General features: G+C 43.3%; 2 protein-coding genes, 1 long non-coding RNA gene and 1 pseudogene across 12 annotated transcripts; 2 read left to right on the top strand and 2 right to left on the bottom strand.

The window, feature by feature from the left end:
* Positions 1–27560: 27560 nt before the first annotated feature.
* Positions 27561–107546, bottom strand: OMA1 (OMA1 zinc metallopeptidase). 10 transcript variants are annotated; one of them, XM_008265180.4, is made up of 10 exons: positions 107314–107386; positions 91275–91323; positions 89831–90352; positions 85360–85588; positions 82148–82321; positions 81939–82046; positions 80058–80186; positions 75461–75535; positions 52410–52559; positions 27561–28024 (listed from the first exon to the last, which is right to left on the bottom strand). In XM_008265180.4, the coding sequence occupies exons 3-10, from the start codon at positions 90331–90333 to the stop codon at positions 27809–27811; spliced, it is 1584 nt and encodes a 527-aa protein (XP_008263402.1). In that variant the 5' UTR covers positions 90334–90352; positions 91275–91323; positions 107314–107386; the 3' UTR covers positions 27561–27808. The 10 variants fall into 10 exon arrangements, 8 of the variants coding, with proteins under 8 accessions (XP_008263402.1, XP_008263401.1, XP_089193474.1 ...); XR_016237340.1 differs by lacking the exon at positions 91275–91323 and having other exon boundaries at positions 80058–80146; positions 107314–107414; XM_008265179.5 differs by lacking the exon at positions 91275–91323 and having other exon boundaries at positions 107314–107414.
* A 147-nt stretch (positions 107547–107693) lies between these two features.
* LOC149125698 (uncharacterized) lies at positions 107694–114964 on the top strand. The gene is made up of 2 exons (XR_016237342.1): positions 107694–107969; positions 114296–114964. It is a non-coding gene; the product is annotated as an uncharacterized LOC149125698 (long non-coding RNA).
* Positions 114965–127156: 12192 nt separating this feature from the next.
* LOC103350279 (interleukin enhancer-binding factor 3 pseudogene) lies at positions 127157–129628 on the top strand (annotated as a pseudogene).
* A 6435-nt stretch (positions 129629–136063) lies between these two features.
* On the bottom strand, positions 136064–138544 carry TACSTD2 (tumor associated calcium signal transducer 2). Its single transcript, XM_008265178.5, has one exon. The coding sequence runs from the start codon at positions 137694–137696 to the stop codon at positions 136713–136715; it is 984 nt and encodes a 327-aa protein (XP_008263400.1). The 5' UTR covers positions 137697–138544; the 3' UTR covers positions 136064–136712.
* Between the last annotated feature and the right edge of the window lie 5635 nt (positions 138545–144179).

The following is a 144179-nucleotide window of genomic DNA, read 5'->3' as shown; positions in this document are numbered from 1 at the left end:
CTCAGACCGCATTGCAGACACACAAGTCTGTCTCTGGGAGTGAGCCATGGGCAGTGGGGTTTGTAGAAATCACTCCGGGCAACTCTAGCTCGCATCCAGGGCTGAGGTCTCGGGACTCATCTCATCTAATCCTCACAGCTTCCCTATGAGGCTCTGCCCTCACTGTCTCAGGCAGGCTGAAGGAGCAGAGTCAGGCTACAACTAGTTTATGTACCTGCACAGTCCATACTTGCACCCACAATGCATGCTTAGAGCTTAAAGGGGTCTTAACAACAGCCATGGCTGGTCCCCTCTCGCTGTGCCGGGTAGAAATGGAGGCCCCGGGATACATGGTGATTTGTCGTAGTTTACCGCCACCGATAATGTCAGAGTGCAGACTTTAACCTGCATCTTTTGGCCCCCAGCCCAGAATTCACTGCTGGTGGCCAGGCTGTATTTAGACTAGAATATTGATCCAGAGAGTCAGTTGGTGCTCCCTCACTCCACGGCTAGAAAGACAGACAGCACGCTACAGGGTGGTGGTGAGGAAGGGAGCCCGAGCCGCTCACCCTTACCCCACCGCCTCCTCATGTCGGCCCAACAGCCCCGGCTCGGTGACAGCCAGCCCCCTTATTAAGCAGCCTGTGCCATCTCGCCTCCTGCCCTTGCTGAACTTACACAGCTCATGTTGTAGGGATTAGGGGAAAAAATCCCTCCACCCCGAGGCAGAACAATAACAACATGGAAGCCGACAGTGAAGGCAGTTCATCGTGCTGGCTTGAAAAATAACGAAGGTGACATTTCAGGAGCTGCTTTGGCCTTCCTGTCACTGAGCCTCATCATTAATTTAACTGTCTCTGTTACAGACAAACTTTCTAGGCAGTCTTGGAGGAATGAGGGAGGGGCTTCCTGTCCTCTGTGGCCCATTAAAGATGTAGGGGGCTTCTTCCCTCTGTCCCCCCAGTCACCTGAAATCTAGTCTCTGTCCAATTCCTGGAGCTCAGATGACATTTCTGCAGGAGAGTATAATTGGCTCTGCTGAGTTGGTGCCGGGGAGGCCAGAAGGGTCCACGAAGCATCAGTGCTCTGCCTGGCTGATGGATGCCATTTGTTGAATGCCCATGATGGGCTACACTCATTCATACATTTATTCGTTCAAAACTTAATTACACATGTCTCCTTTGCATCTGGCCTTGGGCTAAGTGCTGAGAACACCATGGTGACCAAAACAGGAATGTTCCTTGCCTTTCCAGAGCTTACAGTCTGGAGCTGCACCTAGCTGGTGACCCCTAGTTACATGTGGCTTCTTGAAATTGAATGCATTTTAATAAATTTATTTTATTTATTTGAAAGACAGAGTTACAGAGGGAAGTAGAGACAGAGGAGAGAGAGGTCTTCCATCCACTGGTTCACTCCCTAGATGGCTGCAACAGCCGGAGCTACGCCGATCCGAAGTCAGGAGCCAGGAGCCTCCTCCAGGTCTCCCATGCGGGTATAGGGGCCCAAGCTTTCCCAGGCCATAGCAGAGGGCCGGATCGGAAGAGGAGCAACCGTGACTAGAACCGGCGCCCATATGCTGGCCAGGGTGTTAACCCACTGCACCACAGCGCTAGCCCCATTAAATGCATTTAAATACAATAAAAAAATTCAGTTCCTTGTTCATACTAGCCAAATGTCAAGTGCTCAAGAGCCATATGTGGTGAGTGTACCATCATGGGTAGACAGGGAATGTTTCCACCATCACAGAAAGTTCTATCACCCCACACTGGTCTCATTGGACAGGCAGACACTCATCTTCTTGTCCCTATCTCTCACAGAACCTTTTGAAGTGGGCATTGTAACCATGTTAGAAAGGAGGAAGCCATGATGAGCATGTCAGGATTGGAGCCCTGGTTCATCCCATGCTAAAACTGTAAGTAAGTGAAAGGTACTAGGATCAAAATGACAGATGGCAAAGTGGTTAAGAACGTACAGTTTCCATAATGATAGATAAAGGTTTTAGTATTAATGTGGGTCCTAAACCAGCATCTTTTTGCTTCTTACTTGGTAAACTTATTCAGTGAAGTATTAAGCCTTTTTACTGTAATATAAATTTAAAATATGTTATCTCCAGAACTGGAAAAAAAAAAAAAAGAGATAAGGAAGGAGGGTGGAAGGGAGATAGGGGGAGGGAGGGAGGAAGGAAGGAAATAGCATTACGTTCTTAGAACTGTATCTACAAATCACACTGAATCTGTTAAAAAAAAAACTAAAATTTTAAAATTAAAAAAATTAATGTGGGTCAGTTGTTTTAACTGCTCTGAACCTCAGTTTGCTCATCATCTGGGGTAATGGTGTTCCTATAGAGATAAGAGGTGGGACAATACAACCATACACGTGTGCTTTGTGCCTGGGATGGAGTAAGTGTCCAATATCTTCAGCTGCTGTTATTGCTGTGGATGAGAAAGCTGAGCTCTTAATGAGAGAGTAACAAAAGCTGTTTAGGACCAGAAACAGGAGAAGAACCCAGAAATCATTTGTTTGGAAAACTCAGAAAGGCAAAAATTAAAAGCAGTGTTGAAAAAGGATAGTGAGCTCAAGATTTTGAGCGCTGTATTATTTATCTATTGCTGTGCCACAAAACAACCAAGTGCTTAGTGAGTCAATGCCACAAATAGCATTTGTCTCACAGTTTCTGCGGGTCAGGAACCCAGGAGCAGGTTGACTGAATGGCTCTGGTTGAGGTCTCATTTGAGACCTAGTCAAGCTCTTGATTGGGGCTGCATTCTCTGAAGATTTTACCGAGATGAGAGAATCAGTGTGCAAGAAGATTTAGTGACAAGGCTGTGGGCAGGAGGCCCTGGTTTCTCTCACAAGACTCCCACTCCCTGAATGTACTTTTTTTTTTTTTTGACATGCAGAGTTAGACAGTGAGAGAGACAGAGAGAAAGGTCTTCCTTCCATTGGTTCACCCCCAAAATGGCTGCTACGGCCGGCGTGCAGCGCCAATCCGAAGCCAGGAGCCAGGTGCTTCCTCCTGGTCTCCCATGCGGGTGCAGGGCCCAAGCACTTGGGCCATCCTACACTACCTTCCCAGGTCACAGCAGAGAGCTGGACTGGAAGAGGAGCAGCCGGGACTAGAACTCGGAGTGCCAGCGCCACAGACAGAAGATTATCTAGTGAGCCACAGTGCCAGCCACCCTGAATGTACTTTAGACATGGCGGTTGGCTTCTCCCAGGACAAGTGACCCAAGGGAGAAAGAAGAGAGAGAATAAGAGTGAAAGGAGAAAGAGTGAGAGCAAAAGTGAGAGAGAGCGATCCACAGTTTATTACAGAGCAATAGACAAATATTCTCACCTCATCCATGACATTCCATCACTGTTACCATATTCTTTTCTTTAGTGGCAAGTCACTAATTCCAGCATACACTGCACTCAGAGAGAAATTAAGCTCCACATCTTGAAAAGATTAGGATCAAAGAACTTGTGGACAAATGTGAAACTACCCCCAAACAAGCACTGGGCTGAATGTGCAGAGCACCCTGTGAGCACAGTGCATGGACTGATGAACCAGAGTTGAATGCATGAGGTCTTGGCACAGACCTTCCCCCGGAGTTTTGAGTCACAAAACAAAGGTAGCAAGAAGCCCAACCCTTTCAGATGAAGAAATTAGCACCAGTGGAACATAGCAGCATAATAGGTACATATATGTGAGGTGGAGCAGGGATAAGGACACATTTTCTGCATTATAATAAGATCCAAGCTCAGTGTGCACACAGCCTTCCTCCTAACTGGGGGTTGTGAAGGAAGAGAGAGGCACCAGAAATACTTCCACTCAGAAACGTTTCCAAAATCACATTGTCTTTGTTTCTGACCTGAATGTCTGCCTTGAAGTCCTCTCTCCTTTCCTTCACTTGGCATCAGGTTGAATAGTAGATAAGGGGAAGGAAGGAAGGAATGGTTACTGAACACTTACAAGGACATTTCAGTTACATCTCAAAATATACTATCAGGTATCGGAGAGTAGACCATTACACCTGCGTGGTATACTGTCTGTGGTGCTGAATCTCATTGCTGTTCTGCTGAACTCCAAATTAAAGCTGACCTACCCAGACAATATGCAATAATTCCTGGGAATTGTGGGAGAAAATGTATTGGACCCTCTGTTAATATATTGAATTTAAATAATATTAAGGTTTATTAAGATGTGTAATAGTCAGCTTTTCATTGCTACATTGGAATACCTGAGTTTACGAACTTTATTCACTGAAAAGGTTTATTTAGTTCACAGTTTTAGAAATTCAAGCATAAGATTGGGTGGTCCCATTGTTTGGCTTCCGATGAGAGCAACAGGTAGCAATGGCACAGCACATGCAAAGGAAAGATCATATGGTGAGCCAGGACACAGAGAGAGAGGCTGGGCCTAACTCAGGTTTTTATGACCAATGCTCTCATAAAGATTACTTTCTTTTTTTTTTTAAAGGGGATGAATAGCGGCTATTTTTTTAAAGATTTATTTTATTTATTTGAAAGACAGAGTTACAGAGAGAGGTAGAGACAGAGAGAGAGGTCTTCCATCTTCTGGTTCATTCCCCTGATGGCCTCAATGGCTGGAGCTGTGCCAATCTGAAGCCAGGAGCCAGGAGCTTCCTCTGGGTCTCCCACATGGGTGCAGGGGCCCAAGGACTTGGGCCACAGCAGAGAGCTTGATTGGAAGAGGAGCAGCCAGGACTAGAACCAGCACCCATATGAGATGCTGGTACTTCAGGCCAGGGCTTTAACCCACTGTGCCACAGCGCCAGCCAAGATTACTTTCTAAGGGCACACTGCCCAATGACCTAAGGACCTCCCACTAATCCTATTCTCTAAACTTTAGATTACTTTCCACCTCACAGTATCATTAATTCATGATGTTGGGGTTTCAATGTCTGCATGAGTTTGAGAGCCACATGCTACTGAAAGCATTGCAGATGTGATACACAGATGGCCATGAATGTTTTTCTCCAGGATTTGTCCCCTACTCTGTGAGAGATCGTAGGGAGAATGTAAAGTTCCCCCACACTACTCAGGAGCTGCCCATGGAAACCTCACTAAATTTCTGGCTGTCAACATTTTGTGGTTTCTTGTAATTGTTGTGTGCACATTTAAGTTTCAGTTGTACTACCTGAAATGCTAGAAGTGAGAAGAGGTGGTGAACATCATCTATACCAGAGAGAAGTTCATTGGCTGTTCCAGGGCTGGGTGCTTTGCAGAGTCACCTAAAATAAGGATGCAATAGGTAACTGGCTTTCAAAAACATGAAGACTCACAATTTCCTGACCCTTTCTGTGATGCAACTAGCTGCTGGTATTTCTGTATAGCTAAGTCAATAATTAAACTCAATCTGGCATAAATTGAACTTTGGACTAAACTTGTGAATAATTGTTTCAGAAAGCGTTAATCCAAGGTTTTCAAAAACCTAATTTTTAGTATGATCAAGCATTTTTGTCTCATTAGTAAATTATTTTTAAATTAAAACTACTGCTCCTTTTAATCTCATGGTTTTAAAAATATCCATCTTAAAGTTTTCTATTTTTGCATTTTTAAAAATATGAGTACAAAAGTAACCGTGTGATTTGTTAATAAAGAAATGTGCATATATGGATATTGCATGGTCACATTTTTCACTGCCTATAGAGGCACAAAATTTAAAAAAAAAAAAAAAAGATCAAAACCATTGCTTAGGAGCCCAGTGTTTTCTCAAGCAATGAATGAGTCTTGTGCTCATTCTTTTAAAACAATAAAAGTAAGCAGAAGAGAGCAGTGGCACCCTCAATAGACAGAAGCTTTGGAGAGCTAAAGCCACTCCATGACTGCCAAGGAGAAAGCCAGAAAGGTCTCTGTATGGTAGCTGTTGTCACATAATCACAGCAACCAAAGACAAAACTATAACCAACCTGGCCAAATGACTAAATGACTTTAAGCAGACAGGTGTACATCGGGGCTGCAGCAGCAGGAAGTGTCACCACGAACGTGGGAGTCCTGCGGGCACTCCCAGAGTGCCAGTGGAGGGACTGGACACCCTCTGTGGCTGAGTTAGTCCAGAAGTCTCCTGGTTTCTCCTCTGTTTTTATTTTCTGTCTCCGTGAAAAATGTGCTGATTCTTACCCTGTCTCAGGACAAATAGAACTTTGACATATAGTTCACAATTTACGTAACTGATTTCATATTCTTCTGCCGGCTGTATCATGCTCCTGACAATTACAGATATTCCTGTGCTCGCTGTGAGGAGCTGTGCAGCATCCGCAACCGGGCTGCTCCCTCTAATTCTACAGTCACCGGCGCGACTGCTTTGTCTGAACTGCAGGTGAACACCCCGAGGCTGCCGGGGCAGTGTTAACTTCCCCACGCACTCATCAGGGGCAAACAGCAGAGCCACAGGTGACTTCCTAATTTTCTGCTGTATCTCTAGGGTCTCCAGCCTAGATCCCCTCAATCCTCAGTCACCTCAATCAGCAGCAATTGTTTGGATCTTCTGGGTACTCCCAAGTTGTTCTCAAAACTTGAAATCAAGTCTCACTAAAATGGCACAATACAGGTTATTTCTTAATGAATGCACTACGTGTACCCCAAGGATGTAGTCAATGATGTTTACAAATCACATAGGTGGTCATCAATGGACGGAAAATGGAGAGCCATTGTTTTAGGTTTACCCACCCTGTAACCTCAAATAGCATAGTTAGCCTGACTTCTCACTAAGTGTGGCACCACCTCAGGTTTAACTTGCCCTCATGCATTTTAGTTTCCTAATCTCTAAGATAAAAATGCAGGCAAATATACTTATTGGTGTTATTCTAAGGATTTTAAAAAACTGAAACGTGCAGGGACAGGTATTGTGGTGCTGCAGATTAACCCACTGCTTGCAACTCTGACACGCTGTATCAGAGTGCTGGTTCCAGTCCCAGCTGCAAGGCTTCCAACCCAGTTCCATGCTAATGTACCTGAAGACAGCAGATGATGGCTCAAGCACTTGGGTTGTTGCCACTCTTGTGGGAGATCCAGATGGAGCTCCTGGCTTCAGCCTGGCCCAACCCTGGCTGTTGTGGCCATTTGTGGGGAGTAAGCCAGCACATGAAAGAGTCATCTCTCTCTCTCTCTCTCTCTCGCTCTCTCCTTTCTCCCTTTTTCAAACAAATAAAGAAAGAAATCATTTTTAAAAATTGAAACATGTAAGTTACTTAAAATAGTGCCTGGTCCATAGTAGGAAGTCAGCAGTAGTTGTTCTTGGCCTCAGCTTCCTTATCTGTAAGACAGGGCGAGTCCATGTACTATCTACCACAGGTCTCTGTGAGGAGCACATGAGATGGTACCACAGAGCTTCATATGCTATAACATGCTCTCGGGATGAGAATGTATGCTTAGCTTCACTCTATGACTCACATATGAAACAAGTGTGAGAACAGCATATTCCAGCTGAGAAATTAAAAACTTTGCTCCTTTGGAGTCACAGTGTGTCCCTGTACAGATCAGTGTTGCTAAAGCGAACAGAGAGAGATTTAATTACCTTGAGCCTTGGTGCCTTCCCCCACTGAGAAGAGAGTTCCTGGTGAGAGCAGTGGCTGAGTGTGGAGGTGCCAGGCCATCACAGGAGCACCTGGGGACTCACAGATCACAAGCTCCAGCCACTTCCTAGGGCCAGACAACTTGACAAAGGAAGAGCTGGCCCCAAGGAGAAGGTGTGAACCTGTGTCTTTGAAAGGCCATGAGCAGCAATGGAATCTGTGCAAGTGTGGTGCCCTGGAGGGAAGGAGGCTACAGCTGCCTTCCTGGCTTCTGCCTGGCTGCGTGTGAGTTGGCATGCCTGGGGCAGATGGTGCTGTGACTGTGTATGCTAACATCTACTTTCTAGAGGGTATGTGTACCTAACATACCAAGTCACACATACATGAGGTCACACGCACGTTTGACAGTGTACGCGTGTGCACCTGTAGGCTGGGCTCATTTTGCACACAAAACATGAACAGGAATGCACATGAAGGCTGTGTCTACCCCCACAGGCACAGGTGCATGTCATGTCTTGCCCTTGGCCCAGGGCACATGGATCTGCATGGTCAGGAGGACCTGCCTGTGCAAGCCTATGGCTTCTCAGATATGTGTGAAGTCTGTCCATGCACTTGCCCTGTGTTTCAGCCATGCCCAGAGATCTGAAGCAAGGCATGCTTAGGGGCTGCCCTCTGGAACCATCTGGGGAGCAGGGTCTCAGAGACAGCGGGTGAATACCCCAAAGCTAGGAAGGGATAGACAGGCTTGAAAAGGAGAAGCTGAGCTCATAGCCCAATCCAGTGAATCCTGCATCCAGCCAGAGGGGTAAAGGAAGTTCAGATGCTACGTGACGGGAAATGCAGAGCCTGGGCTCTGGAGGAAGGGAATTGGAGAGCCCGGAAGAGCCTCTGCAGAAATTAGACAGCAGAGTCTTCTGGCCAACAAATCCACAATTGCCCTGCAGGCACAGGCAGCCTAGCTTCTTTTGTTTGTTTTGTTTTAGCGTGTCACACCGGCCGCATGGTGTACACGCAGGAAGTACCTTTGTGAGTGCTGTCATGCATACACAGTGGTCTGTATTTGTACAGGGCTTCCCCAGAGTTTGCAGAGGATGCAATTGCATTGCAAGGACATCAGCTTTTACTCAGACAGCACTTAGACAGCACCTTCTGTGTGCATGAGGTGTTTGGGAGGGAATGAAATGACGGGGAATCATGGCTCTTGTCCCTGACGTTCTTATATTTTAAGTGGGGACAGAAAACTGGGAAACATGCAATGCAAAGAAACATTATAAGCCGCACAAGTAGATGGGTAGGAATTGTGGTGGCTGGGTTTGTGTTCAAGCCTGGACTCTACCTACCTTTCACTAGCTTTGCGGCCTTGGCAAGTTAGTTCATCTCCCTGAGTTTCTTTTCCCTTGTTTATAAGACAGTAATACCAATACCACTAGGTTGTTGTGAGGAGGAAAGCAAATCATGTATGTGATGTCACCAAATAAACATGGTAGACATGGATTTGGTCAGGGGAGCTCTGTGGGGGAGGAAGCAGGAGCCGATCAGGATTCTGGGTAATGTTAACTCTCACCCAGGGTGGGAGGATCCTGAACTGCACACGGGCAGCCCTTGTCCTCATACCTTAGCAGTGTCTGAACACTCAGCTCCCTCAAATCTTTGGATGTCAGGGCAGGAGAAGCCCTTAGAGACGCGTGAATCCAACTCCTTTATGTTACTAAAACAGAAACTGACTCAGAAGGGCTCGTCCAATGCCTTTCCAGACGTCTGTGAAAGCTCTTAGGCTCATCCAAAGCCCACTTACTCACAGAGATGCTGTTAGCCAACCACAGCACCCTTTCTCAGCTGACAGAAGTACCCTCCTCTGGCCAGGCGCAGCCCACAGAGCCCTGCCTGGCGAGCTGTCAGCAATACTGTGTGGGTGCCAAGTGGAACTCTAGTTGACCCAGCGCCCCTGAGCATACAGCTCAGTGTCCAGCCCTGGCAGATGCCCTGAGTAGCACTGGTAGAGTGGCCCCATGACTGAGCTTGACCAAGGCAAGGGCTGACCATCATGCTTGGCCCTGAAGATACAGCAGTCAACAGGACAGGGGCCTCACCTCACAGGAACTCTGGGCTTATTGGAAGGAGTGACAATGACAACAAAACAGGTACCCAGTCACTGTGAAAAGGGTAAAATGAAAGCTATAGGATCAAGGAGGACCCTATACCAAGCCTGGGGTCAGGAGAAGCTGCACAAAGAGTTGGGAAAACAATCGAGAATGCTGTGTGGTTGAAGTCAGCTTGGTCCACAGCAGAGCAGGGCTGCAGGGCTTTTGAGTCTTGCTGCGGCCCAGCCAAACTCATGTGCAGAAATGGCCCCTAGATCAAACAGGCTTCACTGAAGCCACTGAGCACTCCAGGTGTGCTTTAATCACTCCTGCAACACCATGTGAGACAGCAAGTGTTAGGACGAGACTGGGGAGTCAGATGAGCTCTCGAAGCACTTGGCTGGTACGCGCTGTGCTCCTCACCATTACCCTGCACGCACCTGCTGTGGTCAGGTGTTCTTCTCTAGCCAGATCCAGGAATAGGTGTTGGTGCCAAAGCCCAGATGTTGGGGATGAACAAATCCAGGGGAGTGTAGTGGCTTTGGGGATATTTGGGGAGTGTCACCAAACAACGGCCTCACTGCTCTGAAATCCAGCACCAACTTTGTTCCACGCTTGCTGCTGGTCACGCTTAGCCAAGGTGAAAGCTGGGCAAGAGACTTGGAAAGGGCCATCGCTGGGGACGTATGACTCCACTTCCGTACAACTTTGGCTCAGGGACACCTAGGCAGCCTTGCCAGTTTCATTAAGATAGTCTAGAACATTCCTTCCTCCCCCTCATCTTCACCGGGGGTGGGACCTGTATTTTGGACAAAGGACCTTCCAGCTTCCCCTGGCTTCCTCCTCATTTTCTGTTACAGGCATTGAGCTTCACTGATCTCTTGTATGTTGAATCTCACGTTGGCTGCCAGTTTCTCAGACAGCATGAATTAATGCAGATGGGGTGGGTGGTTCTGACAGGATGTCATATGGGTACCAGAAGAAGCCCCCAAAGCTTGGGATTCTGATCCTGGAAGGAGAGCAAAGGGAGTGGTGGAGTCCAGGGGAGATGCACAAGAGGCTGTCACTGGAAGCCCCGTCACTTTATTCTCTCATCTTTAGGCCTTGGAGAGGCCACTCTTTCTCGAAGGGACACCCTCCCTCTCCTGTCACACAGCCTCCTCTCTTTCCTTCACCTGCTCTTACTCAGGTCTCACCTGCAGGTCATTTCTCCCTGGAAGCTGCGGCACCCCACACAGGGTGAGGCGCCACATCTTTGTGCTGCCACAGCCCCTGGGCTTTCACCTGTCACAGACCTTGTCAGGCGGCACTAGCAACCCTGCTTCTACAGCTGCACCTCCTGCCAGCTGGGGTGCTCCCTCAGGGTGGATCTCTGCCTGCGCTACATATCACTGTATTCCAGGTCCTGGTGAGGTAATGTACGGGATGCAGGAGACATGGAAGAAATGAGTGCATGAATAAATGTGGAGCAGCCTCACAACAGATCAGCACTTTCCATGTGTAAAACCAACACAATACCTAGATGCGGTGCCTCCCAGTGCACAGTGAGGAGCAGAGGCTTCGGTGAGCCTGGTGTGTTTATTGGCAACTGTTCTGCCTTGCATAATGGGGTGGATGTCCCCCACAGGCCTATGTATTAGAGACTTATGCTAATGGTTAATGGATTCGCTTTAATGGATTAAGAGTGGAGACTTAATCTAATTATGACATCTGGGAAGGGTCCCAATGGGAGGTCTTTAGGTCCCTGGGGCTTGCCCTGGGCAGGTAGTTCTCATGTGAGGGTTGGTTATTTAAGCCGAGCTCAGCCCAGTGTCTCTCTGTCTCCCTCTCTCACTCTCTGCTCTCTGGTTCACCACATGCTTGTCCCTCTCCATGCATTCTACCATCTACTACACTCATCAGATGCCAGACTAAGCAGGCTACCCAATCTTGGACTGTGAACCTCCAAAAAGCATAAGCCAATATAAGCACTCTTCCCCTCAGGTCTGTCAGTTATGGTAGCGAAAATCCGACCAACACAGCAGGTGGGTAGTTCTGGCTCATCTCAAGTATGCTGAGCCTCGGTTGCCTTATCTGTAAGACTGAACATGTCCAATTTTCCAAGTCATTTCAAAAATACAAAACAGAACACAGGCAGCATATAAGAAAATGGCTGGAGGGCTCCGGGTTCTAGTCCTGGTTGCCCCTCTTCCAGTCCAGCTCTCTGCTGTAGCCCGGGAAGGCAGTGGAGGATGGCCCAAATGCTTGGGCCCTGTACCCGCATGGGAAACAAGGAAGAAGCACTTGGCTCCTGGCTTCGGATCAGTGTAGCGCTGGCCATAGCAGCCATTTGGGGGGTGAACCAATGGAAGGAAGACCTTTCTCTCTCTCTCTCACTGTCTAACTCTGCCTGCCCCTCCCAAAAAAGAAAGAAAAAAAGAAAGAAAGAAAGAAAGAAAATGGCTTGCACATTATAGGAGCTCAGGTTTGTCAGATCCTCTGAGGTTACTCACTGTAGATCTTTTGCCACAGAGAATAGCTCAAACAAAGACAGAACTCAAGCCTGTCTGGCTATGCTGAACAAATAGCTACTTATGCCCTGCCATCTGATCTACCTGCCATCTCTCTTCCCACTGCTCATCTTTGCTCATCTTTGGATTATTACAAAACATAATAAACACATATAGGTCCTCTGCTACCATCCTAGTCACTGGGGATTCAGAAATAAGGAGATGAGAGTCACTGTGTCTCTCCATTAGTTTTCTCTAAGAAGCACACCCCTATATGGGATGAGATTTACTGGAGAGGCTCCCATGGATGATAAATTAAGGGAGCAGGAATAGGCAGAGTGAGCCTTCAGAGCATGATGTAGGTCTGCCACTTATGAAAAGAGAGTGAGAAGGAAAGAGGCTGCAGTGAGAACATCTTTTAAAAACATACTTTTATTTATTTGTTTGAAAGGCAGAGTTATAGAGAGTGAGGGAGAGACAGAGACAGAGAAATCTTCTATCTACTGGCTCATTCCCCAAATGGCTGCAACAGCCAGGGCTGGGCGAGGCTGATGCCAGGAGCCTGGAACCCCATCTGGGTCTCCCACATGAGTGGCAGTCTGCTTTCCCAGACATATTGGCAGGGAGCTGGTTGGAAGTAGAGCAGCTGGGACTTGAACTGGGATACCGCTTCAGCCCCTAGGAAGATCTGCTGAGTGTAGAACTCTAAGAATGTCACAGTCAGGACAACAAAGTCCCCAAGCAAATGTCCCTGAGATGTGTTCCACGTGCAACAGGAACAGCCAGCTCCTTGCCAAATTCAGTTGCTGGGTAGGAGCAGTGCAGGTGGACTGTCGCTGTGAGTGGAAGACAGCTGGAGCATCTATGAACCACGCTCCCCATGGTCTCTTGAAGAGTGATCTGATGGTGTTTCCCCCCACAGCTGCCCACTGCATGTGGGCATAGAGGAAGCAGAAACTTACTCTGCCTGGGGAATTTCCATCCACGTATGCATCTTCTATCTGATATTTTAAAAAGAGAAAACTGAGATGCTGGGGAAGATGATCCCAGGACAGTGCCCTTCACGCTGGGTTCTAAAGGATACTCTCGGGCATCACTGCTGGGGCCAGCGATCACAGCAAGTCATTTCCATTTATTTCTTGGTATCTGTGCTGAGCTCTGCTGCCGGGGATGCACAACCAAAGCTCAAAAGACTCATAGTAAGGTTTAAAGTCACACTGACCTGCACTTCGTTCTCATCTCAGTCACGTGGCCATTGCATAGCTTGCACAAGTCGTTTCCCTGCTGTAGCGCTCACTTTTCTCATCTGCAAAAGGATGGTAACTAGACCCATCTCTTAAGTTACTCCAGGGATTAAGAGATCATGTAAGCACAGCATCGGACACACACTGAAGGTGCTTGAAAGCACTCTAGTTCCTTCCACATCCCAGTATGCCCTTGTTAGGGGTAAAGAAATCTACTCTTGGATGCAGTAATTTTTCTCAAACTGAGAAATGGTTAAAAACATAGTAAGCCTTAGTTCTGCAAACTCCAGCTATCTGTTGCAATCTGGGTAAACCAGCATGATCTCTACCAAACCTTCTTATTCACACTCATCACTCTTTCTAAAGCAGCATTTGTGATTAATCTCACTCTCGGGCTAAATCGGTCCCAAGCGCTTCCAGGGCACTTGATAAAGAAGCTCTCTGATTTATAGCAAACAGCATTATTGAGCGGTGGCAGGGAGAGGCCATTGGGGGATTTGTCTTGCTGGAAACTCAGTCTATTGGAGCCATTTCTTCTATTTTCCTAGATAAGAGCTCAGTTTATTTCAAAATAGATGGATGGGGTCCCTTTATGCTCCCTCAGTGGGGCAGGAGGGAGAGAAGACTTGGGTAATTTTATAAATAAAGGATAAAATGTAATAGTTCAAATTGGTCGTGCTTTTGTCTACTTACACAGACATCGTGACTCAGCAGAAGACTGGGCAGAGAACAGGTCTTTAACAATTGTGGAAGTAGACGATCATCACATTCAATCTTCACAGAGACTCTAGGAAGACCACAGGGCCCTTCTTCCCACTTGGCAAAGGTGGTAGCTGAGGTTCATTGATAAGCAATGGAACATTCACAACAGCACAGCCCTCAGGGGTCCAGCACAGAACCATGGGACCTACTGCTAAGCACAGGTGCCTGGAACACCATCTTAGCATCAAGCTGGAAGCCTCGTTAGCCAAGGTTGTCACCTATTCTTTGGGCCCATCAGGCCCACTCCAGAACACATTTATAGACATCTGCCTCTCACTTGCAGTCCATCTTCCTTGCTTCTGCTACTTAGAGCCTGACTCTCCTCTAATGACTCTAGTGGATGGCTGCCCCACTAGCATTCCCAGTGATGGAGAACCATCACACTCAGCAAAGCCGCCTAGGGTCAGAAGCTCTTCAGTGATTGGACCATCCTGCTATCCCTGGAACGTCATTTCCCTGCATCTGGGGCTTGGCCCCAGGAAGAGTAGCAAATCTGAGGTTCAGGCAGATCTGGTCTGAAGGCTTCCCGCTCACTAGCCCTGTGACAGAGGGAAAGTGATTTCATTTGCCTAAGTCCTGGCTTTCTCATTTATAAAATGATACTGATAATATTTTACCAGTGGAAACACTTTTCAGTGCAAGTGAGAGAATAACCAATTAATAGTGGCATAAATAATACAGACATTCAATATTTCACTTCATAGCAAGTTTCAAGGGAGGCAGTGCCAGGGTTAGCTCAGCAACTCAGAGAAGTTAGGGCTTTAGGTTGGCGTCTGCAGGGTTCTCTAGGCTATCACAGCTCAAGACAACACTTGCAAAGCAGGGATGGAAGACACCAGAAAAACCAACAGGCAGCAATGCCTTTTCCATGGCCCAGCCATTATCAGGAAGGGACTCATTTGCCAGGCCTGGAAATAATTTGCCTTTTATTTCTCTTTGGTCAAATCTGCCCTCATGCCAATCCCTAGAACAGCCACTTGCTTAGGTAATCACCACTGCCATGATTGACTTCGTTTTTGTTTTGATGGTCCATGTGATTTTCTCTTGGGCAGGGTACATTGCTATCCACGCAAAATGGAATTTTTCTGGAAAGTCAGAGAAAGGATGGCTGTTGGCTGGTCAATAACAGTATTGTGGTGGATGTACACCTGGATAACAGGTAAAGCGTTTAGTTGAGTCCCTGGCACACTTTGCGTCACATATGTTAATAATCACTATTGTCTATCATTATAACATAAACACTAATAAAAAGTAAGCCAGGGCCCTCTGGCAATCTCCTTTAACACTTAGAACTTCTGTTCACCCTTAGTGATGTTCTGTCTTCATGACTGTGCTCCTGGACAGGAAAGATAAAGCACCAGGGGTAGGGCTCCATGGGGTATCCTTCACACAACAGTCTGAGTGGATGGTACCCCTGGAGGGTGTCCAGTGTACAACTTGTGTGGCCAGTAGCCTCTGTCCTGAGTAGAAGCAAAACAGTTCTGGCTATGATGTCAATATTATCCCCTCAAACTCAGCAGGTTAGTCCCCAGAGTCTCATGTTGTTGATACTGAGGGTGGAAACTTATTCCAATTATGGTGTTCAGCGGTGATATCTTTGGGAGTGATTATATTGGATTAAGTAATGGGGGTAGTGACCTCTCAGGCTAAATACCCATTTATTATTTGTTAACTGGGGTAAGGAGCACTTACTGAGCAGTGCTTTGCATTGTGGGTAAGGAAGATAATAAAGATGATGACAGAGCTCCTGCTCTCCCAAAGTTCCCAGCCAGTAGCCAATGGCAGGCTTTCAGTTCAACATGGTGGGTGTGGGAAGCCAGCTCTCCCCTCTCCACTGCATGATGATGAGAATAAACTGAGGTTCTGACAGGCAGAGTGACTTGCTCAACCACACAGCAGGTAAGGGAGGCAGGATTTGAACCCAGACTTTTGGATCTTGAATCCAAGGTTGGTTTCTAAACTAATTTCCCTGAGAGGATGAATTAGTTCACTGTGCTTAGTTCCAGTTAAAGCTGGTGAGCTGAAGGACCTTAGATAGCCATTAGGGTCAAATATGTCTCTGATTTCAGAGGGAGATGAGGACTATGAGACAAAACAAAGCCCATAGTAGGGTAGCAAGTGCCTGGAGGGTGCAGAACTGGCAGGCTCTTTCTATACCCTGCCTGGAGACAGGAGAGCTGAGGGGATGGGGAGCCGGTGATGTAGAAATACCCCTGGGTGCAAGGGGGAAGCACTCCCTTCACTGTGTTAGAAAACAAAGTTTGGGTAAAGCCAACACCTGCGACACATGCATCACATGTGGGCACCACCTTGGGTTTCAGCTGTTCCACTTCCAATCCACCTCCCTGCTAATGTACCTGTGAAAGCAGCAGAAAATGGCCCGACTTCTTGGGCCCCTGCACCCATGTGGGAGACCTGGAAGAAGCTCCTGGCTCCTGGCTTCAGCCTGGCCCAGCCCCAGCTTTTGCAGTCATCTGGGGAGTGAACCAGAAGATAGAAGACCTTCTCTCTCTTTCTCTCTTTTTCTGTAACTCTGCCTTTCAAATAAATAAAATAAGTCTTTAAAAAAGAAAAAGAAAACAAAGTTCATGGGGCTGGCACGGTGGCATAATGGTTAAGGCTGCTGTCTGCAATGCTAGCATCCCATATGGACACTGGTTCATGTCCCAGCTGCTCTGCTTCCAATTCAGCTCCCCACTAATGGCCTGGAAAAAGCAGTGGAGGATGGCCCAAGTGTTTGGGCCTCTGCTACCCATGTGGAAGACCTGGATGAAGCTCCTGGCTCCTGGTTCTTGGCTTTGGCCTGGCTCAGCCTTGGCTTTTGGTCATCTGCAGGTGAATCAGCAGATGGAAAATCTCTCTGTGCCTCCATTTCTCCCTGAAACTCTATCAAATAAATAAATATTAAGAAAATAATTTTCACCCTAAAACTATCTCAAATGTTCATAGAACTCAAACTGTAGGCCTGCTGGCCTACACTTAGTCATTCATAATCCATTCATTTATCTGGGATCCTGGCTTTGTCCTGGTGCATACAGCTTTCCCTTGCTCTGGAGTCCCTGAAACTTTCCTTTTTCTCGTCCTTCAATACCAACTCCCTTTGCAATGAGACAATCGGCTAACTAAAAGGTATTTGTGAAAATGGTCAGCAGCCCTTGAAAATGCATACTGGGATATAGCAAGTGCTCAATGAATTCAAATCAAAAGATTGAAAGAATGAATGAATGGATGCTTTAAGGAAGTCAAACTATCAGATATTAAGTGGGCTCTGCAACTGGCAGCTTTGTGGACATATTGTCTAAAGTCCCTCGGGACTGGCACCTCTCCTGTTGATGACAGCGCAGGTGACTCTCCGTGATGCCCTTAGTGCTCATTAACAGCTCATGCACAGTAGCTCCACTCCTGGTTCAAGCCACACACTATGTCTGCAGAGCAGCCTTGCTGTTGTAACCCATTACACGTGATTTACCGGCTCTGGCCCCAGACTGACCCTAAGAGCTACCAAGAAGTGGAAGTTTTGACTTGGCAATCATAGTCCAGGCATAAAGTGAAATTTACATGCACATGACAACTCATCCAGGAGCAGGAGATGTTTATTTAACAGCTGGAACAGATTGCAGAGTAACACTCAACGGCCTCCACCAGAACAGAATCTATTGGGGGTTGAAACAGAATGGAGGGGCCGGCGCTGTGGCACAGCAGGTAAAGCTGCCACCTGTAGTGCCAGCATCCCATACGGGTGCTGGTTCAAGTCCCGGCTGCTCCACTTCTAATCCAGCTCTCTGCTGTGGCCTGGGAAAGCAGTAGAAAATGACCCAAGTCCTTGGCCCCTGCACCCATGTGGGAGACCAAGAAGAAGCTTCTGGCTCTTGGCTTAGGATAGGCACAGTTCCAGCCATTGCAGCCATTTGGGGAATGAACCAGTGGATGGAAGACCTCTCTCTCTCTCTCTCTCTCTCTCTCTCTCTCTGCCTCTGTTCTCTGTTCTCTGTATCTCTGCCTTTCAAACAAATCTTAAAAAAAGAAAACAGAATGGATCACAGGTTGGGAAGACAAACCTGGGCTGGGGAAGCCTGCACAGTAGCATTCAGACTCCCTCTGCAGATGGGCCCAAGGTCGGATTGTTGTGGACATGAGGTCACTGGGACTCAGCAAGATCAACTCACTAACCAGAGCAGGAACAGGAGTAATAATGGTGGCCACCACGCTTTACTGACACCTCTAACAAACCCAGTCCTGAAAGCACCTGGCCTGCAGCTGCTGATTTCATTCCTGTAACAATTCTCTAAGGTGGATAGGATAGTCTCAGTTATTTAAAATTTTTTTAAATGTTTACTTTCATCTGCTTGAAAAAGCAGAGCAATGGAAATGTACAGAGACAGAGAGGGGTCTTTCATCTGCTGGTTCGCTCCCCACATTTGCAACAACCAAGGCTGATCCAGGCTGAAGTCAGGAGCTAGGAACTCCATCTGGTCCTCCCCCTGTGGGTGGCAGAGCCCCAGACACTTTGGGCCATCATCTGCAGCCTCCCAGGATGTGGTAGAAGGAAGCCAGATCACAAGAAGGAGAGCAGCCAGGACTTGAGCAGGAACTCTGACATGGATGTGGGTGTTGCAAGCAGTGTCTTACTTAACCCACCGTGCCGCAACACCTGCCCCTCACTTTGCTCTTGAGTGGGAATGTCAAAGCCCAGAGCGCCCGAGTGAATCTACCCAGACCTCACAGTCAGGACCACCTCAGCCTTCCAAGCTCCTGGGCCCCGGATGTAATACCATTGAATGACACTGCCTATGATAGGCTGGCTGTTTGGCTGGCAATGCACAAAAATAGGGTGTGATGTGGGAAAAGGTCTTTTGCATCAGATAGACCTTAGAAAATGCTTGGCTTCCCCTGGCACTTCCTCCTCTCCTGACAAATATTGGGTAACACCTGTCCCACAGAGCACCTGTGAGAAGGTAGTGGGTTTATGTGTGTAAGTGCCTGGCACGTGGAAAGTGATCCCTACTTCTGCTCCTCTGCTCCTCTTGCCTTGCAGGTTTATACTTGACCCAACTCCAAAGGTGATTTACAAAGAAGAGATTGAGGCTGAAGCCTGAGAGCTGTCTCCCTTCTCGCCAGGTCTCTGCTATAAGGCAGAGAACTTCAAGAATAAACAGAAGTTTTTCAACGCAGTCTTGTTTTCTAGTCAAGGTATCACAAGTAATCATCCAATGCTGCCCACGCTGTTTTTTCTGTCCTCTGCCGGTGTGCACACGCTCTGCGCTATTTCAAACACCCAGGCAGAGCTGGGGCTCCTTACCCCCAGCCACACTGACACAGGACACACAGATAGCCCAGATGGTGCTCCCGTGGTCAGAGTCAATGGCCACAACTGGCCACTGACTCTTTCTTGAAGAGAACTGCCTCTCCTTCTTTTTAACCCAAGATGTTTGAAAGATACAGACTCAGATAAGCTCGTGAGGCTCAGCAAAAGTGCTAATGACAAAAACAAAACAAAACCCAAATTCATGTCAGAGCCAAATATGCCAAGGACAAAATGTGACCGGGTCCCTGACAAGATGATGTGGGAAAGCCAGATGGCACAGAGAACTCTATCAGGCAGCTTTTTGTTAGTGTAATGAAATACCTGAGTAGGCTACTTTTACAAAGGAAAGAGGCTGGGGCTGGCGCTGTGGCTTAGTGGGTAAAGCTACCACCTGCAGCACTGGCATCCCAGATGGGCGCTGGTGCAAGTCCATACTGTCTCACTTCCAATCCAGCTCCCTGCTGATGCACCTGGGAAAGCAGTGGAAGATGACCCAAGTATTTGGGTCTCTGAACCCATGTAGGAGACGCAGAGAAAGCTCCTGGCTCCTGGCTTTGGATCAGCTCAGCTCTAGCCATTGCAGCCATTTGGGAAATGAACCAGCAGATGGAGTCTCTCTCTCTCTCTCTCTTCTCTCTGTCTCTTCCTCTGTCTCTGTAACTCTGCCTTTCAAATAAAATAAATAAATATTTTTAAAAAATAAATAAAGGGAGTGGTTTATTTTGGTTCATGGTTCTGGAGGCACAGGCTCCTGCAAGGGTGCGCCGGCTGCATCACATTATAACAGGAGTGTGTGTGTCTGTGAATATCCCCGCATGTGTCTCTCTCCCTTTCCTTATGAAGTCACCAGGATTCCATCATGCCCTGCCAATTGCTGTCATTTCTGGGTGTGAGAGGAAGCATTTAGAAGACAGTTAAAGTATTTGGGTCTCACAGACCTAGGTGAATTCCTGGACTGTGTGACCTCAGCCAAGTTACACAGTCCTGGGGCTGCCATTGTAGCACCATGGTTAAACCCACTGCCAGTGAGGCCAGAATCCCATATGAGCACTGGTTCGAGTCCCAGCTGCTCTGCTTGTTATCCAGCTCCCTACTAATGCACTTGGAAAGTCAGCAGAAAACGGTCTATGTATTTGTACCCCTGCCACCCACATAGGCATGTGGATGGATTTCTAGGCTCCCAGCTTCGGCCTGGCCCATTCTTGCCTGTTGTGGCCATTTAGGGAGTGAACAGTGGACAGAAGATCTCTCTCCTTCCCTCTCTCTGTAACTCTGCCTTCCAAATAAACAAATGAATAGATATTTAATTTTAAAAAGTTAACAATTCTGTGACCTCTCACTTTCCTATCTTTAAACTGGGGGAATAACCACAGCTTGCACAGCTACTGTGAGGAGTCAAAGGAAAAAGGTTGTGCAATTTTCTCTCAGCAGCACTCGACATACATAGTTCCCATCCTCCCTGCCCATCTTCTGGAGAATGGAACAGTGCTTCCAGGAAAAGGCTGGCCGTATTTCTCTAGATGTAAGCATCAGGATGTGGAAATGGATGGAAATCAGGAACACTCTCCAGACCAAGGCCATAACAGGATTACTGAACAATTAGGCTAATTAAACACCCACACCAGGATGCATGCAGTCATAAACCAGACCAAAACAAAACCTGTTTCAAGTAGAAGTTTCCCTTGTTTCCCACCCTTGAGTGAGGGCAGGTCATCAGCAGATCAGTCAAATGGCCAACACTACAGAAATGACTTCTCTTAACTCATAATCTTAGAGCCCAGACTAAGGCAATGCTGGAAGAACCGGCATGGGTACAGCATTTCAGATGTTGTACAAAGCACTCACACTTTACTATGTCTAAAATCTAATAGTCCTGGAGATAGACAAGGCAAAAATTAGGACCAGTCATGGTGCCCTTGATTCTCTCAAGCCTACAATAATAGCAAAGGGAGATAATTATGAAAAAAATTCAACTTGTTTGTTTCTGAGCAAAAACAACGGCCCTTTTAACAAATAGATCCTTAACTATGGAACAGGATCCTGAAGCAGACCAGGCATCAACTCTAACCTCTAAACTATGGTGATTCGTTGACCTATTGGTCAAAATTAATCCATGCTAATTTTACTTTTTTATATTCTGAAGGGGAAAGGCAGCACGTGTGATGTTAGACCAATGCCACCCAGGATGAGGCCCCAGATCCCTTGTGGAATGGTGAAGATGGCAGTGGGACTCTGCCAGCTATGCTTAATATATGCAAGGCCTAACTAAAAATGTTATATTTCCTCTCACATAACCGGGCCACACAAACGAATTAAAACCACACATTTTCTTTCTTTTGGTTAGAATGTTGGTAAGACCAGAGATCACATGATGAGCAGAGGCCTGGTTGGTTTTCAACAGTATCACAGACATCCTAAGACTGGAAACAGGACCACCCTGTGACTCCTGTACCCAGCCAGCCAGTGCAGAAGCGACCCTGGGCATGAGAAACCCCAACCCTTCAAGACCCAGAACTTGGTGGTGTGAAACTCCTCATACACACAGTCAGCCCATGTAGACGGGGTCCTTGATGAGTCTAAGGATGGGAGCCGCTGGCCTCACTCTTCTGGTAGATAGAAGGCAGGGGGCCCAGGGTGGACAGGTAGAACACTGAGTGGGTTTTCTCCCCAGGGATGAAGTCAGAGATGATTTTCCCCACAGCTGGGAAGATCTCTGTAGGCACTAATAATAATGAGAGGATGAGCTGGAATTTCATTTTTCACATCAAAGACTGCTTGCAGCACGTGTTCGGCAGTCACAGAGGGTTAAAACAGTGCTTTTCAGTAAGGCAGAAAAGGCGTTGGCCCTGCTGTCCACACCTGAGGGGGAAGGGAACCATGCTTCTGTTATGAAGCAGCAGCAAGTGGATGAAGAGCACAGACTGAGGTCAGAAGGTGAGAGTCTGAATCTCATTTCTGCCATTAAGAGCTGAGCGGTATTGGATCCACATGCTTAACATCTCTTTGCTGCAGTCCCTGGATATAAAATAGAGGTAGCACCCACTCCCCAAAGAATGTGGTATTGCAGAGAGTGCACAGGATTACCCATCAGTGAGTTCTTAGTCCTCCCCCCAGGTCAGCCATTTACTTCAAGTGCATACCTGGGTAACTTGCCTAATTCCTACAAGCTTCAGTTTCCTCCCCTAAGAATAAACAATACCATTCGTCCTTCCAATCTCATAGACTGATTTTGAGGTTATAAAATAATACAGGTAAAAAAACACAACATAACAAAATGAAAAACTTGGTAAATGGCTAAGCAGATATGCTAATGCAATCTCAATATCATAACACTGCAAAACTTAGGTTACATTATTTTGCAGAAATTAAACATTATCTCAGACCAGATATGCAAGAAAGCATTTTTTTTTTTGAAAGACAGAGTTACAGAGAGAGAGGGAGAGACAGAGACAGAGAGAGAGGGATCTTCATCCACTGAATTACTCCCTAAATGGTCTCAAAGGTTGGAGCTGGGCTGATCCTAAGTCAGGAGCCAGGAGCTTTCTCCGGGTCTCCTACGTAGGTGCAGGGGCCCAATCACTTATGCCATTTTCCACTGCTTTCCCAGGTGCATTAGTGGACAGCTGGATCAGGAGCAGCCAGGATTTGAATTAGCTCCTATATGTGATGGCAGCGCCACAGATGGTGGCTTTATCAGCTACACCACAGTACCGGCCCCCATTTTGCTTCTTTGCCTGCTCAAAGGAAATAAAGGAAATAAATGTAACTGGATTTGATTCTGGTTCAGTCACTTACTTAATAGATCCATGGCTGTACCCATCCACCATGCAGTAGCCATTCTGTTTGGGAGGCGCTCACTGTACCTATGCTCCACTCCAATTGCTTCAAGGGTGCAGTTAGCATTGAAGGCTGTGTTTCAGTAGTTGCAAAATAAGTCATTCTTAGATGTGAATGACACACAGGAGCAGCTTTCAGCCATCTTGATATCATCATAGAAGAGTGAATTCAGAGCAGAGAAAAATCACAAAGAAACAGAGCCATTCCTCTGATGACATCATGATCCTCTGGATTCAGCTGTACCCGAAGCTACCATACTTCTGGGATTTTCTCTTGAATGAGGCCATATAGTTTTCTTGATTGAGTCTATGTTGGCTTTTCTGTTCTTGCAAGTAAAACAATTTTAAGAAACACAGGGGCCAGTCTTGTGGCACAGCAGGTTAAGCCATGGCCTGCAGTGCTGGTACCCCATATGGGCGCCAGTTCAAGTTCCAGTTTCTCCACTTTCCATTCAGCTTCCTGCTAATGTGCCTGGGAAAGCAGGGGGAAATGACCCAAGTCCTTGGGCCCCTGCGCCCACATGGGAGACTCAGAATGAGTTCCTGGCTCCTGGCTTCAGCCTGGTCCAGCCCCAGTTGTTGTGGTGATTTTGGGGAGTGAACTAGCAGATGGAAACCTCTCTCTTGTCTCTCGCTCTCTTTTTCTCTGTAACTCTGTCTTTCAAATAAATAAATAAATCTTTAAAAAGAAAGGAAGAAACACAGCAGGTAATCTTGAGCAAATGTCATTATCTCTCTAAACTTGTTTCCTAATCTCCAAAAGGGGACAGCATTAATAATACCTAGAATACAGAGGGTTGCTTGAAAAATGCTTATCCCAGAACTTAATACAAAGTAAACATTCAATAAAGAGTGATTTTTTTATCACATTTGGAGATTTAGATTTGGTACTAAATGCTCTAAGCACATCATTTCACTGAATCATCATGTCAACAAAGGAGGCTTTATTGTCCCTGTTGCATAAATGAAGAAATATGGACTAGAGTCTAAGTGACTCGTCCAAGGTCCCAGATATAAGGAGATTTCACAAAGGTTATTGTTTCTCCCTTTTTAAAAAATCCTTTGATAGTTGCTGTTTGTTGTACAATATTGATAAAACACCAGCTGAATGTCTATAAGGCACCCAGAACTATTCAAGCGGGAAATACATATACTCTTAGTTTTAGAGGATAGTCTCAAAACTATCTTCATTCTAAGATTAGATGGAGTTTGTGTCTTGGATTTATTGGCTTACAAAACTGAACTAACCAACTAACATCTAAATTCTATAGGCATAAGAGAAGCACAAGATGGTAACAAAAAATAGGTTCTTCAACTAAATGCAGAAACACAGAGAAATCGTTTCCACAGAAAACTTTATAATAGGCATCTTGCCCTCCAATTACCATTTAATTTCTCCTTAAACTGTGAGCTGAAACATAATCATTCTTTTATATTTGATTCAATGGGTTAAAAAATCTTTTGCATCTGCACTGTAAAGATATTATCTCAATGGCTCTGACATCACGTTAACCTGTCCGCGTTTTCTTGGAAGTCTGAACAACACAATTAGACATGAGAATGGGCTGGGAAAAAGGACAAGGGTCTCTACCACACCATTTTCTTGAGAAATCTGTAGGGAAATCAAATGGTGTGTTTTACTGTTTACCTCCGGGTGACAGAGTCCAAACGTCTTTACATGCTATGGCGGCTCTTACACCACTGCGGTCCCAGGAGAGTAAGGAACAGCTACTACATGGAGAGCAGTTAATGGTTCTCTCCCTTGCAAGTGTTCCTTGTGTACAGATCAACGAATACCTCACAAGCAATCTATCTGAGCCCTGGAAAACAGAAATGGCTTCTGCACTTGCCTTCTCAACAAATAGGCAAATACCCTGTTGAAGAAAATTGAATGGCATCTGGACACATCCCAAGTGAGATTCACAGGCTTCCACGGGCACCAGGGGAGGTCCCCGCTCCTACTCTGGCCCCGCCATGGCTTTTCATGTAATTGTGAGAGGAGGATCTAGACAATCACTCTGCTGACAACATAAGTGGTCTCTGATTTTCTAATTGTGTGATTTCTAGCTGTATGGAAGCCCTACATGAAGAAGCTAATGACTGAGAATACTTTGCTCCTTGTCTTTTCATAGCTCAGTCTTGGATACTCAAGAATTGTGCAAAATGGACAGATTTGTAGTTAGATCTAGCTTTCCTCTTCACAGGTGAGAGACACTGGGCATGTTATTTAACCTCTCCATGCCTGTCTCACGCGGCTAAACAAGAATAAAATCTACTTCATCGGGTTGTGGGATGAATGAGATAAATACAGTGCTCAGTTCATAGTGGATCCTCAGTAAAGAATAGTGCTGTGCATAAATAGGAGTGTCAACTATTAAATCAACAACAGGAGTCACTGTGCACTTGCTCCCCATGTAGGATCTCTGTCCTTAATGTGTTGTACTATGAGAATTAACAGTAAAACTGGTCTTCAAACAGTACTTAGTGTGTCTGTGTGGGTGCAAACTGTTGAAATCTTTACTTAGTATAGAATTGATCTTCTGTATATAATTAAAAATGAATCTTAATGAAGAATGGGATGGGAGAGGGAGTAGGAGGTGGGATGGTTTGGGGGTGGGAGGGGGGAATGGGGAGAAGAACCACTATAGTCCAAAAATTATATTTATTAAATTTATATTTATCAAATAAAAGCTTTCTATGTAAAAAAAATAGTGCTGTGGCACAGTAGGTAAAGCTGCTTCTGTGACACCAGCATCCCATATGAGCACTGGTTCATGTCTTGGCTACTCCATTTCTGATCCAGCTCCCTGCTAACGGCCTGAGAAAGGCAACAGAAGATGGCCCAAGTGTTTGAACCCCTGTCACCACATGGGAGACCTGGAAGAAACTCCTGGCTTTGGCCTGCCCCAGCCCTGGCCGTTGCAGCCATCTGGGGAGTGAACCAGCAGATGGAAGATCTCTCTTTTTTTCTGCAACTCTTTCAAATAAGTAAATAAATATTTTTTTAAAAAAGTATTTAATGTGTGTTTCAAAACTAATGTCTTGGGGCCGGCGCTGTGGTGTAGCAGGTGCAGCCTCCGCCTGCAGTGCTGGCATCCCATATGAGTGCCAGTTTGTGTCCCGGCTGCTCCACTTCCAATCCAGCTCTCTGCTGTAGCCTGGGAAAGCAGTAGATGATGGCCCAAGTCCTTGGGCCCCTGCACACGTGGGAGACTTGGAAGAATCTCCTGGCTCCTGGCTTCGGATTGGCTCAGCTCCGGTTGTTGCAGCCAATTGGGGAGTGAACCAACAGCTGGAAGACCTCTCTCTCTGCCTCTCCTCTCTCTGTGTAACTCTGACTTTCAAATAAATAAATAAATCTTAAGGAAAAAAAAAAAAAGACTAATGTCTCTCCTAGAAATGGTACCTAGGCATCATTAGCCTTCACTAGCTTTGGAGTACAAATAATATTATGTAAATAACTCATATTTTAAACACTTGTTTCAGTGGCCAGTGTTGTGGCACAACGGGTTAAGCTGCTGCCTGTGATGCTGACATCCCATATGGATGCTGTTTCAAGTTCCAATTCAGCTCCCTGCTAATGAGCCTGGGAAAGCAGTGGAAAACGGCCCAAGTGCCTGGATCCCTGAATCCCATGTGGGAGGCCTGGATGGAGTTCTTCACTCCCTGCTTTGGCCTGGCCCAGCTCTGACTGTTGTGGCCATTTGGGAAATGAACCAGTGATGGAAGATATCTCTGTCTCTCTCTATCTCTGTAACTCTGCCTTTCAAATAAATATTTTGGTGTTTTTTAAAAAACCACTTATTTCCATGTTACTGTATTATGTAAATACAGTAACTTCCAATTATTCCTGGAGATATGTCTTGGGCTTCTCGTGACTTCTTCCTGCGGTTCCCTTGGTGACTGCTACTCAGGAAGACCAACTTGGAGGAAGCACCTTGTCCCTGCCTCTCCGGATGGCACCCAAGGAGAACAGAGTGGTGTCTTCTCTGAGAAGCCCAGAGACTCCCAAATTATAACACCACTAAGGAGCCAAAATCACCTGAAGATCAATGCATCAGACACACACACAATGTCTGCAGGGAAATGACCCAGCCCTGCTGCCGTTTCCTGTTTCGTCATGCACAGTACTTCTCAGGCCTCGCTGTGGAGACTTCTGCCTGCAGTCTTTCCCCTCTGCAGCTACCCACAGGTGAGCAGCAGGAGATTCTTGATCCCAAGGACGTCTTTCCACCGGGGCAAGCATTTCCTGTCACTACGCCATCCAGACTCTGAAATCCACTCTGATTTCTAATTTCTCAGCCACTAGCAGTTTGTCTTCCAAATCAAAAGCAGGACTGAGAGTAAAATGTATAATATAAATTTATTCTGACATTTTCCTCATTGAAGGTATTTTAAAATAGATGAGAATATACAAATATTTCATGAAAAATAAACACCTAGAAGAATTTAGATGATATCTACAATATACATGATGATCTGACCCTGAACATTCATTCGTTTTCCATTTCAAACATCATTTTTAAAAGGTAACATAAAAACGATATGGATTGCTGCCTTCTTCATATTTCCTTTGTTTCATAAATTTTAATTCAACTACTAGTTCTCTTCTCAACTATGTAGGTTAATGGTATTTGCTCCTGTTTTTGAATGGGAAGAGGGTCCGTTTTCTGTTTCTTGGCAGTAGTAGTATTTCTGTCTTCTTTCTCTGATTCTTCAAGAAAATGCTTCATGCTGAGTTTGAATAGTAACCGAGGGTCTGGTCCAGAAAGTGGTGGGCAATTACACTTTTCTCTAATTTTGAGAGCCTATAAAGAAAGAATGCAATATAATTCCTAACGTGTTTGATGGAAAACAATCAAATATGAGAACATATTCTGAATATCTGGATAACAGGTATCTTCATTCTGACACATAAAAGAGAACCAGATTAAAATTCATGGCAAATAGTTACTTTTGATGATATGGTCAAATGGCATTTTTAAAACAACAGCAACAATTTTATTTAAAACACCTGTTCAGATGGACAGTCTCAGAGACATTCTGCTATCTCAGTCAAGCAGGCCCTGAGAATGTCCATTCAGATGAAAAAGCATCTGAAAAATCTATGAGAAATTTTTTACAAGAAAAGGAAAACACTGAATTACAGACGGCCAAACCAACGGAAAAAGATGCACCCAACTGGGACAGTCAGGACTGTAACTGATGCTAACAATCTAAAAAATTAAATAAAAATCACAACATTTTTCAACTCCAGGGGAAAAGCAAAACAAAACAAAATACTAAAGAGGAGGAAAAATAAAATCAGCACATCACATGGCTCAGCTGCACTAGTGTTTGCAGTTTAAAATGCCAAAGCTTGACATAACCAAAATCTCAGTTTAATCATATTGAGAGGGAGATAGCAGGATATGTATGTGCTTGCACAGGGTGTGCTCTTAAGTCGCACGCTCTACAGTGGAAAGTAAACAAGGGGAGACCTATGGGAAATCAAGAGTCATGCCATGGCACTGGAAATAGTTACCAGCAAAATTCAGGGCAGGGGGGCACTGCTGCTTTAAGTAACTAAACTTAGAGAACTATTTAACTATTTAAAGAGGGTACATGGACAACTTACAGACATAAAAACTGTTTTGAAGAAAAAAAGGTCTCAATATTTAGAGTTTTTATAAGAGACTTTTAGGTTCCCATTTAGTTTTGTAGGACATGGATGGATGGTGATGTTTCTCAAGGACAGTAAGGGTTTGCAGGAGTGAGACTGTTTTAGAAAGACTAGTCAGGCAGGGTGTCGCTGAGAAGGTGAAGACATTGAGGGTTAAAAACAGATACTGGGGCTCAAAAAGACCTGAAGGAAAGAGACCACGTGGAAACCCAGGGGAAGGGCACTCGACAAGGGAGCAGCAAGTGCAGCCCGGGGTGCTGTGGATGGATGGTGAGACGCTGGTGCCGCGGAGCACAGGGGAGCGGCAGGGGAAGACTGCGTGGATCCACAGGTCACAGGCTTTACTCTGAATGGGCCTGTCCCCAAGACTACTGGGGCCCGTGGCAGGAATGCCAGCGGAGGTCCAGACACTATGTGTCTGAACACCTGGAAGCTATAAATCAAGCTACCTTAAAAAACACGTTCTAGTCTCCTACTTTGAGGAACATACACTGAAAATTGTTAAGCCCAGGCACAAAAGTGGAATTCCTGGATTTCAGAACACGTACAGTTGGGAATAGCCTACTAGCTAGCTCCTGCTCTTCCCATCCCTGGCTAGTCCAGCACTGTGAGGGGCCATGTATGCATGTGTCCACGCGAAGAGGTCCACAGGCCCTGGGAATGGGCTCAAACATGCGTGGGCAAGGAATTCCATTACCGCAGACACCCCGAGTGGCTCTTGGGAACCTTCCTTTTTCTCACAGGAACAGGGCACAGAGCGACAGCTGAGTCGGACAGGACTCAGTCCCGTAAGTGGATGGGCCAGGCCTGGGGCAGGAGCTTGGGTCCAGGAACACTTTATACTTTTTAAGAATTTCAATTAGAAAGTGTTAACAAAAACCTGAAACTTGGACATATTGAGGGGATACTTTGTGAGGTTTCAGCACATGTATACACTGCGTAATGTCCAGTGAGGATAACTGTATTTACCTCTTCAAACACTTCACAGTTCTTTATAGAGAGAACATCCGAAATCCTCACCTAGTTTGTCTTGTGCATAGTGAAACATATAGGACATAAACAGTGCCAGTCACCCTACTGTGCAACAGAACTTCCAAAACTTCTTACTTTTTAAAAAATAATTTTTATTTTTAATTTTTTTTTACTTTTTAACAGATTCAACACAGTTCACAGATACAATTCTAAAAATATAATGACTTTCCCTTTCTCGCTCCTTCTCCCTCTCTGCCCCTCCCTCTCCCTCCCTCTCCTTTTTTCCTTCCTCCTTCCCTTCCCTTCTTTTCTTTTTTAGTTTTTTCATAGAGTCAAGGGCTTAATTCTCCACCAAAATTCAACAGGTAAAAAGCAAGAAGATCCTAGTTTAGTAGGAATATAGCAAGAACTGTAAACAACAGTGAAGTGCAAAGATGATCATTTCACCCATATAAATTTTAAAGTAATCACATATCATTAAAACTATAATAATCTAACATATGTAATATTAGTTTGACAAGATATAAAGCACAGTTTGTATCAATACAGATACACATAGGCATTGTTTGGGTTTGTTTTGTGATTTTCCTTTTATAATTTTAGCTCCCACATATAAGGGAGAACATGTGTATGTGTCCTTCTGTGTCCAGCTTTTTTTCACTCAACATGATATCCTCCAGTTGAATCATTTAATTAAATGATAGAATTTCATTTTTATAGCTGAATAATATTCCATTGTGCATATTTTCTTTGTATATTCATCTGTTGTTAGACACCCTCATTGATTCCATATTCTAGTTATCTTAAACAGTGCTGGTATACACATGGTGGTACAGGTAGGTATCTCTTTGATACAATGTGTTCATGTCTTTTGGCATATACCCAGTATTGGGATTGCTGGATCCTATGGCAAGTCTATTTCTAGGTTTTGTTTTAGGGTATGTGTCGATGAGATTTCACAAATAAGACCAGTGTAAGCAAATAATGGAGGATAGAATTAAAAGGGAGAGAATGGTCCTGCGGGGGAAACAGGACATACAGCAGACTCATAGAATGGCAGCACTCCTGCCTCAGAATCAACCCTTGGGACATTCGGATCTGGCTAAAAGGTCCATGAGAGTCTCACAGGCATGGAAAGCTATGACACGGTGGCAAAAAACAATCTAAATGAAAGATCCTGGTGAACAAGACCCCAGCAGAAGGAACAGGCCATCAAGGAGAGAGGCGCCTTTCTCTGAAGGGAGGAAGGAACCTCCACTGTGATATGACATTGACTAAACAAGTTCAGAGTTGGTGAACTCAAGGGGCTTCCATAGCCTAGACAGCTCATAGCAAGAGTCTCGGGTGATTGCTGACATCATAAATAAGAGTGCCAATTGTTAAATCAACGGGAGTCACTGGGTACATGCTCCCCACGTAGGATCTCTGTCCTTAATGTGTTCTACTATGAAACTTAAAAAACAACACTACTAGTTGAACAATACCCTATACCTTGTGCGGTTGTGTGAGTGCAGCCTGTTGAAATCCTTGCTTAGTATATACTAAGTTGATCTTCAGTATATGAAGGTAATTGAAAATGAAACTCGATGAAGGCCGGGATGGAAGAGGGAGTGGGAGAGGGGAGGGCCACGGGAGGGAGGGAGGTTGGGGGGGGGGGAGCCATAACAATACAAAAGTTGCACTTTGTAAATTCACATTTATTAAATAAAAAAATAACTATATAACAAACAAAAAAAAAGAAAAAAAAGAACTTAATACTCTACCCTTTTAGTATTTTTTATGTTCTACTTAAAACTATTGGTTGAACTCTGTAATTAATACACAATTACTCTTAGGTGTTTAATTAATGCTATAACTAGTACTCAAATAGTATTTTACACTTTGTGTTTCTGTGTGGGTGCAAACTGTTGAAATCTTTACTTAATATATGCTAAATTGATCTTCTGTATATAAAGATCATTGAAAATTAATCTTGATGTGAATGGAAGGGGAGAAGTGGGAGAGGGGAGTGTTGTGGGTGGGAGGGAAGTTATTGGGGGGGGGAGCTACTGTAATCCATAAGCTGTACTTTGGAAATTTATGTTCATTAAATAAAATAAAATATATTAAAAAAAAGATTTATTTAATTTTTTGAAAGAGTTACACAGAGAGGCAGAGAGAGAGAGGTCTTCCAGCCGCTGGTTCATTTCCCAGATGGCCACAACGGCCGCAGCTGTGTGGATCTGAAGCCAGGAGCCAGGAGCTTCCTCCAGGTCTCCCACATGGTTGTAGGGGCCCAAGGACTTGGGCTATCTTGTACTGCTTTCCCAGGCCATAGCAGAGAGCTGGATCGGAAGTGGAGCAGCTGGGACTTGAAACAGTGGCCATATGGAATACCGGCACTGCAGGCGGTGGCTTTACCCACTGTGCCACAGTGCCGGCCCCTAATTTTTTTTTTTTTCCAACAAATGCCCCTACTGTTTTCCACGGTGGCTGCACTAATTTACATTACAGGGTTTAAGTATTCCCCTTTCCAAAAACACTTCTGATTTTGACAAGCCTATTAGTTAACAAAGTCAACTAAAGAGAAAAGAGAATTACCTAAGGCGAAGCTCTGTAGAGGCTGGGGACTTGTGTAATTGTTCTTTGTATCTTACTTACGGTACTATAGATTTCAGATGTTCCTTACCTTTACTGAACATTAAATGCATGTAAAAATCAACTGAATTGAGCTGGTGAGAAAAATTCTCCCAACAACAGCACGGAAGTAAACAGAAAGCCAGACCATGCTAAATGGTGCTTTACTGGCCCAACTGGGATACCTCTGAGTGAAGGAGAGGTCATTGTATTTACTGAGACAGCAGGCATAAGCCAAGACAGTCTTGGCAAATTGAGACATAGTCACTCTTGCTTTACTCCCTTACAACTATGTTGATTTCCTTTTCCAAATGAGATTACTTCTGTCATGGCTGCTCCATTACATGTCTAAGCCCTCACTGGTATCAGGAAAAGGGGCAAGTATGGAGTCTAACAGGTCGCAGCTGCCCTAGCTGGGGTCAGCAATGAGACCAAGAGCAGCAAACCAAGAACGGAATGCCACCCCCTAGAAACTTCATAACCAGGACAAGCTCTTCCCTTTCCCTTCAACTTGCTTTACATGCAACAAATATTTAGAACACCACACTGATAGAGTACTAGAGACATACTGGACAGAATGAAGAATCCTGGGCCCAGCCCTCATGTAATTTACTCTGCATTTCTTTTTCACTGGGCATCTGGATTGTCCTCATAGTTCTGTTCTGTTGTTTAGTTTTTATAAATTATGCTGCTATAACATCCTTTGTTTTTAAAAAATTCTTGTAACCTCCATTTGGGTTTATTTGAACTATAACACCCAAAATAGAATGACAGAATAGAAAAAGTAAGAACATAGTCTAATTTTCGTTATGTAAGTTGGCTTTCTACCTGAAAGGTTTTATCAATTTTAAAGGTCATCAGCAATACTGAGCTACTCACGATGAGAATCACATATGACTTCATGGTTTTTATCTAGGTAACTATATAATTTCATCCTTAAAATCCCTAGGAATCATCAGCTAAGTTTTGTAGGTGAAGAAATTGAGGCCTTCAAGAAATGAAATACTGGCAAAGAACAAAAAGCTGTCTTATAACAGCTTTATCTGTCAAAATGTGGAAGTAACTAATATGTCCTTTAGCAGGTGAGTGAATAAATATACTAGCACATCCAGACAATAGAACATTATTCAGATCTAAAAAGAAATATGCTATTAAGTAATGAAAAAACATGGAGAAACCTTAAATGCATATTACTAAGTAAAAAAAAAAAAAAAAAGCCAATCTGAAAAGGCACCAGGATTCCACTATATGGCATCCTGGACAAAGCGAAACCACTGAGACAGGAAAAGGATCAGTGGTTGCCAGGGATTGGAGAAAGGGAGGGATGAGAAGGCACAAAGTATTTTTATTTATTTATTTGAAAGGCATAGAAACAAAGAGAGAGATGGACAGTGAGAAGGAAAGTCAGGTGGAGTGGGGGATGGAGAAGGAGGGAGAAGAGGAGGAGAGGGATTGTCTAACACCATGCGTGATCCCTAAACTACTGGGGAATAGAGAGAGAGAGAAAGCGGGAGGGGAAGGGAGAAGAGGAAGAAGTCTGTCTGCTTGTTCACCCCTCCCCTTCTCCCTGCCAAAGGCCTGAAATGGCCAGGATTGGCTCATGGTTGGTGCCAAGAGCAAAGACTAAGCAATCCAGGCCTCCCATGTGAATGGCAGGAATCCAATCACCTGCGCCATCACCACTGTCTCCCTGCGTCAACACTGGTGGGAAGCCAGAGCTGGGAATCAAACCCAGGTACTCTGATGTGGGACATGGAGTTCTTTATCTTAACTGCTAGACTAAATGCCTTCTCCCAGAATATTGTTTTAGGGCAGTGAAACTAATCTGTATGATACTATAACAGTACATACATGTCACTGTACATTTGTCAGAACTCGTAAACTGTGTAACACCATGAATGAGCCCTAAACTATGGATCTGGAGGATAATGATGGGTCAATGCAAGTTCATCAACTGTAATAAATGTATTACAGTGGCAAACAATATTGAAATGTGGGGCTATGCATGCCGGGAGAGGGGCAGCAGACAGTATATGGGAAATCTCTGTACTTTCCTTTCAATTTTGTTATGAACTTAAAACTGCTCTAAAAATAGTCTATTATTGGGACCCATGCTGTGGCACAGTGGGTTAATGCCCTGGACTGAAGCGCTGGCATCCCATAAGGGCACTGGTTCGACACTCGGCTGCTCCACTTCCGACAGAAGATGGCTCAAGTCCTTGAGCCCCTCCCTGCACCCGTGTGGGAGACCCGAAAGAAGCTCCTGGCTTCAGATTGGTGCAACTCCGGCAAATTGGGGAATGAACCATTGGAGGGAAGACCTCTCTCTCTCTCTCTGCCTCTCCTTTCTCTGTGTAACTCTGACTTTCAAATAAATAAATAAATCTTAAAAAAAATGTTTACCTTAAAAAATAGTCTATTTTTTTTAAAAAGTTGGTTTAGAAGTAAAAAGCCTGGGATTAGAAACCATTTTGTTTTTAACACTTTTGCCTACATGCTTTTTAAAAAAAAAAAAAAACAAAACAAAACAAAAACAAAACAAAAAAAAAAAACAGGCAGAGTTAGACAGTGAGAGAGAGAGAGACAGAGACAAAGGTCTTCCTTCTGTTGGTTAACCCCCAAAATGGCCGCTATGGCTGGCATGCTGCGCCAATCCAAAGCCAGGAGCCAGGTGCTTCCTCCTGGTCTCCCATGTGGGTGCAGGGCCCAAGCACTTGGGCCATCCTCCACTGCCTTCCCGGGCCACAGCAGAGAGCTGGACTGGAAGAGGAGCAACCAGGACAGAATCCGGCGCCCCACTCAGGACTAGAACCCGGGGTGCCAGCGCTGCAGGCGGAGGATTAGCCAAGTGAGCCACAGCGCTGGCCGCCTACATGCTTTTAAACATTATTTATTTCATTTGAAAGAGAAACAGAAAGAGAAATAGAGACCTTCCATCTACTTGTTCACTCCCCAAATGCCCACAGCAGTCAGGGCAAAAGTGAGGAGCCTGGGACTCAATCCAGGTCTCCCTTGTGAGTGGCAAGGATCCCAGTACTTGAGTCATTCCCTGCTGCCTCTCAGAGTATACATTAGCAGAAAGCTGGACAGGAGGCAGAGGAGCTGGGACTTTAACAAGGCATTCTGACATGGGTGCAGGCCTCCCAAGCAGCATCGTAACCACATGCACCAAATGCCCAGCCCTCTACATGCTTTTTTGACTACATGTTTCTTGAGTAAAATTTTTTACTGGATTTATGTAACTTTGAAGATATATGAGTTACTTTTCTTTAACTGCTATAAAATATATCTACAAGGGATCTTCAAAAAGTTCACAGAAAATGTGCATAACAAAAAAACTATGCATGGATCTCAAAAACTTTTTACATCAAAATAAACTTCTAATTCCATTTTCTATGAACTTTTTGAAGTATCTTTTATTCTTTATAGTAACTTAAGGTTATGATTAGGCAATTCTTTGTGTATAAACTGTTTTTCTCCTTCAACTATCTATCAAACAGAATTATATCATACACATACATATTTCTATCTAATCTGCATCGATCTTGCACAGTAAGATTTTCCCAAATAACCTGGAAAAATATTTCAGGTTTTTTTTGTTTGCTTTTCTTTCCATATGTATTATATTACATTCCAGGGTGCCAACATCTTTTTATTTTTAAGGATTCAAATCTATCATATTATATATACCCTCATCTCTTCAAAAGGAGAACCACTGTCTCAACGTACAGCTAGAATATGCCTTTCCCTTCATTTTCTGACTCCACATTCTGTACATAACAGGCACTTACTATATGCTGAATTTTAAACAAACAGTTGCAGAACACTAGCTATGAATCAATCATCATGCTAAATGTCATAGGGAAAACTGTTAAGGAGATACAGTCAAATAGCAAAAATATACAGTTCTGAGAATCCTCAGGAAGACATGAGGCTAAATATGGAAGTAGCCATCCTAAAAAATCCAAGTAGAAGAAAACCAACTAACATGAACTGTTCACTTTCTATGTGCCTTGCACTGTGCCAACTACTTTACATATGTTTTCTACTGCTATCCCAGGCCGTAGCAGAGAGCTGGAATGGAAGAGGAGCAGCCAGGACTAGAACCGGTGTCCATACGGGATGCTGGCACTTCAGGCTACGACTTTAACCCTCTGCACCACAGCACTGGCCATATATTTTCTAAATTGATGTCATGGTGTTAACCACTTTTGAAAGCATAGGTCTGATGTAGAATACTTAATCATCAAAGCATCTTAGAGAGAGGCAGGAGGGAATGAAGGCAGCAGGACCTTGTCCAAACAAATGCACAAATACATACAGCAAACACCTAGGAGATACTGGTGTCTCAATCTTACACACAAAGAAAACTGAAGGTGAGATTAGGTGACTTTCTCAAAGTGGCTAGATCATAAGTAAATGCCAAGAGTCGTAAGACCACTGCTATTTTTGCAATATCCTATGAGTGTCTTTTTCCCAGTATCACCTATTAATTTCTTACATGCTAATTTTCTATAAGGGAGTAGAAGTGCTATTCAATTTTATTGCTCTTTTTTTCTATTTTTAATCCACTATTACTTATCTTTCCGAACATTACATATCATGCAATCATTTAACAAATATTCATTATGTATCTCAGAGACTATAACAGGCACTAGGGATATGGCAGGGAATCAGGGCCTTAACATTCTAGGGTGTAAGAAACTTAATAGTGAACTATGTTAGAGAATGACTGCTTGGAAGACAGACTATTTAAAAACTGGGGAGAAAATGTATAAAGATCAGCCAGTAGAGTTGTAAGATGTCAAATGCCTGGAGCCCAGGACTTCCTGAGGACAGAGACAGGTGATAGAGGTAGAGAGGTAGGTACTGGCCAAATTATGTGATTTCAAAGCTAAAGAATCTATATTTTTACTCTGAATAAGATGAGAAGTCATTGGATGATTTTAAGCAAGGAAATTACATTAAAAGGATTATTCATATTGAAAATAGGTCCTTAAGGATTTAAGTGAAAAACAGAAAAGGGAGATTAAAATAGGGGATAACTGCAGTTACGAGGGGAGAGAAAAATGGCCACTTCTGCTAGAGCAGAGTGGTGAGGAAGACAAGAGCAGATTCCTAACGCACCATAGAGCAAGTGCACAAGATTTGCTCATGGACAAGATGCAGAGGTGCTGTTTTTATCAAGTTGTTAAAACAAAATCATTTAACCTCATCAAACGAACTCAGACACCTAATAACTTCCTTTTCTATATTTTGAAGCTAGAAGTAATTAGTCGCTGGATAACTGTTCTTTGAACTTCTGAAAAAATTCTCCAAAGTAAATCCCTAACAGGGTGATGCTCTTTTACTTGCTAATTTGTTACAACTCGGTGGGTTTCTTTTTGGCTTTAAAATTTATTTATATTTTAACTCTTTCCAAAATTAATTTGAATATGTTCATTCTACTTCTAATTTCTCCTTCTAGCTGCACACACCTGGCGATTCACACATGTGCATGTATGTATTCTTGTATGTATGCACACTCACATACAGTTTAATTATCTGATTTTGACCTGAATTATCACCATCATCTAAAAACATTCTCCACAATAGTTTTATTTTCTTGTATCTTACTTTACCTCTATTCCTGATTCTATTAGCCCTTTATCCTTTGTCTAACTGATAAGTGATTATCACATCGACTAAATTTCCCAAAAAATCAATTATTGCATATTTCTGATTAATTGTATTAACTTTATTTTTCCTGTTTGAGATATTCATTCTATTTCTGTATTTCCTTTCTCTGTTCTTCCTACCATATTTAAATTGATAAAATTTTTTTAAATAAACATTTGTCAGCAACCCATGAAAATATAACTACATCATTATAAAATGTACTGATTTTAAGACATTCTCTTATTCTTTATGGATCTCTCTTGCCTTACATGCATTGCATTTTAATTTTTATGTGGCCATCCATCTTTTAATTTTATTATATTAATTTTATGGTACTATGTTCTAACAATTTGAACCATAACATTTTTATATTACATGCACATGTTTCTGTTCATATGATCAACATTTTAATGAAAGATACATGATGTGCATTTAAAAGGAAAGTACACTCTGTTTTCTTAGCATTTAGTTTATGTCAACTAAATCTTATATTTTGTACCATTCAACTGAATTCTTTATTAATTTCTAATGTGATACAGCTTTCTAAGAATGGCAGCTGTAGGCTACATAACAAACAAGTATAAATAAGCTAACTACATATTTCATCCATTTCCAGATAGTCAGTAGGTTCTAGAAAGAGCACTGCTACTACTGAGTAGTTCACCGTTCCATGTGTTTCATTTTCTATCTTAAAAGAAGAGTTGCTTTTGTGAGATCCTATAACAGTGCATTATTTCCACTATTTTCTATTTTGCTTCTTTCTCTCTAAACTCTTAACTGCTTCAAAGTCTGAAAGCAAGGTCCATAATCATTCTTGAGTTTGTGTGCCTTTCAATTTTCTTTTTTCTTTAATCTAGGCAACTTGTAAAAGTCAATCGTCAGCCGGCGCCGTGGCTCAATAGGCTAATCCTCCACCTTGCGGCGCCGGCACACCGGGTTCTAGTCCCGGTTGGGGCGCCGGATTCTGTCCCGGTTGCCCCTCTTCCAGGCCAGCTCTCTGCTATGGCCAGGGAGTGCAGTGGAGGATGGCCCAGGTGCTTGGGCCCTGCACCCCATGGGAGACCAGGAAAAGCACCTGGCTCCTGGCTCCTGCCAGGATCAGCGCGGTGCGCCGGCTGCAGCGGCGGCCATTGGAGGGTGAACCAGCGGCAAAAGGAAGACCTTTCTCTCTCTGTCTCTCTCTCTCACTGTCCACTCTGCCTGTCAAAAAAAAAAAAAAAAAAAAAAAAAAAAAATTTAAAAAAAAAAAAAAAAAAAAAAAAGTCAATCGTCGTGGTGAAGATTAAACTATGTATAAATGTAAATATCTAAGCATGGCCTTTCAGGCCTTCCAGTAATCTTCCGACTCTAGTACTCTTCTAAATATCCATCTTGAGAAATGATATCTATGCCAAAAAAAAGGTGATATAGAAAAACAAACCAGTCAAAGACAAAGGCCACCAGTGAACAGATGAAGGTACTGGTTTTCCCTTGATGATCGCAGCTTGATTTCTCGTCATCTTGTCAGCATTCTTTCATTTTTAGATGCTTTCTGGCTCTGGGTGTTCTATTCGGTGCTGTGCTCCCCACCTTCCGCATCAGCGAGTCTTTCCTCTGGGGCATCATTTCTGCTCTTCACAGCCTCCACCGAAAGTGTCGCAGCTTCTCTGCTGCATTTACAAGTTCGGATATTCTCTGATATGGATGCATCTTACATATGGGAGGTCATTCTTCTTCTGTCACTTGCAATGCAGTTCCATCAGGCTTACCCTGCCAGCTTCAGCTGGCACTACTTCTGCAAGATTTGCTACCATTCTCTGTCTCTTCTCTCTCTCTCTCTCTAACTCTGCCTTTTAAATAAATAAAATAAAATAAATCTTAAAAAAAAAAAATGTTCCTACCACCTAGACTGTCCTTTTCAATGGAATGAAATTTTAAATTAAACCTGAAAGTTGATATTTGTTGTTGTTGTTTTCTTTCACTCCTTTTTTTTTTTTTTTTTTTTTTTTTTTTTTTTTTGACAGGCAGAGTGGACAGTGAGAGAGAGAGACAGAGAGAAAGGTCTTCCTTTTGCCGTTGGTTCACCCTCCAATGGCCGCCGCGGCCTGCGTGCTGCGGCCGGCGCACCGCGCTGATCCGATGGCAGGAGCCAGGTGCTTCTCCTGGTCTCCCATGGGGTGCAGGGCCCAAGCACTTGGGCCATCCTCCACTGCACTCCCTGGCTACAGCAGAGAGCTGGCCTGGAAGAGGAGCAACCAGGACAGAATCCGGCGTCCCGACTGGGACTAGAACCCGGTGTGCCGGCGCTGCAAGGTGGAGGATTAGCCTAGTGAGCTGCGGCGCCAGCCTTTTTTTCACTCTTTAAAGCTTATCTTGCCAGGAAACCAACAGCACTCCAGAGGCTTTTTGTTGCTGTTATTATTAGTGGATTTAGTTTAATGAGGATACTTGTGGTGTTATTAGTTAAGAACACTCAATTATTCAATAAGCCTTTTTAATAAAGTTACCTTCATTTTTCCTTCCTTTTCAACTTTTTCCAACTCTTTTACACTTATCATCACTGTGATTTTTTTAAAAGTTTCTCTTACCTACCCTTAACCTACCCTTGAATAGAAGATAAAGGTGGCTGTGGCTGGCGCTGTGGCATAGCAGGTAAAGACACTGCTTGCAGTGCAGACATCCCATATGGGCACTGGTTCTAGTCCGGCTGCTCCACTTCTGATCCAGCTCTTCTGTTATGGCCTGGGAAAGCAGTAGAGGATGGCCCAAGTCCTCGGGCCCTTGCACCCCCATGGGACACCAGGAAGAAGCTCCTGGTTCCTGGCTTCAGATCGGCACAGCTCTGGCTGTTGCGGCCAATTGGGGAGTGAACCAGTGGATGGAAGACCTCTCTCTCTGCCTCTCCTTCTCTCTCTGTGTAACTCTTTCAAATAAGCAAATAAATCTTTAAAAAAAAAAAAAAAAAGAAGAAGAAAAAGGTGGCTGTAACCTCTTTTATTCCATTGGGGTTGAAGTGGCTGTTCTGAGTCCCTTCTTGGTTGCTCTATGCAGTATCCTCCTGAAGACACACTCTTTGGTTAGCCTTCCAAAACACAGGAGGAAGGCAGTTCCTCAATCTAAAAAAAAAATCCTTTGGTTGTCTGAGCACTTGATATTTGCAGGATGCTAAGTTATCACCCCACAATCACTTGTTGGTCATAAGGAAGTGAGTCCTCTTTATAAAAGAGGAATAAGCTGTCACCAACCAAACCCACTAATGGACTTTGGCATCACTGAATGTAGGGCAGCCAGATATTAAGAGATTCCTGATGTGAAGCAACATGGGGGCAGGCCATGGAGTAGTAGTGGAGTAGCAGGCAAAGCCAATATGGGCACCAGTTTGTGTCCCTGCTGCTCCACTTCTGATCCAGCTCCCTGCCAATGGCCTAGGAAAAGTAGTGGAAGACGGCCCAAATGTTTGGGAGATCCAGATGAAGCTCCTGGCCACTGTGGATGAATGGGAAGTCATTCTGCAGATGGAAGATTTCTCTCTCTCTCTCGCCCTCCCTCCCTCTCTCTGTCTGTAACCCTTACAAGATAAATAAATAAATCTTAGGGAAAAAAAAGGCAATATGGAGCCAAGCTACATCACCTATTGTCGCTCCCCCTCTTCGCGGAGGAACGACACAGGACCCTGCGCTGTTCTTTTGTCTGCTCGGCCCTCCCCGGGTTTGCTGCTGGTTCTTCCCGGGTTGGCTACTGTCCCTTCCACCTCCGTGGAAGGGCGGTTCCCCCTGCCACATTCCCCACTTCCGCAGGGGAGCGGCACACCGCCGGCCGGCTCTCTCGGGGGCTGCACAGATGTTCCCCTTAGATGTTCCTGGTGCATGCCGTCTCTCTCCTCCTTTATAGTCCTCCTCCGCCAATCCCAACTCGGCTGCCCACACGCCGAGTACGCTGCTCTCCTCCAATCAGGAGCAAGTCCTACAGTTTATTGGCTGAACTGGAGGCAGCTGTGCAGAAGCTGTTTTCTTCTCTCCCAGCGCCATATTGTGGGAGAGCAGATGCATAGAATAAGTCTTAATTCCAGTAACAGTATAGTCCGAGTTGCTCCCCACAACCTATAAGATGTTCTTGCCAAAACTTGACTTCTATTTACAGGTATACAGAGAAATAGGTTAAGACAATATCATGAAGCAGCAGCAAGAAGATAAATCTAGAGTCTAAAACCTGAGACTGGATTTATTCAACAGGTCAATAACATGTTTAGAAACAAAAGGGAAGGGACACTGTTCTAAAGTCAGGGAGGCTTAAAGGACATAAGGATCAAATGCCATGTGCGGACTACAGTGGACCTTAATTTGAACAAACTAACTGTAAAACTACATTTTGAGGCAGAGAAATGTAAATATAGGCAGGATATTTAATTTTAAGGAATCATGATGAATTCCCTCAGGCATGACAATGGTTTGATTATTGAAGAAAATGATACCACATTCTGAAATGCATATGGAAGTTGATACTGAAGGAGTTCAGGAAGTCCCGTCCCAAAATACGACACTGTGTTATGGTGATGACTTTGAAGTGGGGACACCAGGAGAACAGCTGATAGAAGCAGAGGCTTTCTGTGAGTGCCTCTTATCTACCTGTAGACCAAACTACTCTCTATTTTTACATGTTGCTTTTAAAATTTTATAATAAGAAAACTAAATTTAAAAAAAAATGCCTGGGCCCAGCGCTATGGCACAGCAGGTAGAGTCGCCACCTGCAGTGCCGGCATCCCATATGGGTGCCAGTTTGAGACCCAGCTGCTCCACTTCTGATCCAGTTCTCTGCTGTGTCCTGGGAAAGCACTACAAGATGGCCCAAGTCCTTGGGCCCCTGCACCCACGTGGGAGACCTGAAAGAAGCTCCTGGCTCCTGGTGTCGGATTGGTGCAGCTCTGGCCATTGTGGCCATCTGGGGAGTGAACCAGCCAATGGAAGATCTCTTTCTCTCTCTCTGACTCTGCATCTCTGTAACTGCCTTTCAAATAATAAATATATTTTTTCAAAAATGCCTTTCCCTTCTCTGTCGTTGCTGCTTTTCTGTCACTTTTGTCCTTCTGCAACTTCATCCTTGATTTTACATCTGTGTTTTTAGTTGTAACTGGCTTATGAGAGATTTAATTGTCTTCCTAGAAAATGAAACCAGTCTGTTTACCACCACCTCTATTTCCAACTCTGACCCTATATTTCTTATCTTTTTTTTTTTAACTTATTTGACAGATAGAGTTAGACAGTGAGAGAGAGAGAGACAGAGAGAAAGCTCTTCCTTCCATTGGTTCACCCCCCAAATGACTGCTATGGCCGGAGCTACACCGATCCGAAGCCAGGAGCCAGGTGTTTCCTCCTGGTCTCCCATGAGGGTGCTGGGGCCCAAGTAGTTGGACCATCTTCCACTGCTTTCCTGGGCCACAGCAGAGAGCTGGACTGGAAGAGGAGCAACCAGGACTAGAACCTGGTGCCCATATGGGATGCCGGCACCACAGGCATCAAGTGAGCCAGGGTGCCGGCCCCGATCCTAAATTTCTGAAAAAACTCATGCTTCTCAAAAAGTCTAAGGAATTCAGCACTAATCACTTCAATACAAAGATTCAGCCATAGATTTAACAGAAATGAATGAGAATAATGTGTTCATACTCTAAGAGAAAGATGCAGGGACCGCATACCTACTTAATGGCAACAAGAATTTCTGTTTACATACTGTAGGGCTAGGGGACCCCTAGGTAGGAATTTATAGGGGGACCCAGTGGCGAACTTCCCCTTTTTTCTTCCTTATTTCAGGGACATAGCCTATTCACATGCCAATTAGATTCCCTTCCAAGTTCCTGGACATGGACACCTGAGCTTCTCTAACCCCAAACCCCTTCACTTCTTGTGCTCCTGTGCAGTCCCTCAGACCAGTCCTCGCAAGCTCATACGCCAGGCTCATACTCCCACCCCAAAATGAAGAACCAAAAGGGAAAGTTAAAACCCCATTTAAGATCAGGGGCCTTCTTCCTCAGATGGACACCCAGCTCTGGGCCCCTACCGGTGTCTAGTGAGTCAGAGAGCTTTTGCCCAACCAAGTACTTTGGCTTTGCAGTTCAGACTCTATTTCTGTGCTCTAAGAAGCCAAGAACGAGGTAATGCTCTCAGGACACAGTATTTAACACAGCAGTATCAGTCTGATAGCATGCATTCATTGGTTATCTTTTGCTTGAGAGGGAAACAGATGACAATAGGTACCTTTCTCTGAAGGGCAGAGAGAACTTCCACTTTGACTATGACCTTGTTGGAATAAGATCGAAGTCAGTGAACTCAAAAGGCTTCCATAGCCTTGGCAACTCTTGACTAGAGCCTAGGGAGATTACTGACGCCATAAACAAGAGTGTCAAATTGTTAAGTCAACAACAGGAGTCACTGTGTACTTACTCCTCATGTGGGATCTGTCCTTAATGTGTTGTCCAATGTGAAGTAATGCTATAACTAGTACTGAAACAGTATTTTACACTTTATGTTCTGTGTAGGTGCAAACTGATGAAATCTTTACTTAATATACACTAAATCGATCTTCTGTATATAAAGATAATTGAAAATGAATCTTGATGTGAATGGAATGGGAGAGGGAGTGGGAGATGGGAGGGGTGCGAGTGGGAGGGAAGTTATGGGGGGGAAGCCATTGTAATCCATAAACTGTACTTTGGAAATTTATATTTACTAAATAAAAGTTAAAAAAAAAGAAAATAAAAACAGAGCTGTGAAAGACTGAAATAGGCACAAAAGATCACTAGGTGACCTACCAAGTGTATCCTGGGTTACCTCCACCTTTCTCAGGGTCTTCGTACTATTTTATCACTCTGTATACTGTAGAAAATTAGTAATACTGAAACTTATGGCTATCTATAGAAATGGAAATAAACTAGGTCTGATTACTGCCTGTGAATGCAGGAGTTTTACATTAATTTGTGGTCTTATTTGCCTATATATATCTATTTTTCGATTCACCTTTGAGTCAGTGGCAACAGATTATGTTTCCCTCACTCATTAATGAATTAAATAAAATCTCAGATCTGTTCATTTTATATTTATATGAGTCATGATTTCAACTTCTTAAAAATTTATCATCTAACTCATTTCCTTTCCTTTCACAAACCACAATAGAAATTGGAGTCTGGATAGTTTTTGAAGTAGTCTAAAATTAACATGCATAGATATCTGAAAATGTAAAGTAAGAAAAATATTTAAAAATTCAAAATTAAGCTCACCTTGCCATACATCAGTTGTCTTCTGAAATGCTAAGAAGGCTTTCAAACAAAAACATTGTATGATTAACCATTTCTAACATATGAGAATAATGAACTTCTGTCAGGGGCGACAATAGCGATGAATTTAAAGAACATTATGCCAGATGAAATAAGCCAGCCACGGAAAGGAAAACTCTGTATGACCTTGCTTGCATGTGGACTCTAAAGAAGTTCAACTCACAGAATTTGAGAATTGTGGAACGGTGGTTATCAGGGGCTGCAGGGGCAGTTGTGATGGGGAGACACTGGTCAAGGGGCATAACAGTTCAGTTAGCAGGAATAAGTTCTGGAGATCTATTTATGGTATGGCGACTACTGCTAAAAATATTGCACTACTTGACATATGTTAACTGAAGACTATAAATGTTCTCACAACAACAACAAAATGTTTGTGAGGTGATGCCTATGTTAGTTTGATTTGACAATTCTACAATGTATTCAAGTATCAAAACACCAGTTTCATCTTATAAATAGAAACAATGACAAGTTAAAATAAATATATTTAAGAACAAACACATGGAACCAGCATAGTGACATAACAGGTTAAACCATCACCTGCATGCCAACAACCCAATATCAAAGCTGGTTCAAATCCTGGCTGCTCCATTTCTGATCTAGCTTCCTGCTAATGCACTTGGGAAAGCAACAGAAGACGGTTCAAGTACTTGGTCCCCTGCCACCAACATGGGAGATCCAGAAGCAGCTCCTGTCCCTAGCTTCAACCTGGCCTAGTCTTGACCTTTGTGGCCATTTGAGGAGTGAACCAGTGGATGAAAGACCTCTTTCTCAGTCTCTCTGTAACTCTGCCTTTCAAATAAATAAATCTTTAAAGAAACAAAAAAAGAACATACGTGTATTTAAGAAAAGACGACGACAATGAACTGGCTGCATTTATTTCCAGCAGTGACTAAAATGTTTATGAAACAACTGCTGGTACACGTCAGGTTTTTCTAGACATTACACATTAAGTAAAACAGCAATTATTTATTCATAAAAATAAATGGTAATAATTAAGTTTTTTAAAAAAGTAATACCAGAGAGGCTTCATGATTGGACTAAAAGCTTCTTTAGAAAACAGAAAGCAAGAAATTTCTAGGGGGGAAAAAATCATCTCTTTTTTTTCTAAACGTGTTTTTCTAAAAATATCATTACTTTTCTCCCCTTTTCCCCAGAAGTAATTTTTTCTAATAGCCCATTCATTTTAGCTTCAAGTAGATACACATCACATGCACCATAATGTTTTTCTTAAGGTTTTAGACAATGTTGCTGTCAGGTTGCCTGGCTTTATATGATTCAGAGGCCAATTCAATTACAGCAGCTGCTATGATATTTGCCTTTTCCACAACACTCTCCATGTCAGACAAAATGAAATTCTGTAAGGTGAACAGGGTGTGTCTGGGTACACTGGCCAACACAACATTTCACTTCAGTGGTAAACACTCCCATATTTCTACTCACGAGATCTGTAACACTAATGATTTATTCATTTACTTCATCCCAATTATAAACGCATAAGAACAATTTACATGTAAGTTCAAACCCCAAGCTTCTTGAAAGTTTAAAGGATTCAAAATAAAATGAGATTAAAATGAATGTATTTACAGCCTGTCTGCCACTGAGTGAGTCTAATACCTAGATACTGAATGTAGTAAATCTGAACACCAAGATTGAAAATGGCTTACAAATAAAACTGTCATTGAAAGCTCTAAAAACATTAAGAAATAAATCCTATTCAAATTAGGAGTATAAAAACATAATCCTAAACAACTAATACTCCAAATGTTTTTCCTGTTTTTTCTATCATTCTCCAGCCCCTTTACCTCCCAAAAAGGGGATGGCAGAGAGGAAGGGGGAGGGGGAAGGGGATGGGGAAAAGGGAGGGCTAGATGGGAGATGGGGACAGGAAGATAAGGGGAGAGGGGGAGAGGTGTTGAGGGAAGAGAATAAAAACTTCTGTTTAAATGCTTTTGGTTTTAAAAATAAATCTTTCAAGCTAATCTCCCTTACTCACATCTATTCATACCTTATAAAAATCCTTGCAAAAAAAAAGTTTTAACAACTATCTCTTTCAAGGACAAATTATGGTACGCATAAACTTAAAGCCTGAACAGCGTAACTATAATTTTAAAACTGTCACAGTATTATACATCAACAGGTTGATTCAACATCTGCTCTTCAATTTTTCACCCAAGTTGTTATGGAAACCAAAATACGTGGGATCTGTTTCCTAAATTTAACTGATTATTTCAAGTAAATAAAATTATAACACATCAGCTTATTAACTATAAATAATATAATTACTATAAACCTATATTTATCCTTTTTAAATGCTAGTGGATCACAGGATTATATTTCATGAGGCATCTACAGACATTTTATCTCAGAATTCACATTAAAATAAAAGAGCAAAGGTATTCTTATTTCTAGTTTGGGTGCATTATCTTGATTTAGGAACAAAACAAGAAGGGAACTGGTGCTGATGTATTCCAAAATTATACCACTGTCCTCCTCTGAGGAGCTGTGGAGCTCGTCAGACCCTGTCACCTCTCCAGTCCTCAAAATCCTCCAGCAACGCCCTACTCTAAGCAAAAGCCAAAGTCCTTACGGGGCCACAAAGACAGGGCGCCCCCTTCCCTTGACTACCCCACCCCAGGCTGTCTGGTCTCCTTGCCATTCCTCCTATCTCAGGGCCTTGCCCCCACTCTTCCATCCACAGGGAAGGCTCCCACCCACAGCCTAACTCGTTCATTTACTTTAAGTCTGCGTTCAATTATCAGCTTCTCAGGGAAAGCATCTCTGACCAATCCTATTTTAAATTGCTGTATCAGCAACTCTCTCATCTCTGCTCACACATCACTCATCTGCTAAGGACTGAACTTTTTCCCCATAAAATTCATGTCTGGAAAACCTAACTCCCAATGTGTATTTGGAGGTTGGGCCTATAAGGAGATGATAATTAAGGTTAAATGAGGTCATAAGGTAGGACCCTGAATTCTGAATGGGATTTGTATCTCTATAAAATAAAGACACCAGAGAGCCCACCTCCCCCAGCCCCAACTTATTGTCTGTCTCCCCTTATTGCCGTGTGCTTAATGAAGGAGGAGATTTTGTTTAGTTCATATCACTTACAACATGTGAATAGTAAACATCTGTTGAATACATAAATTTAAAACATCTTAAATGCTAATATACTGGGCTGGCACCGCAGCTCAATAGGCTAATCCTCCGCCTTGAGGCGCCAGCACACCAGGTTCTAGTCCCGGTCGGGGCGCCGGATTCTGTCCCGGTTGCCCCTCTTCCAGGCCAGCTCTCTGCTGTGGCCAGGGAGTGCAGTGGAATCCTGCACCCCATGGGAGGTGCTTGGGTCCTGCACCCCATGGGAGACCAGGATAAGTACCTGGCTCCTGCCTGCGGATCAGCGCGGTGCACCGGCCACGGTGGCCATTGGAGGGTGAACCAATGGCAAAGGAAGACCTTTCTGTCACTCTCTCTCTCACTGTCCACTCTGCCTGTCCAAAAAAAAAAAAAAAAAAAAAAAGCTAATATACTATGATAAGAAATCATATTTTTGTAATGATCCTCCATGAATACAATAAATTTTAAAAATCAAATTATAAAAATTTGCATTGTCATCATGCAGCCATAGAATCTTGCTTTCTTGGTTCTCTTCCTATGAATCTGGTCTACAATAGGCTCTGTCTTCCTCCCACCAATTAAATATGGGAAATACCTAATATTATAAATCTGCACTGGATCTTCTCTACTCACTATGCAGGTGAATGCTTCCACTTTTATTGGTTCAATTATCAGCCCTTTGGGGGTGACTCTGAAATCATCACCTTTTGCCCAGGCCGGTCAGTGCTGTACTCCCAACCACCGTTGAAATGCGTATCACTTAAACCACAATGTACGAAAAATCAAAGGACAGGAGCCTCAGGTAGAATATAATAACACACTTACTTGTGCAGAAAAGAATCCTAAATAAAACATATTAATTTTAAAATGTAATCTATGTAGTATACAGACTCACATAACTCTACACACTGCCTGAGGATTTGCTTTCTTTCATTACAGAAATTAGACCTATGAAAGTACGGAATTCCAATCTCTGAATTATGACTGTGTATTCTAATTAACAATATACCCTTGCACTAACTATCAGTTTCACTTCAACCACTGAATTAGTCCCAATATTGTAGTAGAGTTTTATTACTTTCAAATTGAATTTAATCACTTGGGGTGGGAAATATAAGAAATTTATATGAGGCTTTCAAATTAAGTTTCTGAAATAGGATACTTTATTTTTGGAAGAAAACATTTCTCATCTTTTTCTTCATCATTGGTTCCCAAATAACATTTGTTTCTCCAGCCATTTTTCTTCATATTCACCAATCAATTCATTATTACTGACTTCTCCAAAGCATATTTTTGATTTCTCTGAAGATCCTCAGTGATTTGAAAAAATGACAACTCGGAATTTAGGAAAGGCTTCAGATGAAAGTTGGATGGAATTCATTCAGTTTAAATAAACATTATTTTTAGAATTGTACTGGGTTAAAAGAAAAAGAGCAAAAATTCTGAGAGAAAGTCATACAGTTAGGACAGCTGCAGAGACAGGTGAAGGCGTAACAAGTGTGCTATGAGGTCTCTGGGCCTGGGGTAACATGGAGGCGGCTCTCAGAGTCAGAGGACCTTAGCAGAAACCAGTTACTGATGAAACACATCTGTCCCAGGCTCATACTGCTTCATCAAGGGGAATGATTATTATATATTATATCAGGTCAAGTTCACTGCTGTTCCCTTTATATTGTTTCTTCAAGTTAAAAGTATAAATGAAATCTAGCTAGAATGGGTATTACCTTAAACTTTATATCTGTATCCTCCTCAAAATTCTTATGCTGAAATCCTAACCCTCAGGGTGATGAAGCTAGAGGGCAGGGCCTTCGGAAGCGACTAGATCATCAGAGTAGAGCCTCATTACTGGACGTGGTACCCTTATCAAAGAGGCTCCAGAGAACCATCCTGCCCCTTCCACTATGTGAGGTTACAAGGAGAAGAGAGCTGCCTACGCACTGGGAAGTGAGTGTTCACCAGATCCAGTCTTCCAGCACTTTGATCTAAGACCTCCCAGCCTGCAGAACTGTTAGAAATAAAGCTCTGTTGGGTCTAGGCCACCCGGACTACATGGTATTCTACTACAGGCGCCCAAAGATATGTGTTAGGAAACCTTGCCTGGCTATCCCCAATGCTCATAAACGGCAAACACAGTATGCCTAGATTATCAAATCTTGTCATCACTCTTTTCAAACATATCCAGAATCTCATGTTTTTCTCCCCTTTCTTCTGCTACAAGATATCTTGGTATAAGCCACCAAAATCTCTTACCAAGAATACTGTAAGAGCTTCCTAAAGTAGCTCCTTATTCCATCCTTGCTCCACTATAGTCTACTCCACAAAGCAACCCACTGATCACTACAAGACATGAATCAGACCAACCTACCCATGCTCAAAATGCTCCACTGGCTTCTCATGTCGCTTGAAGTAAAGTCCTTACAATAGCTTAGAAGATCTTTCATGGTCTTCGACCTATATCCTTCTCTGCCCTCTATCTACTCCATTCCTGGTGCCTTCTTTGCTATTCCTTGAACACACCAAACATACTTTTTCTTCTGGTCCTCTGCATCAGCTACTTTCTTAGCTGGAAAAATTCTGCTCAGTAGCCAAAGACTTGCTCCCTGCATCCCCCCAGATTCTGTTCAAGGAAGCCTTCCTTGACTTGATTTTTCCCCAATACGCTTCTCAGTGATCAGCATACTGTATGTTTTTTGGTTTGTTATTTGTATTACCTAACTAGAATGGTAGGTCCAGCAAAATAGAGAGTGGTTTTTTTTTTGTGGTTGTTGTTGTTGTTCACTTCCCAGCAACAGAACACAGAACTGTAGATTATCAATAAATACTGATCAAATGAATGAATGAATCTTGTATTCATTTATTACTCCAAACTAGATGTGGATTTTTTTCCTTTATATATTTCTACTTTTTCATAAGTCATATTCTCTGTACTCATCATCATGAAAATCATGCAAATACCAACAACTATGGCTTATTCCCTACATCTAGCATTTCATTCTTTCAATACTCATAGATAAGCAATATTAGCTGAGCTGCATTTGATATCATACAGAAAGATGCTTCCATACTAGCACTGGATCTATTGTGTTTTTTAGCAAATAGTACAATACCAGATATTAAATTCCTAAAGAGTGTTCTGCTTTCGAAAACAACCAGCAAATATAATGCAAGTAAGACAGAAGTGAGCCTATAACCTGGCTTAGAGATCCTTGACATCTACTTTGTGCCAGCATGAAAGCCACAGAAACATTATGAGTGATATTAACAAATCAAGATCTTCAGAGGATAGTAAAAACTACCTAAGAGAAAGCTGCCTCTTTTATTAGAAAAACAAAAACAGAACCCAGACTATATATGCCTCACTCTATGAAGAAATAACCAGGAAGCAAACTAACATGAACAGATCTTTTTCTAAGAAAACAACTGGAATTAATATCTAGTTAACCCAAAAGTTTCGCACAATTCATTACCTTGTAGTTTTCACAAAATGTTTCAATCACCAAGGAAAGATTAAATTATGGTCAATATGTTGAAAAGGAAAATCATATGCTTTATGTTTAAACTTCCATCAAATCAGTTAAAATTAATACCAAAGATATAATATCTTCACCATGGAGATAAGTCAACTGTACATAGTAATTTACTTCTCAAGACTTGTGGACAAACAGGATTTTACTTTTTAATCAAATCCTGTGAGAACTGATAATGCATAATTATAGTAAGCAAAACAGTTCATAGGCTAAAACTCTAAGCAAAAGAAGAAATAGCATTACAAATAAACAATATAGCTTAAGCAAAAGAAGTAATAGCATTAAAAATAAATTATATAGTTTTTTAAAATGTCCTTCCTTACACATTGCTAGCTCACCTGAGGGATTAGCCTATCCAGGTGCTCAGCTCTGTTTCCATGAGACGGGTGCGTAGATAACCATTCTGGCAACTTGGGATGGCCATGGAGGCTATCTGCAAATTCCATCTGCTGCCAAAACACCGAACTGGCTCTGACGTCCACACAAGCCTAAAACCATATTAGTAACAGCACACTTAGCTAATGAGGACATTTTCTAAAATTTACCTGTATGCTACCACATGTTTTAAAACAGTTTCTATCAATATTTTGAAAAACTATTTTGCAAAAAGTAAAAATACACTCATTGCTGAAAAAAAAAAAACTCAAATGATGTGGTATTATAGAAATAAAAGAACTTGGGGCTGGTGCTGTGGTATAGCAGGCATAGCATGGCACTGCCTGCAGTGCCAGCATCCCATGTGGGTGCTGGTTTGTGTCCCGGCTGCACCACTTCTGATCCAGCTCTCTGCTATGGCCTGGGAAAGCAGAAGATGGTCCACATCCTTGGGCCCCTGCACCCACATGGCAGACCTGGAAGAAGTTCCAGGCTCCTGGTTTCGGATCTGCCCAGCTCCAGTCATTGCAGCCATTTGGGGAGTGAACCAGCAGATGGAAGACCCTCTCTCTGCCTCTACTTCTATAATTCTGCCTTTCAAATAAATAAATAAATCTTTAAAAAAATTAGGAAAGTAAGAAAAGAAATATTTCACCTCCCCAACATTCGCAATAATCCCACTCTTGCAAAATAACTTGCTATTTTCAGTATGATGAGTATTAAAGAATGTGTCAAGAGTAAAATCTTCCTCACAAATTAAAAATTTCTGTTCTCATAAAAATAAGGTTGTAAAATACAATGATATTAAACTGTACCAAAGAAATTTTACTTCTAATCTCTATCACTAGAGTAATTAGAGACAGCACAAAAACATACAGAAAAGACAGCTGCATTTTTAATAAATATATTTTTCCTCAATGTCAAAGAATATATTTAATCCCTTTAAAATATCTTATGAAAATATTATGGTTTTTTTCTAAAAAAAAACCACCAAAACAGGGTATATATGTATATAGTGTACCTGTGTGCACCATTCCATACACAGCCATATACATATTCTTTCATATGCACAGAACGTTCCTAAAAGGCTATTTAGGAACTGAACAGTAGCTGCCCTGAGAGCACACTGAAGTAGTTGATGGTAAAGAGGGAGCAGGACTTTTAATTTTGAAGTTTAATACAGTAACATTTTAAACTGTCAATAAGGTGACTTAATGAATAGTTTTATAAGTCTATTCTACTCATTCTTCTTGCCTTACTCTTTCTCTAGAAGTAACTAGAAAACAAGTGATTATATTTCTTAAAAGATTTTGTGATTAAAGCCAAAAATTACATTGTATTTTATGCTATCAAAAAGCCTTAAAATAGCAACTGTGATACCTAAAAACACAAATATAGAATATCATATGGTGATATAGCTAGTCAACATCCATGCCAAATAATTTTTTTTTTTTTTGTAAAGATTTATTTATTAGTTTGAAAGTTAGTTACAGACAGAGAGGGACAGGCTAACAGACAGAGATCTTCCATTCCCAAGATGGCCATACTGACTGGGGCCAGGCCAGGCCAAACCCAGGAGTTTCTTCCAGGTCTCCCACATAGGTGCAGGGGCCCAAACACTTGAGCCATCCTCCACTGCTTTCCCAGGCCATCAGCAGGGAGATGGACAGGAAGCGGAGCAGCCTGGACTTGAACCAGCGCGCATACAGGATGCCAGTATTGCAGGCAGCAGCTTTACCCCTACACCACAATGCCAGCATTGCTAAATCATTTCTTAACAAACAACATTAAAACATTTTTTAATGTGGGAAAAATGCAGAGAAAAAATAAGTTGAAATTCAAGTAAATTTTATTTAATATTTCAAGCAATGTAATTCTTTAAGATCTTTGAGTACTCCGAGTTGAAAAGAACCAAATGGGGAGACGGTATTGTGGTGCAGCAGGTAAAGTCGCCGCCTGCAGTGCCAACATCCCATATGGACAATGGTTCAAGTCCTAGCTGCTCCACTTCTGATCCAGCTCCCTGCTAATGGCCTGGGAAAAGCGGCAGAAGATGGCCCAAGTGTTTGGGTTCCCACCACCCATTTGGGAAACCTGCAGGAGGTTCCTGTTTTCTGGCTTTGGCCCAGCCCAGTCCCAGCCATTGTGGCCACTGGGGAGTGAACCAGTAGATGGAAGATCTCTCTCTCTATCTCTACCTCTCTCTCTGTGACTTTGACTTTCAAATAAACAAATATTTAAAGAAAAGAAAACAACTAAGAACCCAAGGTACTTTACTTTAATACAAAGATATATATATATATATATACACAAATGCATATATAAACAGGAATACATAACATAAATATATACAACATACATATAAATATGATCTATATTTATATATACACATTTATATGTTATAAGATATGTTTGTGCTTATGTATAAAGTATGTGTAATATCTATATCCATGCAGAAATTGTGAATAAATTCTACACACCCACAGGAATGAGCTCCCCAATGAAAAGTTCATAGCCGATGTACTCGACAGGGAAAAATTTAAAGCCACTCCTCTAATATCTGAAACAAGACAAGGATGTCCACTCTCAACTTCTATTCAGCATAGTTTTAGAAGTCCATGCCAGGGCAATCAGGCAGGAAAAATAAATAAAAGGCATTGCAATGGAAAAGGGAGAAATGAAATTATCACTACTTGCTGATGATGTAAAAACCCTGTAGACTCTACCAAAAAAAAGTTTTAGAACTAATGAATTTAGTAAAGAGCAGGATAAAAAAATCAATACATAAGAATCAGTAGTGTTTCTGCACATTATCAGTCAACTATCCAAAAAAAAATAAAATAAAATAAAATAAGGGAACAATCTAATTTACAAGAGCTAAAAAAAATAAAAACACAAAATGCTTAGAAGTAAATTTAACCAAGGTAATAAAAGACCTAGACACTGAAAACTATAAAAGATAGATGATGACAAAAATAAGTGGAAAGATATTCCAGGTTTTAAAATGTCCACATTAACTGTTACGATTTAAATATGCTTTATCCCTCTGAACTTACACAGAAGTTTAATCCTCATGAAAGGATAGTCTCTTCAACAAATAATGCTGGGAAATCTGAACATGCAAATGCAAAAGCAACTGGACCTTTACTTACACCATATGCAAAAATCAACTCAAAATGGCTAAAGACTTAAACATAAAAATCTAAAACCATGAAACTCCTAGAAGAAAATAAGGAAAAATTTCATGACATTGGTTTTGGCATTTCTTTCTTAGATATGATACCAGAAACGCAGGCAGCAAAAGTAACAGAGGGACCATGGCAAGCTAAAAAGTTTCTATACAGCAAAGGAAATAACAGTATTAAAATGCAACCTATGAAATAGAAGAAAATGTCTGCATACACTAGATCTGATAAGAGGTCAATACCCAAAACATACAAAGAACATCTACAACTCAATAGCAAAAAAGTAATAATAGCATAATTTAAAATGGCCAAAGGACTTGAACAGACATTTCTCAAAAAGAGGCATATAAATGGACAAAAGGTATAGGAAAAAAGATATTCGACATCACAAATCATCAGGGAAATAAAAGCGAATGTAATCAAAAACCACAGTGAGAGCTCACTCCCACCTGTTAGGATGGCTATTATTAACAAAATAAAAAGTGTCAGAAGGATAAAAAGAAGCTGGAGCCCTGGGACACTGTCTGTAGGAATATAACATGGTACAACCACCACAAGAAACAGTGTGGAGGTCATTCAACAAATTAAAAATGGAATTCCCATATGATTCAGCAATCCCACTCTGGATATTTACCCAAAAGAGAGTCGAAATCAGGAACTCAAAGAGACATATGCACGCCCCCTCTCACTATAGCATTATTCACAATATCCAAGAGGTAGAAACAACCTAAATGCTTACAGACAGGTGAATGGATTGAGAAAATGTGGTACAAAGTGAATATAAAACAAAATTTTTTGAAAGACTTATTTATTTCTATGAAAGTCAAAGTTACAGAGAGGGACAGAGAGAGAGAGAGAAATCTACTACCTGCTGATTCACTCCCCAAGTGGCCCGAATGCCCAGGGCTAAACCAGGATGAAGCCATGAGCTTCATCCAGGTCTCCTACATGGGTGACAAGGGCCCAAGTACTTTGGCCATCTTCCACTGCTTTCCCAGGCCATTAGTAGAAAGCTGGATATGAAGTAGAGCAGCTGAGACACGAACCAGTGCCCGTATGGGATGTCGGCTGTGGTTTTACCAGCTTTACCACAACACTTACCTAAAACAAAATATTTTTAAGACCTTGAAAGTAAGGAAACACTGCCATTAATGACAATGAGGACATTAAGCTAAGTGAAATAAACTAGCCATATAAAGACAAATACCATATGATTTCACTTACATGAGGTGTCTACAAAAGTTAAACTCATAGCTCTGGACATAGAATAATGGTTGCTAGGGGCTGGAGTAGGAAGAAATGGGAGCTGCTACTGAACGGATACAAAGACTTAGTTACACAAAATGAGTAAGTTCCAGAGGTCTGCTACACAGCATTGTGTGGTTTTTAACAATACTATACTGTACACTTAAAATTTCACAGGGTAGATCTCATGCTAAATGTTCTTTTTTATTTATTTTTATTTATTTGACAGGTAGAGTTATAGACAGTGAGAGAGAGAGACAGAGAGAAAGGTCTTCCTTCCGTTGGTTCACCCCTAAATGGCTGGTGTGGCCAGCGCTGCGCCGATCGGAAGCCAGGAGCCAGGTGCTTCCTCTTGGTCTCCCATGTGGGTGCAGGGCCCAAGCACTTGGGCCATCCTCCACTGCCTTCCTGGGCCACAGCACAGAGCTGGACTGGAAGAGGAGCAACCGGGACTAGAACCAGCACCTATATGGAATACCAGTGCCACAGGCAGAGGATTAACCAAGTGAGCCACGGCGCTGGCCCCTCATGCTAAATGTTCTTACCATAAAAAGAAAGAAAAAAAAAAAACTGACAGAGACCAACAGGAAATATTTGTAAAATAAATACTCAGCTCATCAAAAGCCTAACTCATTTACCTCAATAAAAATGGCAAAGTAAGGAAGCTGTGTGTTCAAGCCTCTGGAAGCGCATAAAGAACGAGTCTCTTTCAAAGCAACCTTTCCTTTTTTTTTTTTTTTTTTTTTTTTTGACAGGCAGAGTGGACAGTGAGAGAGACAGAGAGAAAGGTCCTCCTTTGCCGTTAGTTCACCCTCCAATGGCTGCCGCGGCCGGCGCGCTGTGGCCAGTGCATCACACTGATCCGAAGCCGGGAGCCAGGTGCTTCTCCTGGTCTCCCATGCGAGTGAGTGCAGGGCCCAAGCACTTGGGCCATCCTCCACTGCACTCCTGGGCCATAGCATAGAGCTGGCCTGGAAGAGGGGCAACCGGGACAGAATTCGGCACCCCGACCAGGACTAGAACCCAGTGTGCCGGCGCCACTAGGTGGAGGATTAGCCTATTGAGCTGCGGCGCCGGCCAGCAACCTTTCCTTCTTAAAACAGAACTAATAATGGCCACAGCTGGCCAGAAAAATGTAAGAAAATGTGTGTCAGTAAAGCGCACGGGTCCTGGAACATGTGGTAGAACCAGAAATATCTAGGTTCAAAATACCAGTTATTTGTTACACTTAATGAACAATCACATATATGCCAGGTACTCTTCTAAGTGTATTACAAACAGCAACTTACTAAATGAACTTACTTGATCCTCATAACAACTTCATGAGGTTACATTCTATTACCCTCATTTTGCAGATCACATGAGGAACCAAGGCCCACAGTGGCTACATAATTTGCCATAGGTCACAAGGCTAGTGGGAGTGATAGAGCCAAGATAATTTGGACCCAAGTAGTCTGATGCCAGAGTTCACACCCGTGGACCAATAATTCAGTCTCCATGAATCTTAGATTCACTTGTAAAAGTGAAATTATAGCAGTGGATCATCAGGATATCATGTGATAACTCTTGCAAATAGGCTGTCCAGAACTCAGAACACAACAGACACTATTCCTTCCCACCCTGGTCTGCAAGTAGTTGCCTGGGGTCATTGCAAGGTGCTATGTTGGGTCATAAGTGACAAAGTCATGAATTTGCAAGTAAAGAAGGAGCCAGCTTAATCCAGACCATAATACCAATATTATTATCATGCATGAAAGGACATATTAATTGACAAAGAATTTGCTACTACTTAATTAGAAACTCAGTGGGATATGATATTCATGAAAAGGATGGTAGTTTGGCCGGTGCCGCGGCTCACTAGGCCAATCCTCCGCGTTGCAGCTCCGGCACACCAGGTTCTAGTCCCGGTCGGGGTGCCGGATTCTGTCCCGGTTGCCCCTCTTCCAGGCCAGCTCTCTGCTATGGCCAGGGAGTGCAGTGGAGGATGGCCCAAGTCCTTGGGCCCTGCACCCCATGGGAGACCAGGATAAGTACCTGGCTCCTGCCATCGGATCAGCGCGGTGCGCTGGCTGCAGCGCACCAGCGGTGACAGCCATTGGAGGGTGAACTAATGGCAAAGGAAGACCTTTCTCTCTGTCTCTCTCTCTCACTGTCCACTCTGCCTGTCAAAAAAAAATAATAATAATAAAATAAAATAAAGAAAAAAAAGAAAGAAAGAAAAACAAAGAAAAGGAAAGGATGGTAGTTTAAAAACTATTGATGGCCGGCGCTGCGGCTCAATAGGCTAATCCTCCGCCTTGCGGCGCCAGCACACCGGGTTCTAGTCCTGGTCAGGGCGCCAGATTCTGTCCTGGTTGCCCCTCTTCCAGGCCAGCTCTCTGCTATGGCCCGCGAGTGCAGTGGACGATGGCCCAAGTACTTGGGCCCTGCACCCCATGGGAGACCAGGAGAAGCACCTGGCTCCTGGCTTCGGATCAGCGCAGTGCGCTGGCCACAGCAGCCATTGGAGGGTGAACCAACGGCAAAAGGAAGACCTTTCTCTCTGTCTCTCTCTCTCACTGTCCACCCTGCCTGTTAAAAAAAAAAAAAAAAAAAAACACAACTATTGATATAATTTAGGCATTTCTCAATGCCAAAGTAATACCAGAGAAAAATATATGAATAGAACTAGACCAAGTTGAAAGCTACGGTAGCCAAAAATCTTCATTAAAAATACAAAGACATGGGCCTGGTGCTGTGGCTCAGCAGGTTAACACCCTGGCCTGAAGTGCTGGCATCCCAAATGGACACCGGTTCTATAGCCGGCCGCTCCACTTCCGATCCAGCTTTCTGCTATGGCCTGGGAAAGCAGTAAAAGATGGCCCAAGTCCTTGGGCCCCTACACCCACATGGGAGACCCGGAGGAAGCTCCTGGCTCCTGGCTTGGGATTGGCACAGCTCTGGCCATTGCGGCCATCTGGGAAGTGAACCAGCCAATGGAAGACGCCCCCGCCCCCCACTGTGCCTCTCCTCTCTCTGCCTCTCCTCTCTCTGTGTAACTCTGACTTTAAAATAAATAAATAAATCTTGTTAAAAAAAAATACAAAGACAAAAAGTATCTTTATATTTTGCTACTTCTATTTAGTAGATAGACTCCAAACAAAATCGCTGCCAGTCATCTACCACATCCAGGAGGTACATCCTGACATTAGCAGGTCTGGATCTTTTTAGAATGCCAGTAACACCCTATACTTGTCCCACGTGGTGGGTAAAATGATCACCTGAAGCAATACTACAAGGGTGTGGGAGAAGAACAGTAGGACTCCTACAGCTAGAAAAACATGCTGAGGTTCTTACAAGATGAGAGTTAGAGAAGCCAAAATAGATATCAAAATGGGCATTATTTTAGGGGCAACACTGCAGAAAATAAAATTGTTTCTAATGGGTTAAAACCAGATAGAAAGTTTCACTTCCAATATGAATATAGCTCTATCTTGGAGAGGAAAAACCTTACTATCTGTGAGATCTTTGACAAGTTACTTAACCTGTCTAACCTTTGGTTTTATCTGTAAGATGAGGATAAGTACCTATATCTCAGGGGGTTGTTAGGAAGATTTAACAATTACAAGAATTAACACTAGAGGCTGGCGCTGTGGTGTAACGGGTAAAGCTGCCTGCAGTGCCGGCATCACATATGGTCATTGGTTTGAGTCCCGGCTGCTCTACTTTTGATCCAGCTCTCTGCTGTGGCCTTAGAAAGCAGCAGATGTCCCAAGTTCTTGGGTTCCTGCACCCATCTGAGAGACCCAGAAGAAGCTCCTGGCTCCTGGCTTTGGATTGGCCTGGCTCTGGCCACTGCAGCCATTGGGGAGTGAAGTAGTGGATAGAATACCTCTCTCTCTCTCTCTTTCTCTTTGTGTAACTCTGTCTTTCAAATGAATACATAAATCTTAAAGGGGCCGGTGCTGTGGCACAGCAGGTTAACACCCTGGCCTGAAGCACCGGCATCCCATATGGGTGCTGGTTCCATATCCGGCTGCTCCACTTCCCATTCAGCTCTCTGCTATGGCCTGGGATAGCAGTGGAAGATGGTCCAAGTCCTTGGGCCCCTGCATCCATGTGGGAGACCTGGAAGAAGCTCCTGGCTCCTGGCTTCAGATCGGAGCAGTTCCAGATGTTGCAGCCAACTGGGGAGTGAACCATCAGATGGAAGACCTCTCTCCCTCTCTCTGCCTTTCCTCTCCTTGTGTAACTCTGACTTCCAAGTAAAATAAATAAATCTTTATTGGATGGAAGACCTCTCTCCCTCTCTCTGCCTCTCCTCTCTTTATGTAACTCTGACTTTCAAGTAAAATAAAAAAAACTTTAAAAAAAAATCTTAAAAAAAATTAACACTGACACCCAGAACAGTGTCCTCACCCATGAAAAAACATTATTGTTATGACCATTGTCAATATCACCATCAGTGTTATCAGCACCAACATCATTATCAGCCCCTACTAGGACACTAGTTCATTTCAGTCTCAATCACATTCACAGGTTCATAACCTTCTAGTACTGCTGACAGGATCACTTGTTAAAGCTCACTTTAGTTTGCAACCCACTTCTCTAAACATTTTCCAGTCAATAATTTAAAACTGCTTTTTTCCAACTGAATGTGACAGTCTTGAGATAGCTTCAGCTAAACCACTCAGTGGTTTGCCAATCCCTCTCACTCAAAAGGAAAACAATTTAACAAAAATACGTTATGTACTCCAAAAGAGAGGAAAAATGAGACTCATGGTATTACATGGTTCATGTAAAATCTTTTGCATCTTTTGATTGCCAGCATGTCAATTAATCAATATAATATATTCTGTTTCAAATAAACTTTCGTGTGTGTGTGTGTGGGTGTGTGTGTGTGTTTCTCTATCTTAGGTAAAGTTTTATCATTAGATTCAACACTCAGAACGTAAATTACAGTAACTAAAATTTAAATGCATATACAAAATACCATCTCATTCCTCTGGGTAAAAAAAATAAGATGCTCATCATAATGTACACATTATGAAAGTTACTTTACCACACACCCATTAAATGAGATGCCCTTCAGATTTACTGTTTTTTCCTTCTTAAATAAGTTACAAAGCAAAGAACCTAAAACAGTAACCCAAATAAAACCTGAAGATAGTCAATTTGCTATGATGTACACTCAAACTACTAACCTGGAAAACAAGAGCCAGGGATCCTGCTACTATAACTAGATATATGTTATTAAAGAAAACACTTCACCTCTCTGGTCTCTGGTTTTCTTATCTGTGAAAGGAGAAGGTGGATTAAATTAGCTCCAATTTTCCATCCTCCTCTAAAAGTCTATGATAATACAATATACTACTTTATATTAAGTTTAGAATTTTAAATTTTCTTTTATTTCTGCAAGGAAAGGAGATCCATTACCTAATTCCCTCACTAGATGGAGCTATTGACATAGTTATTTCAGGTTACTTGGAGAACCCAGCAGGTAGTTTCCCAAAAGGGACACTTACAGCATTTAGAACAGACAAATTCTTCCCTGCGAAGGCTTTCCAAAACAGTATAGGATATTTATCACCCCTGACCCTTACCCATCAAGCACCAGTAGTCTCCCTACACCTTACCAATCACTGTGACAATCAAAAGCCATATGGGGAGCAGGCATGTAGCTTAGCAGCTTAGCAGTTAGACACCTGCATTGCACATGGGAGGATTCAATTCCAGATTCCAGCTCAGGAATCCTGCTTCCTGCTAATGCAGACCCTGGAAGGGGGGTGGCAGCTCAGGTAACTGGGTTCTTCTCACCCATGTAGGAGACCTGGATTGTGTTCCCGGCTACCAGCATCAGCTCCAGACCAGTTCCAGTCATTACAGCCATTTAGGGAATGAACCAGCAGATGGAAGTGCATTCTGTCTCAAATAAATTAAAAGAAACTTTAAAAAAAAAAACTTTAAAAAAATCATATGCCAGTGCCCTAGGAGGATCCATTAGATTGTCGGGGTTTTTTTGTTTGTTTGTTTTTTGTTTTTTTGTTTTTTTTTTTTTTTTTTTTTTTTTGAGACAGAGGCAGACAGACAGATCCCATCTGCTGGCTTACTCCCCAAATTCTCAGGAGCCAGGAACTCAATCCAGGTCTCCCTTGTAGGAGGCAGGAACCCAATTACTTGAGCTATCATCTGCTGCCTCCTAGGGTGCCGATTAACAGGAAACTAGAGTCAGAAGTGGCACTGATACTGAAACCCAGGCACTCCAATATGGGATGCAGGTGTCCCAGCCAGAGTCTTTTTTTTTTTTTTTTTTTTTTTTTTGACAGGCAGAGTTAGACAGTGAGAGAGACAGACAGACAGAAAGGTCTTGCATTTTCCGTTGGTTCACCCCCAAGTGGCTGCTACGGCCAGCACTGTGCTGATCCGAAGCCAGAAGCCAGGTGCTTCCTCCTGTTCTCCCATGCAGATACAGGGGCCCAAGCACTTGGGCCATCCTCCACTGCCTTCCTGGGCTACAGCAGAGAGCTGGACTGGAAGAGAAGCAACCAGGACTAGAACCCGGCACCCATATGGAATGCCGGCATCACAGATGGAGGATTAACCAAGTGAGACACAGCGCTAGCCCCCAACCAGAGTCTTAACTGCTACCCCAAACAGCAACCCCTAAATCACTTCCTTTTTGTTTTTTAAAATACACTTGAAAGGCAGAGAGAGAATATTCTATCTCCCATCTGCTGGTCTACTCCCCAGTGCCTACAATGGTTGGGACTGGGCCAGGCCAAAGCTAGGAACTCAGTCCAAGTCTCCCACATGAGTGGCAGGAACCATTATCTGCTCTCTCCCAGCATTCACATTAGCAGGAAGCTGGAATCAGGAGTGGAGCTGGGACTCAAACCAAGGCACTCTGCTATGAAATGCAGGTGTCCCAAGTAGCATCTTCACTACTATGCCAAACACCTACCCCTGCTCCCAGTTTAGAACCACTAAAAAAAACGAGTTTTCTTTTCTAAACTTGAAAAGCAGACTCAAAAATTAAAATGGATGATTTAGTTGTAAATGACTGTAAAGTGTCAAAATATCTACAGTGACAAATGAACACACATACCCAACAAAATCAAATACTTAACATCTTGTCAGCTGATAACTGAACAGCTAGTTACTCCATGTTTAACTCACACCTTAGTCCTAATTGTCATTAACTATATTAATCATTCAGATGATTTATATAACTTCAAATGACAAATTAGAAGAATTCCTAGGCCGGCGCCGCGGCTCAATAGGCTAATCCTCCGCCTTGCGGCGCCGGCACACGGGGTTCTAGTCCTGGTCGGGGCGCTGGATTCTGTCCCGGTTGCCCCTCTTCCAGGCCAGCTCTCTGCTGTGGCCCGGGAGTGCAGTGGAGGATGGCCCAAGTGGTTGGGCCCTGCACTCGCATGGGAGACCAGGAGAAGCACCTGGCTCCTGGCTTCGGATCAGCGCGGTGCGCCAGCCGTAGCGCGCTGGCCGCGGTGGCCATTGGAGGGTGAACCAACGGCAAAAAGGAAGAACTTTCTCTCTGTCTCTCTCTCTCACTGTCCACTCTGCCTGTCCACAAAAAAAAAAAAAAAAAAAAGAAGAAGAAGAAGAAGAAGAAGAAGAAGAATTCCTATAAAATGTAAATATACAAAATCAACTCACAATCAATAAGCAGAGCAGAAGTAGAGACAAGCTTTGGCAAAGTGAGCTGCCTACTCTGAAAGGAGCTCACGAGTAACTCATTTTAGTGAATTTTCTATAACCTGTTGGGTCCTTGGCCTTGAAAGCTCATAAATCCAGTGGGAAAGTACATAACAAATAGATCTCTCTCTCTGGAACAGATCCCATTACCCAAACTCACAAGACTGACATAAAATCAGAACGCCAGCTTGCTAATTTCCAGAGATAACCATAGCTGCAAAAACTACCAAAGGCACAGGGCTTTTGTGTCCTCAGGTCAGCACATTCTCTCCCTTTTAGGCTAGCTACACAGGAAGCCAGACTATCATCCGAAGGTTGCCTACGAAGGAGAGAATTCAGGAAAGGAGAATTACTTTGTCATATGAATACTAAGTGGCAAGAAGCTAAGGGAGTGTGATGTATCAATGGCTCCCAAAAGAACATAAGCAACAGGAAAGAAATCAGTTCCAGGACAACCAAAAATAAGTCTTTGAGGTATCATTATTCTATTTTTCGGACTAGAAAATAGACTTGAGGTTACGTGATTTGCCTGAGGTCCTATGGAGGACACCAAAGTTCAAACAGAACATGAAGCCCACACTAACCCCTCTACTAAGTGTAAAGTCCTTAATACCACCCACAAAGACGGCCCTGCCTACCTTTCAGGTGCATCTGGCATTGGCGCTCTGGAACTCTGTCCACACTTTAGTCACAGTAAATTCTTAATTCTTGGATGATGCTACTGCTTCTCTTGCTTTTGAGCATGCTAAACTCCCCCACTAACATCTTCACCAGGATAATTACTGTTTATCTTTCCAATCCCCACTTTAAATAATCCTTTTGCATTCTAATCCCATTAGACAAAGTTAATCTCTGAGATAATTTTCCATGAGATGAATGTCCCCTGTATGTCTCTAACATAATCAAACTTTCTTAAAACAATTTATTAAATGTCTCTGTATCTTCAATTTCTGACACGCATGAAGATATTAGGTATCCCTACAACCTGGCAGATAGTAGGCTAGCAGTAAATATATGATGTTCAATTAGTAAGTGAAATCAACAGAACAGATCAGAGAAGAGCCAGGAACCAAGTCTTTAAGATCTGTCTACTGGTTCTATTAACACAGAAACCGAGAGTCTGGAGGCCACTGCTGGCCAATGTCCGCTTAATCTTACCTTGAGAAAGTGACTCTCGCAGGCTATCAGAACTGCTTCTTATTTGTGGCAGGGTGGAAAATGTAATGGAGGAGCATTTGACTAGAATCAACAGAAGTCATAATGAGGCTGGCACAGCTCAAAGATGCTAGTGGAAGAGAAGGAAACATACTGAGATATATTTTATGGACAGAACTGCCAGGACTTGGTGTAAAGGATAAAGAAGAAAGAAGAACTAAGGAAGACTCTAGGTTTTTGCCAGAAGTAACAAAAAGAAGGTGGTAGATTTATTGAGAAAAGAAGAGCTAAGGGCCAACATTATGGTACAGTTGGTTAACTACCGCCTGAAATGCCAGCATTCCACATCAGCACTAGTTCAAACCCTGGTTGCTCCACTCCCAATCCAGCTCCCAGCTAATGCTCCTGGGAAGGCAGCAGAGGATGGCCCAAATGCTTGGGCCCCTGCTACCCACATGGAAGACCTGGGTGGAGTTCTGGCCTCCTGGCATTGGCTTGGCCTAGCTCTGGTCATTTGGGAAATGAACCAGCAGTTCAAAGATTGATCTCTTTTTCCCCTCACTATAACTCTGCTTTTCAAATGAAAAAAAAAAATCTTTTCAAAAAAAGAAGAGGGCTGGCACTGTGACATAATGAGTAAAGCCACCATCTGCAGTGCTTGCATTCCATATGGGTGCCAGTTCAAAACCTAGCTGCTCCACTTCTGATCCAGCTCCCTGCCTATGTGCCTGAGAAAAGCAGTGGAAGATGGCCCAAGTGCTTGGGCCCCTGCACCCATGTAGGAGATTCAGATGAAGTTCCTGGCTCTGGCCTGGCCCAGTCCTGGCTATTGCGGCCATTTGGGGAATGAACTGGCATATGGAAGCTATCTCTCTCTTTCTCTCTCTCGGCTTCTCCCTTCAGATAAATAAATAAATCTTAAAAAAAAAAAAAAGGCCTGGGGGAAATAAAAGAATTAATATTGAATACATTAAGTTTGAGATATTTGTAAACTAAGGAAGAGGAAATAACAGGCAGATATTTGAATACAGAAAATTAAAAGACTAGAGCTGTAAGGACTTTAATTACATCGACTTCAGGAGATAAGTGCAATTACTGTCCCTATCCTACAGATGAGAAAAGCTGGGGCACAAAAAGGATAAATAGCTTGCTCAAGTTCACAACTAATAGTCTCTCTGGCACTGCAGAGTCTCAAATTTGCAGCTCACACATTATCACTACACTTTATTGCTTCTTTGGCAATTGGTTGGCATTTCCATACCTCAGAAAGGTTAAATATTTGTTATACAGGAAAGAAGGGTTGAGGAATGAGGTTTATAATAGAGATTTAATAATAAAAGTTCCTTCCCAAGCCCCAAATAATGACAACCAGTTTTAAAGGATCTATCTGCATAGACACTTGAATGGCCACAGAGAAAATGAATATATATTCCATGTGAAGGTTCCGCAAGGAGCAATCCAGCTCAATATCCTATAATCTTATAGCTAAACTCCCAACCTATGCAGAGAGCGCTCCTGATAAATTTGTTAGTTTCTGCTTATAAAATATGAATAGACAAAATCGTGAATCACAAATTTGGGAACTTAACCTCTAGCCATAAAAGAGTAATGGGTAGCAAACTTGTCCTCCCACCATAAATAACTACACATAAAGTTGGACAAAATACACAAAGCAAATGTTTTCAGGCAATGGACAACAGGCAGGACAAGTCTGTGATCCTCAGAAAAGAGAAACACTGAAGATGATCCTGAGATTTGGCCCTGCCTTTGCTTGGGCAGTTTCCTAACCAGACCACAGGGTGACAGGGTGACAGAACCCAAACAGGGCATGGCAAGTGTCACCGAAGTGAGAGCTGGAAGGCAGGGTTCAAGGCTGAAAATTTGCAAAAGAGACTGAAATTTGTAAAGTAAGGTCCCAGAAAGAAGCAGGGCCTTAGAAATTGGCATGGAAACTCCTTGAAATGGACTTTATTGAAACAAAAAGTGATTTGTCAGCAAAAAAAAAAAAAAAAAAAAAAAAAAAACACAAAATAACAAGCTGTTAAGAGAACACAGATGGAGAAAACTATGCAAATGACATATTCAACATATGACTGTATCCATAGTATGTAAAGAACACTCGAAAGTCAGAAGGAAGAAAACAACAATCCAGTGATAACATGACCAAAGACTTGGACATGCAGTTAACCAAAGAAGAACACAGGTGACAAATAAGCACACAAAAATCATTTATAAGATTATAAAAGACTAACTCTCCCACAATGAGAAATCAGTAGATAACAACTAAGCCTAATGTATCAATAAATTATAAAATAAACATATTACTTGGAAATATAGAGGTAAATAGCTATAAGAATTTAAGGTGATTGCCTCCAGAGTGTAAGGCAGGGCACTGTCTTCTTCAATTACAAGCCAATAATGCTATATGACTTTCTACTCCATAACAAAATGCTCAGCTACACACACACAATATAAATATTCCTTATAGGAAGTATAGCTAATAGTGTCAAATGCTTCTAAGATATAGAACAAGGTAAAGATAGGAAAGTAAGCCTGGGATGTGACAGCACGGAGGCAGACAAGTTGATCCAGAAAAATGTAACTGTACTAGAGGGATGGACAGAAACCAAACTGCACATGGCCTTTGAAATCATACACATTCAGGTTTGAATCCCAACTTTACCATCTGTACCTGCGAACAAGAAAATAACTCAACTTATCTGGGCTTCACTCCTTATGTGTAAAATTGAGATAATCATCATCATAACTACTTCATGGAATTACTATAAGACAGATTAGGCAATATATATATATAAATATATATATATATGATAAGCACAATACAGGCTTATCATAAGTATTAAATGATAGATAATGGTGTTAATTATCCAAAAAGGTGGTTTCACAGAATAAATGGCTGCATAAATATAGTATTTGAGGCTTTTATAGTGTTTTTTTCTAGACACACATAAATTCTTGTGTTTCATAGATGACATTTCTCTATCCTAAGTGTCCTACAACACAGATACTACCTGTATCACTATTTACCTATGACTTAAAATCTACTGCAATATCTCTTTCTTTTTTGAACTAAATAAACCATATTACCACAATCAGCAAAACATCACCTAGTACACAACACAGCAATATAATATAATATGCTTTAAAAAATGGAACCTTAGTTTTATCTATCCAGATACACACCTATTTAAAAAAAAGTCTATGTTATGAATATCAAAGGAATATAAATATATTTATATTGTAATTTTATTCCACTTTTTTAAATACAAAAAACTGAACTTACCAAGTCCCTCAAAAACACAAAATAAGAATTTGATTATTTAAATCTGCCTGGATATCAGAGTCAATTGGAAGCTCCTAAACACTTTCAGATTAGAGCTTCATCATTTATCCACCAAATCAGAATTTCCACACATGGAACCCAGATATGTATTTTTAAAAAATCTACGCAGTTGGGGCTGCCACTGTGGCACAGCAAGTTACACTGCTACCTGTAAAGCTGGCACCCCACATGGGCTTTGGTTCAAGTCCAAGTTGTTCCACTTCCTATCCAGTTCCTTGTAAATGTGACCTGGGAAGGCAACAGAAGATGGCCCAGTTGCTTGGGTCTCTGCTACTTTCATGAGGGATCCAGATGAAGGTCCTGGATTTGGCCTGGTCTAGCCCCGACAGTTGCAGCCATTTGGGGACTGAACTAGGGGATGGGAGATCGCTCTCTCTCTCTCTCTCTCTCTCTCTCGGTCTCTCCTTACCTAACTCTGCTTTCAAATAAGTAAACCTTAAAAAAAAAATCTACCCAGCAAAACATAATAAAAGGCTATCTGCAAAAGAGAAAATAAAACAGCTAATAACAATGAGACAATATGTTCAACTTCATTTTGAGGTAAAAATGCAAATTTCAAAAACCAAGGAAGTAGTATTTTTTGTTCAAATTGACAAAAAAGATTGAAATGCTGATGTGGACATAAAGAATGATCATTCTTTAAAAAAAAAGCAAAAACATTTAGGCGGCAGCATTTTAGCATAGCAGGTTAAAGCCACACAGCCTGCAGTGCGTGCATCCCACATGGACACCAGTTTGAGTACCGGCTGCTCCACCTCCCATCCAGTTCCTGGCTAATGCTCCAGGAAAAGTGGCCAAGGATGGCCAAGTTCTTGGGTCCCTGAACCCACATGGAAGACCCAGAAGAAGCTCCTGACTCCTGGCTTCAGCCTGGCCCAGACCCAGACACTGCAGTCATTTGGGGAATAAACCAGTGGATGGAAGATCTCTGTCTCTCCTTCTTTCTCTGTAATTAAAAAACATTATATATATATATATATATACACACACACACACACACACACACACACATACATACACATACATTTATTTATTTGATAGGCAAAGTGACAAAGAGAGAAAGACACAATGAGAGAAATCTCCTATCTGTTGGTTCACTCCCCAGATCAGTCCACAATATCCAGGGCTGGGTGAGGCTGAAGCCAGGAGCCAGGAACTCCATGTGGTTCTCTCACGCAGGTGGCAAGACCCCAAGTACTTGGGCCATCTTGTCCTGCCTCCCAGGCTCCTTAGCAGGAGCTGGACCAGTAACAGAGGACCCAGTACTCCCATATGGGATGCAGGCGTCTCAGGCAGCAACCAAACCTGCTGGACCACAATGCCTACCTTTTGTATGTCTTCTTTTGAGAAATGTGTATTCAAAGCTTTTAATTTTAAGTCTGTTTGGCTTGTTTTCTTGCTATTGAGTTGTTTGAGCTGCTTGTATAATTTCAATAGTAATCTTTTATTGGAGTATGGCTTAACTGGCTATGCCTCAACACCAGCCCACCCAAAGAGGGCATTCTTATATGGTGTTGGTAAGACCTGCTATTAACATTTTGAAATAATTTTAAAAATAAAAATGAAAATCCCAGCAATCCCATTTATTATCTATCCTATAATTATAAAATCTTGAGGAGCATAGGGATATAAATAAAAAGATGCCATTTTCAGAATTATTTACAACATCAAAAAATGCAGAAATAATCCAAATGTTCTTTAATAGGTAAATAATAAAATGAATTATTCCTATTATAGGATGTTAGGTAGCTATTAATAAGACTAAGCTAGGGACTTCTTATTCTAACAGCAACAGAATGCCTTGTAACAAACCAAAGTTTTGGCCAAAGGGAAATTAGAAAAGGTGGATATAATAAAGACTATCTATTCAAAGGTTCTGTGAGTTACTAAGTCAGCAACTACTGGACAAGCCAAAAGTCCCAGCAAGAAAAGGAAAATTCAGGTGAAGCTGACCTGTGTGTTGCTCTTCCCATCAAGTAATTTTCTGAACTTTAAGCAATGAGGAGCAAGAGACTGAAAATACATAATACTTGGGGCCAGCATTGTTGTGTAGCAAGTGAAGCCACCACTTACGATGCTGACATCCCATGTGGGAGTGCTAATTCAAGTCTCAGCTGCTGTATTTTTTTTTTAAAGATGCATGTATTTATTTGAAAGGCAGAGTTACAGAGAGGCAGAGACAGAAAGAGAGAGAGGTCTTCCATTGGCTGGTTCACTCCCCAAGTAGCTGCAACAGCTGGAGCTGCACCAATCTGAAGCCAGGAGTCAGGAGCTTCTTCAGGTCTCCCATGGGGTGCAGGGGCCCAAGAACGTGGGCCATCTTCTACTGCTTCCCCAGGCCATAGCAGAGGGCTGGATCAGAAGTGGAGCAGCCACTGGCACTGTAAGCAGCAGCTTTACCCACTAACGCCACAGCCCTGGCCCCTCAGCCACTCCATTTCTGACGTGGCTTCCTGCTAATACATCTGAGAGGGAAAAGGATCAAAAAGCAAGAACCTGGTATATACTGTCTACAACAAGAGGTGTAAATACAAATTTCAAATAGCTTGAAAAAAAATGGGAACAAAAAGATATACCAAGTCAACAGCAAGAAAGCTGGAATGGCTATCTTAATGCAACACCAAACAAAAAAGACACAAAAGTACTACTAGTCACAAAGAGGACTACTTCCCTCAATTTACCAACTGTGATAAGTGAATTCAGTAAGAGGATAAAAGAAATCCCAAATTTGTATGCAACTAACACAAAGCTTTAAAATATACGAAGCAAAAACTAACAGAACTGACAGGAAAATCACACAAATTGACAATTACAGTTAGAGATTTCAAAACTCCTGTCTTACTAACAGACAAATAGAAAAAGATTTGAAGGCTGTAGATCGGCATAACACTATAACCAGCTGAACCTAATCAGTACTTAAGGAAACACACTTAACAACTATGGAATACCTGTTTTTCTCAAGCGATGGGACATTCACTAAGACAGAAAAAATGCTGTTCTTGCAATCCAGCTCTGGGCTTATGCACTTTGGAAAGCAGTGGAAGATGACCCAAGTACTTGGGCCCCTGCCACTCTTGTGGGAGACCTCATTAGAGTTCCAGGCTCCTGGCTTTGGCCAAGCCCAGCCCCAGCTGTTTCAGCCACTTGGAGAGTAAACCAGCAGATAGAAGATCTCTTTCTGTCTCTCTCTGTCTCTCCCTTCCTCTGCCACTGTCTTTCAAATAAGTAAAACAAATCTTAAAAAAAAAAAAAAGGCAAACAATTAAATTTAAAAATGTGCATGTATCTAAACAATTCACAAAAGGAAGATAGATGATTGGGCAAACTCACACATAAAAATATGCTCCGCCGGCACCACGGCTCACTAGGCTAATCTTACTCTGCCTTGCGGCGCCGGCACATGGGTTCTAGTCCCGATCAGGGCGCCGGATTCTGTCCCGGCTGCCCCTCTTCCAGGCCAGCTCTCTGCTGTGGCCAGGGAGTGCAGTGGAAGATGGCCCAAGTGCTTGGGCCCTGCACCCCATGGGAGACCAGGATGAGTACCTGGCTCCTGCCTTCGGATCAGCACGGTGCACCGGCCGCGGTGGCCATTGGAGGGTGAACCAACGGCAAAAGGAAGACCTTTCTCTCTGTCTCTCTCTCACTGTCCACTCTGCCTGTCAAAAAAAAAAAAAAAAAGAGAGAGAGACCAATGAAGACTCAAAGTTTGAAAATAAGAAGTTGGAAAATCTGAACCATGAAAACAACAACCAAAAAAAAGCTGGGATAATAATACTGATTAAAGAGAAAGTGGACATTAGGCAAGAAGCATTACTACACACAAAGAAGGATTTTATATTGATAACAAAATCCATCTACCAGGAAGATCTCACAGTCCTGGATATATAGCTAAAAAGTTTTAAGATACACAAAGCAAAAATTGCTAAAACTAAAAGGAGAAATTGAGAAATTCACAATCATAATGAAAAAGTGACACACTTCTCTCAATAACTAGAAAAAGGTGGGAAAATTCAACAAGGATAACAGAAGACCTGAAACAATAAAATTAACAAACTTGACAAAACTGACATAGGTAGAACACTGCACTCACAATGACAGAATCCACTTTCAAGGGCATACCATTTTAACAAATGACCACAAGCTCAGTCATAAAGCAAGGTCTAACAATTTTCAAATAATTTTAACCACTCTGTATATTTTCCAATCAGAGTATCATCCAGTGTTCAAAAAATTCAAGCAATACACTTGCTCAATATCAATTTTTGTACTGAAGTTCCTGGCTATTGAAATATGGGGGGGGGGGGGTGGTTTCTGTGTATAGACTGGAAAGGAAGAAACAAAGGTTCTGGATATAAAGTTAGTCATAAAAATCCTACTGCCATATATATAAGCAATTAATTTTTAAAATGACACCATATCACAAAAAAAAAAAAAAACAAAAATATCACTCAACGATAAATTCAACAAAAGGTATGTAAGTGCTATATACAAAAAAAAACTTCAAGGCCGGCGCCACGGTTCACTAGGCTAATCCTCTGCCTGCGGTGCAGGCACCCCGGGTTCTAGTCCCAGTTTGGGTGCTGGTTCTGTCCCTGTTGCTCCTCTTCCAGGCCAGCTCTCTGCTGTGGCCCAGGAAGGCAGTGGAGGATGGCCCAAGTGCTTGGGTCCTGCACCCGCATGGGAGACCAGGAGGAAGCACCTGGCTCCTGGCTTCGGGTCAGTGCTGCCGTAGAAGCCATTTGGGGGGGTGAACCAACGGAAGGAAGACCTTTCTCTCTGTCTCTCTCTCTCACTGTCTAACTCTGCCTGTCAGGAAAAAAAAAAAAAACTTCAAAAATATTATTGAGAAAAATTAAAGGATCACTAAATAAATAGACAAACACATCACATTCGTAGATGGAAAGATAGTATATTATACACCAGTAAACTGTCCCTAAATCAATGTATAAATGCAATGTAGTCCACTCAAAACCCCAGGCATATTTTTGAATAGGTGTGTAATTTAATAAGCTGATCTTAAAATTTATATAGAAATGTAAAGATTCAGAAACAGCCAAGTCAGTCTTTCAGAGCAGCAGCACAGGAGGATAGATGCTGTCAGACATCGACACTCACTACAGAGCTACAGAGACACGCGGCATTGGCTAAGGCAACACTGGAAGAAAACAGTGAATACAGAAATGGACTGTGCTACACACTCCGGCCTTCACGGCAAAGAGATACTGAGAGGTGGTACAGAAAAGACCGTTCTTTTCAATACATGATACTGTACTTATTCACAATCTATCCACATGCAAAATACATTATCTGGACTGCTACTGCATACTACATATAAAAAAGTAAAACACTACAGTTTCTTGGAAATATAGCAGGAAAATTTCACCAAAACACAGAAAACCTGACAGACTGTAATACATTACAATTGGGAAATTCTTCACACAGCTAAGCTATGGTCCCTCATCTGAGAGCCTTTTAATGTATGCAGTCTGATAATTCACTTAATTCTACTAATTTAACATGCAAGGAACCACTTTTGCTTTTGTGGCTGAGTAATGTCTTGATTTATGAAATTAAATCCATAAAATTTACAATGAGAAATTCAAATAATACTGATTTTTAATAATTAATAACTGCTAGAAACTCAACAAAGAATCAAATAAGATTTGGATTTAATAGTGAAGTGGCACTGTTTATATTCATTTTTTTTAAATGTAGTTCCATTTCCAATGTTAAACCCTACTAATAATACTCAGTTGTCACACAAGATTAGAAACAGCAGCCAGGTGTGAAGTGCCTAGTTAAACCCACCTGAATGACTATGCTTCTATCATTTCTTTAAACTCAGTTGTTTAGTCTTTGTCACAATAGAATCAACCTCTCTCCAGGGAGAGAGAACAGCTACACATCATCTTACTTAATCAGAGACACAAGGGAGAGGAACAAAATAAAAACAGCACAGCCTTTCCTGAGGACAAAAGTGGATGGGGAGGCCATCACATATTCATACTTTTTTTAATTTCAATATAATATTTCATGATTATACATATGATATATCACTATATATCTCAAAAAATTCTTTCCAATGAAATATTAGGACTTTTAATATAACCTGATAATTACAGTCCTATAATCTTATGTATTCCAAGGCATAACACAGCCTCATATATAAAAAGAAGCTGAATGAGCATCTTTAATTATGCATCTGTCAATGTCCAGAATTTTCAAATTTCTATAGATTAATGAAAATTTTCTAAAAGGTTTATACAGTCCAACTCTCATTCTCTGCCCATGCCAAACATCATTAGTACAACATATATTGACCTGCACCTTGTCAAGGCTGCTATGTATTCTCAACTACTAAACACTTTACCTTTGCAGCAAGTTGTAGTCCAATTTTGTCAGCTTCAGCCTCCAGTGTTCTACTGTATGGTCTATCAAATATATACTAAGGAGAAACAAGATAGAAAAAACTACATTAATGCATTTATTTTATGATAAAAAGGAGTTCAGAAAATTTAATTTTTAAAAATTACTTTCATGGACTATGTAGGATACAATTTTTATACTGTTGATGATTAACATGTAAAGAACAATGAAGAAACACATCTTTCATTTCCTTAACTAGAGATTAATATTTTAAAAACAAGGAAAGAATCAAAAAAGTCCTGTCTAAAAACTTCTGGACAGTCTGTAGTATCATAAGTAGTTCACTTTTTTTTTATATATATATTGATTTAGTTACTTGAAAGTCAGAGTTAGAGAGAGGAAGAGACAAAGAGATCTTCCATCTACTGGTTCACTCCTCAGAGGCCTATAACAGCCAGAGCTGGGCCAGGCCAAACCAGGAATCAGGAGCTTCATACACGTCTCCCAAGTGGGTGGCAGGGGCCCAAAGACTTGGGCCATCTCTTCTGCTGCTTTTTCTGGGCCATCAGCAGGGAGCTGGATTTGAAGTAGAGCAGCTGGGACAGGAACTGGCACCATTATGGAATGCTGGTGCCACCACTGGTGGCTTTACCTACCATGCCACAATCCTGGCCCCCGATCACTTCTATTTTTCCAATTTAATCTCCAACTACTGAGTAAGGAATCTGTAAGAATGCTTACTGATGCAGGCTCTTAATCTGGCTGAGGAACACTTTGATCTCGCAGGTATTTAAAAAAAACATTTATTTTATTTATTTGAAAGACAGAGCTATAGAGCGAGGCAGAGACAGAGAGAGAGGTCCTCCATCTGCCGGTTCACTCCCCAGATGGCCCCAAAAGCCAGAACTGAGCCAATCCGAAGTCAGGAGGAGCCTCTTCCAGGTCTCCCACGCGGGTACAGTGGCCCAAAGACTTGGGCCATCCTCCACTGCTTTCTGAGGCCACAGCAGAGAGCTCGATCAGAAAAGGAGCAGCCAGGACTAGAATTGGCGCCCACATGAGATGCCAGTGCTTCAGGGCAGGGATTTAACTCGCTGTGCCACAGAGCCAGCCCTGATCTTGCAGTTTTAAAACAAAATTGAAAAAACACAGGTATATAATAGCCAGTGACACTACTAAAGGATCTATTTCGGTAAATTAACCACATAGCAGAATGTATTTTCTTTGAAAAATTATCATAATTTCTCTTTCCTTTTCTAAGTATTGATTAGCTAGGAAAATGAAATTTTCTTCTGACTTCAATACAAAGTAATACAAATAGATATCATAACTCCAACTTTCCTAATTACTTGTATTTATGTGAATGCTTTCCAGTTAAATTTTAATTTTCGGTAAGTACTAAAACTTTGTAGAAGATGGATCAATAGGTGGGATGTTTGAGAAAAGGGATACTAATTAAGGATCGAATTTTTCAAAGGTAGCTAAGGTCTATGATGAGTATCTCACACTCTGATCCACAATACATGACCATGAGATATGATGACTTTCTTCCTTCTCAATCATGCTTGTTCTAGGTTGATGAACTCCATCACACAGTGTCTTCATTTTCCAAGAGCAGTCTGCCTATGCCCCATCAATTCTACTGATAATACACGGACTGACAACATTGACTTTTAAACTTGAGTTCAAGTCCAAATGCTGGCACTTATTCATTGTTAACTCTGGAGTATTTAACCCCTCTAAAATGGAGCTAGTGATAGTGTCATCTTCCTAGAGTTGCAAAGAGGAATAAGTGGAAAAAAAGAAAAAGAAAAAGAGGGGCCAGTCTTGTGGTATGGCAGGTTAAGCCGCTGCTTTGCACCCCAGCATCCAATACTGAGTGTCAGTTCAAGTCTCAGCTTCTCTGCTTCCAGTCCAGCTCCTTGCTGATGTACCAGGGAAGGAATGGAAAGACAGTGCAAGCACCTGTGCTCTTGCCACTTGTGAGGGAAACCAGCAGTTTCTGGCTCTTGGTTTCAGCCTGGTCCAGATCTGTATTTTGAGGCCATTTGAGGGAGTGAACCAGTGGGTGGAAGATCTCTCTCTTTCAAATACATAAATAAAAGAAAGAATGAAAGAAAGAAGAAGGGGGGGGGGATGGGAAGGAAGAAGGAGAGGGGAAAGGGGAAGGAGAGAGGAAGAATGAGAAGAGGAGGAGGAACTCATATTTACTGAGTTCTTTGTGCCAGGTACTGTGCTCAATGCTTTAAATCAGTGGTTCTCAACCCAATGTGATGGTCTCTCCCGGGAATATTTGTAAATATTTAGAGGGTTTTTTTTTAAGATTTATTTATGTATGTATGCATGTATTTGAAAGGCAGAGCACGGGGAGGAATGGGGCAGAGAAGGGGTCTTCCACCTGATGGTTCACTTTCCAATTAGCCACAACAGCCAGAGTTGGGCCAGGCCAAAACCAGGAGCCCCAAACTCCATCTGGGGTTGGAAATACTTTGGATTGTGGCGACTCTGATGGAAGAAGGCGGAGGAGCCATTGGCATCCAGGTAGTAAAGATAATATATTCCACTGAACATCCTTCAGTGCACAAGACCCCCCACAGCAAAGAAGTATCCAGTCCTAAACATCAAGAGTGCTGAAATTGGGGTGGTGCTGTGGCATAGCGGGTAAAGCCACTGCCTGTAGTGCCAGCATCCCATATGGGCACTGGTTTGAGTCTTGGCTGCTCCACTTTTTTTTTTTTTTTTTTGACAGGCAGAGTGGACAGTGAGAGAGAGAGACAGAGGGAAAGGTCTTCCTTTTGCCATTGGTTCACCCTCCAATGGCCGCTACAGCTGGCACACTGTGGCCGGTGCATCGCGCCGACCTGAAGCCAGGAGCCAGGTCTCCCATGCAGGTGCAGGGCCCAAGGACCTGGGCCATCCTCCACCGCACCCCCGGGCCACAGCAGAGGGCTGGCCTGGAAGAGGGGCAACCGGGACAGAATCTGGCACCCCGACCGGGACTAGAACCCGGTGTGCCAGCGCCGCAAGGCGAAGGATTAGTCTATTGAGCCGCAGGGCCAGCCAGCTGCTCCACTTTTGATACAGCTCCTTGCTATGGCTTGGGAAAGCAGTAGAAGATGGCCCAAATCCTTGGGCCCCTGCACTCATGTGTGAGATCTGGAAGAAGCTCCAGCAGTTGCGGTCATTTGGGGTGTGAACCAGCAGATGGAAGAAGTCTCTCACTCTTTCTCTCTGCCTCTCTGTAACTGTCTTTCAAATAAATAAATAAATCTTAAAAAAAAAAAAAGAATGTTGAGATTGAGAAACTCTGCCTTAAATTTGTCATTTGGTCCTTAAATAAGTGAATGAATAACGACTGAATGTCAGCATTTCCCACTCCCCAGTGACTTCCCTATCAACACAATCACAGTAACCAGGCTTTCCAGAGAGAAAAGCATCTCCTTGTCACCACAATTATTCAGGGGCCTTGAGTTAGAGGAAAAGAATTCAAACAGAAGTCACCCCAATTTGATTTTCAATTTAGTTAAGTTGAAGAATTAACACTGAAGTGGTAGGATTCATCAAGTATTTCAAAGGAGAAACAGCTGAAAGTTATCTTTATTATGTCCAAATCTTCTGATTTCTTTACAGATAGGAGAGGAAAAATGGCATTACCTCCTCTGCCTTTCCAGCAAGTCGGTGACAGAAACAAAATTCAAAATAGGAAGCCCTATATAACCACCTTCTTTTCCTCTTTAAGAATCTTACTTCAATTCAAATGAAGTCAAATGATATGGTAACACTGAATAAAAGACTCAATTACCCAACTTCAAGAGCAATTTGTTTCAAAGAATTTTACACATTAGATGTAAACAGCACCCAGATGGCACTCTGATGGGTGTTCCACAAATCATTAAATAAACAAATAACAGATTGTTCCTAAATAACCAAACCTCCCAGGACAAAAGGAAGTATTTGAAAAACAATGTAAAATAATTATTCCTGGTTAACAAAACAGTTATGTATAATCCAAGACCCACTTTCAGTAGTATAGCATTTTGAACAAAATGAAGGACTTAGCACATTTTTTAGACGATTATCATTATGCATAAACATTAAAACCGAAAGTGAAAAACCACTGATTAGAACTGTCCTTTCAGTATTTACAAGCAAGGTTAGTTTAACTGAGTGAGGAGGAGGAGGAGATGATGAAGTGGCAGGTTGGTGGTGATGCTGCCAGGCTGTAAGAGTTCCCTATCAAATGCAAACACTCAGGAGGGGAAGAGTCATTCAGTCAGTACAGCACAGTCACAAAGGGGGTAAAGGGAGATCGATAACTGGGTTTTCTCTACATATAGCCAGTAACTATGGGGGGAAAATATTAGCCAAAAGTTGCCAAGTACTTCTAACCCATACAAATTCATTTTTAGAAAGACACAGTATTCCTTACTTAAGTGCTCATATATAAGAATATCCTCTAAAAATGGAAAACAAATATACTAAAACTTAGTATATTTCATGATAAAATGTACAAACATCTCTGTTATTTGTTGCTTTATAGTAATATTTCAAATATCCTCATCAAAGACAATTATGAATTCAAGATATTGTCTCAGACTTACCTCCTGCAATTTAGACTGGATCCACTGGCCCAAAAGTGCCAAACTATCTCGAGGACAAATGGCCCAAATCATTGTGAGAAAAATCATACCTAGGAAATCCAATAAATGAACCAAGCTAGCCTTTTCTGCCTGAGAATAATCAAAACAATGAAAGTTGCATTTAATAACTCATAGTACTCACACCTGCTTACATTTTCTAATTCACCACATATAATCACATTAATCACACCTATTTAACTATCTTCCCCAGCTAAGACCCAAAGTTTTTATTCTTTCCCGCTTGGACCTTTCCGTTACCTACTTATACATCATTTATGTATTCAATTGACATTTACTGAGTCACTTACTATTAGACACAATCACAGGCTAACATATTTCTTATACCAACGAGCACAACAATTTTGTAAAATAGGTACAAATTATCACTATTTTATAGAGAATGAAACTGAGATAGAGAAAGGTTAAAAGGGTTGCCCAAGTTCACACAGCTGTTAGTAAAAGGACCAGGAATCAAATTCATGCAGTTTTAGCTCCTAAGAGTCACTGTATCGTTAACAACCAAATAGAGATGTTTAGTATACTTATATTTTTGGATAAAGACTCAACACTCCCTAATATATTAAGCAGTTAAAACAAGGAGCAATTCAGAAAAAGATTAGAAATTTATTTTAAGTAAAATATTTTGATCTTTATGACCTACTATGTGAACTATGATTTATTTGCATAAATCTATAATTTATAAGTCTGGTACTTGTCACCAAGGAATCTTTGGATTTGTTTATACTCATAATCAAAAAAGGTTAAACATGAAATTGCTGTTTTGAGTAGTAATATCAAAATATAAGTTAAACATGCTGTATTGTTCACTGTTTGCCATTAAAGCTGATTAGTTAATGTTGATGTAATGTTGGTTAGAGTACATCCCTCAACAATATCCTCAACCCTTATGGAACACACTGTGTTCCACATTTTAAGAACTGTGTGTTTATAGAATTAAAATTGAAGAGTTCCATTCAAATTGATAAAGTCACCCTAAAAAAGAAAGTCCTTGTTAATGATTATTAAATAATATAATCACAGTATAAAGTCCTAGAAACCTAAAAATAAACAAAACTGTGCAGTTGTGAAATAAAATAACACAAAAGGCTAAATTAAATCAAAATTGAGACTCCCAAAAGAAAAAATATTGTATTGATAATAAAGACCTCTGCCAAAGAAATATAAAAGTATATTTTCTATTAAGGGTGCTATTTATTTTCTATGTCTCATCTAATTATTGTTCTTGCACTGATAGAGATAACAACGAATATGATACAATGAATATGAGGCTCTGAACTAGATGCCTGAAACAAATGTACTGAATATTAACATCCTTCAAATGCCCTGTCATTCTAGACTTTTCCAAAGATGCTCCAAGCAAGCCCATAAGAATGACTGAAAAGAGGAAAACTGATTTACCCACTTAAATAGTAATATCACTTTCCTACAATTAATTTTCTGACTAGATTACAAGTATGTTAATAATTATAGAAAGTTAACTTAATTTGAAATAATAATTAGAGGTTGAAAATACTTACTTTATAGAAAAGAAGCAGGCAATAAAAATGGTATTTTTGAGAAATGCTAATTGTTCAGTTTTTTTAAACTTTTATTTAATGAATATAAATTTCTGAAGTACATAATTGTTCAGTTTCAAATACTACAGACCATAAAAATTCTCAAAACTAGCCAATCACATTTTTTCAAGTTACAGAATAAGGCAATTATTAAAAACTAAAATTCTATCATTAAAAAAAAAAAGGATTCAGTTCTTTGAAAGATTATCTTGCTAACTTCAAAGCAAATTTCACAATGGAACAAGCATTCAGTTCAGGTACTTACAGCATGCCCGAGGACTGCATGTGCTATTTCATGGCCCAGAAGGAAGGAGAGCTGATGAATATCAGTTACACTATTTAAAAGCCCAGTGAAAATAAACACTTGTCCATTCTGCACCATAAAGAAGATAATGTAAGCAATTAGAACAGCATTAAAAAAAAATAGGGTCATTAAATTTAACAATAAAAATGTTTTTGAGAACATTCACTTACTGGAAGCACAAAGGCATTTATATCTGGGGAATCAACCACATGAATAATCCAATTGATCTCAGAGATCCCTGGGATGTCTTTATTGCATTCAATTAGATGATAAACCACTTCTTTAACAGTCAGGTACCGGGCATCCTTCTCAGGCAGCATATCATTTTTAAACTCTTCCATCCACTGAAAGATTAGAAAGTATTCATTATCTTAAATGAGTTTTACCCTGAGAAAATGTTTATACTGCTTCATGGAGAGTTATATGGCTACTTAGTGTTGAATATTTTAATTTTTAATTATGTAAAAATCTGCATATATTAAACACTCAAATTTCTCAAATTTGAATTATTCATGCAAAGTCATGAGGTTTCTCACACAGGAATAAATTCTAACACTAAGATTTTTCATATAAATGTGTTGAAATAAAAGTTTCATTACTCTGTTCTATTAACCAAGAAATGAGTAAAATACTTAAAGATTATTTCTATTGCCCTTAGTATTTTAAAAAATAAAACACTACCTAGAGAACAAAAATTTCACATAAGAAAGTAAAATACAAAAGACAATTACTTTCATAACTCACCAAATAGAAAACCACTCTACATTTAATAAGGAAGTTAAATTTCTACTCAAAAAAGACAATATCTCATTAATTTAATGTGTTTTATTCACTCAGATTGAAAGGAAATTACTGAAATATTGGAGCTAACGGGCATATCATCTTCTCTACGTGATGCTGATTAAAACTAGCCACCATTTGAAGACATTTTTTCTGAAGCTATATTCATGAGAGTTCCTTTCAAGTGTACTGAGAAAAGTAAAGGTGTTCTGAAAACATCAATTTCCATAAAATGCATAAATTCTTTCACACGTGAATCAACAAGTTGGTAACCTTCTTCCTTGAAAGCATTAAATACATGACCTTATAAAATACAAATTAAATTTCTACCAATTCAGATTTTTTAAAGCATATCTCACCAATGAAAATGCCTGAAACCAACAAAAATCCTTCTGAAGTAGATGAAACAAAAATATATATAATACTAGAACTTTATAATATCTTGATGTGTTTGAATTTTTCTATCAAGCAGGTATTACATATTAGCTCAATAAAAAAACTGTACCTATGTGAATATTTACATGTATTTGCATACATATGTACATATATTTTACAAATTTTTTTAGCAATATGAATGGTAGAAAATGCACTAATTTAATACTAGGCCTGCCTCAATCATTCTGCAACATTTTCCACAAACTTGTCTCTGGCCAGACAACATTCTAAGAAACAGATAAAATTTTCTGCATATACTGTAATGTAAGAAAAAATTTTATACTGAAAAATCATTATTATTTTTTATTAATGGTAACCTTCCATTGATAAACTCAGAAGTTCATTTAGAATAAAAAGAAAGATTTAATCACGCCAAACCTGTCAAGTAAGGCTGAGAGGCATCAATTCAAAACTACAATGTGTACTATGCACTGGAGACAAAGGATGACCTGGGGCCTCAAGGAACTCACGACACAAAATATTTAACTGGAATTACTGTACATTCCAAGGAATTAAGACTATTGAATTCCAACTTTATTTTGCATTCAAAAAATATAATAGGGGCAGGCTATTTAACCTTGTGGTTAAGAGGCCCACATCGCATATCAGAGTAGCTAGGTTTCATGCACAGCTTCAGCTCCTGATTCGTTTCCTATAATGCAGATCCTGGCAATGATGGCTCAGGTAATTGGGTTCCTGCCACTCATGTGGGAGACCTGGATTATGTTCCTGGCTCTTGCCTTTGGACCCAGCCCATTCCCAGCCATTTTAGGGCCCATAGATGAGCTAGCTAGCTCACTCACTTGCTCCCTCGCTGTTTTTTCTGCATCTGAAATAAATAAGAAATTTAAAACAAAAGACAGATAATAAATTGCCAAAATTGATGTTTGGAAAAAAGATGTCTAATTCTGACTTTCCTGATATAAAATTGGCTACAGATCTATCTATTCAATAAACATACACTAAGCACTACTTTGCACATTTCACTAGTACTTAAAAATTAAAAAAAAAAAAAAAAAATCCCTGGCCCCATGGAACTTGGCCTAAAAAGAAAGACCAGCAAATTGAGAATATGAAAATAATTATTGTGTACCTTCATGTAAGCATCTTTTTTTTTTTTTTTTTGGACAGGCAGAGTGGACAGTGAGAGAGAGAGAGAGAGAGAGAGAAAGGTCTTCCTTTTCCGTTGGTTCACCCCTCAATTGCCGCTGCGGCCAGCGCACAGTGCTGATCCAAAGCCAGGAGCCAGGTGCTTCTCCTGGTCTCCCATGCAGGTGCAGGGCCCAAGGACTTGGGCCATCCTCCACTGCACTCCCGGCCACAGCAGAGAGCTGGACAGGAAGAGGAGCGACCGGGACAGAATCCGGCGCAGGCAGAGGATTAGCCTATTGAGCTGTGGCACCAGCCCACGTAAGCATCTTGAAGGAAAAGTACAGTATATGGAAATAAAAAACTAAGAGACCTAAGCCTAATACTGTCAAGCACTAGGCCCAACTACAAATGAGTCTGAATGAAGACTACTCCCAGCACGTAATCTAGTCACCCCATCTAACCCATTCTGGAGAATCATAAAGGCTTCCCTGAGAAAGTAACATTTAAGATGACATGTGCTATGGGGCCGGCGCAGTGGCGCAGCGGGTTAAATCCCTGGCCTGAAGCACCAGCATCCCATATGGGAGCCGGTTCTAGTCCTGGTTGCTCCTCTTCCGATCCAGCTCTCTGCTATGGCCTGGGAAGGCAGAAGAAGATGGCCCACATGGTTGGGCCCCTGCACCCACGTGGAAGATCTGGAAGAAACTCCTGGCTTCGGATCGACGCAGCTCCGGCCTTCGCAGCCATCTGGGGAGTGAACCAGCAGATGGAAGACCTCTCTCTCTGTCTCTACCTCTCTCTGTAACTCTTTCAAATAAATAAAATAAATCTTTAAAAAAAAAGAGAGAGAGAGAGATGACACGTACTGAGCAGGAGTTAGCTGCATGAATGAGAGGAAAAGCAATGTAGGCAGTGGGAATACTAGGTGTGAAAGCTTTGAGGTCTTCTGGGGGAAAAAATGCTAATTTCATTACAAAAACTAAAACTGAAAAGCAGTGCATCTTTCGTATTTAAGAAACTGCCATTTTGAGTGTTACAATAAGCAATCTGATTTAAAACAATTCTTTTAACTTACTGCTTCATATTCCAGTTCTGACAAAAGTCTGAAATGCTCTTTCCCCAATAACAGTAGCTTGCTCCTTCCTGTGACTGGACTCACTTCCAGGTGAGTAAAATAAAACACTATGAATAGCAATCCAAAACCACTCAAACCAAGGAATAAATTCCATTTATTCTTCCTTACACTTTCTTTAAATACTTCCTTCTTGTTAGGAGGAAGTGCCTGCCACCATTTCCTTATACCCCTAGAGCAAAAAGAAAAAAAAAATGAAACTCTGATAAGCATGTCCACACGTATTAAACTTATATGCATATGCTAGAATTTCATGTTATCAAACACTTGAATTTTTATGATGCTTACAAAATTAGCTAAATTATGAAAGAGTAATCAATTATACCATTATAATAAAAAATTCTAATGTTCATTTGGATTTTCTTCTTTATCTATTTTAAAGATAAATGCTAAATAACAAATTTTACTACAACTGCCACTAATTAACATTTATTGAGAACAAAACATTTATTGACTATTTGCCACATGCAAAGTACTCTTTTAACTATAACATTTTTATTTCTTAAAGATCCCCTAGCACATGACTAAGGAAAAGGCAGTAAGATCTTAAGCACTGAAAGTCAGCAAACAAAAGATTTTATAGCTAACATCTGAGGAGGTCCAATTTCACCACGTAACAACATTCTACGCTTAGCAACCTTCAAACATTTTAACAAACAATGTTTTCAATACTGGGGCAAAATTTTTCCATGTGAGTTCATCTATAAATCCACAACAAAAAAATAGCATACATTCATCATTCTCCTGACAAAAGTGCTTTTACAAAATAACATTCTGGGGTGGACATTTTGTGCAGCAGGTAAGTTGCCACCTGGGATGCCTGCATCCTGTGTTTGAGTCCCAGTTCTTCTGCTTCTGGTCCAGATTCCTGATAGTGCACACCCTGGGAGGCAGCAGATGATGGCTAAAGTACTTGGGTCCCTGCCACCCACATCAGACACCCAGACTGAGTTTCAGCCTCCGGCTGCAGCCTGGCCCAGCCATGAGTGTTGCAGGCATTTGGGGAGTGAACCAGCAGATGGAAGATCTCTCTCAATCTCCCTTTCTCTTTCTGTGTGTGTGTGTGTGTGTCTCCCCTTATGCCTTTCAAATAAAAACAATTAAATAAAAATTAAAAAATAAATAACTCCCTGAAGTTATTGTAATTCTGTTAAAATACTTTTGTTAGGTAACATACCTTAAATGCTTTTGACAGTGTTTGAACCAGAAGGAAAATAAGCCAAAGTATGAAGTATAGTTCTTCCCTATTTAAAACTTGTTTAAAATATAGGCAAAACACACACTAAAAGGAAACTTTAGGTGACTGAAATAGTAACCAAGAGTTAAAAATAAGTTAATTTGGAGCCAGTGCTGTGGTGTAGTAAGTTAAATATCCACCTGCAGAGTTGGCATCCCATATGGGCACCAGTTAGAGTCCCGGCTGCTCCATTTCTGTTCCTGCTCCCTGCTAATGCACTCAGGAAAGCAGCAGAAGATAGCCCAAGTGCATGGGCCCCTGAATCCATGTAGGAGACTGGGAATAAGCTCCTGGCTCCTGGTTTTGGATCAGCCCAGTTCCTGCCATTGCGGCCATTTGGAGTTAATCAGTGAATGGAAGCCCTCTCTCTCTCTGCCTCTCCCTCTGTAACTCTGCCTCTCAAATAAATCTTGGCTGGCGCCATGGCTCACTAGGCTAATCCTCCACCTGCAGCACCAGTACTCCAGGTTCTAGTCCCAGTTGGGGCGCCGGTTCTGTCCTGGTTGCTCCTCTTCCAGTCCAGCTCTCTGCTGTGGCCCAGGAAGGCAGTGGAGGATGGCCCAAGTGCTTGGGCCCTGCACCTGCATGGGAGACCAAGAGGAAGCACTTGGCTCCTGGTTTCAGTTTGGTGCAGCACGCCGGCCATGGAGGCCATTTGGGGGATGAACCAACGGAAGGAAGACTTTTCTCTCTGTCTCTCTCACTGTCTAACTCTGTCAAAAAATAAATAAGTAAATCTTTTTAAAAAAAGAACATTAAAAAAATAAATTGAAAGGATGAGAACACTTTAGAAACAGAAAGAGCCAGTAGCCCAAGAACGTAGGATCAGTTTGTACTTAATATGACAGCCACAGTAGCTGTAATGCTTTCTCAGTGCCAACACCAGATAATAAAGAACACAGTAAATTTCAGAATAGAAGTTCTCAGGCCAGCGCTGTGGCTCACTTGGCTAATACTCCGCCTGTGGTGCCGGCATCCCATATAGATGCCAGATTCTGTCCCGGTTGCCCCTCTTCCAGTCCAGCTCTCTGCTGTGACCCGGGAGTGCAGTGGAGGATGGCCCAAGTGCTTGGGCCCTGCACCCCACGGGAGACCAGGAGGAAGCACCTCACTCCTGGCTTCGGATCGGTGCAGTGCCGGCCGTAGCAGCCATCTGGGGAGTGAACCAGCGGAAGGAAGACCTTTCTCTCTGTCACTCTCTCTCTCACTGTCTAGAACTCTACTTGTCAAATAATTAAAAAAAAAAAATAGAAGTTCTCAATTTTGATACCATGTAAATTGGACTGGTTGGTATAGAAGTAAGAAGACTGAGAGGAATTCCATAGTACCCAAACTTTAAGCTACATTAAAGGAACACCTTGACAGTAGGGACTTCATTTTAAAGCACCTGAGACTCCACCTTGAGAAAGCACACCCCATTGTGCGATTATGATCTGAAACTAACTATGGTCTAAAACTCAGACAGTAACAGTACGCTGCATCCTACTTGGCAGAGCACAGAAACTCTCTAGCATGATCACGTACACTTAAAACAAATAGGCTGCCCCTGGACTAATGTTAAGATTGTAATTTGTCTATGTCCCACATGATTTAGGTCAATACCTAATGTCAAAATTGTAATTGGTACTGTCAAGATTGAAGTAATATTAGTTTCACATAGGCCTTAGCTCAGCTTCACCCTAGTACCATATATTCTTCCTCCCCTCCTTGTGGTTTTCTGCCCTTATGAACCCTGTTGCTTTGAGCTTCAGGGTCGAGAATTCTTTAGGGCATGAGCCCACTCTCCACCACCAGAAACAATGGACAGTACAATTTTATCAATGTGTGGTGCTCCTATGTTGTGCTCAGGCACGTCATGAAGACAAAATGATTAGCTTTCTGCAATCTTCATGAAACAAGTCATGGGGAAAATGAAAACACTATTTAGTTGTAAAGATGTGAATTATTATACAGAAATAATAAGAGAAAAATAACAAGATTTGTTAGAAATTGAACAAAAATTGATAAATATTAATGGTTTGAGAGTTCACTTGACTAAGATCAAACCCAGTCTTACAAAAGCAAAGTTTCTCAGGTTAATGATTTGCTACCTTAGATTCCACAAATTAAAAAGGAGTAACACCTGATTTTCCTTGCGATCATAAATATAAGACCTTTTAAAAAATGTTCATGTAATATGTAAGAGAAAATTTTAAAAGACCACATTTTTAAATCATAAATTAACACACAGCAAATTGTTTCAAGATTATAAATCATACACAACAAAACTAGGCAAGGTCCACCATTTAGAAACTTAATTGTGAACTAAATATGGCAGAAGAGGGCCTAGCAAAGTTTCTTCAAAACTGCAGTTTTGGGGCCGGCGCTGTGGCACAGTGGGTTAAAGACCTGGCCTGAAGTGCCGGCATCCCATATGGGCACCAGTTCTAGTCCCAGCTGCTCCTCTTCCGATCCAGCTCTCTGCTATGGCCTGGGAAAGCAGTAGAAGATGGCCCAAGTTCTTGGGCCCCTGCACCCACATGGGAGACCCAGAAGAAGCTCCTGGCTTCTGGCTTAGGATCAGCGCAGCTCTGGCTGTTGCTGCCATCTGAGGAATGAACCAGTGGATGGAAGACCTCTCTCTCTTTCTCTACCTCTCTCTGTAACTCTTTCAAATAAATTTTAAAAAGTCTTTAAAAAAACCCTGCAGTTTTACAAATAGAAAAGTTTAATTTTTAAAAGTCAATACAATTTAGGCCGGCGCCGCGGCTCACTAGGCTAATCCTCCACCTAGCAGCACCGGCACACCGGGTTCTAGTCCCGGTCGGGGCGCTGGATTCTGTCCTGGTTGCCCCTCTTCCAGGCCAGCTCTCTGCTGTGGTCCGGGAGTGCAGTGGAGGATGGCCCAGGTGCTTGGGCCCTGCACCCCATGGGAGACCAGGAGAAGCACCTGGCTCCTGCCTTCGGATCAGCGCGGTGTGCCGGCCGCAGCGTGCCAGCCATGGTGGCCATTGGAGGGTGAACCAACGGCAAAAGGAAGACCTTTCTCTCTGTCTCTCTCTCTCTCTCTCTCTCTCTCACTATCCACTCTGCCTGTCCAAAAAAAAAAAAAAAAAAAAGTCAACACAATTTAATTCAAAATGTTCATATAAAAGCTAATAAAAGTTAATTGCTTTTTAGTTTTTTTAAGTATTTTACCTGCCTACAATGATTGCGAGGAGCTTCTGCACTGGCTTAAGAATGACCAACAAGAGGGGAACCGGAGCAGCCTGGAGCCGTGCAGAAGTGTGGAAAGTCCTGACAGCTCTTAGTGGGAAACAGCTGAGAGCATGTGATTCCAAAAGGGCAGGAACTGCTGTAACTTCTTTCATCAGTACCCGTCTTGAAAGGGACTCATTCCACGCAGTACATTTGTGGGCAACCATCCAAATTTCCTTATTTTTGGTACTAGAGAGGCATCTTGTTCTTGTGTTATTTAAAGTACTAAGAAAAGATAAGTTTCCAGGCACAAAAGTCAACTTATCACATTGATTTACTGATGCAAGTCTCTGATATTTATTTACTATGTGGTGAATCTGAACTTGATGACAGCCTGGTAAGGTTACTGCTAGTGAGTTACATTTTCTCCAGTTGGCCAGTGAATTAAATTGGAAGAAAATACAGTTTCTAGTAGCAGACTGTAGTCCATGGAAGAAGCTCATCTTTGTTTTGCTTGATTATCTGCAACACAAAAATAAAATGTGAGTATCTATGGAAAGTATTTACTTACCAAACTGAAAATGTAGTATTTAAGTAAAGGTGTTGGCTCTTCTTTCTTTAACACATCTCATAGTAAATAATCTTGGGTTTCTACCCATGGCTATATCAATGCCTTTTGGCAATGCAACTCAAATGAGTATATTTAACACTACATTTACTGTACAGTGTGTACTTTAGAAACTTAAATTTTTTTCTTTTTTCTTTTTAGTTGGACAGGAGTCTATTTTTTTTACTTTAACAGCAAATTATTTGGGGGATAATAAATGGATCATATCAAAAATAACAGTAAAATTTATTACTGTTGGCAGAAGTAGAGGGGAAGAAGGCTGTAATAAAATATTAAAATCTAGCTTATAAAATATATTTTACTGCAAATTTATTTCTCTCAAATATAAGCCTGTGACTTTTGATTGGAGTCAAGATGGAGTTAGAGGAACCAGATTTACTTTCCCAACTAAAACAACTTAAAAAAATTGGCCAGCACTGCAGCTCAATAGGCTAATCCTCCGCCTGTGGCGCCGGCACACCAGGTTCTAGTCCTGGTCAGGGCGCCGGATTCTGTCCCGGTTGCTCCTCTTCCAGTCCAGCTCTCTGCTGTGGCCCGGGAGTGCAGTGGAGGATGGCCCTGCACCCCATGGGAGACCAGGAGAAGCACCTGGCTCCTAGCTTCAGATCAGCACAGTGCACCGGCCACAGTGTGCCAGCCGCAGCAGCCATTGGAGGGTGAACCAACGGCAAAAGGAAGACCTTTCTCTCTGTCTCTCTCTCACTGTCCACTCTGCCTGTCAATAAATAAATAAATAAATATATATATATATAAAACAATGGTTTCAATGCATTGGACAAGGCAATGCAAAGACTAACTAGGTGATGGGAACTGTACCTGTTTACAATCTGGAGTGCCCAGGTCACAGTGCAGACCTCACTGGTCCCTGGAATTGAAAAGATGATGCTGAGAGTGCCAGCAGACCAAGAGAGCTAGAGCTCTCAAGACAGAGACAAGAAAAATCAGAGAGGGCCAGCGCTGTAGCATAGTAGGCTAAGCCTCCACCTGCGGTGCTGGCCAGCATCCCATATGGGCGCTGGTACGTGTCCCAGCTGTTCCTCTTCTGAGCCTGCTCTCTGCTGTGGCCTGGGAAAGCAATGGAAGATGGCTCAAATGCTTGGGCCCCTGCACCCACGTGGGAGACCAGAGGAAGCTCTTGGCTGCTGGTTTTGGATCAGCCCAGCTCGGGCCATTGCGGCCATTTGGGGAGTGGACCAGTGAATGGAGGACCTTTCTCTCTGTTTCTCCCCCTCTCTGACTGTAGATCTACCTATCAAATAAATAAATAAGAAGAGAAATCAGAGCTGTGGAGACAGCCCCCTCTTCAAGTTCAGCTGAGTCCCATCAGGGACTATGTGTAAGAAAACCCCAGATCTGGGGAAGAACGATCTGTAAAGATTGTGGGGCTCAAGAAGGGCAAGATGTAGTGCCTGTTCCCATTCATCAAGATGGAAAAACTTTTAATTTATGGCACGGGGTAGGGGACTCAGGAGAGTTTGCCCTTAGTGTTGAGAAAACTGAATGCTGCTCTGGCCACAACCCATAAAGATTAAGAGCAATTCATAAAAATATCAAACTATTTCTAAGTCACAACCTCATCCCAGAAAAACAAAAGTTCAAGACCTTTCTTTTCTAAGAGGGGTTATAAGAACACAAAAATACCCAGCACCTAACGAGGTACAGTTTACAATTTAAAAATCACCAAGCATGCAAGAAGTAGGATGTGTGATCTGTAATTGGGAGAGATACCAATCTATGTAAACTAATGCCTAAATAACACAAATGACAGCATTAATAGACAAAGATGTAAAGTAGTCATTATAACTATATTCTAAAGGAAAATGTGATCGTGTTATGTAAAGACATGGAATACATTTCCTTAAAAGGACCTACATTTAACTTTCAAAACAATAAAATTATGTCTGAGACTTAAAAATGCAGTGGATGAAACAAATACAAGATCAGATATTGTGGAAATATATACTTCAGAACTTTAAGGCTTATCAATAGAACAATCTAAAATGAAATACTGAAAGGAAACAGACTGGAAAAATGCACAGAGTATTATTAAGTGCAGGAGAACTTCAAGTAGCTTTAATGTCCTTATAACTAAAGTTCCCTAAAAGGGGGAGAAGTGGTAGCAGAAAAAAACATTTGAAGAAAGAATGGCTCAAATGTTTCCAAACCTGATAAAAATCATAAAACCTGGGGCCAGCGCTGTGGCTCACTTGGTTAATCCTCTGCCTGTGGCGCCGGCATCCCATATGGCTGCCGGGTTCTAGTCCCGGTTGCTCCTCTTCCAGGCCAGCTTTCTGCTGTGGTCAGGGAGGGCAGTGGAGGATGGCCCAAGTGTTTGGGCCCCTGCACCCACGTGGGAGACCAGGAAGAAGCACCTGGCTCCTGGCTTCGGATCAGCACAGCGCCAACCGTAGCAGCCATTTGGGGAGTGAACCAATGGAAGGAAGACCTTTCTCTCTGTCTCCCTCACTACCTATAACTCTACCTGTCAAATAAAAAAAAATAAATAAAATAAAAGCACAAATCCAAAAAGTTTAATGAAGCCCATATACAAGAAATACAAAGGAAACAGGTCCAAAGCACATCACAATTTCTTAAAACCAGCAAGAGAAAAATCTCAGACTTGATATCTTTTTTTAAGTTTCATGTATGTATGTATGTATGTATGCATTTGAGAGGGAGAGAGAGAGAGAGAAAGACCTTCCATTTGCTGGTTCATTCTGCAAATGGCCACAATAGCCAGGACACAGTCAAACCGAAATCAAGAACCAGGGACTTCATCCTGGTCTCCCACGAGGGTGACAGGGTCCCAAATACTTGGGCTATCTTCCACTGCCTTCCTATGTGCCTGAGCAGGAAGATGGATCAGACAAATAGCCACGATGTGAACCAGTACCCCGATATGCAATGCCAGAGGAGACCCAAGTGATAGCTTAACCCACTGAACCACAGATTCAACTTCTTAGATGAAACAATTCCTTGAAACACAAACTACTATAGCTCACTCAAGAAATAATCCGAAGAGTCCTATAACAATTTTTAATTGAAGTTGTAGATTATAAAAAAAAAAAAAAAAAAAAAAACTCCAAAAACAAAGATTTAGGCCCAAATAGCTTCCCTGGTGAATTCTACTAAACATTTAAAGAGGGAATAATAGGCCGGCGCTGCGGCTCACTAGGCTAATCCTCCGCCTAGCGGCGCCGGCACACCGGGTTCTAGTCCCGGTTGGGGCGCCGGATTCTGTCCCGGTTGCCCCTCTTCCAGGCCAGCTCTCTACTGTGGCCAGGGAGTGCAGTGGAGGATGGTCCAGGTGCTTGGGCCCTGCACCCCATGGGAGACCAGGAAAAGCACCTGGCTCCTGGCTCCTGCCATCAGATCAGCGCGGTGCGCCGGCCGCAGCGTGCCGGCCGCAGCGGCCATTGGAGGGTGAACCAACGGCAAAGGAAGACCTTTCTCTCTGTCTCTCTCTCTCACTGTCCACTCTGCCTGTCAAAAAAAAAAAAAAAAAGAGGGAATAATAATAATTCTATGTTTAAGAAACTCTTTCAGAGATCTCCGCAAGTGAGATCCCAGTGGAAAGAACAGGTCATCAAAGAAGGAGGTACCTTTCTCTGAAGGGAGGAGAGAACTTCCACTTTGACTACGACCTTGTCTAAATATGATCAGAGTCGGTGAACTCAAAAGGCTTCCATAGCCTTGGCAACTCATGACAAGAGCCTGGGGTGATTACTCATGCCATAAACAAGAGTGTCAATTTGTTAAGTCAACAACAGAAGTCACTTACTCCTCATGTAGGATCTCTGTCCTTAATGTGCTATAACTAGTACTCAAACAGTATTTTTCACTTTGTGTTTCTATGTGGGTGCAAACTGTTGAAATCTTTACTTAATGTATGCTAAACTGATCTTCTGTATATAAAGAGAATTGAAAATGAATCTTGATATGAATGGAAGGGGAGAGGGAGCGGGAAAGGGGAGGGTTGCGGGTGGGAGGGAAGTTATGGGGGGGGGGAAGACATTGTAATCCATAAGTTGTACTTTGGAAATTTATATTCATTAAATAAAGTTAAAAAAAAAAAGAAACTCAGGAAATTAAACAGGACAGAATAGTTTGCAGCTCATTCAGTAAGACTAGCATTGCCCTAATACTGAACAGAAAATTACAAGAAAACTATAATGTAATATCCCTCATGAACCTATCTACAAAAATTATTTTTTTATTTTGACAGATAGAGTTAGACAGTGAGAGAGAGAGAGACAGAGAGAAAGGTCTTCCTTCCATTGGTTCAGCCCCTAAATGGCTGCTATGGCCGCCACTGCACTGATCTGAAGCCAGGAGCCAGGTGGAAGATTAGCCAAGTGAGCCACGGCACCGGCCCCTACAAAAATTCTTAACAAATTCTTAGAAAATCTAGCTCAAAATATAAAATGGATAATACCTCATCACCAAGTGAGGCTCATCCCAGGAATGCAAGATTTTTTCAACACTTGTAAGTCAAAAGAATTCACCTTATTAACAGACTGTAAAAGAAATAGTATATGATCATCCCAATAGACACAAAAAACATATTTGATAAAACTAAATATTCACCACTGATTAAAAAACAAAACAGGGGCCAGTGCTGTAGTGTAGCAAGTAAAGCCACCTCCTGCAGTGCTGGCATCCCATATGGGTGCCAGTTCAAGTCCTGGCCGCTCCACTTCTGATCCGGCTCTCTGCTATGTCCTGGGAAAGCAGTAGAAGATGGCTCAAGTCCTTGGGCCCCTGCACCCTTGTGGGAGACCCAGAAGAAGCTCTTAGCTCCTGGCTTCAGATCAGCACAGCTCTGGCCATTGCAGCCAACTGGGAAGCCAAGCAGCAGATGGAAGACCCCTCTCTGTCTCTCTCTGCCTCTGCTTCTCTGTAACTCTGCCTGTCAAATACACAAATAAATATTAAAAAAAAAAAAAAACTCCTAGTAAACTAGGAATAGAAGAAAACTTCTTCAACCTCATAAAAGACATTTACAGAAAAGTATAGCCAACAGCTGTATTTACTGGTGAAAGACTGTAGCTCCCTCCTCAAGTCAGGAATAAGCCATGACTGCTCTAACCACTACTGCTCTATCAACAAGCACTGGAATTTCCAGACAGAAGAAAGGGGCAAGGGAAGAGAAGAGGAAAAAATGGTATCCAGACTAGAAATAAACTAGTAAAATGATCTTTACTCCTGGAGCCAGTGTTGTTATGCAGTGGGTTAAGCCACCATCTGCAATGCCAGCATCCCCTATAAGCATCGGTTCCTACTGCTCCATTTCCAGTCCAGTTTCCTACTAATGCATCTGAGAAAGCAGTGGAGGATGGCCCATGTAACTAGGCCTTTGCACCCACAAGGGAGACCAGATTGAGTTTCAGGCTCCTGTCTTCTGCCTGGCTCAGTCCTTGCTGTTGTGGACATTTTGGGAGTATGAAATAGTGGATGGAAGATCTCTCTCTCTCTGGGGCTGGTGCTGTGGTGTAGCAGGTGAGAGGTAGCATCCCATATGGGCACCAGTTCAAATTAAAGCTTCTCCACTTGCCATCCAGCTCCTTGCTAATGCACCTGGGGAAGCAGCAGATGGCCCTGGGTCCCTGCACCCACGTGGGAGACCCAGAAGAAGCCAGACCTGGCTTTGGCCTGGCCCAGCCCTGATCATTGGGCCATTTGAGGAGTGAACCAGCAGATGAAAAATCTCTCTCTGTGTCTCCCTCTCTCTGTAACTCTGCCTTTCAAATAAATAAACATATGAATTTTTAAATAGTCCTTATTTCTAGATAACATGATCATTTATCTACATAGAAAATCCAAAGATGGCTGAATAGGGTGCATCCACACTAATTTCAGTGGCTCTGGAAATGAAAAGAACAAAGAGAGGACTAAGTTTCCAGGGGCCTGACTGGAGGAAATTTCCAGCAAAAAACTGAAAAACCCAAGATGACTCCGTGGGATAAGAGGAGAGAAGACAGAGACACCGCTGCAGCCGCCATCACACCACAAGGCAGGAAGAAATCACCATGCGCCCTACCACTGGCAGTTTTGGCTGGGAGGAAATCCCAGTCGCCCACGTTTACTTTAGCCTGGGGAGCTGGCTGGGGTCTGAGCAACTGCCAGACTTAAGGCAGGGAAGCCGACCTGCTTCTTCCCTCCTCCACTCCTGCAGCATGCCATACCTGGTAGCAAAAAGAGGGCTGTGCTCCTGTGTTCCACTCCTACCTGATTCAGAATGAGCAGCAGGAGCAGATGCCATCTTCTTAAAGAGATGAGAGGAGACTGCAGCAGCCAGTGTTGCTGGTGATACTGCCCGAGGGAGAACCTTGCGGGCCACACAGACTTTGACTCCAGCCTGGAGCACTAGTGGGGGGCAGGGTACCCACCTAAACCCAGGAAGCATGAGCACGTTGCCTGCTCCCCACCCCCCAACAAGGGCTCCTGAAGAACAGCAGAGAAGCAGCAGCACCTTAAAAGGCAGGTAGAGCCTGCCGTGGCTCACATGCGTGTGACTAGGGGATTTCATCCAAGGGATAAATCCACGGTTCCCACTTCGAGTCTCGCTGGGAGGGTTGGCAAGGGGCAGGGCACCTACGTATGCCTGTGAGGCTCTCTCTTCCCCTCTATATCACTGGTGCCTGTACTCAAACTGCCAAGGCAGAACACCAACAGATGCCTGGCTCAGGGAACACCTCGGCTCTCGCTGTGGACAGAGCAGCCTTGCAGGTCTGAGAATGGATCCCCTGCTCCCTGTGACTGTGAAGCCCTGTGTGCTATGACTACAGGAATTCTGTGACTGCACGACAGGGTGTGGGCTATAGCTGGGTATCTGGGCAGCCACTATGATTGGTTTCAGTGGCTCAGAGTTCCCGAAGTGCCTGGGATGGACCTCTGCAGTGGGTTCTGTGCTCCCACTGAGGATCACACAGATCCTATGTCCTATGTGTGCTTCTTGCAAATGTGGGGGTGGGGTGTGTAGACACTGGGCTCAGCCTGGGCACTGATCACCTTGGCAGAGAGAAGGTGAGGCAGCAATCACACCAGCTGACGTGATCATACCCTCCCCCTGCTGACAATACTGGCGATCTACCACACCCAGCGTTGACGACAGCCTGGACTCTTGTACCATATCCAAGCAATGACCAGAGCTCCCTGGCCCCACCCAGCACACACCTCTGAATATTCACTGAAGGAACAGACGCTAAACTAAGCCACAGAGGCATATTTCAAAGATAAAAGCCATCAGAGGAGAAAACCAACAAGTGATTCCACAAATGTCTAAAAATAAACATAGAAACAAGAGAAACATGAACAAGGAAGACTATATGACTCCCCCAAAGAAACACAACATTTCAATTTTGAATGTGAAAACAGAGACTGATGTAATGCCTGACTTATCAATAATAACCTTGAACGTAAATGGCCCAACTCTCCACTTAAAAGATACAGACTATCTGAAATGGATTTAAAAATGAGACACATCTATTTGCTGCCTGCAAGAAATACACCTCACCAACAAACATACACACAGACTGAAAGTTAAATGATAGAAAAAGACATTCATACTATGGAAAGCAAAAAAGAGCAGGAACAGCCATCCTGATATCAGACGAAATAGACTTTAACACAAAAACTTAAAAGAGACAAAAGGAGGGGGGCATTATGTAGTGATTTAAGGGATCAATTCATCAAGAAGATGTGACTATAATAAATGTAAATGCCCAATGCCAGGGTACCTGGCTATTTAAAATAAATGTTAATAGATCTAAAGAGAGACACAGACTCCAATAAAACAGAATGGGAGGACTTTAACACTCCACATACATCAATGGACCGATAAATTACACAAAAAATCAACAAAGAAACAACAAAAGTAATCTACACTATGGACATACTGATATCTACAGAACATTTCATCCCACACATTATTATCAGCAGTGCATGAAACTCTCTCTAGGACAGACCATATGCTAGGCCATAAAGCAAGTCTCAAAAAATTTAAAACAACTGAAATCATACCACGTATCTTTTCTGAACCACAACAGAATGAAGCTAGAAATTAACAACTTAAGAATCACTAGAAAATATGCAAACACATGGATACTGAACAACAGGCTCCTGAATGAGCACTGGGCTATAGAAGAAATCAAAAGGGAAATTAAAAAATTCCTAGAAATGAATGAAGATGACAACACAACATATCAAAACCTATGAGATACAGCAAAAGCAGTGTTAAAAGGAAGTTTATAGCATTAGTGCCTACATCGAGAAATTGGAAAGGCACCTCAAGGACCTAGAAAAACAACAAACAGAACCCAAAATTAATAGAAAGAAAGAACTAAAATTAGAAAAGAAATAAAACTGAGATTTAAAAAAAGATAAAAGATTAGAGAAATGAAGAGCTGGTTTTTTGAAAAAATAAACAAAATTGATAGCCATTCCCTCAACTAACCCAAAAGGCGGAGTGAAAGACCCAAATTAATAAAATCAAGAGATGAAAAGGGAGATGTAACAACAGAATCCACAGAAATAAAAAGAATCATCAGGAATTACTACAAATAGCTATATGCCAACAAGTTGCAAAGTCAAGAAGAAATGGGGGGCCAGCGTTATGGCATAGCTGGTAAAGCCGTTGCCTGCAGTGCCAGCATTCCATATGGGTGCTGGTTTGAGTCCCAGCTGTTCTACTTCTGATCCAGCTCTTTGCTAAGTCCTGGGAAAGCAGTACAAGATGGCCTAAGTCTTTGGGCCCTTGCACCTGTTTGGGAAACCCAAAAGAAGCTCCTGGCTCCTGGCTTTGGATCTGCCTGGCTCCAGCTGTGGCAGCCATTTGGGAAGTGAACCTGTGGATGGAAGACTTCTTTCCTTCCCTCTGCCTCTCTGTAATTCTGCCTTTCAAATAAATAAATAAAGGAGGAAGAGGAGAAACAGATAGATTTCTGGACAAATATAATCTACCAAAATTGAGTTGTGAAGACATAGAAAACCTAAATAGAACAATAACCAAGACAGAGACTGAATCAGTAATAAAGACTCTCCCAACAAAGAAAAGCCCAGGACCAGTTGGCATCACTATTGAACTCTACCAAATGTTTAAAGAACTAATTCCAATTCCTCTCATACTACTCAAAGTAATTGAAAGGCTGGGAGTCCTCCTAAGCTCCTTCTATGGGGCCAGCATCATCTTAATTCCAAAACCAGAGAAAGATACAACAACGAAAGAAAACAACAGACCAATATCACATAGATGCAAAAATCCTCAACAAAATGCTAGCTAATCAAGTCCAATAACACAGCAGAAATATTATTCACCTGGATCAAGTGAGATTTATCCCAGGCAAGCAGGGATGGTTCAACATTCACAAATCAATCAGTGTGATACATCACATTAACAAACTGAAGAATAAAAACCATATGATCATCTCAAAAGATGCAGAGAAAGCATTTAATAAAATACAAGATCCTTTAATGATAAAAACCTGAAGCAAATTGGGTATAGAAGGAACATTCCTTACCACAACCAAGTTAACATGACAAACCCACAGTAAGCATCATATGAAATGGGAGAAAGCTGGAACCATTTCCATAAGATTCAGAATCAGACAAAGATGTCCACTATCACCACTGCTATTCAACACAGTCCTGGAAGTTTTAGCCAGAGACACAGACAAGAAACAAAAATCAAAGGGATACAATCTGTAAAAGGAAGAAGTCAAATTATCCCTGTTTGCAGATGACAAGACCCTATAAAGACTCCACTAACAGACTACTGGAACTCATAAGAGAGTTTTGTTGTATATACAGACAAAAGACTCCACTAACGGGCTATTGGAACTCATAAGAGAGTTTTGATGTATACACAGACAATGCCATGGCTGAGAAAGAACTTGTAAGATAAGTACCATTCACAATATCTACAAAAAAAATTAAAATACCTTGGAATAAATTTAGATCTCTATAAATAAGATCTCTACAATTAACACTACAAAACATTAAAGGAAGAAATAGAAAAAGATAGAAAAAAATGGAAGAATCCTCCCTGTCATGGATTAGAAGAATTAAAATCATCAAAATGTAAATAGCCATTTACAGATTCAATTCATTCCCAAACAAAATAGCAATGACATTCTCAGATCTAGAAGAAACAATGCTAAAATTCATATGGCAATACAAGAAACTCCAAATAGCTAAAGCAATCTTAACCAAAACAAAGCCAGAGGTATCACAATATCAGATTTCAAGACATACTACAGGGCAGTTAAAATCAAAACAGCCTGCTACTGGCACAAAAATAAACATGTAGACCAATGGAAAAGAACAGAAACCCAAGAAGCCAATCCACACACCTACAACCAACTAATCTTTGACAAAAGAGCTAAAATCAATCCCTGGAAAAAGGACAGTCTCTTCAACAAATGATGCTAGAAAACTGGATCTCTGCATACATTAAGTATGAAAAAAAGACCCCTATCTTCCACAAAAATCAACTCAAAAATGGACCAAGCACCTACATCTATAACCTGATACCAACAAATTACTGGAGGAGAACAATGGAGAAACCCTGTAAGACACTGGCATAGGCAAAGAGTTCTTGGAAAAGACCCCAGAAGCACAGGCAATAAAAGCAAAAATAGACAAGTGGGATTACATCAATCTAGGAAGTTTCTGCACCAAAAGAAACGCTTGACAAAGTAAAAAGAGGCAATTGACAGAATAGCAGAAAATATTTGCAAACTATGCAACTAATAAAGGATTAACATCCAGAATCTATAAAGAGCTCAAGAAACTCAACAAGAACAAAACAAACAATCCAGTTAAGAAATGGGCAAACAACTTGAACAGATATTTTTCAAAGGATGAAATTCAAATGGCCAACAGACACATTAAAAAAATGCTCAAGATCACTAGCCATCAAGGAAATGCAAATAATAACCACAATAGTTTCACCTCACTCCAGCTAGAATGGCTATCATACAGAAAACAAAAAACAATAAATGCTGCAGAGGATGTAAGGAAAAACATACCCTAATACACTGTTGGTGGGAATGTAAACTAGTGCAGCCATTGTGGAAGACAGTATGGAGATTCCTCAGAAAGCAGAAAATACATCTACCATATGACCCAGCCATCCCACTCCTGGGAATTTACACAAACAAAATGAAATCAGCATATGAAAGAGTTATTTATACCCCCATGTTTACTGCAGCTCAATTCACTATAGCTAAGATATGGAATCAACCCAGATGTCCAATAACTGATGGCTGGATAAAGAAAATGTATTATATATATGCTATGGAATATTACTCAGCCATAAAAAAGAATAAAATCCTGTCTTTTGCAACAAAATGAATATAACTGAAAACCATTACACTTAGTGAAATAAACCAGTCCCAAAAAGACAAATTCCATGTTTTCCCTGATCTGTGGTAATAAAGTACAAAAAAGTGTAACGTATATGAGCAAAACTAACATTTTGAGATTTTTGTTTACAGCCTTGTCTTCAGTACAGTGCTGTTTTCTTCTTAATAATTGCTGAATTCTTTATTTAGTTGAGGGTTAAGCTTATGATTATAAAATAAACTGAAAGTACACCATTGTTAAAAAGAAAAAAACAAGAAAGTAAGGAAGAGGGAGGGGATAATGTGGATGGGAGAGAGGGTAGAGGATGCAAAGTATCATCATGCTCCTAAATCTTTATATATGAAATATAGGAAATTTGCTCACTTTATATAAACAAAAAATTTAAAAAAAGAAAACCCAAAGGAATATACCCAAGAAAGCTAATAAAATAACTGAGTTTAGTAAGATAGCAAGATATAAGATCAACATACTAAAACAATTGTGTTTCTATATGCTAGCAAGTGATAGAAGCCAGAGTCCACTCCCAAAGCCAGTATGCACAGTATTCTGATTCTAGCTCTATGAAATGACTGCTGAAAATCTCAACTAATCTACAGTGAAAGGTCAGTGATTACCTGCTAATGGGTAAGTAAAAAGGGGCAGAGGGAGGCATCACCATGTTGGAAGTAATAAATATTTCGCCATTTTGATTGTGATGTTGGTTTCACAGATGTACAGATATTTCAAAACTCACATTCTAAAGTTCAAATATATACTATCTGTTGCATGCCAAGTAGACATCAAACTATTTTTTAAAGGATAATTAAAAAAAAAAAAAACACCCAAATGCAATATGCGAATGAACTTTCAATCCTAATTTGGAAGTAAAAAAAAGCAGCTTTAGAAGACAAATGAACTGAAATTATCTGAATCTGAATGTAGATTTGCTTTTAAGTTATTTTAAGTAATTATTATTTATTCTCTCAGGTGACAAATGATAACATGGTTATACAGGCAACTGTCCATTCCTGAGATACTTGCTCCAGTACCTATGACAAATGAAAGTTTCAAATTGTAACACACATGTACACACAGATACAAAGGACAAAAAGCCAATACTATAAAATATTTTTTTTTGACAGGCAGAGTGGACAGTGAGAGAGAGAGACAGAGAGAAAGGTCTTCCTTTGCCGTTGGTTCACCCCTCAATGGCCGCTGCGGCCGGCGCACCACGCTGATCTGAAGCCAGGAGTCAAGTGCTTCCTCCTGGTCTCCCATGTGAGTACAGGGACCCAAGCACTTGGGCCATCCTCCACTGCACTCCCAGGCCACAGCAGAGAGCTGGCCTGGAAGAGGAGCAACCGGGACAGAATCCAGCGCCCTGACCGGGACTAGAACCTGGTGTGCCAGTGCGGCAGGCGGAGGATTAGCCTAGTGAGCCGTGGCACCAGCCCAATACTATAAAATATTAACAACTGTTGTACCTAAGTGATGGTTATACAAGGACAATTCAAAAAATTCATGGAGGCCGGCGCCGCAGCTCACTAGGCTAATCCTCCACCTGTGGCACCGGCACTCCGGTTCTAGTCCCGGTTGGGGCACCGGTTCTGTCCTGGTTGCTCTTGTTCCAGTCCAGCTCTCTGCTGTGGCCCAGGAAGGCAGTGGAGGATGACCTCTCAAAAAAAAAAAAAAAAAAAAAAACATGATTGGGCAAGTCTAAGGTTGGCCAGAGCTGCACCAATCCCAAGCCAGGAGCCACGAGCTTCCTCCGGGTCTCCCACATGGGTTCAGGGTCCCAAGGACTTGGGCCATCTTCAGTGCTTTCCCAGGCCATAACAGAGAGCTGGATCAGATGTGGAACAGCTGGGATTTGAACTGGCACCCATATGGGATGCTGGCACTGCAGGCGGCGGCTTTAACTACTACACCACAGCGCACAGCGCTGGCCCCTCCCAATTTTCAATACTGAGTCAGTTCCAGAAAATACAGGATTATCTCTACAGTGACTATTTAAAAAAAAAAAAAGATTTTTATTTATTTTATTTAAAAGGCAGAGTTGGGGGGGCGGAGACAAAGAGAGATCTTCCATCTGCTAGTTTACACCCCAAATGGCTGCACCAGCCAGGACTGTGCCAGGCCAAAGCAAGGAGCCAGGAGCTTCTTCTCGGTCTTGCATTTAGGTACCTGAACCCAGGGCCATCTTTGGCTGCTTTCTCAGGTGCACTGGCAAGGAGCTGGACTGGAAGTAGAGCAGCCAGGAACTGAACCAACACTCATGTGGGACGTCCACATTACAGGTGGTGGCTTAACCTGCTACACCACAGCACTGGCCCTTGCAGTGACTTTAATATCCAAAAAAATCTCAACCCACATTAAACAGTCATGTTAGTTCTACCTCCTTAATATCTCAATACATCCCTTCCTGGGTCTGTGGCCTAAGGTCTTGACTATCATATACCCTCTAATCTCTGTCTTATTTCATCACCAGCCCCTGACCCTCCACTTATCCCTCAAACTAGAGGTAAAAAAATCTCTCAAAATGGAAATCAGACAACCAAATCTACCCCCACAATTCACACAAAGTCCTACACTGCAAGATGTTACACATCATCTAAAAATGGAGACCTATGTCATGACAAAGAGACACGAAAAATTTTAAAATAGTAACAATAAATGCTACAGAGCAGGGGAGGCAAACCCAACTGTGGAAAGCGGCCCTGTGTAACAGAACTTTTGCAAAGTGGAATGTTCTCTATCTGGGCTGTCCAACAGTCGCCCTACACATGTGGGTGGCTACTGAGCACTGGAAATGTGGCAGGTGCCTCTGAAGAATAGATTTTTAAATGAAGTTAAATGGCCATACTGCATGAGACTAGTGGCACCCATATTATACGGCAGACTTAAGGTGTAGGCAGCAGGATCAGCAAAGCCACACTAATGTGAGTGCAGATTCATGCTTATCTAAAGGGGGGTACAAGCTAATGGAATTTGAGCTTAGTGTTGCCAGTGTTTCAAAACTTTGAAGGAAAGACAAAAGTTCAGACTTTACATGAAATATTTTAAAATGTTGGCAACCAACTTAAATTATCTTTAGCTGCTCTGACCAAACTTCCCAGGCCTTATTCAGTGTCTTACCTGGAAATTGTTATGCATTCAGTGCACATTTAATAAGTGCTTGCTGGGGCCAGAGCTGTGGCACAGCGGGTAAAGCCTCTGCCTACAGTGCTGGTATCCCATGTCGGCACCGGTTCAAGGCCCGGCTGCTCCACTTCCAATCTAGCTGTCTGCTGTGGCCTGGGAAAACAGTAGAAGGCCCCTGCAGCCGTGTGGGAGACCTGGAAGAAGCTCCTGGCTTCAGACTGGCTCATCTCTGGTCGTTGTGGCCATCCTGGGAGTGAACTAGCAGTTGGAAGACCTTTCTGTCTCTCTCTGCCTTTCAAATAAATAAATACATCTTTAAATAATAATAATAATAATAATAATAATAGTAATAATAATGAAGTGCCTGCTACATGCCAGACACCATTTTGAGTGCTAGGGATAGTGCCAAGAACAAGACAGAAACCTCTGCCCAACTTGTAAAATAATAATACCACATGCTAGAATACACAAAAGTAAATAAATCTTAACAGAGAGGCACCAACTATTCACAATGATGATTGTGGGTAGCAAGATGGTGATTACGCAGGATTCAGTATTTCCATCTTACAGAAGCCCAAAAACAGGTAACTGCTTTTGTAATTTCCACTGGTTTTCCATGAAAGTGCTAGACCAGGCCCTTCAAAATGCAGCCCTACCCCTCTCTACACACACACTACTTCCCCACACACCTTCCCCAACTCTCCTTCTTCCGCTCCTGAATTCCAGACCTCCTTACTTACACCCTTCAGGAAATGTTCACATCTGAGCCCTTGCACATCTGTTCACTGTGCTTAGTTCTGCTCATATAACAAGCAAACTCCCGCTCACCTCTCATGACATGTGTGACTTTAAGCATTTTACTGACATGAAGGTAGAAGCAAAAGCCCCAAACACCATACATAAATAATTCAAAAAGTGTTATCACTTATATCATTGACAATCAAGCGTCATTTAGAATGGAAATATGCTCTAAGCCTGGTACTTTGTAGTCCTCGGTTTTCCTATAAGGAAGTGTAAAGAATGGAGAAAGATAAGGCTGGTGCTGTGGAGCAGTAGGTTAAAATCCCAGCCTGCAGCGCCAGCATCCCATATGGGTGTCAGTTCAAGTCCCAGCTGCTCCTTTTTTGATCCAGCGCTCTTCTATGGCCTGGGAAAGCAGTAGAAGGTGGCTCAAGTCCTTGGGCCCTTGCACCCTTGTGGGAGACGGGGAAGAAGTTCCTGGCTCCTGACTTTGGATCAGCTCAGCTATGGCGACGGTCATTCAGGGAGTGAACCAATGGAAAGGAAGACCTCTCTCTCTGTCTCTCTGTCTCTAACTCTCTCTGAAACTCTTTTAAATAAATAAAATAAATCTTTAAAAAAAATGGAGAAAGAAATCCATGTATTCATTTTCAAACTGCTAGAGTACGGAGAGCAGAAGAGTAAGGGCTGACACATCCTCTTTAAGAACTGTGGCAGGTCAACAAACATAGCTGGCACTCTCCCAGCATTACTAAATGAACGGTGTGGAAGAATTAAACAATCTGGACTGTTAGCCTCTCAGAACATTTCAGAGCCTCAATTCCTTAAGTACCATCTCAGAATGAGCGAGGACAGCGCTCACTGGCACTCCCGGCTGAAGCCTGGACGACAGTGCTAATAACTCTTGCTGAAAATGACTATTTCTTCTCCGGTTTCTATGGAAACGGCTGTCAGATTGGCAAAAATAGTACGCGTACTTTAAACCAATCATTCAAGCAGAGTACACGCATGACGGGAGGCTTTTTAAAGAACCGGAAGGCCCCAGCAACACACGGAGCCCCTTCGCCCGGCAGAGGACAGCCAGCAACCCATGCCTCGCTCCCAGCCACTGGGGTGGGTCAGCCCCTGAATTCCACATGAGGTTCTTGTCGGCTAAATGCACTTAAAACACCGTGTTGGGGATTGCACGGCGCAGGACTGCTGCTGCGTTTTACATCGCCAGCTGACGTGGAAACAGTACGAACAGCGATTCTGTAGGCAAGTTTGCGAATCGTTTCCCGGCTGAGGTTGGGCAGGAGGACTTTTTCTTTTCTCTCCGAGAGGGAGGAGACTGGACGCTCAGCCACTGACTCAGACGCCCGAGGCGGGGGGCGGCATCTGGGGCTGGACTCAGTCCTCCGAGAGGAGGCGAACCCGGGCTTCCGGCAGCCCCCGCCGCGCACTCCCGGTCTGCGCACCCGCCCGGCCCCACACGCCCGCCGGGGGCTGCTTCATCCCACCCCCGGCTCCGCTCCCCCAGCTCCCCGCTCCCCCTCAAAGTCCTGCCCACTCCGGCCCTCACACTCCGCCCCTCCCCGCTACCCGGCAGAACTCGGAGAAGCAGGGCGATGGCGTCACCACGAGTACATACTCTAGCAGAGCCGAGAGCGAGGAATCCTCCGACCCGACATGTGCGCACGCGCACACTCCCTCCCAGAAGCCCCGCCCCCGCACTTCCTGCCCCCTGCTCTGGCCTGGGCGCCTTTTTGCTCCGCCCACACCGGGCAGTGGATACGCTCGCCCAGAGCCGTTCTCTACGTGGGTCCTGGGCCTTGGCGCGCGCGGTAGCGCCCTGGCGCCCCCGTGCGGCCGGAGGAGGGCCATGGCCCTGGGCTGACTCGCCTGGGAACAACTCTACCTAGTCATGGTCTTGGTATTTGGCTTAGTTGAATTGGATCCTTGGAAGAATGAGTGAGGGAAGGGTGCGCCCGCTGTAAAGTCTAAGGCAGTACTGGCCGAAAGGACTCGAGGTCTTGGCTCTGAGGCTGCGCTGAAGGAAGTAGTCTTAGGAATATGGGTAGGTTCTACTTTCACCTGACTCCTGGCATGACTATGTTGAGAGGAAATGTGACCTGAAGTGGCTGGAAGTTACCTGAAAATAACCGGCTACGAAACAGTGTGCATAGTATACTTCCCTCGTTCCAGCAAAAAGGAGTATTTTTTGAGCATCAGCAGCTACATTCTTGGTGCCAACAATACAGCAATGGACAAGGCAAAGACTTGACTTTCATGGACTTTGTCTCAAAAGTAAGTAAGCAAGATATCCCATAGTGATGAGTAGTATGTCCCATAATGGTTTATTATATTTATACTCTCTGCACAACAAGAAATATCTCAAAGGACGTGAATGCAATGAATAATTTTAGGTATTTCTCTTACAATTTTTAAAATCTTGCTTATGTGTGTTTTATAACTTGCCTTTGACTTTTAAGAGGATATACTGGCAGACTCCCTGACCAACAGACTTCTTAAAAGTAGCAGGTCCCTCAGTTTTCTTAGGGTTGTTTTCCCAACCTCTAGTGTGCGTGTGTCTTACCAAGGTTTCCAACGTGTTAGCCACTGCAGGCTCGCCCTGTCTGGTTAACAGGATGTCATTGGAGTAGTAGGTGGGTGTGATGTCACATGGTCTAGGTGCTTTTGGACTGCATAATGCCAGCACAATGGCCATGACTGGGACTACTATTTAGTTAAGTCTGTAGTAATCTTCCATCACTCTCACAGATCCACCTCATTTCTGAAGGGGTCATACTGACGAGTTAATTGGAGAAATAACAGGGATGGCCACCTCTGTACTTCTTAAGTCTTTAATGATGGCCTTCATCTCCACCATGATGCACCCTCATCGGCTCAAATGACATCTTAGCTTTGGCTATTATTTGATTGGCCTGGGGAGAGGAGCAGCTTCAGAGACTTCCACTTAGCCTTCTCCATCACAACTCAAGACCAAGGACCTAATATGGAGATTGATCCAGATGCCAAACATAAACTCCCACTTACTCACTCAAGGACTGGGGAAACATCCACTGGATGTGTCCATGGAGCCGTGGGCCCACTGTAAGCTTGAGGTTATCCAGGACACTGCTTACTACCTGACCTCTACCAGTCCTCATACTTACAGAGGGAGACTATTTTGGGTAACAAGACCCTTTCAGACTCTGCGAACTATCTGGATATTCCTCTTTTTTTAACATATGGTCAGCCAAGAAGATGGCCATGTGCCTAAGGCCAAAAGATGGTCATTACAGTAAGCACCTGTTGTAATGTTGGAAGGTTCTTCTCTAGAGACCCTGCAGCCTCTTCAGTGAGTGAGTTCTATGGTCTGAGAATGAAGATTGTCTTAGGTCTGAGAACCCAGTGTGGAGCCTAACGTTTTATTATTGATTGACTTCCTGCTCTTCCATTCTTGCCTTCTTCTGCATGTGACTATTAAGCAGCACCCTTGTTGGCTGCCCATCTATTTTCCTCTAGAGACACGATGTGCAATTAAATGTCTCCACAACTCGTTGTGAATCAAATTTCCTTGAGTGCTCCTCTGTCCCTACATCTGTTAGCACTACAAGCCTGTCTAGCGGTTAAAGCTACCACCTGGCTTCTATTACTTTGGGATCCCCAAGAATAATATGAAGCCCAGCCTTCTAATCATCTCTCTTACCATCATCCACAGCCTACAGAGGACAGCCCCTCTGAACTTTGTGGTGATGCTGGTACAACTCCCACCTGTGTATTCCCATCACTTCTGTATTTGGTGTTGTCCCTTGGGCTTTCAGTAGAATATAACCCTCTGGCGGGTCTTCTGGCCCCAAATAATTAATTCATGTTGGCAAGCCCCCTTCTACCAGCTCCTTCTTTCCTTTCCCTAAGTTTCTTCCAGGGCAGTTCAACCATTACCACTTCACTGTGCATGGGGTGTGCATGGGCTGTGGCTTTTTCCTGGCTTCTGAGAGTCACCTAGCTGTGAATTTATCCCATCTCCTAGGATCGTGTCAAGGTCCCACCTCCCAAGAAAGTTTCCCCAAATTAATGAATTTTTATTTAGCCAGGCTTATATTCCAGCCCAGCTTGATCAAACACCCTTAGGTCCTGCCAACTGTTCTTGCAGCTCCTTTATTTTGCAAATCTCTTTCCTCCCTTGACTGGTGCAATACTTTTCCATACTTTGTCCTGGAAGATAACCATAAAGAGATGGGGACAGCTCCTACAAGGAGCACCTGTTGCCTTGTGGTAGAGTCCCTACGAGATCCAAGATCTGCTGTTAAGCATTTAAATCTCTCCAGGGTCAGGCAGCAATTGGAGGTCTACCTGCTTATCCCAGTCAGCATTACTCTTGGGATGCTGGAGTTGGGCAGTAGCCAGGGGCCCATGACTCTGGTCTGCTCCTAGTACCAGCCCAGCCTTCCCCCAGTGCCACTGCTGCTCTCAAAGCTCCAGCTCCTGAATTAGGAGGTGATTGTCAGTTTGTCTTCCCAGGCCACTGGCAGCACCACCAGGGTTGCTCCTAACACTGACATAGCTCCAGCAACTCTGGTCCTTCCATCAAGAGATGGCTGAGGGACTGTGAGACAGGGATCTAAACAACCCCAATGGGCCTCAGAGCACTCCAGGTCCTCACCACTAGGCCATTGTCTATTGCAAAAAGGTTTAGAGAGATTACACTTTGGTGTCCAACTGGAACTACAAAGTCAAAATAGCCTACAAAACTGACACCCAAAGATACATCTTCAAGAAAAATCCACCCATTAAGAGTGACAGAAACTGATCCACCAGATGCACAAATATTAGCATAGAGACAAAAGAAGTGTGCAAAAGCAAGGCAACACTGTGCCCCAAGAGGTAAAGCAATAGTTCTTTAGTATCAGACTCCTAAGAAAGGGAGGTCGACAAAATGTCTGATAAAAAATATAAAAGAATGATTCTAAGTTTACTCAAAGAAATAAAAGAATAATGATAGTTAAATGAGATTAGCAATCAATGAATGATATGAATGAGAAATTCAACAAAGATTGAGATCTTGAAAAAGAACCAAACAGAACACAGAAACAAAGAACTCAATAAGTCAAACATAAAATACATATTAAAGCTTCAATAACGGAGTAGATCAAACAGAAGAAAGAATATCTGAACTTGAAGACAGGTCTTGAAATACTTCAATCAGGGGTAGGCAATGTGGCACAGCAGGTTAAGCCACCTCTTGGGACATCCATATCCCATATTGAAGTGCCTAAATTGGAGTTCTTCCTCCACTTCCAATCTGGCTTCCTGATAATACAGTTAGGAAGCAGCAGATGATGATGGCCCAAGTACTTAGGTTTCTGACATTCATGTGGGAGATCCCAGACAGAATTCTAGGCTCCCACCGTCAGCTTGGACCAGTCCAGGCCCTTGCAGCCATTTGGTGAGTGAATCAGTGGATGGAAGATTGATCTCTTTCGGTTTTCCCTCTCTCTGTCACTCTTTCAAATAAATGAAAAAAAAATCTTTAAAAAAAAGCTATTTCAGAGTCTATTTTCATATTTATTTATTTATTTGTTTGTTTGTTTTTGACAGGCAGAGTTAGGCAGTGAGAGAGAGACAGAGAGAAAGGTTTTCCTTCCGTTGGTTCACCCCTCAATGGCCGCTACGGCCGGCGCTGCACTGATCCGAAGCCAGGAGCCAGGTGCTTCCTCCTGGTCTCCCATGTGGGTGCAGGGCCCAAGCACTTGGGCCATCCTCCACTGCCTTCCTGGGCCACAGCAGAGAGCTAGACTGGAAGAGGAACAACCGGGACAGAACTGGCACTCCAACTAGGACTAGAACCCAGGGTGCTGGCGCCGCAGCCAGAGGATTAGCCTAGTGAGCCACGGCGCCAGCCCCAGAGTCTATTTTCAGAGAACTCAATTCAAGACAACTTAATAGAAAGCCATTTTGGAGGCCAGCATTGTGGTGTAACTGGTAGAGCCACCACCTGCAGTGCCAGCATCTCATATGGGCACCGGTTCCTGTCGTGTCTACTCCACTTCTGAGCCAGCTACCTGTTAGTTATCTGGGAAAAGCAGTGGAAGATGGCCCAAGTTCTTGGGCCTCTGCCACCCACGTGGGAGACCCAGATGAAGCTCCTGGTTTCTGGCTTTCACCTTTCTTCACGCTGGCCATCACAGCTACTTGGAGAGGGAAACAGCAGGTGGAATATCTATCTTTCCCTCTCACTGTAACTGACTTTCAATTAAATAAATATTTAATTTTTTAAAAGATTTATTTATTTACTTGAAAGACAGAGTTATATAGAGAGGGGTGGGGAGAGACAGAAGATCTTCTATCTGCTGATTCACTCCCCAAATGGTTACAGCGGCCAAAGTTGGGCCGATCTGAAGCCAGAAACCAGGAGCTTCTGGGTCTCCCACATGGGTGCAGAGACCCAAATACTTGAGCCATCTTTTACTGCTTTCCCAGGCACATTAGCAGAGAGCTGGATCTTAAGATGAGTAGCCAGAGCCGGGGCCACAGGTGGTGGTTTTACCTGCCACACCACAGAACTGGCCCCTAAATAAAAAAAAAAAAAAAAAAAATCTTTAAAAAGGAAGGGAGGGAGGAAGGAAGGAAGGAAGAGAGGAAGGGAGGGAAGGATGTAGGGAGGGAGGGAGACAGGCCTTTGATACAGACTGTCATTCATACTTCCTACAGAAAATGCTAGAAGCAGAACACTGTATTAAAGGTGATAGAAACTGAGTTACAAGGTATGACTTGTTTTATAACCGGTTTAGGCAGAAGTTCAACAGATAGTAATCAAATCTCTGCTGGAGTCAGATTGAGAATCAGGTGAAATGGCCGTAAAACTTAAGGAGGGTCACATATTTGGTAGGCAGTGATGTGTGAGCAGCCCCATGACTCAGATGGCCTTTTATTTTGAATACATGCCAGGCATGACTGCCCAAAAATAGCTGAAACGACTTGTGAATTTGAAATCAATCCAACACAGAAGGTTAAGCTGCCATATGCGACACTGACATTCCATATGGACGATAATTCAAGCCCTGGAGGCTCCATTTCTATCCAGCTCCCTGCTAATGTGCCTGGGAAACCTGCAGAAGATGGCCCAAGTGTTTGGGTCCCTGACCCATGTGGGAGAACCGGATGAAACTCCTAGCTCCTGGCTTTGACCTGGCCCAGCCCTGGCCATTGTGGCCATTGTGGGAGTAACTAGTGAATGGGAGATCTTTCTCTCTCTCTTTCTCTCTTTATGGCTCTGCCTTTAAAATAAATAAATAAATCTGTTTTAAAACTCGAACATAGAGAATTTCAGAATTTATCTTCACTTACATTTTCTACACCAACAAAAATTAGTTCAGTATTTTTTTTTCATCCACATGTTTGATTTCCTTTACTTCCCTCTCATCCCAGCCCTCATTCCCACTTTAAATCTTCCACTTTAAAGTGTTTTTGCTTGAAGAGAATGGTTACAGCGAGCTCCAGTGTGTTATATTCATGAATTTCCACTTGCTTTATTACTGCACTGGCTCCCTGGCTGGCCTCCCTGTCTGCAGCCTGGTTCCTCTTGTCAAGGCATCCAGTTTCTAAAGCTAGGTGCTAGGGTGAAACAAGATGGCTCAGCAAGCAACGGGTGGAGCCAAAGAAAAGCCACAGCGTGGGCACGACCCTGCGTTCTCCCCAGAAATGCGTTCCTCAGAGATTCCAGCTGAGCACTTTCCTACGCATCAGTGAAAACTATTATTTTTTATTCCAGAAGTGAAATAATACCACAGAAAAGCAAAATGAGAAAGAGAAAACCACCCTTAACTCCACTACCAAAAATTAAAACTGCCAACATTTTGATAAGCCTCTTGAAATGCAAGATTCAAATTACTTTAAATATTTAAAATGCTGATAGGGTGGAATGTCCCTCACTGTCATTTTAATGTACATTCTTTGATTCCTAATGAGATAAACATTTTCTCATGCTTATATGCTGTCTGGATTTTTGGTTTAACAAATTGCTTATTCATGCCCTTAATTCATTTTTCTATGAAATATTGATTTTGATTTTATTGACTTGTAATTTTTTTCATATACATAAGAATTTTCTGTTGTTTATATAGCATTTCTTTGCTTGATGTTTCTCTTTCAACCTTGTTAATTCATGTATGTGTATACAAATATATCTGCTTTTTCAATCTTTTATGTAGGCAAATTATCCATTTTTTCAATGTGATTTCTGCCTTTGAGATTATTCTTAAAACTGTCTTAAACCCATATACTTACCAGTATTTTCTTCTAGTACTTTAATATCTTTGTTCTCTTGTAAATCTTTTAAAATCTTTAATTGACTGGAAATTTGGGCATAAGATGAAGAGAACAATATAACCTAAAATATTTTTACAAATAAGAGAAACATGTGAATGCCTTCCCTATGGAGAGGGTCACCAAGGCAAGTGCCATCCTAATAATCAATGAAGTCATTGATTCCATCATCCCATGACTGACTTGTGTCCTTTCTATTACGTGCTAAATTCTCATAAATACTTACCTATGTTTCTTGACTTTCTCTTTTGTTCATTGGTCTTTTCTGGCATTAATGCATGAATCTCTCTCTTTTTTTACAGATCTCTTTAAAAGAGTTACTCAGAGAGAGGAAGAGACAAAGAGAGAAAAAGAGATCGCCATCTACTGGTTCACTCCCTAGATGGCCACAATGGCCAGCACTAGATGGGGCTGAAGACAGGAGCCAGGCCCTTCATCTGGGTCTCCCATGTGGGTGTCAGAGACCCAAGCACTGGGGCCATCTTCCACTGCGTTTGCCAGGTCATTAACAGGAAGCTGGATTGGAAGTGGACATATGGGATGCTGGCTTCTCAGGCGGCAGTTTAATCTGCTATGCCACAGCACTAGTCCCATGATTCTAATTATTCTAACTTTGTAATATAAACTTTATTTTCAAGTTTTGTCCAGTTCTTCTTACGCATTTGACCATTAAGGTGATCTTTATGGGGTATTGTGGTGCAGCAGTTGAGTGGCAGTTTGTGACACCGGCATCCTATATCAAGTGCTGGTTTGAATTGGGGCTACTCCATTTCTGATCCAGCTTCCTGCTAGTGCATATATGAAGGCAGCTAATGCATATATGAGGCAGCAGCATAGGTCCCTGCCAACCATGTAGGAGATCTGGATGGAGTTCCAGTTCCTAGTTTTGAAACTCATTTGAGGAGTAAACCAGCAGGTAGAACATTCCTTCTCTCCCCACCCCCATCAAATAAAGAAATATTTTTTAAAAAGATTTTAAAAGGCAAACTTTAGAATTATTTTTCCCTGTATCCCCCCTCCACCCATAATTTGCTGTTATTTTTAATCTTTGATGAATTTGGGATAAATTTGTATCTTTGCAATGCTGATTGACTCTATCAAGCCAGGAAACTTACATGCCTTTCCATTTATCCAAGTCTCCATAAATTTTTTGCAGTTTTATTATATGAGTAAAAGCAGTGTATTTTTTATAAACTTTTACTTCTTAGGAGTACAGAATCTGAAAGCTGGAAGGGACTTAAAAATCACCTTATCACCCAACTCCGTCTGTTGCTGAATATCCCTTCTAGACAACCGAAAATATGGAGTGTGTCTTAGTGAGTTTTTTACCCATGATGACATCATACTGTTCACTGACTTCCAGTTTATCTCTCCACCATCATGCCTTGGAGAGATTTCTCATAGACCATCTTCATCCATTGTAATCATTGCATGTGTTCTATGGAGAGGACAGTGCATCATTTACTTTATGATTCCCCTGTCGATGGGCATAGAGGCCATTGCTGTTGCTTTGCTTTTGCAAACAGCTCACAACCTTGAATTCTAACTAAAGTTAAAGTCACCCAAAATCTGGAGTTTATAACTGATACCTCACAGGGTGCTCCTCAAATCCACCACCAGGTGGCACAATGCCTTTCCAAAGAATATCATTTATTGGGCTCCCCTATTCCTCAGGTCTGTTCAATACACATTTTTTTTTTTATTTATATATTTATTTGAAAGTCAGAGATACACACAGAGAGAAGGAGAGGCAGGGAGAAACAGAGAGAGAGCGAGAGAGAGAAAGTCTTCCATCTTCCATCTTCCTAGTTGGCTGCAATGGCTGGAACTGCACCGATCTGAAGCCAGGAGCAAGGAGCTTCTTCCAGGTCTCCCACATGGGTGCAGGGGCACAAGGAATTGGGCCATTCTCTACTGCTTTCCCGGGCCATAGCAGAAAACTGAATCAAAAGTGGAGCAGCTGGGACTCAAACCAGTGCCAATATGGGATGCCTGCAATGCAGGTGGCAGCTTTACCCACTATGCAACAGTGCTGACTCCTCAGTACATACTTTTTGAGCATGCATTATATTGTAAGTACTAGAATTCTTAAAAAAAAATTAACAAGGGGACAGTGCTGTGGCACAGTGGGTTAACGCCCTGGCCTGAAGTGCCAGCATCCCATATGGGTGCCGGTTCGAGACCTGGCTGCTCCACTTCCGATCCAGCTCTCTGCTATGGCCTGGGAAAGCAGTAGAAGATGGCCCAAGTCTTTGGGCCCCTGCACCCACATGGGAGACCCAGAAGAAGCTTCTGGCTCCTGGCTTCGGATCAGCGCAGCGGCTGTAGCAGCCAACTGGGGAGTGAACCAGTGGATGGAAGACCTCTCTCTCTCTGCCTCTCCTCTCTCTGTGTAACTCTGACTTTCAAATAAATAAATAAATCTTTAAAAAAATTAACAAGTTTTATTTCTTAGAGAAGTTTTAGTTCCACAGCAAAATTGAATGGAAAGTATGGAAGGTCCCCATACACTTCCCCCAGTCCTATAGTTGTACTGCTTCCCTTAAAATTGACATATCACTATCACCCAGTCCATAAGCTATAGTAGGAATCTTTTAAATAACTAATTTAAATATAATAAATTAATAATTTATTTTAAATAAATGATTTTATTTTAAATAATATTCTAAATAACTAATTTAAATATAAATAGAAATATATTAATTTAAATTATATCAAATATAAATATTTTAAATTACTAGTTTAAATACAATAAACAAATCCATTAATTCAATACTACTTAAAGAATGCCCACTGTGTTCCAGGCGCTGTGTGGAATGGGGCTCCAAAGAAGATTAGCAATCCCCAACTGCTCTTCTCAATCCCTAGAATTTCCAAAACAAAATATAGGTCATGAGAGAATTCCAAGAAGGTGGACTAGAGAGATAGCTTACTGCTCTAGTCTAGGGGAAGATAGTTTAAAAAAAAAAATAGAGTGAGATTTCAGGGAAGAGTCAGGGAGAAAATTGCAGAGGAAATTCCACGCAAATTAGGACACTGTAGACATGCACAACTCTGGACCCCAGCAGCCGAGAGCCTCAGCACCAGCTTTGAAGAGTGAGCTGAGACCAGACTGCAGCAGACAAAACCACTGGCAATGAAGCTGTAGGAAGAGCCTGGCATGAGTCTGGCTTAGAGCCCTGTGGGAGAGAGAGTACCTGTCAACCTAGAAGGAAAAAAAAGGGAGCATGTATCTCTCTCCCTGACCACCCTGCACTGGTGTCCTGTAACTAGCCCAAAGGGGGAAAGTGCCATCTTGAACATACATAACAGCTGCACCAGCTTGTGTCTGCTCACCCAGAAACCAGCTGGGAGGAGATGCCTGAGTCTGGCTGGGAGAATTGACAGGGGGCTGGGTGCTCATGACTGTTGGTGCCTTGTATGCTGGGACTGTGAAAACACTGTGGCTGTGTGGAAGGGTGCAAGGTGTGGTTAGGTCTTTGGGAAGTCATTGTGGGCAGCTCCACACTCTTGGAGCTCCCTGATTCCCTAGTGAGTATCATTGCTGTGGGATCCATGCTCACACTGAGGACTGCATGGATCCTTTGTGAGGTTCTTCAGACAGCATGGATTAATATTGTACCCACTAAGGCTAGTGTCCAGGCATTGGTCTCCTTAGAGGAGAGGAGGTGAGCATGAGACTATGCCAGCAGAGCTGATCAAACCTCCCTTCTGGTGAAAAACAGAGAGAGATCTACCATGTCCAGTTTCGGTGTCACCTGGACACACCCAGCACATGCCTCTGGGTATTCACTGGAAGAGTAGACACTCTACTAAGCCACAGAGGAAAGTCCAAAAATAAATGTCATCGAGGTGGGGGGGGGTTATGGACCCAACAAGTATCTGTACATGCCTAACAATAAATGCAGTAATTCAAGAAACAAGAATATGGAAGACAACATGATACCCCCAAAGGAACGCAACAACACTTCAATACAAGATTGTGACGATGAAGATGTTGAAGAAATTGTGGAAATACATTCAAAAAATTGATCATAGGATTACTTAGAAGTAATCAGAAGCAAATCCATGAATTAAAGAAATCCATACATGACATGAATGAGAAATTTTCATATGAAATTGAGATTTTAAAGAGAAATCAAAACAAAATATTTGAAATAAAGAATTCAGTAGAGCAAATAAAAAATGCTATGGAAAGCCTTAACAACAGACTCAGGGAGGCAGAAAAAAGGATACGTGAGTTAGAAGACAAATCTTTGGAAATTTTACAGTCAGACAAAAGTGGAAGAAGGAGGAGGAGGAGAAGAAGAAATAATTAGAAAACTAAAAAACAGTGTTGGATATTTATGGGATACTATCAAATGACCCAAAATACAGGTCGTAGGAGTTCCTGAAGATGTGTAAAAATAATGGATTAGGAGGTCTTTTTAGTGAAATAATTACAGAAAACTTCCTTAATATGGAAAAAAGAAAGGGACATTCAAGTACAGGAAGCACATAGAATTCCTAATAGACATGAGTAAAAAAGATCTCCACCATGACACATTGTAGTCAAGCTCTACACAGTAAAACATAAAGAAAAGATTCTATAATGTGCATAAGAGAAACACCAGATTACTTTTAGAAGATCTCCAATTAGACTCACAGTTGACTTCTTATCAGAAACCCTACAGGCTAGGAGAGAATGGCAAGATATAGTCCAAATCTTAAGAGAAAAAAACTGTTAACTCAGAATACTGTACCCTAAAAAAGCTTTAACTTAGGAATGAAGGAAAATAAAGACCTTCCATAACTAACAGAAATTGAAAGAATTTGTCACCTTTTGTCCAGCCGGACAAAAGATACTTAGGATATTCTACACACAGGAACATGGTCATCACTATGAAAGAAGGTGAAGGCAAAAATTCTCCCAGTAAAAGTACAAAGGAAATCCAAAGTAAACAATTAGAATATTTATGGGAAAATGGCAGGGCAAAGTCATTACTTATCAATAGTCACCTTGAATGTAAATGGCCTCAACCCTTCAGTTAAAAGATACAGAGTGGCTGAATGGATTAAAAAAACAAACCCATCTATATGCTGCCTACCAGAAACACATCTCACCAACAAAGATGCACAAAGACTGAAAGTGAAAGGATGAAAAAGATCTGATGCCAACAGAAACAAAAAAAGAGCTGGTGTATCCATCCTACTAACAGACAAAATAGACTTTATCATAAAAACTGTTAAAAGAGACAAAGAAGGGCAATATTTAATGATTAAAGGATCAATTCAACAGGAAGATGTGACTAGAATAAACATACATGCACCTAAATACAGGGCACCTGGTATTTAAAAGAAATGTTAGTGAATCTAAAGGGAGACATAGACTTCCACACAATAGTAATGGGGGACTTCAATATTCCCCTTTCAGCAATGGACAGATCAACCAGACAGAAAATCAGCAAGGAAACAACAGAGTTAATCGACCTTATAGACCAAATGGACCTAACAGGTATCTACAGAACTTTTAATCCTACAGTTGCAGAATACTCATTCTTCTCACCAGTGCATTGAACTTTCTCTAGGGCAGACCATTCACTAGGCCATAAAGCAACTCTTAGCAAATTAAAACAAAAAATCATACTATGCATCTTCTCTGACCACAGTGAAATGAAGTTGGAAATCAACAAGAATCTCTGGAACGTGTGCAAACACTTGGAGACTGAACAACACACTCCTGAATAAACAGTGGGACATAGAAGAAATCAAAAGAGAAATTAAAAAATTTCTGGAAATGAATGAACATGACAATACAACATATCAAAACTTTTGGGATACAGCAAAAGCAGTCTTAGGATCTTAGAAACAAAAATGGGAATTGGAGAGGGAGGAGGAAGATGGGTGGGAATGCAGGTGGGAGGGTGGGTATGATGTGAAGAATCACTATGTTCATAAAGTTGTAATTATGAAATTCATAAAGTTTGTATACCTTAAATAAAAGGTTTCTGGGGAAAATATATAAGTCATTATATCATGGTGCCCATTTATTTATAGGTCCAGATGATTCTTCATCTATTAGACCTCTAGACCAAGTAACAGATTCTCCAATAATCTGGACAACTTCTTAAGTTTCTTTTGAGACTTCCATGCTTGTGGGGTTTTTTTAAAGATTTATTTTATTTATTTGAAAGGCAGAGTTACAGAAAGAGGTAGACACAGGGAGAGAGAGACAAAGAGAGATCTTCCATCCACTGGTTCACTCCACAAATGGCTGCAACAACTGGGGCTGGGCCAGGCAGAAGCCAAGAGCCAGGAGCTTTTTCCAGGGCAATGGCCCATGCACTTGGGCCATCCTCTGCTGCTTTTTCCAGGCATATTAGCAGGGAGCTGGATTGGAAGTAGAGCATCTGGGACTTAAACTGGCACACATATGGGAAGCCAGTGCTGCAGGTCAGGGCTTTAACTCCCTGCAACACAGTGTCTGCCCTCCATGCTTGTGTTTTTATGCTCCTCTTTCTATGTGGAATTATGTCCAATAGGAGGTTCTCCCTGAAGACAGGGATTCAAATGCAAGTAATTTGGGAGGGAGAGGATCATGGGGAGTAGAGAGGTGAGACAGGGGAGGAAAGGAAGCCAGTGAAGGATGCAATGATAAACTAGTTACAAATGGCGGCGAATGAAGTGTAGACCCTCTGAGGATGGCTGGGACACGGTGTAAAAAGGCCTCAGAGTTTCCCAACTGAGGGATGAAAAGATTGGGCTATTTATTCACCAACTCTTGCCAGTCATTGGTTGAGGGGTGTCCTGGGAGTGATTAATCCTCTGGCATTCCAGCCTCCTGCATATGCAGGGAAAGTGGGCTCCGACTGGTGAGGGGAAGCCTCAGACAAAGAACTTCAGGTGCTGGCAGGTGTGAGTTGGTCCATCATGTGCAGAAATATGGGCCAGGTACCAATATGGCAAGAAATGTGAGTGCATGCCAATGGCATCTGCTACGAATGCCTTTCCTACCATCAGCTCGTTACTTCACTCCTCAAAGAATCAGGCAGAAATCACCCACTCTGGAAAATCGTGCATGTGTCTACCAGACCTGGTGAGGTGCCCCACTTATTTGCAGACAGGGCATTTTATGTTTATGTCACTCCTACTAAGAGATGGTTAGTGGTGGTGATGAGACCCACGTTGAACTGACTCCAAATCCCAGGCCAACACTGTTAAACCAATATAAATGAACCCCATGATGTGTACATATTGCACTCCAGTCTCTGCATCCATTTGTACATTGCCCTATTCTTGACCTTTCTATGTGTCTTCCTCTCTTCTAAGGATACTAGTCATTGGATCTAGCACCCACCCTAATTCCAGGATGATCTCTCCTCAAGATCCTTAGTTTAACATCTGCAAAGATTCTTTTTCCAAATAAAATTATCATTCTGAGGTTCCAGGTGGACATGAATTTCAGGAGGAAAGCACTATTCAGCTCACGACGTAAACCTTCACAAACTGACCAATTAGACCAATGTCACATTCAGTCATTGAAGGAGATAAAATTCTTCTGTGTGTCTCTTAAATTAGGAGAATATGAGACAGAGGTTACTGGTAGGCACCTGGCTTGTGTTAGAGAGAAAGCTGACCTAGAAAATAAAGCCATGCCAAGAGTAGAATAAAGATATTAAGACACAGACATTCTGAATAGGTCTGTATCTTCAAAGAAAGTGAATCAATAATTACTAACCTTCTGTGATAGAAATCACCATGCCAAGATGAATTCACTGGTGAATTCTGCCAAGCATCTAAGGAAAAACTCATATCAATTCTCTACAATCTCGTGCAGAAGACAGAAGCAAAGGGAATACTTTTTAACTCGTTCTGTGAAGCCTTAATCACTCCATTACCAAAACCATCCTGAGATATTACAATAAGAGAAAACTACAGACCAAAATCTCTCATGAACACAGAGGCAAAAATCCTCAACAAAATATCAGCAAGTTGAATCCCATAATATAGAAAAAGATTCCAGGTATACATGCTTCAACATTGGAAAATCAATTAATGTAATATATCACATCAATGGACCAAAGGAGAAAAGTTACATGACCATATCATAGATGCAGAAGAAGCATCTGACAAACTCCTTTGCAAATTCTCATTTGCAAAGGGGGATTTCCTCAACTTGATATAGACTATCTACAAAAAATTAAAAATTAAAAAACTTTAGAATTGACTATTTAGTGGTTAAAAGCTATGGTTTTCCATAAGATCAAGGACAAAGCAAGTAAGTCTGCTCTCACCTCTGCTTTTCAAATCATACCAGAAGGCTTAACTAATACAACAAGAAAAGAAAAGAAAATCAAAGATAAACAGATTTGAGAGGAAGAAATAAAGCTATATTTTCAGATGATATGATCATCTATGAAGAAAATCCAGGGCTGGCGCCGCGGCTCACTAGGCTAATCCTCCGCCTGCGGCGCCGGCAGTCTGGGTTCTAGTCCCAGTCGGGGCATGTTGCCCCTCTTCCAGTCCAGCTCTCTGCTGTGGCCCGGGAGTGCAGTGGAGAATGGCCCAGGTCCTTGGGTCCTGCACCCACATGGGAGAGCAGGAGGAAGTACCTGGCTCCTGACTTCGGATTGGCACAGTGCGCCGGCCGTAGCAGCCACTTGGGGGGGTGAACCAACAGAAAAAGGAAGACCTTTCTCTCTGTCTCTCTCTCTCACTGTCTAAACTCTGCCTGTAAAAAAAAAATTCCAAAAGAACTGACAAAAAAAAAAAAAAAAAAAAAAAGCCCTCCTCTAACCAATTAGTATGAGGTTGCAGGATTAATATCTAAAAATCAACTACTTTACTATATGCCACCAAAAAGTAGCATTTGAAATTTAAAAAATTTAAAAAAGCACACAGTGCCATTTACTTTAGCAGTCCCACCAAAATAAAGTACTTGAGTATGAATCTTTTTTTAAAAAAAAAGATTTACCCATTTATTTGAAAGGCAGAGTTAAAAAGAGGCAGAAGCAGAGAGAAAGAGATGTCTTCCATCCACTGGTTCACTCCCCCGAAGGCCTCAATGGCCAGAGCTGCACCCCTCTGAAGCTAGGGAGCCAGAAGCCCCCTCCCAGTCTCCCATGAGAGCTTAGGGGCCCAAGAACTTGGGCCATCTTCTACTGCTTTCCCAGGCCATAGCAGACAGTGGGATTGGAAGTGGAGCAGCCAGGACTTGAACTGGTGCCCATATGGGATGCCACCACGGCAGGCAGTGGCTTTACCCACTATACCACTGGGCTGGCCCCCCGAATCTTTTTTTTTTTCAAGTGTATAAGACTTGTATGAAGAAAAATAGAAAAAATTCCAAAGAAGGATATCAAAAAGTAACTAAAGAAAGAGATATTTCATATTCATTGTTACAAAGACCCAATGCTCTCAAGATGTCAGTTCTTCACAACTTGATCTATATATTAAAAACAACTTCAGTCAAAATCCCAGCAAGTTATTTTGTAGGTATTGACACACTAATTTTAAAGTTTATATGGAAAGCCAAACGTCCCAGAGTCACCCAAACAATACTAAAGGAGAAAAAAGTTAGAAGACTGACACTATCTGATTTTGATACTTTTTTAAAAAACTACGGTAATCAAAACAGGAGGACATTGACAAAAGAATAGGCAAATGGAGCAGAGTAGTGAGGCCATAAGTATGTAGACCTGCAAAAATATAGTCAACTGGACCAGCATTGTGGCAAGGTGGGTAAAGCTGCCACCTGCAGCACCAGCATCCCATCTAGGTGCTGGTTTATGTTCCGGCTGCTCCACTTCCCATCCAGTTCCCTGCTAATGCATCTGGGAAAGCAGCAGGAAAATGGCCCAAGTGTCTGGGGCCTTGCACCCACATGGAAGCTCTGGAACAAGCTCCTGGCTCCTGGCTTCGGCCTGTCCCAGCCCTGGTTGTTGTGGCCATCTGGGGAGTGAACTCAGCCGATGGAAGATCTCTATCTCCTTCTCTCTCTGTAACTCTTTCAAATAAATAAATAAATCTTGTTTAAAAATGATATTGGAACTGGACATCCACATGCTAAAAAGATGGATTTAGACAGACTTGACAGCCATCACAAAAATTAACTCAAGATGGATCACAGATGTAAATATAAAATCTAAAACTATAAACATAGGCAATAACACAGGAGAAAAGCTATATCATTTTGGGTTTGGCACTTACTTACTAAATGAATACCAATACACAATCTAGGCAAGAAAGAATTGATGGAGGCCAGCGCCGCAGCTCACTCAGCTAATCCTCTGCCTGCAGCGCCAGTACTCTGGGTTCTAGTCCCAGTTGGGGCGCCGGTTCTGTCCCAGTTGCTCCTCTTCCGGTCTAGCCCTCTGCTGTGGCCTGGGAAGGCAGTGGAGAATGGCCCAAGTGCTTGGGCTCTGCACCCTCAAGGGAGACCAGGAGGAAGCACCTGGCTCCTGGCTTCGGATCGGCACAGTGCGCCGGCTATAGCAGCCATTTGGGGGGTGAACCAACGGAAGGAAGACCTTTCTCTCTGTCTCTCTCTCTCACTGTCTAACTCTGCCTGTCAAAAAATAAAAAAGAAAGAAAGAAAGAAAGAATTGATGGAATGAACTTTATTAAAATCAAAAACCTATGCTCTGCAAGACACAGTCAAGAGAGTGAAAAGACAAGTCACAGACCAGGAGAAAATATTTGCAAAAGAAATATGAATAAAGATATATTATTCATGGTACAAAGAATTTTAAAATTCATCAATAAGAAAACAGATAGCCAGATAAGAAAATAGGTCGGAGACTTTGACACCTCATTAAAGCAGAAATATGGATGACATAACAGGATGCTGCTCATCCTGTCACCAGGGAGGTACAAATCACAACAGTAATGAGATACCACCATCCGCCTAGGAGGAAAGCCAAAATCCAAAATTCTGACAGCACCAAGTGGTGGCAAGGATGGGGAGCACAGGAATACTTTATCCCTGCTGATGGGAATGTAAAATGGTACGACCACTTTGAAAGATAGTTTGGCAAGTTCCTACAAAATTAAACATGCTCTTATTATATGATCCAGCAATCATACATCTTGGTATTTATGTGAAGGAGTTGAAAACTTGTATCCACTTGCACATGGATGTATATAGCAGTTTTCTTCATACTTGCCAAAAATGAACATAAATAAAGGTGTCCTTTGATGGATATATGGATAAATAGACTGGTACATCAGGACAATGGAATATTACTCAGTAGTAAAAAGAAAGGGGCTGTTAAGCCCTGAAAAGACATGACAGAAACTTAAAAATGCTTATTACTAAGTTGAATTCATGTTGAAAGTCTATATACTCTGTTATTCCAACTATATGATATTGTAGGAAAGACAAAACTATGGAGAGAGTAAAAAGACCAGTGGTTTCCAGAGGTTAAGGGAGGGGTGAATGAATAAATAGGTGGAGCACAAAGGTTTGTAGTCAGTGAGACCACTCTGCATGATACTATAATGATTGGTACATGTCATCATGTATTTGTCCAAACCCATCAAATATACCAAGAGTGAGCCTTGATGTAAGCTATGGACTCTGAGTGATAACACTGTAATGTGATTTTATCACTTGGAAGAACTCTTCCATTCTGGTGGAGGTTGTTAACAGCTAAGGAGGCTGTGCACCTGTCAGGGGCATAGGGTATATGGAAAATCTTTATACTTCTGCTCAATTTTGCTGTGAACTTAAAAACTACTCTTAAAAAGAAAAATCTATTGTGACAGATAATTTTATGTGTCAACTTGAGGGACTATTTCTGGGTGTGTGAATGAGGGTATTTCTAGAGTAGAAACTAGCATTTGAATTGGTAGACTGAGGTGCAATTCAGTCTGCTAAAGGTCCCCATAGAACACCAAGGGGTAGGAAGAGTGAATTCTCTCTGCTTGAGCTGGTACATCCAGCCCTCAGTTATTGGAGTTCCTGGACCTTGGGCCTTCGGGTTGGACTGGCCATATTCATCAGTCATTTGTTCAGTAGATATAACCTTCCAGATAAATAGAACATTAGGATTTCATTTTCTTACTCAAGGCACACACTAGGAGTCTGGATAGTATCCCTTGAAAATGCATGTCTACTTGGAACCTGTAAAAGTGACCTTTGGAAATAGCATCTTTCCAAATGGAATCAAGTTAAGATGACATCTGCTATCCTTTGAGATAATGGACATTTGAACACACACACACAGGGACACAGTGATTGGAGGTACACTGCCACAGGCCAAGCAATGCCAAGGACTGCTGACAACCTCCAGAGGCCAGAAAATGCAAGGAAGGACTTTTCCTTGGAGCCTACAGAGAAAACACAGCTCTGACACCTTGATTTTGTGCTTCTAGGCTCCAGAACTATAAGAAATTAATTTCTGTTATTTTAGGTCTCCAAGTTTGTGATATTTCATTACAGTAGCCCCAGGACACTAACTCAGGGTCCAGTCTCCAGCCAAAGGATCCTTTCTCTCCTCGCCATCCAGCCTCTATGCATTCCTAATTATTTTCTTTCACTTTTATGCCAACCAGTGCAGGATCATCTTGGCCTGGATTGTCCAGGTGGATCTCATGCAATCACATGGGTCCTTACAAGCAGGGCAGCTTTCCCAGCCGTGGTCAAGAAGAGATGGAAGGAGGGTCAGAGGGATGTGACGGTGTGAAAAGGGACTCCACCTGCCACAGCTGAAGCTGAAGGACGAAGACATGAGAGAAGGAATGTGGGCCACCTGTGCAAGCTGGGAAAGGCCGGTACCTGTAAGAAAGCAGAGACCCTGGTCCCACAACTGAAATGAACTAAATTCTGCCAACAGCCTGCATGAGCAGGAAAAAATGTGCCCCTAGCACTTCCAGAAGGGGATGCAACCCTCCAGCATATTGCTTTTAGCCCAATGAGACCTGCGTTGGACATCTGGCCTGCAGAATTGGGAGATAATAAATGTGTTAGAGCAGCAACAGAAAATGAATACACTGTGGCTTGAGATACCTTGAGAAACCTTCTACTGGGTTTCCCCCGACAGCCCAAACTCAGAAACCTTTTGTTATATTTCCCCATTCTTTCGCTGCAAGTTCCTCCATGTGATACTTTAGCAGTGGGTCTAGGCATGTGCCCACCCACCCGCCCACTTGCCCCCGGCCCCCTCCTCCTCCTCCTCCTCCTCTTCTCACCATTGCAGGTGGACTCAGCCGCCCCGTGTGTACTGAGTGGCTTTTGGGGGAAGACCCCAGTGGGCTGTGGCAGGAGGGTGGTGGCGTCAGCTGCAGTAGGGGAAGGGGATGCCAATAAGGGCAGGGCTCTAGCATGCACTGTAACTAGCACTGCCAGAACCCCAACTTGGGGACTTCAAGCAGGTCTTTGCCTTTATTTCTTCAGCAAGTAGAATGAGGGAGAGTCTCAAGATTGCTCAGAAGATAGCTGAAGTATTGGCAACACCAGGGGCATCTGTTATAATCTGAAAAACAGAAGCTTGATTTCCAAACACTATAGAAAAAGAAGTGAAAATGCATCCAATGTGAATTTTTGTGAATGATGATCTCCATGTGGTGGCAAAGCATTCTTCAGTTTAGCCAACACAAGAGGAGCTGGAGGCCATGCCGAACATGGTGTCCCACACCAAGCGGGCCCTCAAAGCTGTGTCCGATTGGGTCGAACAGCAGGAGAAAGGCAGCAGGGCCCAGGCCGAGGCCGACAACGTGGACGTGCTCGCTGGGGAAGAGAGCCAAGAAGGGGCGGGGGAGAAGATGGAGCACATGACCAGAACCCTGCGGGGCAACATGTGGGTCGGCCTTGTGGCCAAGGGGGACCTGGATCTGGAGCTGGTGCTGCTCTGTAAGGAGAAGCCCAAACTGCCCTCCTGGACAAGGTGGCTGACAACCTGGCAATCCAGCTCACTGCCCTAACAGAAGTATGAGATACTGCGGTCTGTGGACGATGCTGCAATTGTGATAAAAAAAAAAAAAAAAAAAAAAAAAAAAACACAAAAAAGCCTCCATTGTCCATGACCATCCACCTGACCTCCCCCGTTGTCAGAGAAGAGATGGAGAAAAGATCAGCTGGAGTAACGCTATCAGTCAACCACTCCCGGACGTTCTGGACAGGCAGAGATGCCTTGCTGCCTTGGTGTCCCTCCACCACGCCAAGTGGTTTCAGGCCAGAGCCAACAAGCTGAAGTCCTGTGTCGTTGTCATCTGTGTGCCCACCTGGGATCCTCTCGGAGAATGGCCACTGGAGCTTTTGTGTCAGAAGGGCCCTGCGGAGGGTGCTGAAGTGTCTGGCGTCAGGCATTGTGATGCCAAATCGTTCTGGCATTTATGACCCTTGTGAAATAGAAGCCACTGATGCTATTGGGCATCTAGACAGACAGCAATGGGAAGATACCACACAGAGTATGCAGCATGCACTGTGGCTTGCAGCATTTGGCCAGCTCCATAGGTCCTGGGTTTGGACCCCCTGCCTTCCAAGATGCCCAAGAAACCAAAGAATGAAAAACCCGTGGACTACACCATTCAAAGCCCCTCCCCGCCAGCACCACCTACGCCATTACACCCATGAAACGCCCAATGGAAAACGATGGAGAGGAGAAGTCACCCAGCAAAAAGAAAACTCAGAAGAAAGAGGAGAAGGCTGAGCCTCCCTAGGCCATGAACGTGGTGATGAGGTTGAACCAGCTGAAGCCAGGGCTGCAGTACAAGCTGGTTTCACAGACAGGCCCCGTGCCTGCGCCCATCTTCACCGTATCAGTGGAGGTGGATGGCAACTCGTTCCGGGGCTGTCCAGGAAGAACCAAGCTGCACATAGCCGTCAAGGTGTTACAGGACTCGGGCTTGCCCAAGGACGCTGAAGGCAGGGACTCCAGCTAGTGAGAGGACCAAGGAGGAGACAGACTGCGGTGGGAGCCCCTCCCCCATGGTGCCTTCCCCACAGATGCCATGGCTGAGCAGGGGCGGATCCTGACTAAGCACCGCCAGAACCCTTATACTCCAATTTCCTCCAACTCCAAAACCTACAGTGTCCACATCTGTGCTCCACTGGGTTTCTCAACCGTGGCTTTCCACCGCAGCTTGTCTGAGACTCTTAGCCTACAGAATTTAAGACAATGGCAGGTTTTTTGTTGTTGTTGCTGTTGTTGTTATGATTTGCCTTTGAACTTGATCATATTGAAGTTCACAATAAGTGGAAAACAGTTTGTGCAGAATTGCACAGACTGCTCAGCATCAAGGCAAAAGCCACCTGTGCTTTTTATGGAAACCATTACTTCATTTCAAGAGCCAGACAATGACACATTTCAATCTACCTTTGGCTTAATGTACAGCAGGTTTTGTATGAATTTTTAGCCTTTTTCACAAATCCTGAGACCTGGTTGATGCCTTTGACAGTGACGCAAGAGATTCACCACATCTGAGCCCTCAGCAGCTGGCGGTTTCTTTTCTGTTTTGATGAACATGTACCATGTTGGGAACACGTGGGGAACTCGACTTTGTGCTGACTGCTCACTCCCGCCTTTTGTAAACACTCTGGTGGGTTCTTGTTTGGGGATAGGATGCTCGTGGCTGGTCTGTGCTTTCATTACTAGTGCAAGAAACAGGCTCCAAAGGGTCGACAACATCAGATTTTGCAAGTCCTATTCACAGCTGCAAATGCATGAAATTCTAGATGTCTCTCTCTCCGCGTGTTTTTTTTTTTTTTTTTTTTTAATGAGGCTTTAAAATGCTCACACACAGAGCCTGCTGAGTTCCCCAGGGGAGCCAGCTTCGGCAGTGCCTCGTGCTGGGGGCACGGCTGCCACCCACTCCAGGGGCCAGAAGCATCTGAGAGCAGGGGCACGCAGGGATTCTGGCTCTGAGCAGAGCCCCACGTTTTCTGGAGGGAACCCACCTTGGAAACGATGGCTTTGATCAGCAGATCTCTGTGCAACGAATCCTGCCTCTGTGTGACTTGCAAGATTTAGGGTTTGCTCAGGCAAAAACCAGGCAACATGGTTTTTGTTCCCACAGGTTAGAAACATTCAGTGAAAGTTTTTAAAACTTTGATTGCATGATGTATTTTTTTTAGAAAGTTTTTGTTTGAGAATAGTGTCTTTTTATACCAGGAAATAGTTATCCTGAATACCATTGAAAACTCCTCCATCCCTTTTTGATCAATACATGTTAAAGTAACAAAGAAAAAACATGGTTTTAAGCGCCAATGTACCTAGGTTCTAACCCAAAATATGCTACTAACTAGATTGGTGACCTTAGGCAAGCAATTTAACTTCTCTCTCTCTGAATTTTCTCATCTATTACAGAAATAACAATGTATCAACCCATACCAACTAGGGTGAAAGATTAAGCTAAAATACAACAAGAGCCTATTACAGAGATTCTATAACAAAGTACAGACTGAATATCTTTTTTTTAAAGATTTATTTATTTGAAAGTCAGAATTACAGGGGCTGGCACTGTGGCGCAGCTGGTTAACGCCCTGGCCTGAAGCGCCGGCATCCCATATGGGTGCCAGTTTGAGACCTGGCTGCTTCACTTCCGATCCAGCTCTCTGCTATGGCCTGGGAAAGCAGTACAAGATAGCCCAAGTGCTTGGGCCCCTGCACCCACGTGGGAGACCCAGAAGATTCTGGCTCCTGGCTTCAGATTGGCACAGCACCGGCTGTTGCAGCCATTTGGGGAGTGAACCAGCGGATAGAAGACCTGTCTCTCTCTCTTTGCCTCTCCTCTCTCTGTGTAACTCTGACTTTCAAATAAAGTAAATAATTTTTTTAAAGATAACTTTTTAAGGCCGGCGCTGCGGCTCACTAGGCTAATCCTCCGCCTAGTGGCGCCGGCACACCGGGTTCTAGTCCCGGTTGGGACGCCGGATTCTGTCCCGGTTGCCCCTCTTCCAGGCCAGCTCTCTGCTGTGGCCAGGGAGTGCAGTGGAGGATGGCCCAGGTGCTTGGGCCCTGCACTCCATGGGAGACCAGGAAAAAGCACCTGGCTCCTGGCTCCTGCCATCGGATCAGCGCGGTGCGCCGGCCGCAGCACGCCGGCCGCGGCGGCCATTGGAGGGTGAACCAATGGCAAAGGAAGACCTTTCTCTCTTTCTCTCTCTCTCACTGTCCACTCTGCCTGTCAAAAAAAAAAAAAAAAAAAAAAAAAAAAAAAAAAAAAAAGATAACTTTTTAAAACAACAACAACAAAGTCAGAATTACAGAGAGAGAGGTAGAGACAGAGAGACATATCTTTCCTCTACTGTTTAATCCCCAAATGGTTGCAATGGCCATGGCTAGGCCAGGCCAAAGCCAAGAACCAGGAGTCAGGAGCTTCAATCTGGGTCTCCCATGTGGATGCAGGGGTCCAAGCACTTGGGCCATCTTCTGCTTTTTCCCAGGTGATTAGCAATGAGCTGGATTGGAAGTAGAGCAGCTGGGACTCAAACTGGCACCCATATGAGATACTGGCACTGCAGGCAGAGGCTTAACCTACACCACTGTTCTGGCCCCTGGATTCAGTATCTTTTATTAAAATTTTATTATTTATTTATTATTTTTATTTGAAAGGGAATGGGGGAGGGAGAGAGAGAGATATCTTCTATCTGCTGGGTTACTCCCCAAATGCCAGCAACAGTCAGGGCTGGGGTAGGTGAAAGGCAGGAGACTGGAACTCCATCCAGGTCTCTCATATGCATGATAAGGATCAAGTGCCTGACCATCATCTCTTGCTTCCCAGGCGGTGCAACAGCAGGAAGCTGGATTGGGAGTGGAGCTGGGACATGAACCCAGGCACTCTGATATGGGATGCGGGTGTCCCCACCAACATCTTAACTGGTACACCAAAATGTTTGCCTTTAGTATCTTTTATCTGAAATGCTTGGGACTAGAAGTGCTTCCGTTTGGAGATGGATTTTTCCAGAATTTGGAATATTTGCATATATCTATAGATATAGATAGATAGATATAGATATATATCTATATGTAGATAGATATCTATCTATATATAGATAGATACAGATAAAGATAGATATAGAGATAGACAGGCAGACAGAGACAGAGATATCTTGGGAATGAGAGCCAAGTCTAAACACAAAATTAATTTATGTTTTATATATACCATATACACATAGCCCAAAGGTGATTTCATACAATATTCTTAGTGTATCTGCATTTTGGCTATGATCAGAGTCAGGTGTGCAATTTTTACTGAGGCCATTATGTTGACACTTAACAGGTCACAGATTTTGGAGCATTTAAATTCAGATTTTCTTCTTTTTTTAAATAGTTATTTATTTGAAAGGCAGAACAACAGAGAGAGAAAGAGGGATAGAAAAAAAAGAGATCTTTCATTCCCCCAAATGGCCATAACAGTCAGGGCTATGCCAGGCCAAAGCCAGGAACCTGGAGCTTCTTCCAGGGTCTCCCACATGGGTGTAGGGGCCCAAGCACCTGGGCCATCTTCTGCTGCTTTTTCAGGTGCATTAGCAGGGAGCTGGATCTGAAGTGGAGCAGCCGTGATGTGAACCAGTGCTCTGATATAGGATGCCAGCATCTCAGGTAGCAGCTTTACCTGCTATGCCACAAGGCCAGGCCCAAATTTCAGATTTTGGGGTTAAGGATGTTCGGCCCATATTTTTAAAAGGAAGACATGCAGACATTGTGGAGTAGTGGGTTGAGCCACCACTTGGGGTCCCCGCATCCCATATCTCTGCTTGGTTTGAGTCCTGGCTACTCCACACTTCCCATCTAGCTTCCAGCTAATGTGCCTGGGAGGCAGCAGATGATGGCCCAAGTTCTTGGGTCCTTGCCACCCACCAGAGGAACTCAGATGGAGTTCTGTGCTCCTGGCTTCAGCCTGGCCAACCCCTGGCTATTGTGACCATCTGGGGGACTAAACCAGTGAATGGAAGATCTGTCTCACTTCTCTCTCTCTCTCTCTCTCTCTCTCTCTCTCACTTTGCCTTTCAAGTAGACAAGAAGACATTGCAGCCAGTGCTGTGGCATAGTGGGTAAAGCTGCAATGCTGGCATCCCCATACTGGTGCCAGTTTGAGTCCAGGCTGCTCCACTTCCAATCCAACTCCCTGCTAATGTGCCTGGGAGAGCAGCGAAGGATGGCCCAGGTCTTTGGGCCCTTGCACCCACATGGAAAACCCAGAAGAAACTCCTGGCTTTGACTTAACCCAGCTCGATCATTGCAGCCATTTGGGGGAGTGAACCAGCAGATGGAAAATCTCTGTCTCTCCCTCTTTCTGTGTAACTCTACCTTTCAATAAATATATAATTTAAAAAAAAAAAAAGAAAGGGAAGACATATCTTTTTCTCACATCACAGATGAAGGTGAGTGTCCCTCTCGGCTGTTTTATTCAAACCAGGTGCTCCCTAGCTCTGCCTTTGTACACAGGTGGCTTCCGATGTTGCTCTTTCCCCATAATAGCAGAAGTCTAGGGACAGAGATGTCCCTTGAGAAAGTGGTGTGGAAGTCCAGTTCACATTTCACTGGGAAGAGCTCAGCTGTTACTAGTAGTCTCCCCCAAGAGTCTATGATATTGCTGTAGTTCAAACAAGAGTGATCCCTTACTAAAGACATGCTGAGTCTTCAGATCCTAGATGTAATCTTTACAATTAATCAAGTTAGATACAAATACACCCATTTTACAGATAAGCAGACAGCCACTGGGTAACTTCAGAGCTCATGCATTGCACATTTAACCACAGAATCTCTCCTATTTAAGTGAGATTTAAAAAGCTAAATAACCACAACTGAAGAACAGGACTGATCAAGGTAAAATTGACTGGAGACCAAGGAGGGACAGATCCAGGGTACTGGGTCTCTCGGGTACTGCTGCCACTCTGCCTGGCTTGGGAAATCTCTCCAATCTGGGCTTCAGTTTGCTCACCTGTAGAATGGCGCTGTTGGACTAAATGGCCCTCGGAGCTCTTTCTCACTCTGACATTCTGTGATTGTAGTTGGAAAACAGTGAAGCAGAAAACATGTAAGCAGAAGGGAAATGAATAATTAACAAATCTGCTCAGACTAAGGCACTAGCAAGAGAGGAGAAAGCCCTGGTGACCCATAGGAGGAAATCAGTTGTGTCTCCTCTAGAGGCTCTGAGGACAAGCAGTGACCTGCTGGGTAAGCCACACCTGTTTCTCACATTCCTTCGGAGAGCAGCCCCGGGCCTGAGCTTGGCAGGTTTGTATGTGTTGTTGGGGTGGAAGGGCATTGGGGGAGGGGGGAGCAGTCCTGGAGGTGGAGACTGAATCCTTGAGGACATTTGGTTCTGGAGTCTTGTCCCCAGGAGACGCAAGGTGAATTTCAAAACAGAAGCACAAGGGGTTTTTTCCTAGTTCCTTGGACTAGATGAATAGGAAAGTGTCTCCACCAGCTAGGTGCATTGGAGAGCAACTTGGGCTATGAAGTCAGTACGAAAGTTCTAAACTCAGCCTTTGACAAAGGGAGGATGTGTGTTCGTGAGCTTATCAACCTTTTTGAACTTCTGTTTTGGGACACGTGACAAGGATATAATCTGGAGAAGAGAAGATGTAAAATATATTCCACTCTCACTAAGTGCTCATATCAATGACCTCATTCAGTCTTTGCAACAGCGAAAGAAGGAGTTGTAATTGCATTTCACAGAAGAGGAAACAGGGGAATTAACTGACTTCTTGGCCCCCTGGCACAGGAGTTGAACTCAGCTTTGTCAACACCCAAAGTTATTTCCAGCAGGTCAGTGTCTCAAAGGAAATTCTGTGTGTGAAAGCACTTTGCAAACTCAAAGTGCTGACAAGTAAGGGGTCCCTGTGCCACAGGAAGGCAGAAACGGAACTAGCACACAGAGGCGGCATTCTGATGCAGGAATGGGTGTTCTCAGGGAGCTGCCTTTGTTCAGCTGTGCCCACTCCAGCCTCCGTCTGTTTATTCCCTAGCTGTCAAGTGACCCTGGGAACAATGGGGCTTTCTAGTCCTAGTTGTGCCATGGCAACATTAACCTTGAGAAGCCACTTGCTCTTTTCACCCGTGAAATGAGGGCTTAGATCAGAGGTGATCACCAGAGGTAGGGACTCAGGGAGTGGGGAGTCTCACCCTCATTGTTAGAAGCCTACCCTAACCTCAGACCCTTCATCTTCGTCTTAGTCCCCATCCCCTGGGACTCTCTCCCCTTCTTAACACCCACCTGAGCTGCCACTCTGAGCTCCCTGGGATCTGGCGTTTGCTAGACTACCCCACACCAGCCCCAGCCCCAAAAGGCAAAGACAGCGGCTAGGAAGGACCTCCCGGTGCCCCTCCCCTCGTCTTTTGTACAGGGATTTGAGTCTTGAGTTGGCTGGGCGGAGGAACCCGGGGGAAGTCCTAGAGCTAGCTTATTTGCTGCCGGGTGCTTGAGGCACCACCTGCTCCCTCCTTGGCCACACCCCTTGTTGGGTCACTTTCCAGAAACTGCTCTAGCTTGTTTACAGGTTGGCTGCCCCACCGCAAAAATGAATGTGATTGAGTGAAAAGGAGCTGAGTGTGAAAGAGACAGGGGGCTAGTTTTTACAGCTCATAGGAAGTAAAGGTCTCTCAAGTGCATGACTCACAAAATCTTAAGGGCACCAGGCTGCGTGTACACAGCCAGATCACAGGGCTCACCGAGAACTGGCTGGAGTTAGTTCTGCGGGAAAATCATGTAACTTCTTAAAGAGCCACAACACTGTGATGAAGTCATCTGCCCAAGGGCAGAATGGGAATGGTACCTATTTCAGAGTCAGGCTGGGAGTCAAAAGAAATACACCTTGCAGAAGTAATTACGTTTCCCTTCCCACTGCTGAAGACCCATGCTCAGAGACAACTGAGGCTGGCCCCCCTTCCCAACTATGCCTGTGAGGGGTAGCGTCCTCCCTCAAACCCACCCTGTAGCTTGAAAGTTTCCAAATAATCTTATACAGAAGGAAGAGCAGGTACAGTGGCCAGCTAAAGATATAAAGATAGCCCAGGAAGCACCTGCCTAATAGTGTTAGAATCTGAGATTTATATAATTTCACTCGGAGTCCTAGGAAATTAGAGACAAAGTTGTATAAACCTGGAGGGAGGTTTCACAAATTCTACCTTGTAGTTTGGACCTTTTTGGTATTTTATTCAATTTGTTTTTATTTATTTTTTTAAAAAAAAATCACAGCAGCATTATTAAAGACAATCTATGTACAAACATTTTACAAAAGGAAACACAACTAACAGGAGCTGTCCTCCGGGCGAGCTGAAGACCAGACACTGAGTTTCTGGGGCAGGGGGTTGCCCTCAATGGCATCTAGGGAGCGCTCAGGAGCGGAAATGGGCTTTGTCCTGGCGACGGAGCTGTGGTCGGTCCCACCAACCACGGTACAGAACACCTCGCAGGCCCAATTAACAAACTCCTCGGGGAAGCCACACGATACAAGTGGAGCTCATTGGCTAGCTCAAGCCCCAGAACAGTAAAAAGCGCCGCTTTCCATCTAAGCCCACTTGAGCCTTCGTGGTGGATTCTGACCCTGGCAGGCACTTGGCTTCCCACACCGACCGCGGGGCCATTCTCATTGTTGGACCAAAAAGGAAGGAAGTTTAGAAATGCTTCCTTCCAGACAGAAGTCAGCAGGCGGGTGACCCCGGGAGGAGGTGGAGAGTGGACGCGGCGGCAGGGGGTGGGGGGACAGAGAGATGTCTCCCTTGGACCGGGTCTCAGCCTCTGCTTAGGGTCGACGCCCACACCCCCGCACCCCTCAGGCCCGCCAAGTGCCTACTGGCTCGGCGCATTTCTCAACTCCCCCAGCTCCTTGGCCTCCACCTTCTTGTACTTCCCCGCCTTCCTGCGGTTGCTGACCACCAGGACGACCACGCCGGCGACGACGGCCAGCGCCACCACCACGATGACGGCGACGAGGCCGGGGGTGAGGCGCTTCATGGAAAACTGGGGCGGCTGCTCATCCAGGTAGTAGATGAGCGTGCGCTCCACGTGCAGGGGCTCGCCGCGCACACGCACGTCCATGTCGCCGCTGCCAGCGAACAGCGACTCGCCCTTGATGTCCCTCTCGAAGTAGTAGGCGGCGTCGGCGATGTCCACGTCGCCGGGGACCTTCTGCGAGGAGTTCTGCCGCAGCTCGATCTGGATGGTGGGCTCCTCGTAGTGCACGGCCGCCAAGAAGCGCGGCTGCAGCCGGTAGCGGTCGCGGAAGAGGCGCCGCAGCGCGGCGTCCAGCTCCGAGTGGTTGAAGGCGCGCGCGGCCGGGCGGTGGCGCAAGTCGATGAGGATGTGGTGGGTGCGCACAAGCTCGTCGCATCGCAGGCTCTGGTCGCCCTTGTCGGTGCGGCGCACACCCACGGAGTTCACGCACCAGCACACCGACGTCTGGTTGCATTGGCGCGCCTTGAAGCGGCCCTCCTGGTCGCAGTCGGGGTCGTAGAGGCCGTCGTTGTCCACGATCGCATGCTCGCTCGGCCGAACCAGCCCGCGGCCGCTCTTCGTGCTGCTCATGCGCGCCTTGAGCAGCAGGCACTTGGAGGTGAGCGTGGTGCAGTCGACCACCGCGCCCGAGCCGAGCGCGCGGCACTGGCAGCGGCCACCCGGTCCGTCGGGGCCGCACACGGTCATCTTGTTGGTGGGGCACGTGCAGTTGTCCTGCGCGGCCGCGTGGCGGGTCACCGCCGCCAGGTGCAGTAACAGCAGCAGCAGCAGTGGCAACGGCCGCGGTGGCGGCGGCGGGAGGCCCGGACCCCGGGCCATGGTGGGGTGGAGGAGCGCGGACGGGACTCAGCGGAGCTGCGGCACCTGGCACTGTCCGCGGACTTCTGCCGCCCGGCGGCTCTCTGTCCCTCTTATACTCGGCCCGACCTGCCCGGCGGGTTCCGCCGCGACTCGCCCGCTGGTATTTGGGTGACACATCCCGCCTCCCCCTCCTCCCCGTCCCACAGAAGGCCCAGGCAGCCCTGCGCCGGCAGCGATAGGATCAGAGCCGGGGAAGGTGCTCCCGCCTCCCCCGGACCGAAAGCCGGGGTGGGGGAGGGGAAGACCGATACTCACCTGCGGGCGGCGGGGACTGGAGCCCGCCCTCTGGGAGCCGCCCTCGGCGCTACCTCTGGCTGTGCAACGCGGGCGTCCTTTCTGCTTCCCAGGGCGGGGATTCTCCTGCTCCAGCCCACTCCCTCTCTTGTCTCGCTCCCAGTCCCCATCCTTACCGCTTCCTCAGCTCTTTCCACTCCCTCTTTCCTTCCCCCGTTTCTGCCTATAGCACGCATTTGTTCAGTTTCCCTTCCTCAGACTGTATCCTCACCATAGTCCAGACGCGGCTGGACCCATTTCACAGGTCACACAGATGAGGCTAGGAGACCTGTAGTCCCGCTGCGCACCTCAATTTTCTCAAATCCCTGGGGAGGAGTCTTTGGTACCCTACCTGTGTTAGCAAACCATGAAGACTGGAAAATATGGAAACAGTAGAATCAAGAAAAGCCGGGGGTGGGGGGAGGAGGGGAGGTAAGGCAGGTCTGTCACCAGATCGCAGCTGAAACCCAGGTTTCCTGGTGTGCAGAGTGATGAAGTTCTGTCGAACACTAGTTCCTCCCAGCCACAGGCGCGTGATGTTTGTGCGTGTAATGGTGCAGTGGGGAGGAAAAGGAACCAAGTCTTAAAGAGCCAGCACAACTAAGGAATTCTTTGTACAATTTGTTTCTAAATGAGCAAATCGCTGCGGCCCTTCTCTGTATCCTGGAGAAGTGACTGAGCCACTGCCCAAAATGAAAGAATTGAGCCTGTGAGAAGGTGCTTGTCTGCGGTGGTGTGGCCCCTATAATGGTACAGAAGGGTTGCAATCTCTTTGAATCATTGAGAAAGTCCAGGGTTCCAAAGCTGTGGTCAAATTAACAATAATTAGCAAGCTGTAATTATTTCCAGGTCTTCCATCAAAGCATGTTTTGTAGATTCAGCGTTTCAGGTGCGCCACAGGTAGTACCTGGGTGCTGTTTAACACAGGAAAGCCAGCCGGCCTCTGTCCCACTCATTTTCAGGCCATTCCAGATGCAGGTAGATGCAAGCATAGTATTGTGCCTTTGCAGGTAGAGGAAGTGGAGGCAAGGGGGACCATTTCTTAACCACAGACACCAGGAGTGGTGGGGACACGCCTCTGCTTCCTCCCCCGCGGTTGCTCCTCTGGTCTTTGTTGGGTTCCAGTTTCTTTCCCCTGTCTGGGCCACATGCCCCCTGCCTCAGAGAAGGCTTTCCAAGACTCAGACCTGTCCCCATCTCCTCTCTGCTCAAGACCCATCAAGGGGCAGGCTCTTGGCCAGCTGTCAACAGGCAGCATGGGATGCTGCCTCCCACGTTGGGGTGCCTGGGTTCCAGGCGGGGCTTGAGTACCTCCTCTGCTTCCCATTCACCTTCCTGTTAATCACTGCCTGGGAGGCAGCAGATGATGGCTCCAAGTACTTGGGTCCCTGCCATGCACGTGGGAGACCAGGATTGAATTCCAGGCTCCGGCTTCTGCCTAATCCAGCCCCCCACTGGTGTGGACATTTGGGCAGTGAACCAGTGGTTGGAAGATTGATCTCTCTCTCGTTTGCATCTATCTCTCCCCCTTTCCGTTTCTCTGTCTTTCAAACAAAATGAAAATAAATACAAAGTTTAGAAGAAGCACCCATCCAGACCAGAGTTGGGGGGAGAAGGGTGCTCTTCACTCCCAGGATAAAATGCATACTTCCTACGATAGCACAAAAGATTGTTCCTATGTGACCTCATAGACAAGCTACTGAACTTGTCCATACCTTAGTTTCCTCAGTTGCAAACTGGTGATAATAAAAAGTAAGTACCTACCGTACAAGATAGGGGTGATAATTCATGTAGTAAACCCTCTTAGCAGAGTTACCTGTTCTAACAGTGTCAGCACACAGTGAGCAATGGGTAGGTCTTAGCTGCAGTCACCGTCCTCAGCGTATCGTCACCCCCCAGCCTCCCTTATGTTTTCAAGCCTTTGCAATGACATCTACCTGGAGTCTCCCTTTCTTTACCTAGTGAGTGGATAATTATATTTTTCTTGTTTTAATAATTTAAAACTTTAAAAGATTAATCTGATAGGGAGAGTTAGAGAGAGGGAGAAGCAGAGAGGGGAGAGCTTCCATCCACTGGTTCACTACCCAGATAGCCACAACAGCCAGGACTTGGTCAGGCCTAAGGCAAGTACCAGGCGCTTCATCCGGGTCTCCCATGTGGGTTGCAGGGGCCAAGCACTTGGGCCATCTTCTGCTGCTTTCCCAGGCATGTCAGCAGAGAGCTGGATTGGAAGTGGAGCAGCCTGGACTCGAAATGGTGCCCATAAGAGATGCTGGTGCTGCAAGGGGCGGCTTTGCCCACTTCACCACAGAACTGGCCTCGATAATTATATTTTTCTACTTAGCTATGGGACCACCTCCCAGAAGCCTTCCCTGATGAGGCCCTCCCAATTGTACCCAGCAATGTGCTTCTTCATGCTTTCCTAGTCCTACCCATGCAAGGATGGCCACACTAACTCTTCTGGGCTTCTGTCCTCCCATCTGTGACATGAGTACACCAGAATCTCTGTTCCATATGCTAATCTGAGAACCAAATCTAAATAGATGAGAGAGCAGATGCCGAAGTTTCGGAAACTCTGAGAACGTAAACATCCTAGACTGCTTTTTTATTTTTAAAGTCGTCTTCTCACTTTTCTGGACTGCTGAGTCACCTCCTTGTCATTTGGCTGGCTCCCAGCCTGGCGAGAGGGAAGCTGATGGGGAGTGTTCCCAGTGCTGAGAGACAGGCAGGAGGGAATCCTGGTTAGTTAGCGCAGCCTTGGGTGGCTTTGCATGTTGGAAACTGGGAGGATAGGAGGAAGAGCCTCTGTGCAAGAGAGGCGGAGCCAAAGGTGACCTTCAAATCCCTTACCCTTCCTTAAGTCCTGTGCTTCCGCCCGCCCAGCTTCCTCCGCGGGCACACAAACACCTTGGTGAGTGCAGCAACACTGCCCAGCTCTGATTCTCTTCTCCTTTCATTCATTTCCTTCCTTGTTCTGCAAAATATCACAGATCGGCCTTATCCCCTTACATTTTTTTAATTTCACTTTTTAAATATTTAACAGAAACATTCCATCAGCTCAGGCTTGCTGAGGGTTTATGAGGGGCAGGAAACACTTCTGGGCCTTGTAGCCCTGGCACCAGCATCTAGCAGGCACTGAGTAATGTTTATAGGATTAACACTGAGTTCTGCCCAGAATGTTACAGCTTCAATATGTTTGCTTTCCTGTTGATATTCTCTCCTGGTCTAAGCTTCACCACCTACTCCCGCCACAAGTCCCCACCCTAACCCACCCTCCGAATGCCCATTTTCAAGAAGACTGGGTAATGATGCTAAGAGTTACTTTTGCTTTTATGTACAATTCCAAACTTTTCTCGGCTTCATGCCTGTTGGGAGCAGTTAGGATTCTATGCGAAGCCCATGTGGTGTGACTCAAAGAAAATATACTCTGGATCCGGCAAGACTTAAGCTTGAATGCTGGCCTCACACCACTCTGTGTGTGTGTGTGTGTGTATGTGTGTGTGTGTGGAAAGCTTTATTTGTTTGCAGGGGAGATAAAAAGAAAGAGAGTGATCTTCCATATGCTGGTTCACTCCTCAGATGGCTACAACAGCCAGATCTGATCCAGTCCAGAGTCAGGATCTTGGAACTCCATCTGGGTCTCCCACATGAGTGGCAGGGCCCAAGTACTTTGACCATCATCCGCTGCCTTCCCAGACACATTAGAAGGAAACCAGACCAGAAGTGGAGCAGCTGGGACTTGAACAGTCCCCTGATACAGGATACTGGCATCACAAGCTGCCAGTATCCCTGCTCTAGCTGTGTGTATGGCTTTTTTTTTTTTTTAAGATTTATTTTATTTATTTGGAAGAGTTACAGAGAGAGAGAAAGAGCGAGATAGGAAGGGAAATTTTCCATCTGCTGACTCATTCCCCAAATGGCCACAATGGCCAGGGTTGGACCAGCCCAGAGCCAGGAGCCAGGAAGCTTTTTCCTGGGCTCCCACATGAGTATGAACCCAGGGCTTGGGCCATCAGCGAGCCATATCAGAAGTGAAGAAGCCAGGACTTGAACTGGCATCTATATGGAATGTCAGTGTCACAGGTGGTGGCTTAACCACTGCACCAAATGCCAGCCTCCCACCTTATTAAGAGCACATTTTCCCCCCAATAAACTTCACACTTCAGCCATTCTTGTGCTCTGTTTTCATAAACTCTAGATGATTATCTGATTCTCTTTGGTGTCAGACCAAACATTAACATGTGAGTTTTATATTATGGGGTATGACTTATAAAAACAAAAACAAAACTGTGTTTGATTAATTAAAAAACAACCCTCACCATCTAGAATTATTTTAATGATTCAAGATAAAGAATACAAAATACCCAGTGTGGGTTTTGGGATGTACTCAGCAGAATCACCGTGGCTGTCATTATCAGCTGTCACAGGGACATGAGAGGGTGCTTTGGGATCATTAAAGGATCCAGCACGCAGCTGGTGATTATGGAAATTGCTGACGATCAAATCCCAGGAACTGGCCCTAGGAAGCAGAGCTGCCTGATAACCCCCAGCCCCCATCCCTGGCTTCCAGGACGCAGGAATGTGTAGAATATCAAGAGGCAGACAGTGCATTAGTATATGAGAGGTCTCCCACACATTCATGAAATACGTATGTTATGAGAAAACTAGGCATGGTTTCAAGACAGACAGTCTTTTTTTTTTTTTTTTTTTTTTTTGGTACCAACTAAATTTAGCCTTTCTTTAGTTTGAGTGGTAGAGTTTCAGACAGAGAGAGAGGTCTTCCATCTGCTGGCTCACTCCCCAAATGGCCGCAACAGACAGAGGCAGGCCGACCCAAAGCCAGGAGCCAGGAGCTTCTTCTGGGTCTCCCACATAGGTACAGGGGCCCGAGCACTTGGACCATCTTCTACTGCTTTCTCAGGCCATCAGCAGGGAGCTGGATCAGAAGTGGAGCAGCCAGGACACAAACTGCCACCCATATGGGATGCCGGTGCCACAGACGGAGGCTTAGCCCACTACGGCACAGGGCTGACCCTAACTTTATCTTTAAATTCTGCTTTTCCATGAACTTACCTGCCGGAATCCTTGCAACACGCCAGAGGAGTAGGCAGGAGATATTATTGTCCCTGTTTGAAAGACATAGAAACATGGGCCTTCAGGAGGGGAAAGGAAGGACTTGCCCATGGTGACATGTTTGTAAGTGGAGAGCTCAGGCAAATGCATATGGAAATTAACAAGGATGGAATTAACAAGGGGATGGAGGAGGTTATGGTCTCATCTCCTGTTCCTTGGGTTTTCTTCTTTTTCTTTTTCTTCTTTTCTCTTACTTTGTACAGATGCTTTCAGAAAGCTAGGGTTCATGAGGAATGAACAAATAGCTGGTTGCATGGGACATAACTGTGAGCTCCACTCCTGATGGTCCAGGACGTGGGCCATGAACAGCCAGTTCCTGCTATCGGGAGTGGAAGGGCTCCCTGTCGCCCCTGCCCCACTGCGTCTGAATTCTCTGTTGCCACTTACAGCCGTGGATTCTGGGAGGGCCCCTCCCCTTGGTTTCTTTTTCTCCAAAACAGGGATAATGACTACCTCACAGAGATGCTGTGAGAGCCAGGCGTGTAGCAGCTGTGAGGCTGCTAGGTGCCACAGTGGGGATGCTCCTCACCCTGCTTTCTAGCCTGACCACTGTCAGCTTCAACCTCTCTCTGGAGTCTTCAAAAAGTTAATGGGTAGTGTGCATTTGTTTTGTTTTTAGCATTTTATTTTATTTGTTTGCAAGGCAGAGTTACAGAGAGAAGGAGAGAGAGAGAGAGAGAGAGAGAGAGAGAGAGACCCATCTTCCACCCGCTGGTTCAATCCCCAAATGGCTGCAACAGCCAGCTGGGCCATGCTGAAGCCAAGAGCCAAGAGCTTCATCCAAACCCCACATGGGTGCAGGGGCCCAAGCACTGGGGCCATCTTGTGCTGCCTTCCCAGGTGCATTAGCAAGGAGCAGCTGGGACTGGGTCTTCTAAGGAAGGCTTGGATCACAAGTGGTGGCTTAAACCACTGTGCCACAATGCCGGTCCACGTGCATTCATTTTTAATTCCATTTTCCACAAACTTTCAGAAGTGCCCTTGTGTAAGGAGTATGTTTTGAAACAGTGAGTGATGCCAGAAGTCCAGTCAAGG

The sequence above is a fragment of the Oryctolagus cuniculus genome, chromosome 7, assembly GCF_051225735.1.
Source record: "Oryctolagus cuniculus isolate XC-2025 breed Fujian yellow rabbit chromosome 7, ASM5122573v1, whole genome shotgun sequence".
Taxonomy (NCBI): Eukaryota; Metazoa; Chordata; class Mammalia; order Lagomorpha; family Leporidae; genus Oryctolagus; species Oryctolagus cuniculus.
The sequence above is the reverse complement of the archived record's forward strand: the minus strand, read 5'-3'. Positions and strand labels throughout refer to the sequence as shown.

Coding starts and splice junctions, on each gene's coding strand:
- TACSTD2 (XM_008265178.5), bottom strand. CDS start 137,696: ATGGCCCGGGGTCCGGGCCTCCCGCCGCCGCCACCGCGGCCGTTGCCA.
- OMA1 (XM_008265179.5), bottom strand. CDS start 90,333: ATGAGCTTCTTCCATGGACTACAGTCTGCTACTAGAAACTGTATTTTC. Junction 85,589..89,830: donor CTCGCAATCATTGTAGGCAG/GTAAAATACTTA, acceptor TTTTTGCTCTAG/GGGTATAAGGAAATGGTGGC. Junction 28,025..52,409: donor TGGATAGGCTAATCCCTCAG/GTGAGCTAGCAA, acceptor CTTTCTTTATAG/GCTCTCAAAATTAGAGAAAA.